Genomic DNA, 144,179 nt, shown 5'->3' with positions numbered 1-144,179 from the left:
GAATAATTATATGAAATTTTAAATGTGGTTGCCAAATTTCACCTAGAATCCTGTTGCAGTTTTAATTGGAATTGCATTAACTTTACAAATGTATTGGTAAGAAATGATATGCTAACATTAATGAGGCTTTCAATCCATGAGCATGGTTTATCTCTCCATTCATTTTGGTCTGTTGAATGTCTTTCCATAAAATGTTATAATCTTAAAAATATATATATAGGAGCCAAGTTGAAGAAACTCCTACTGTCCTAAGAAGGGACCTCTTTGTATGCCAAAAAGTCAAGTAATAAAATGAAATGAAACAAAATAAATATACAAAACTCCATGAGTTCATAATTACATTTTTAATACTTTGGTCATCATTAGGATTAAAACATCAGCTCATTACTCTGAAAATTGATAGTGGGACAAAAATCAAACATTCTTTCTGTCTTTCCCTTCTAAACTACATTTCAGAAGAAACAAAGAGTAGATGAGGTAAATTTTTGAAAAAGAACTTGGGAGACCAGAGCAGGAAGCCGCGACAGCCGCCCAGCCAGACCGGAGCAGGAAGCCGCGACAGCCGCCCAGCCAGACCGGAGCAGGAAGCCGCGACAGCCGCCCAGCCAGACCGGAGCAGGAAGCCGCGACAGCCGCCCAGCCAGACCGGAGGAGGAAGTCCGGTCCCGCCCAGAGCGCTAGTCTCCAGGAAGCCCATCAACCCTTAAAACCCATCAAAGTGGGTGTGGCTACCAGCACAGTTGCGGCTGATCCAGGTACCCAGTTTCCAACTCCCCCACCCTTAGCTGCGATAACTCAAAATATTTCCCACAAGCTTTTGGGGATTGTAGCTGTCAACACAAAACAACAACTCTAGAGGCACCTGGTTTCTACCTCAGAGACTAGAGTAGGGAAGATACAGGTGGAAGCTCATTTCCCTTCACACTGGCTATACCTACCACCCTGAATACAGAGGCTCAAACTAGGAATAGACAACGCCACCTACTGGAAGCAAGGAAAACAGTGTTCTGAGAGACTTTTTTTTTTTTCCTCTCTTTCTCTTTTCTTCTCTCTCTTCCACAACTTCAGCATATGTGAAACCAAGAACTGAGCATGAACAACTGAATTACCAAAGTAATATAATATAGAGGAATTGCATATACCCCACCTCCCCCCATTTTTTTTTCTGTATTTCTATCTTACTTCCCTTTCCCTTCTCTTATTTCTCTTTTCTTCCTTGTTATTTCTTTTCTTTTCTTTTCTTTTTTAATTCATATTCTCTCTATACCACTTTCAATCTCCTAACTTTTGCTATCTATACATAGGATAACTATCTAAATAGGAGGTTGAGTCTATACATTCTTCCATAAATTACCAGTCGAGTGGTTAGAGTTCTCCAAAGGTGCTAAGTTAGTTTAACCTCATTCCCTCACTCCTTTCTCTTTAAGTATAACATCCTTCGTCTGAAATTAAGTTTTCTATATGCCACCAGATATGGTACGCCTTTTATGAAACTAAGGAATATATTCTTAAGTAATAATTAAATCCAACATCTATAGTCTTAGAATCTAACTATAAATGTATTAATAATGAAAACTTGTCCTTAGATAATGTACTGTTGATATTGGGATCTGTTAACATTGTCTTTCTCCGAAAAAGAGGGATATTGGAGCTATTCAAGAACAATACAAATATATAAGGGGAAAAACAATAACTCAACAGTTTCACAAAGCTAGAAAGAATCATGAGCAGTATGAAAAGACAAGGAAAGAAAGGACCACAAACAATACAGGTCAATTCAACATTAGATGAGGTAATATCTGCAGCTGATGGAATGTCAGACAAAGAGTTCAGGATATACATGCTTCAGATGATCTGGAGTCTCAAGGAAGACATTATTCATCAAATTCAGACAATGAAAAATCACTTGGACAATGAATTACATAAACAAATCCAAGAAGCAAAAGATCAACTCTATAGGGAGATAGAGGATATAAAAAACAAACAAACAGAAATCCTGGAAATGCAGGAAACAATAAACCAAATTAAAAACTCAAATGAGAGTATTACCAGCAGAGTAGAACACTTGGAAGATAGAACATCAGACAACGAAGACAAAGTTTTTCAACTTGAAAAGAACATAGACAGCTCAGCGAGAATGTTGAGAAATCATGAGCAGAACATCCAAGAATTATGGGATAACATCAAGAAACCAAACCTAAGAGTTATTGGGATACAAGAGGGTACAGAGGTCCAAACCAAGGGAATGAGTAATCTATTCAATGAAATAATACTAGAAAACTTCCCAGACTTAAAGAATGAAAAAGAAATCCAAATACTAGAAGCCTACAGGACACCGAATATACAAAATCATAAGAGATCCACACCAAGACATATAATAATGAAGATGCCCAACATACAGAATAAGGAGAGAATCTTAAAAGCCACAAGAGAGAGGAAGCAGATTACATTTAAGGGTAAACCAATCAGGATAACTGCTGATCTTTCAACACAGACTCTGAAAGCTAGAAGATCCTGGAACAACATATTTCAAATGCTGAAAGAAAAAGGGTTCCAACCAAGAATCATGTATCCAGCGAAATTAAGCTTCAGGATTGATGATGAAATAAAAATCTTCCACGATAAGCAAAAGTTAAAAGAATTTGCAGCTAGAAAACCAGCTCTTCAAAACATCCTTGGCAAAACATTACAGGAAGAGGAAATGAAAAATAACAATGAAAACCAACAACGGGAGGTAGTACAATAAAGGAAAAACTAAGCATAGAGGAAAAACTAATCATGTTAAGTATCATACATAACCAAATATGGCTGGAAATACAAACCATATCTCAATAGTAACCCTAAATGTTAATGGCTTAAATGCACCAATCAAAAGACATAGGCTAGTAGAATGGATTAAAAAAAAAGATCCAACAATATGCTGCCTACAGGAGACTCATCTGATAGGAAAAGACATACACAGACTGAAGGTGAAAGGTTGGGAAAAATCATATCACTCATACGGACCCCGGAAGCAAGCAGGGGTGTCCATACTTGTATCAAATAAAATAGACTTCAAGCCAAAGTTAATCAAAAGGGATAAACAAGGACAATACATACTGCTCAAGGGAACCATACACCAACAAGACTTGACGATCATTAATATATATGCCCCAAACAATGGTGCAGCTACGTTCATCAAACAAACTCTTCTCAAGTTCAAGAGTCTAATAGACCACAACACAATAATCATGGGAGATTTTAATACACCTCTCTCACCAATGGACAGATCTTCCAAACAAAAATTGAATAAAGAAACCATAGAGCTCAATAATACAATAAATAACTTAGACTTAATTGATATATACAGAATATACCACCCAACATCAAGCGGATACACTTTCTTCTCAGCAGCACATGGATCCTTCTCAAAAATAGACCATATATTATGTCACAGGGCAAAGCTTAGCAATTACAAAGGAGTTGAGATACTACCATGCATTTTATCTGATCATAATGGAATGAAATTGGAAATCAATAATAAAATGAGAAAGGAAAAACCCTACATCACATGGAGATTAAACAATATGCTACTGAATGAACAAAGGGTTACAGAAGACATCAAAGAGGAAATTAAAAAATTCTTAGAGGTAAACGAAAACTCAGAAACAACATATCGAAATCTTTGGGACACTATGAAAGCAGTACTAAGAGGAAAATTCATTTCATGGAGTTCATTCCTTAAAAGAAGGAAAAGCCAACAAATAAATGACCTCATACTACACCTCAAAGCCTTAGAAAAAGAAGAACAAATCAGCAGCAAATACAGTAGAAGGCAAGAAATAATTAAAATTAGAGCAGAAATCAATGAAATCGAAACAAAAGAAACAATCGAAAAAATTGACAAAACTAAAAGTTGGTTCTTTGAAAAAATAAATAAGATTGATAGACCACTAGTCACACTTACAAAGAGAAGAAGAGAGAGAACCCAAATTACTAGCTTACGGGATGAAAAAGGCAACATCACAACAGACAATTCAGAAATACAGACGATAATTAGAAATTATTTTGAAACCCTATACTCTAACAAAATAGAAGATAGTGAAGGCATAGATAAATTCCTTGAGACATATGAACTACCCAGATTGAATCAGGAAGATATAAACAACCTAAACAGATCAATATCAAGGGAGGAAATAGAAGAAGCCATCAAAAGACTACCAACCAAGAAAAGCCCAGGACCGGATGGATATACAGCAGAGTTTTACAAAACATTTAAAGAGGAACTAATACCAATACTCCATAATCTATTTCAGGAGATAGAAAAAGAGGGAGAACTCCCAAATTCATTCTATGAGGCCAATATCACCCTGATTCCCAAACCAGAGAAGGACACCTCAAAGAAAGAAAACTACAGACCAATACCCCTAATGAATTTAGATGCAAAAATCCTCAATAAAATTCTGGCAAATCGTATACAAAAACATATAAAAAAGATTGTGCACCATGATCAAGTAGGATTCATCCCTGGGATGCAAGGCTGGTTCAATATACGGAAATCAATAAACGTTATTCACCACATCAATAGACTTAAAGATAAGAACCATATGATCATCTCAGTGGACGCAGAAAAAGCATTCGACAAAGTACAGCATCCCTTTATGTTCAAAACATTAGAAAAACTAGGGATAACAGGAACTTACCTCAAAATTATAAAAGCTATATATGCTAAGCCTCAGGCTAGCATCATTCTAAATGGAAAAAAACTGAAGGCATTCCCTCTAAAATCTGGAACAAGACAGGGATGCCCTCTCTCACCACTTCTATTCAATATAGTTCTCGAAACACTGGCCAGAGCAATTAGACAGACGAAAGAAATTAAAGGCATAAAAATAGGAAAAGAAGAACTTAAATTATCACTGTTTGCGGATGATATGATCCTATACCTAGAAGACACAAAAGGGTCTACAAAGAAACTACTAGAGCTAATAAATGAATTCAGCAAAGTGGCTGGATATAAAATCAACACGCATAAATCAAAGGCATTTCTGTATATCAGCGACAAATCTTCCAAACTGGAAATGAGGACATCTACCCCATTCACAATATCCTCAAAAAAAATAAAATACTTGGGAATCAACCTAACAAAAGAGGTGAAAGATTTATACAATGAAAACTACAGAACCCTAAAGAGAGAAATAGAAGAAGATCTCAGAAGATGGAAAAACATACCCTGTTCATGGATAGGCAGAACTAACATCATCAAAATGGCAATATTACCAAAAGTTCTCTATAGGTTCAATGCAATGCCAATCAAAATCCCAACGGCATTTCTTGTAGAAATAGATAAAGCAATCATGAAATTCATATGGAAAAATAAAAGACCCAGAATAGCAAAAGCAATTCTAAGCAGGAAGTGTGAATCAGGAGGTGTAGCGATACCAGATTTCAAACTGTACTACAAAGCAATAGTAACAAAAACAGCATGGTACTGGTACCAAAACAGGCGGGTGGACCAATGGTATAGAATAGAGGACACAGAAACCAATCCACAAAATTACAACTATCTTATATTCGATAAAGGGGCTAAAAGCATGCAATGGAGGAAGGATAGCATCTTCAACAAATGGTGCTGGGAAAACTGGAAATCCATATGCAATAAAATGAAACTGAATCCCCTCCTCTCGCCATGCACAAAAGTTAACTCAAAATGGATCAAGGACCTTGATATCAAATCAGAGACTATGCGTCTGATAGATGAAAAGGTTGGCTCCGATCTACATATTGTGGGGTCGGGCTCCAAATTCCTTAATAGGACACCCATAGCACAAGAGTTAAAAACAAGAATCAACAAATGGGACTTACTTAAACTAAAAAGTTTTTTCTCAGCAAGAGAAACAATAAGAGAGGTAAATAGGGAGCCTACATCATGGGAACAAATTTTTACTCCTCACACTTCAGATAGAGCCCTAATATCCAGAGTATACAAAGAACTCAAAAAATTAAACAATAAGAAAACAAATAACCCAATCAACAAATGGGCCAAAGACCTGAACAGACACTTCTCAGAGGAGGACATACAATCAATCAACAAGTACATGAAAAAATGCTCACCATCTCTAGCAGTCAGAGAAATGCAAATCAAAACCACCCTAAGATACCATCTCACTCCAGTAAGATTGGCAGCCATTATGAAGTCGAACAATAACAAGTGCTGGCGAGGATGTGGGGAAAAGGGTACTCTTGTACATTGCTGGTGGGACTGCAAAATGGTGAGGCCAATATGGAAAGCAGTATGGAGATTCCTGGGAAAGCTGGGAATGGAACCACCATTTGACCCAGCTATTGCCCTTCTCGGACTATTCCCTGAAGACCTCAAAAGAGCGTACTACAGGGATACTGCCACATCGATGTTCATAGTAGCACAATTCACAATAGCTAGACTGTGGAACCAACCCCGATGCCCCTCAATAGATGAATGGATAAAAAAAATGTGGCATTTATACACAATGGAGTACTACGCAGCACTAAGAAATGACAAAATCATGGAATTTGCAGGGAAATGGATGGCACTAGAGCAGATTATGCTAAGTGAAGCTAGCCAATCCCTAAAAAACAAATGCCAAATGTCTTCTTTGATATAATGAGAGCAACCAAGAACAGAGCAGGGAGGAAGAGCAGGAGGAAAAGATTAACATTAAGCAGAGTCATGAAGTGGGAGGGAAAGGGAGAGAAAAGGGAAATTGCTTGGAAATGAAAGGAGACCCTCATTGTTATGCAAAATTACATATAAGAGTTTGTGAGGGGAATGGGAAAAAAATAAGAAGATAAATGAATTACAGTAGATGGGGTAGAGAGAGAAGATGGGAGAGGAGGGGAGGGGGGATAGTAGAGGATAGGAAAGGTAGCAGAATACAACAGTTACTATTATGGTATTATGTAAAAATGTGGATGTGTAACCGATGTGATTCTGAAATCTTTGTAATGTTTTGAATAAAAAAAAAAAAAAAAAGAAAAAGAACTTGGTAATGGAGGGAACAGGTTGATCTTCATCAGAACCTACTGATCCATCTTATCATCACTTAAAGTACAACAGACAGGATGAGCCTCCCTGTAAGAACCCAAGAGGAAACCACAGCATCACGTACTAAGTGTTCTGGCCTTGTGCCAGAAAGTGAACTTGAACCTAATCAAATCTCTAAATCCAATCACCAGTTTATAGGAAAATACTGAGGGTAGAATAAGTTTGAAAAGCCAGACAGCAGTCAGCCAAATTCAGGATACAGGATATTCTACAGATCCAGTGAATTAGTTTCTCCCTTGAATCAATGGTGTTTATTACTACTGCTGCTAACTACTACTGCTACAAATAATAATAATAATAATAGTGATGATAGAGCAGAGGATATTTAAGACATACCCAAACACAATGTGTGGATCTTGTTTGGATCCTGATTGAAGCAAATCGACTCTAAAAGATGTTGTAGGGAATTTGATCATGAACTGTGGACTATAGGATATGAAAGAATATGTGGTTTAATTTTGGTAGATATGATAATGTGTAGTTTTTGTGTTTTAAAAATGCTCTCACAATTTGGAGATGCTCTATTAGTCAGTTTTCCATCATTGTGACAAAACACCTGAGATAATCTACTTAAAAGGAAGAAAAGGTTTATTTTGGCTCATGGTTTCAGAGGTTTCAATCCACAATCACTTGGCTCTGTTGTTTTGGACCTGTGGCAGCACAGAGGAAACCTATCCACCTTATGGCAATTGAACAGCAAAAAGAGTCAAGAAGAAACCAGGCTTCCAATATCTCCTTCAGGGTCTCACCATCAATAACCTAACTTCCTCCCTCTAAAGGTTTCATCACCTCCCACTGTCAATCTAAGGACCACACCATGTATTCATGGCCTTTGGGGACATTCCAGATCCTAGCTATAGCTGACATATACTGTAATGTATATAGGTAAAATGACATGCTCTCTGTGATATATTTTAAGGGACTCAAGTTTGAAAAACAATAGTATGAGAAAAAAGAGAACTCAAGTTAGGATGACCATTTTGATAATTATTAAAGTTGAGGGATGAGTACATGAGATATTTTTTATTACATTTTCCTTTTTTGTAGATGTTTAAAGTTTTCCAAATTAAAAAAAAAATTCTAAATTTATTGTTTGTAAAAAAATTAAAACAAACTAGAACAAATCTTTCAATCTATATGAGAGTGGAAAGGTACTTTCTAGATAAGTAGTTATTCTAAAATGTTAAGATACAAGTGAACACTATGACAGAAAAGTGGCTTAAAAACATGAAAATGCAATTTACCAAGTTATAAATGGCTAATAAACTTACAAAAATCAGAGAAAGTCACTAATTATTAAAGGGATCCAAGGAGTGATGAAATATTATCTTTAGAACGTTGCTGTGTAACGAGAAATACACACTGGTCCTGCTGCCTGGATTTTAAATTGTGTGAGCTTTCTGATGGAGAATCTGGCAATAGGTATCGGTGGGGGGCGGGAAATAAAAACTTTTAAAAATGTGTGCTGGGCTTCTTGGAGAAATGAGTGGTTCTAGGAATGGGGCAGAAAATAGATGAGATTACCCTGAAGGATTGTGTAGTGCCAGAAAGTAAGACAGTGCTCCAAAACAAATGTATCCCACAAGGACAGGGGTGTATCAAGGGACACAGGAGCCAAGTGAAAGAAATCCCATGGAAAAAGCTGGAACAATTTAAGCAAGAAAAATAAAATAGTGTTGAGTTATAACCCAGGGTATGAAATTAATAGCCCTGAGTCTGTGTTTATATAAAAGAGCCGTTGAACAAATAAATACATCAACAGGGGAGTACAGACTAACTTCCCATGCAGGCCTCATCTAAATGCTTCATGTAATTCTTTTTCCCCAGAGAGATGGAGCATTACCCCAACCCCTTAAGTGTGGGCTGCATGCCGTGACTTCCTTCCAGAGAATACAGAGGGTAACTTGAAACACCGCCTTAGCCAGGTGTTGGTCAGGGCCAACAGTGGAAAGTCATGTGGACAGTACCTTTGATGCCAGGCAATGGAAATGTCACTCTAACTTTTTGGTCTTCAACTCCAAAACACACAAGCCCAGTCTAATTATGAGAAAAACATCAAATGAATCCCAGTGAAGGAACTTTCTATGAAATATCTGATCCCTCAATATCTTCAAGGTCACCAGCAGCAAGGAAAGTATGAGAAAAGATCACAACCCAAAGGAGACTGGGAGATATGATGATGAAATGCAATGTGGTATCCTAGATGGGATCATAAGACAGGAAAAAAAGGACATTGAGGGGAAACTAAGGAAATCTGGATGAAGTAGGGACTTCAATTAATAATAACATAGATTGTATAACTTGTGTAATAATATGAGTTTATTTGTTGTAACAAATTCTCCATACTAATGTAAGAGGTTAATAGTAAAGGAACCCCGGGTGCAGGGTATGGGATAACTCTCTGTACTGTCTTCATAATTTTTCCATTCATCTCGAACCATCCAAAAATAAAACATGTTTTTTGAAAGTGCATGCTCTTTGATCCAGAAATCCCATTTTGGGAAACTTATCCTAAGGAAATTAATAAGGATATAAACAAAGAACAAGTTATAGATGTGAAGTTTATAATAATTAAAACCAGGAACAGGCTAAGAGTCCAATAGATAAGAACAATGAAGGATGGTAGATCCGCACAGCTCCTGGGAGATTGTCAGACGTAAGGTGCTTCAGGTATCACATAGCTAATGTTGACATACTTACTTAACTGCAAATTAGCAGGTGTGAATCTATATTTGAAAAATATCAAGTAATAAAGCAGATAAATGGAAAGATCTCAAATAATATGCACAAATTACCAACTAACACTGTGTTCACTTGGGGCATTTTCTGATTTTTCTGTAAGGAGCAAGTTGAAATTTACAGGAAAAAAAAATTTGGTCTGGCCACATATAACTAAGGGGCTCAAAGCTTACATCTATTTTCATTGGTTCCTTTGAGCTTGATTATCACTTCCTGTGCCATTCTGGTTGTTAAGAACTTTTAAAATCATTTCTGTAATAAGAAAAAAGGTTTGATTATTTAAAAAAAATCATTATAGCATTCATTCATTCACTCATCATAAGTGCTAATTGTTCATGATGGCAAAACTCCCTCAACATATTTAAGGTAAAATTTTATTTGCAACCATTCCATACAACTTTTCAGAAAAACCAGATCAATCTCCTTTACCTCCCTGCAGGAAGCTGTATTCTTATATCATTAAGCAACTGATCACTCTTAGTCACTGGGCTTAACAATGGCAGTTGCCATTTATTGAGCCTTTACTTTATGACCAAGGCACTTCCTGGAAAAATATTTTGCAATAGAAAAAAGTGGCAGGGTTATTCTTGTAATGGAATTCTGATTATTGTCCAGAGGACCCTCTAAGAATTGTCTTTGACTATCTTTTCTTTCTTTTAATTTTTTCCTTTTCTTTCTTTTTTTTTTTTTTTTTTTTTTTTTTTGGTACTGGGGATTGAACCCAGGAGCACTGAGTGACACCCCCATCCCTTTTTTGGTATTATATTTACAGACAAGTCCTCACTAAGTTACTTAGAACCTCACTAAGTTGCAGAGGCTGGCTTTGAACCTGCCAATCTCTTGTCTCAGTCTCCGGAGCCACTGGGATTCCAGGAGTATGCCACTGGACCTAGCACCTTTGACTGTTCAGCTGTGCTACCTGGCAACTCCGTAGAGACAAAAATTAACTTACGGAGGGCTGATGACTATGCAGATGTGTTCTGTCAACTTAACACAAAGGGTATCCACAGCGATGCAAATGGATTTTGTCCAATGGAGCATGTAAATATAAATATGTGAACTGGCCCCTTGCTAAATAAAAGTTAATTACAATCTTTAACATCCATTCATTTGTATTTACATGAGAGTCAGGATTCTACCTTTCTAAAAACGACCCTTCAGCTCATTTCTCTCTAATCTTCAGTGAACTTGTGTTTGTTTTATTTCTGGTTTATGCTTGACGGATAAGTGATTCTCCCTTCTTGGCAACAATGGTTGGGAATTTGACTCTATGATCTGACCATTGAGTAATGTCTTCAGATGGATGATAGGGATCTAGTCCCTCTTGGGTGAGAAACAACAGAAAATTCATTATTTTCTCTTTTCTTGCTTTATTTATTTTGTGCTCAAGTAGATTAAGAATTTAGTGTCCAATTGGGAAGAACACTCTGAACCTGTGACAGAAAAGTTTGTGTTTCTGTGTTTAGTTTTGGCTGAAGTTGCGAACTAAAGCCAAAAATCTCCTATGTGCCTGTGATCCAAACGTCTGTGAGTCTATAACGAGGACCTTGACCACTCGATGTATGAGTGGAAAATACGTTAATAAATCAGATTATTATGTTTCCTAAATCAAAGTTACTCTGTTCTGTTTAGCTCATAGGAAAAAGATTCTTTTTTTTTTTTTTTTAGTTGTAGTTGGGCACAATATCTTTATTTTATTTATTTATTTTATGTGGTGCTGAGGATTGAACCTAGGGCCTCACACATGCTTGGTGAGCCATAATCCCAGCCCAGGAAAAAGATTCTTATATAAATCAAATAGTCCTGACTTCTAATACTTTCAGTGTGCTAGACTTTGAAAAAAAAATAGTCATACAGAATCAGTGAAGAAATATTTAATAAATCCAAGTTCACATAATCAAGACAGATCTCTAGCAAATTGGATTCACTTAATAATTTTGGTTTTAAAAACAAAGATATGTGGGACTCATGGTAGAATGTATGCTTAGAATTCATGAGGTTCTGTGTTCAAACCCCAACACTAAAATGTAAAATAATAAAAAGCCACACATAGTTCAAGATGATGGGTATGCCAATCATCTTGATCTGATCATTAAACATTGTATAAATGTACTGAAACTTCACATCATACCAAAAATTATGTGTCAGTTGAAAATGTAAATATATTAAAATGAATAAAGAAGAAAGAAAATAGCTTATAAGTCTTTAAAAAACAAGTAAACCTTCTCTTTATTAGTATCAAGTATAATAAAAGTAATAAAATTAAGTATAATAAAAGTATTTGGTTTGAACCTTTATGAAAGATAACACTTAATCTGAACTTCTGAAATAATATACTGACCACAAAGTTAGCATTACTCTTATGTAATGTTACGTTTATGATCATTTTAAATCAGTGTTTACTTTTTAATTTATTTTTTAGTTTTAGGTGAACATAATATCTTTATGTTACCTTTATGTGGTACTGAGGATCGAACCCAGTGACTCATGCATGCTAGGTGAGCACTCTACCACTGAGTCACCCCAGCCCACGATGTTTATTTTAAATGGAATCATTATTCAGACAAACTTATAAACCTGTTTTATAGTATATCAAATTTAATAAATTTTCAAGATCTTTAGGTTACTTAAAACCTTGAATTGATATGAAGCTAATTAATAGATAATCAGGATATCTAGGGTAAATTTCTAAGTAAGATACAATCAGATTACTAGCATTATTTGAAGCCTATATATAGTTTTTCTGCTCATATATAAAGATAAGCAGCAAAACTATATATGCTTCAGATAACCATCATATAGGTGAAATGGAGACAAAGAAATACAACCACAGGCACATAGGAAATTTTTGACTTTAGTTCTTCAACTATATATTTTCTTCTTTGAGTCATGTTGACAAAGGTATTTGCATTTGCTGCTATTAGACGTGACAGGTGTGTGTGACTGGGGAATGTGTGTGTTAGTGCACTCTAGAGTCTACAGAAATACTCAGTACGCAGGTCCCAATTTTCTATCCACTTTCCCAGTTTTTTTCTGTGAAAGAGAAAGTTGGTGACTTCAGATAATCATCATATAGGTGAAATGGAGACAAAAAATACAACCATATACAGGGTTTTTGCTGGGAGCCACAGCCAATTAATATGATGCATGGCATTTTTGATTGAAAGGTGATGCCAGCTAGCCATTGAGATGATATGATTATGTTAAAAATTACATTCATATGGATACCGGACTCCTGCTGCGGGACTCCTGGAGAGTTCCCATTGGTTGGGAAAGTGCAGTAGGAGGGAATTCCGGGGGAGGCGCTTGCACTGGAGTTCCGGGAGGAACCGACGAAACGCCGCGTGGGTGGATCGGGAAGCTTCCCGGGCACGGACGTGGTATTGGCGGTTTTTTCAAATAAAGTTTGTTCCTGTTTGAGTGGCTCGTGATCTTGTGCCCAGCCAGATTGCGGCAGGTTTTGTTCTCTAAGGCAAGAGTAGTTTAATGCTAGAATATAAGATAATTCGGTGAAGAAGGAGGAAAAAGAAAGGAAAAGTGAATTTTATTTACCTTGGTTTATAACATCTGGGTCTGAAAAGAAACCATGAAATATATTAAAATTGGGGCAGAGTTCACTCACTTTGAAGGGTTTGCTGCTTGACTTACTAATTACTGATTACAGTACAAAAGGTTGTTCTTTACCATCCATGAAGTTTGCCCAGACAGCAGAGTCTGTGTCTTATCAAGAGATTTCTGTGCTTTTTGTTATAGTTTAGATATAAAGTGTCCCCCAAAATCTCATGTGTGAGAAAATACCAGAAAGTTTAGAGGTGAAATGATCAGGTTACGAGAGAGTCTTAACCTAATCAGTGTATTAATCTGCTGATAAGAATTAACTGAATCTAATATAGACAGGTAGGGTGTGGCTGGAGGAGGTGGGTCATTGGGGGTGTGTCCTTAGGGTATATATTTTGTCTGCAGTGAGTGTTCTGCTTCACCTCAAGCCCAGAGGAATCGAGTCGTCTGTCTATGGACTGAGACCCGTAAAATGTCATTTATAGAAATATTTCATTCATCACATGCTTTCGGAAACTGTGAGCCCCCAGATAAACTTTCTTTCCTCTAAAATTGTATTTGTCAGGTCTTTTGGTCACAGCAGGAAAAAATCTGACTAAAACAGCTTTACACTGATTTTATTAACTCTTTGATTACTAAAACACATACACACACACACATACACACACACACACACACACACACACACACACACATACATGTGCTTGTGAAAGTAAAGTTCTTGAAAATTATGCTGCCAACTGTGTTCACTTTAGAACCTGTTATTGTCACTAAAGGATGAGCAAGCCTTGTTTCTGGGCACCCATGAACTAAATGCTCACATCTGTAATAATTCTTATGATTTTTCCTTCCTGAGCTCAGATCTTGAATCTAGAAATACTAAAATAAATTCAATGAAAACATTCTAAGAAACTTCCTAGAAGGCCCCTGAAAATTCATAAAGATTTGCTCTTTCCGCTTATAAAACAAGAGCAAGAATGATGCTAGAGTACTTATATTATTCCTTAATCAGGGCTGCCTGGGAGGAATTGTCACATCCGAAGAAACACTCAGCCTGCCCTAGGTTAAGTTTGTATCCGTAAAGTGTCATTTTTTTAAATTGTTTTTTAGTTGTAGATGAACACATTATCTTTATTTTATTTATTTGTTTTTATGTGGTGCTGAGGATCGAACCCAGTGCCTCACACGTGCAAGGCAAACGCTCTACCAACTGAGCTACAACCCCATCCTAAGCCACAACCCCAGCCCATAAAATGTCATTTATAGAAATATTTCATTCATCACATGCTTTCTGGGAAGGCCTGCAGCCTGTCAGTGTCCTTACCTGTAAGCTGTTTTACCCTGACGGAAACATTGATCAGAACTCATAGAAAATTCCCGATAGAGATTTCACTCTCCTGCATTTGTGGGTTACTGGTTGCTGTTGTAAATTAACCACTATTCTTATAATCTACAAGTCAACTTTTGTTTGCTCTGTCATGCATCTGCAAGCTCTGCCATCAGATACTGACCAGATGCCCTATCTTCATCAAACAAGGGTGGCCAGAGTACATCTGCAAAGGGGACTTGGGTAAATCATCTCATGCAGACAGACCACTGGGCTGACCTCACTCAGGCCACTTTCACACAGATGGAGCCAGGATTCCAGGTCCTCTCAGTTCAGAGCAGCAGCTTCTGAAGGCAGCCTTTTGCCCAGGATCCAGGGCTGGGGATGTAGTTCAATGGCAGAGCAATTGCCTAGCATGTGGAGGGACCAAGTGTTATGGGCAAGGCTACACGGGCAATGACCAAACAGACTCCATTTTACCCAGACTCCATATCATGTAAGAAATGCTTCTCCCATGGGAAAGCCCTGCCTCTGTACCTATTAATAGTTACCTAGCATAACATACTTGGCACCACAAAATAGCAATTCTTATACAATGTAAAATTGTTCCCTTTGGTTTCCATTTTTCTTGGGCAATGTACTTTGTCAGAGATTGATTATCCAGACATTAGTAATCATTCTCTAACTTGTACTGAACTAGGATCATTTTGACCCCCTTCCCTTCTGCTTGCTTGCTGTTATGCCAACCTGGAAAGTCCCATGGGAAATACCAATGTACCCATTGCATTGTCTCACTAACTGCCCAGTTCAACTTCTGCACCTGCTTGCTTGCAGCTATGTCAACCCAGATGTGGTTTTTGCTTTTAAATATCCTAAAATACTCAAGCTCCGGCCTATTCCTTGCAGAGATGGTTGTGGGTCCTGTGGGGAGCAGTCATTGGCTAGCCAGATAAATAAAGACTCTTCCATTTGGACAAAACTGGACTTGGTGTGTTTTCTGAGCAGGACCTGCCCTGCAACATTGGGTTCAATCCCCAGTGCCACAAAAAAAAAAAAAAAAAAAAAAAAAAAAAAACCTCAATTATATCTGATTCTTACTGACCTCCCAGAATTCAAAAACTCACTTAGTCTCCTTAACTTTTTCATGGAAATATAGTTACTTTCATAGATTCAATAAGAAATTACCCTTTTCACCAGTACATAATTGCACGTCACCTAAGGGCCATATTTGGTATGTCATATTGGGAAGGATTCTCATCGTAAAGTGGTATGATGAGCCACTTTACAGACTGAATCCATGCCACAAAACCCTCAAGGAAGAATACCCGGGCCCCTGACTTAAAGTCCCTGTCTCACAGGTGGCAAAGAAGATAGCCCTCTGCAGGTCAGGAGCTTCATTTAATTTGGGGAATTTTGAGAAGAGAGGAAATCATCCAAGATTTCATCTCCAGCATCAAAACCATAACCCAAAATTCAAGCTCATGCAAACATTTAGAAGAGCTTATCCAGGGCCTGCCTGTCACACAGCTCTCTAGACTTGAAAATAGTCTCGAGGAGGCCTATAGAGTCACGCACTTTCTTGCCGCACCCTAAGTATTCAGGCCAAACCTAATGAGACCCATCATTTTGTGATCAAGAATAAATTTTGGAGATTATCATGATCTTGAGATTATTAGGATCTTCCCATTTAATAAAACAATCATGAGAGGTTTTTAAATGGGCTAAAACTTCCCTAGTGTCCCTTTGGTGGAATTCTAGATGTTGTCTAGTGGACTCTGGGCATTGTCTGATTCCATGGTGACAGGAGCCGTCATGCCATCCTGTAAAGACAGTGCCAAGTCCCACAGGGTTGCAGGGATTATAGGCACTTCCTCTTCTTGGTGATGCATGTGATTCCTAACCAAGGCAGTGCGCATGAATCTTGTCCCCTGGAGAATGTAAACCTCTATAAATCCAGTTCTCCTTTAAACAGCCTATATATAGCACCTTGCTGGTTCCTCGTTAATTAGATAAATAAAATGTGAACCGTGGCGCCAGGGGTGTAACTCAGTGATAGAGCACGTGCTTAGGATGCATGAGAGTCTCAGTCCCAGCATCCAAAAGAAGCAAAACAAATTATGAAAATTGTTCTGTTTGAATGATATATGCATATGTGTTTGATTTATCTTTTTTAAAAAAAAATTGCATTGTAGCCGGGTGCCACGGTGCACGCCTGTAATTTCAGTGGCTTGGGAGGTTGAAGCAGGAGGATCAAAGCCAGCCTCAGCAAAAGCGAGGCACTAAGCAACTTAGTGAGACCCTGTACAAAATAGGGCTGGGGATGTGATTCAGTGATCGAGCGCTCCTGAGTTCAATCCCCAGTACCAAAAAAAAAAAAAAAAAAATGGCATTGTAAGATTTCTTAATGAACCCAACAACTCTGTGAGTTACAGGAAATGAAACTGCAGCCCAAGACAATGTCACATCATAAAATCTAGATGCTTCTCACTCCAGAGCCCAGCTGTGAGCCACCCCAACACATATTTCCAAGTGCCTGAGTACAACCCAAATACCTTCTTTTGTCATTGACCCTGGGTCCTTGCACCTTCCAGGATTATGTTCTTCTTTGTTCCCAAGTAAAAAGGTCCCATTCACACAACAAAACATGTGAAGATTTCACTTCCCGCCCCTCTATGTCTGAAGAGATTTGCCAAGAAAGTGACTGGGAGATGGTGGTGGACCATTTGCTCCCAGCAAATGCTCTCCTCTCTGCAAATCAGCTCTTCCCTGCTTTGTGTCAGCTCCAACATGGAGTCAGTCCCTTGTCCCCATCTCCTTAACACAACATTGATACACTCAAGATTTACAGTGGACGATGGAATTTTTCAACCCAGCACAGAACGGAACCAGCTTCAAACTGAGCATCAGTCCTCAGCCCCCATTTGCTGCCAGAATACATCATTCCCGCAGCCTGGCCCCCCAGGCACATCCTTCAACCTTCCTCCTGGACCCCCATCTCTCCCTCCAGATTCTCCTCTTGATTCTCCCCCTCTCCATTTTGGGGGATCCCCACACCCACTCCCTATCTGTCCCCCAGACAGAAGCACAATTACCATTTCTTTTTCATACAGACTAACTAGTCCTTTGACTCCCCCCACCCAGGATTGCAGGGCCAAGGGCACCAAACATGCTCTTTAAGGGTAGGTTTTGGTTTTGGTTTTTTTTTTTCCCAGCAGATGATATTTCATTTCCATTAAAGGATTTTTTTTTGGCTTCCTCCTAATCCAATCCATCCCAACTTCAAATGCTAAACAACTTTCAACTAAAAATTATTTTCTTTCTATGACCCCAAAATTGAATTTCCTGACAGAAGATAACAATTTCTCAGCATGAATGGCATCCCAACAGCACTGCCGCCACACACACGCCTGGAGATATGTCCTAGACAAGAAATTCTAGAATGTGCTGAACAATTGCAGCCTTTTGTTAGAATAAGGATACACACACACATACACACACACACACACACACACACACACACACACCCTTATTTTGAAAGACCAACGTTCACTAGGATGGATGTTTATTATGGGCTTAAAAAATTATGGCTACACATCTTAAAATGTTAATCTGTGCTGCCAGATCTCATGGTCTCTCAAAATACTTGTTAGATTGGGAAATGAAATTGACCAAATTATATGGTTATATTGTGCGTTTCTATGAGAATGTAACAACGAATTCTACTGTTACATACAATTGTAATGCACTGATAAAAATATATACATAAATAAGATTTTAAAATAACTTTTGTGAACAAAGTAGCGAAAGATTATAGCATGTAGGAAAATAGTCGGGGTTGGGGGGACCAAATGCTAGTTTTCCTCAACTAGCATTCCAAATAAATATCTGAGCCTATGATGATGGGCCCCAGGGCTCTGCAGGCAGAATTTAGCAATTTTATTATAACACATCTTGTCATCCAAACTCCCTAAAGATATGGAAACTGGGTTTGAGGGCCTTAATAGGTCTCTGGGGTCACATGGTGGGTTCTGAGTACTGCAAGGGCTCATTCCCTGCGCTTGGCCCAGTCTGGATGGCAGGTTTAGCCCCTGGTAGGACACAGGTTGAGACTGAGATGTCGATATCAAATCTAACCAGGTAAGTCATGACCAAGGGAATATGCCAGAGCCTGGACTTGAATTTTTCTAAATCTACCAGCAAAAATGGAAAATGGTTTTGGGGTGGGGCGAGGGGATTATGAGTTGTTTTTCCAGTGGCTTCTTTTTTTTAGTGTACAGTGCCCTGTGGCTTTTTTTTAGTGTACAGTGCCCTGTGGCTTCTGTAGTAAGTGGAGGGTGAGCATATGGCAGGGACCCATCCCAGCAAAGCCCAGCATTTATTTGCTCACTGAGACCCTGGCCAGGGGCCGGGAGCTGCACAGGAAGTCAGCATCCAGGCAGGAGGGACAGAGGGGCAGGCAGATCAAACATGGTGCATGCAGTGTGTAAATGCTTCCTGGACAGGTGAGCGCTGAAGAGGAAGCCATTCCCCACAGGGGCCCTGTGTCCTACAAGGAAGTAGGAGTCACCTGGGAGAGAGAGAAGGAACATCCCTGAGGCCTGCTCAGCCACAGCATAGGAGAGAAAAGTTACAGTGAGAAGAGGCATGAGGCTCAGCAGTGTTACTGGGACAGGCCATGCCAGGCAGAGGGGGCAGAAAATGTGTGCCTAGGGGCCAGAGCAGGAAGGATTCAGCTAAGGGGTCTGGACTTGTGTGGGAAACGGGGACTATTGAAGGGTTCAAACCCAGGCATGCTAAGGTCAGAAATAAGTTTCAGAGGAATCACCCTGGCAGCAGGACCCCAGTGGGTGCAATGGGAAATTGATGGCAAGCCTGGGTCAGGGTGGTGAGGCAGATGCAGAATTCTCTAGGAAGTCAAATCAAAGGACATGAGGGAGTATTCAGGAAGGCCTCAAGTAACAGATTGTTTGTTTGTTTGTTTCACACAAATATGTCAGAAGGACAGACAACCAGATAGGACTAGACATTCTGAATGCCTCCACCTTTGCACTCTGCCATCCTCAGTGAGTTGTTTTTATGGCCATCTGCAGAGGCATGTGCCTACATCCCAAAATGGCTGCTGCACCTCCAGCCCTTTCTCCAGGCAGGAAAAGGAGGTGAAAGCCATTCTCTTAGCAAAGTTTTGACTTCTTACTAGGGAAGGGATGTCAATCATCTCATTGGCCCGATTATAAAGCTACTGATAGCTGCAAGGCAATCTAGAATAATGAGGTTTTGGGGAAGTATATTGGTTCCCTAGACAACATCATAGTTCAGTTAGGAAGGTGGAGGGAATGAGTACTGGCTGAGCACTGAGCAGCAACTGCCCCAAGAGCAGAGGAAGAGTCCAGGGAATGATTCAGGTTTAACAGACCTAAAGTTTGAGGTGCCCATGGCATAAGGGAAGATGCCCATCGCTGAAGATGGGTAGGAACACTGCCCCGAAGGCACAGATGTGGGTCATCAGCTCATAATGGAAGATGACCTTCCAGAAAGTTCTCAGCCCATTACAAGACTGCTCTATGGAAACCGTGTGTCCTCTTGATCTACCAAAATAAGAACGTGGTGATGTTATCAAGCTCCCAGGAGGAAGAACGCTGAGATGGTCTCTATGGGTGAACCTTGGCCCACCATAAGCTTGTCACCTTCAAGGCAAAGCTGTGGCTTCTGCCCACCCACCCCCTAGCAGGTCACATGGGAAGGGCACAATGGGGACATGAAATAAATGCCTAGGGTTGACTGGCAGGAAGGACAGCAGGGCCTTTTAAGTCTCCACCCACCCTAGGGGTAAAAGCCTGGCCTTGAGCAAGACTCCACAGCCAGCCTTGACCTTGGCTGTTTGGGAGAAGGAAAAATGTCCCATCTCCCCTTCTCCCTCCACCAGCCTGGATCTTCATCTGTAATCAGGGGCTGTCGGGAAGGCACCTTCCTCTGGCCTCGTTAATTATCCTTTTTAATTACTCTGAGAAGGGCCTTCCCTCAGTGGTCTGCTCTCCTGCGTAGTCAGAGTCAGGGCCTGCAATCTCATGGCGGCAGCCTGCCTGTCTCTGCCCACAGAGCCCAAAGACCCAAGAGCAGGCTGGCAATGCCGCCATCTTGACTGTTTCCCTGTCCCCTTGGCCAAAGGTCTTCCTAAGGAAGGAATTCAGCAATCCCTTATCATCTTCCTCAAAGATGCCCTCAACACATCTTCTTTTTCTTAATGGCTCTTCCCTGAGCCTCCTTCCTACTCCCCGTTAGGCTGGGTCTACTCATCTCTTCCCTGGCCTCTCTCTCTCTCCTGAGATTCAGGCTCCTCAGCAAGAGCTTGGACTCCACAGGTTTCTCCAACTCAGCCAACCCCGTGTCCCCAACTTGCCTGTGACACTTGCTGCTCCCTGCCTGAGACTGGCCCCAATGTCCCAGGCCCCTGGAAATCCTGTGTCTCAGTCAAATATGTGGAACTGGGTGGTTTATAAAGAGAGGTTTATTTTGGCTTTGACTCTGGAGGCTGGGAAGTCCAAGAGCATGTCACACTGCACACACACACACACACACAGAGACACACACACTCACATACACACCTATTCATAGTTTATGTCCACTTAAGTTTCCTAATTTCATGCCCTTTCTGGAGACCACTGTGGAGTGGACATGCAGAGTCTGAGCTCCTAGAATCCACTGCCCCTTCTCCTTGCCTCACCTAACCTGCCCACTTGCAGCTTCAGGCCCTATTTGTCTTGGGCCTGTCCACAGGTCCCATATCCAGCCACCGCCATTGGTTCAGGACTGGGGACCTGACACAGATCAGGCCAATGACACAAGATTTACCGCGGGCTTCTGGGAAGGAAGTGTGCCGACACCAAACCAGAACCAGATGAAGCTGACACCAGAGGACAGGGAACCAGGAGTGTCATGGGAGTGTCACCTAAGTGCCCGCACACCTGGACACAAAGGGGCCCAGCCAAGGCTTCTGAGCAAAGGAACCCCATGTTTGGCTTCCCTTCACAATGTCCCTTCAGGGAGCCTGGTTTTGAGGGTGGGTATGGATTTTTAAATTCCCAGAGGCAGGGCCAAAGGTCTCCAGGGCAGAAGAACCAAATAGTCACCCTAACATGGTTACCAAATCCAACCAAGGACGGGAAGCAAAAGGCCACAGGGTGTCCCTGGGAAGGTGTCCTAGCCACTATGGAGGTCTTGGGAGCTGGCAGGAGGGCAAAGAGACCAGGAAGAGTTCCCTGACCTGGGATGGAGACTTCTGAGACACCCCAGGGGCCCTTTGTGCAGAGCCCATGGCCTTGACCATGGGGTCAGTTGGGCCATTAGCACTGACAAGGTGTGTACTTATATACATATATTCTGGCAGCACTGGGGATCGATCCCAGGCCCTCATGCATGCTAGGCAAGCATGCTACTACCAAGCCACACCCCCAGCCCTAAAGTGTGTTTGTCATGATTCCAGCTGCCAAGTCCCATGGCCTAAAATCCTGCCTCCTATCACAACTTGGTTCATAACAGAGAGAAGTAATAAATAAGTCAATCAATTTTCTAAAGACTTTCACAGATTCTCAGAGAGGCCCACGCCTGACAGAAAGCCTTACGACTGCCTCCATGTGGGTCCTGTCCCTCTCAGAGGCACCTGAAGTGCTGCAGGCCCCCCACGGCACCCACACGCAATTGACCCCCCTGCCTAGGCCTTGCTCCATCCAGGCCCGGCTCTGCACCATCACTATCTTCCCCACCACTCTCCTGGCCCCCGGAGGACAAAGGGGAGCCAGAGCAGAGGACTGCCTGAGCTGGGCTCCTTCCAAACTCCTAGCCTGGCCCTCCAAAGCACAGGGTCTGCCAGAACCTCCAGCCTCTGTGCAGGGCCCAGAACCCACCCTGGCCTGCCCCCTGTGAAAGCCAGGAGCCCTGCCCAGGGACCAGGCCTCCTTGGCCACTGACCGACACAAATCAAGCCAGGCTTTCGCAAACGTGCCCAGGTGCCAGGTGTAGAAACTGGCTCACAGACTCCTGCCTTTTGTGCCTCATTCCGTCCTGGTCTCAGCTCAGTTCTCTGCCCAGCTGGTCACCTCCCTAACCTCTGGTCCAGGCCGCCTGGCTCTGAATTTCCCTGACAGGAACCTAGTGCCACCCCAGCTGTCCAACACAGACCAGCTGAAGCTCAGGGGGAGCCATGAGTGTGACCCTCGCACCCTGCATGCTTGCTCTGGACGCTGCTGTCTCTGGAGACCTACCGGCTCCCCTCTGGAGCCCCCTGCAGATCCCCACAGTGGGGTACCAAGCAGGGCTTGTCCTGTCAAACTATCCCAATTGCAAGGGTCAGAACTGCCTTGAGGGTCAGGGGCAACAGTGAAAAGTCACCATCTGACCTCTCTTTGAGTCTCATATTGTCGTAAACCTAATGCAAATTCTTTTTGCTAGATGTTCTCAATGACTATGTTTTAAATGTTCACACTGAGATAAAAGTGAAGATTTCTCCTGTTGCCACCCTGGCTGCACAAGTCTTCATACAGCCCAGGGCACACACACACACCCCAGATTCAGAAGCAGTGGAACTGGCCAGGTCTGGGCACCAAATCCAGCTCCTCCAAGGGAAAAAAGGCTGTCAAAAAGCAAAGAGGGAAGGAGGAACGGAGGGAAGGAGGCAGAGAGACACAAAAAGCAAAATCTTTCAAAAGAACGGTGTCTAGAAATGAACCCTCTGTTTGCTGCTGCTGTAACTTCTACTGCTCCTGGAAGTTATGGATGGCAGATTCAGCACTATCTGTCACCCACAGGACCCGTCAGGGCCAACAGCAAGGACACGTCTGCCACCTAAAGCAAAGTCGAGAGATTTTACTCTAAAATAAAGCTCAGATTCTTCTCACAGTCACCTCCTTTTACTATCAGTGCAAATTTATGGGAAGACAAGTTCTTCCCATCTGCAAGTCCAGGCTGATTCCTGGGCCACGGGCACAATCTCCCTCAGCTCCTGGAAAGGCCAGGCCACAGCTGCGTGTCATCGTGGGCTGCTCAGACCAGCCCACATCACCGATGGAGCGGAGGAGCTGGGGCTGCACTCAGTGGGGGCCGCAAGAGGAAGGTGAAGGTGGGCCAGCGCCCAGGCCCCTTCCTAGTCCACCAGACTCTGGACAAAGCACTTGGACCCCCTTTCACCAGCAGGGTCCCGGTTTTCTCCTGTGTGGACTCCTAGAGTCCTGATACAGATGATGGGTGGGGGTGGCAAAATAAACAACACAGGCTTTATTTATTATTATTATTTTTTTTTTAGTGTTTTGTCAGTTTTTGTTGTTGTTGTTTCTTTGTTTCGTTTTGTTTGAACACTAAGGTTTATTTTCAAACAGCACACGGATGGTCTGCGGGGCAGGGCCAGGCAGGGCTGGTGTCTGCGCCCACCCACAGCAGCTGCCAGGTAAAGAAGACCCTTGCCCAGGTGGCGCGGCTGAAGCTTCAGGCAAGCGTGGCGGTGACTTGGCGGCCCCCAGCCCGCCCTGCAGCCGGGCACACATGCGGGCACAGAGAAGGGTGCCAGGAACTCAACTAGGGACCACAGCAGCTTCAGAAACACTGGTGAATTCTACCAGACTGGCCAGGATTGGGCTTTTGGAGGAGAACAACCTAATCTCTGGGAGAATACCTTTCGGCTTAGGTCTCTCGTCTCTCGGTTTCCCTTTGCTTTTTCAAAAGTTTAAAAACAAAAACGAAAAAAGAGAAGAAAAAAAAAAAAAAGAAAGAAACACACATTTTCTTTTGGGGGGGGCGGGGAAGGTGTTCTTCGCACGCCCAGAGGACTGCAGGAGCTCCGCCATCACGTCACTGCACCCGTTCCGTGAAGTTCTCAGGGAAGACGCCCCGGCACTTTTCCAATTCCTTGTGCTGGTTCCAGTCACTCTCCTTTACGCCCATGAGCCAGCCTTCATCCTGGTGCAAGGAGAGCACCCACATCACACAGGGATGAGGGGCAGAGGGCACAGAACAGGGCCCTGCTAGCATCTCTTGGGAAGAGGGTCCCTCTTCCTGCTCTTCACCCTCGGCCTGCCCAACCCACCTTGAAAATGCCTCCTGATGCCTCTTCCTGAGACCTACACCTACCCCGCAGGAGCCAGCCTGCCCTCAATGGGTGGGTTTAGGGTTAAACCTACGCCTGGTTTGGGTGAGCTGCTCTTTCCTAAGACAGCCTGACCACTGCACTGATCTAAACATGCCAAACAACACCCCCAGCCCCAGTCCCAGGGCTTCCTACCACCCAGTGCCCACAGAAGGCCCGTCCCTGGGGAGGACAGCAGCACCCCTTCCAGGTTTCAGATTTCTATATACAATACTGGAAAGATCTAGAAGCACTGACCAGTTAAAAGCTACTAGAAGGTCCCCAGTCCATCCTATCAAGCGCTTCACTTCCAACTTGCCCTTTGCTTCATGGCTGACCCCTAGCAGGGGTCTTCTGCCCAGGGCTTACCCTGGAACTGAGTGATTGTCCATCCCTGCCCACAACTGGGCCAGGCTGCCCCTGCAGCTGGACTAGGCCTGGGAACTTCCTGGATCTTTGTGATTTACCTTTGTGATGTTATCTGCCTTGTCCCATGTAACTCTGATGTCCTATCTGAGCCCACTCCAGCCACCCCTGAACAAAACCTTCCTGTGGGTTGAGGTTCAGGGTTCTCCTTCTTGAAATCCCACCCAGTGAGGGCAGGCACCCTAGAGAGGTCAGTGGAGACGTGGGGGCTTAGGAGAATCAGTACGTTCAGACCTAGGTCCCTTATGCTCTGCCAGCAGGTGCTCAGTGCTGAAACTAAAGGCAAAAGCCATATGTCCCCATGGGCACCACCAAACACCCCACAAAGGCTTCCTTGTACCAAAAGTGAAGTCCTTCTGAGAGCCCTTAGCCATCTGAGCAAATCAGCTGGCCCAAATCTATGAGGGTCCTCTGAGATGAACTAATATGGAGAAGCCACAAGCGCAGAAGGCATCTGGGGTGAGACCCAGCTATGAACACAGCTGAGAAAATGGTGGCCATGCGTGGACAGAGCAGGGCCACCCTTAAGGGCAATAGCTGGGTGGACGTGAGCCCAGAGAGAGGCCACTGCTCAGCCATTGCTCCATCTACTGCACAGAGGACACCTGCAGGCAGGGACCTGAGCAAGAGAGATCCTGTTTGGGGAGGAAGGCTGCCTGGGGTGGGGTAGGTAAGGAGGGAGAAGGGGGAAAGAGAAAGTTGACAGAGCCTAAGAGGAAGAAATGGAGGCTGAAGGAAAAGAGGACACTGAAGAGCTGATAGATGGGGAGAAGAGGGGCAGGGAGAAGAGGCCAGTGGGAGAGGACAGGATGGACAGAAACCAGGAAGAGAGTAAAGGGCTTTAGGGAAAGGGGAAGAGCAACCCATGGAGTCCTGGATCACAGGACAGCGTGCCTCTGCTGCCCCCTGCTGGCCGTCTCCATCACCGCAGCCTGGCACCCACTCACCTGTTCCTCTGGGTTCTGAAAGGGGATCACCAGCACCACGTCACCAGCCTTGAGCTGCAGCTCGTCCGTGTCAGTGGCCGTGTAGTCGTGCTGGGCCTGCACCTGCAGAGGTCGGGAGAGCATGTCAGCAACCCCGTGGTCCCCCTCCAGACCAGCACAGGGCAGAGGCTTTGTACCGTGAACCCCTGTGAAATGGTGATGCAGGGCTCCGAGGCCACTTAGTGGGTTGAAGTGGCATAGCAGGGATCATATGACAGCAAATCTGAGAGGATGGCCCCAGCCCCAGGCACAGTGGAACAGTGGCTGGGTCTGCTAGCCTGGGCTCACCTTGAACATGAAGCCTGGGGGGAGGTCCAAACGGCCGGCCCCGCTGCTGCCTTCCACGGTGCCATTCACAGTTGCTGAGAACGTTTCCACCACCACAGCCGGAAGAGAACTCTGGGGACAGGAGACAAGTTAGCTGATCAGGGTGGTGGTGCAGGAAGAGCAAGGGCCACCAGGGAGGGAAGGAGAGGTGTCTGTGCCAGATGCCAGACCAGCCTGTCCCCAAGCTCCTCAACGGGAACCGCAGCCTACGGGCAAGTAGCACAGGGGAGCCACAGGGAGGCAGGTGGACAGACAGACAGACGGTGGACACAGCAGGAAAGAAAAACAGGGCTTTGGTCCCTGCCGTCTTACGGAGGCTGCTTCACTTGCCGCCGTCTCCCCAGGCTCCTGGGCTCCAGGCGCAGGTTGGGTCCCACCTGCCACCTCCAAGGCCTCTGCGGGCTGCAACATAAATGCCGGCAAGGGGTCAGACACAGGACAGGATGCTGCAACCAGGAAACAAGGAACAGGCCAGGGGAGGGCAGCACCTGAGTGGGAAGGCCAGGGATATTGGCCTGGGTGGTCTCCAGTTCTAGCATTGCCAGGACCTTGAATAATCTGGGAGCCCCTGCAGATCAGGCAGGCCCCAGACACAGGAAGACGCTGAAGAGGTGCTGGCAGGCACAGGAACACCAAGTGACATGCATACAGAAGCCTAGTGCAGGAACCCGGGATGCCACCCCAACCGTGCCTCGCAGGCCCTGTCCTCTAAGACTGCAAGAAGTCCCAGCTGCCTCCTGTCCACCCTGCCTGGTCCAGCTGACCAGGCATAAGCCTGCATCTATGCTACTGTCCCCACAGGAATGCAGCTCATAGCAGGCAGGGCAGTCCTTTCCCAGCCCTGGACACTACATCACAGTCAGGGATGCCCCAGCAGCCCCCAGCAAGGGCCCTGCAATTGGGCTGACCTGGGCCAACACAGACTCGGACACTTCCTACCCCTGAAACCAAGTTACTCGACCTCCCTTAGCCTCCACTTCCTTACCTGGAAAAGGAGGAAGTGTGGCTGACAAGATCATAATGAAGATTAAGTGAGAAAATTCTGGAAAGTGCCTGGTATAAACTGAAAGATGCTCTAAAATCGCCCTCCCTCCCCCACTCAGAGGGGGCCCTGCACTGGGTGGGCAAGTGGGAGGGGCAGATGTGACTCCAGCCATGTACACCCACACCCCCTAGTGACCTTGTCCAGGGGCCTCCTGGCTCAGGGCATCATCCTCACCCTCAGGCCCACAGTGGCCTGGTCCATCCTGTACCCCCTCCTCTGGCCTCTTCATTCCATGCTATACCCCCAGAGATGGGGACAAGCTGGACAGGGGGTGGGGGTGGGCAGGCACTTACTTGGGCAGACCCCTGCTCGGCCGTCTGGTTGGGCCAGGACACAGCAAATGTGCCCTCAGCAGCACCAGGCTCCCCGGATGGCAGGCTGCCCGCTTGACTCTCTGTGGGCTAGTGACAGGCCACCAGGAGAGAACGGGGCAGGTGGGGAAGGGAGGAGCAGGGAGGCCAGGTGGGAAAAACGTTGGGCAGGGGCACGAGACAAGAGAAGACCGTCATGAGTGGCCAGAGTGTTGGCGGGAGGGTGTGGGTGCCTGAGGTGGACAGTCTAGCCAGAGCCCGAGGCCTCGCCTCTCTCCCCCTTCCTTATTTCTGCCTTATCAAGGCAATGGTCAGGTGGGATGGAAACCTGCAGTTCAGCATCCACAGAAATCCACACATGAAACTCGCCCTGCCGTTCAAACCAGGCTTGTCTCTGACAGCTCAAGTAAAATGCTCTACTGGAATTCCCAGGAGCAGCACTGGGGTGTATGGCCCCAGAGCATGACATGCCACATCCACTTGCTCCTGCCAGGGCCTCAGCTTGTATCAGGAGGTCTCAAGGACCAAGCCCATTGGGAATTCTGGCTCAACCACCACCAGCCATGGGGCCTATTCCAAGCCCTCCCTGGGCCTCAGCACTCTGAGCTATAAGCTGATGGGTGGCACCTGTCCCAAGTGAGCTGGCCTTGTACCTGCCCATAGTCACTGCTCTCGGAAGACACCAGCCCTGCCCTCACCCACCAAATGGCTCCCTGATGCCACTCTGCATTCCTCCACTGCCAAAAAGAGCCCTCCACTCCAAGGCCCTCCTGCCTCACAGGTCTCTGCCCACCATAAAGAACCCAGTCTATCCTAGGTGACCACCTGGCTTCTTGTCCACAGGCAAACACTCACAGGCCCTGAGGACTGTGTCACATCATGGAGGGGACCCTCATCTCCAGTTAAACTGAGGAGGCCCTTTCCCATGGTGATGACCAGGAGAAGCAGTAGATCAGCTACAGAAGCAGCCTCAGTGGGCTCCCTGTGCATGTGTGCACATGTCTGTGTGTGCTGCGTGGGTGAGTGTGCCAGGTGTGTACACCTGTGAACAGGAATAGGGGGTGAGTGACCTGGGCACACAGAGACGCAGCTCCCCCGGGTACAGAGCAAACACAGCTTACCTCCCAGAGGTCCCACGGAATTGACTGAGCGCAGCAGTGGGGGAGAAGGACAGAGTTAGCACGGAGGTTAGAGACAGGAGAGCAAGCAGTCCACAGAGACCCCCTACCCCAGGGCTTGGGTACAGCAGGAACCAGAGCTAGGTCTGCAGCTACCACACCCCAGGTCAGGGAGGGGCTGCCAGGACAGGCAGGGTGCTGAGATAAACCAGAAATTGCAGGAAGTATTTAACCAGCCCTCTTCTGAGGGGCGTCTGATGGTTAGTCTGGGTCTGCCCTACACCTAAGGGAGCGACAAGGGCTGAGTCAGGAAGCAAGGTGAAGGGCAGGGCAGTGTGTGGGAAAGGGTCTGGTGATCTGGGACCCCAAAACCTTGAGCCTAAGAGGCCACATAGCAGGTGGGCAAACGTAAGCCCAGACCCTGGAAGTTGGTGGGCCTGCGGTGGTAGTGGGCACAACCAACCTGACCAGAGGGCGTGGGCGCCTTCACGGGGCTTGCCACGGGTGGCAGAGGGTCAAAGTCCAGGTCCAGCAGACTAGCCTGCTCAGAAAAAGGCCCCGGGGCCTCGAACTTGGCAGCAGCAGCAGCAGAAGAGGAAGGTCATTAGTAGCAGGCTGAGCACCTTCACCTCAGGTACACACAGCAGGTGAATACAGACCCCCATCCCATGCTCTGGCCCACCCACCTCACACACATATACTAAGGAGCACTACCCATGACCACAGGACCTGGCACAGGTCCCCCTCACATAAGGACAACACCTAGCACTCAGCATTGGACATCCAGCAGCAGTCCCGCCATGGGGCAGCCACCCCGCAAGAACAAGGCAAGCCCCAGACTGCCCCCATCTCCATCCGCTGGATGGGGCAGGCTCCTGTGCTCCTCTTTGTTCTCCAAAAGCTCCGCTGCACACCAAGAGCAGCCCCAGGCCACAGTCCAGCTGGACAGGATCACCCTCAGTCTCCCCAACCTGCAGGCCCCAGGGTTGGGAGTTCCATACTACTTGTCCCTGGGGAACCCCAGTCAAGTCACCCTCTGTGTCATCTACCAACCAGCTGCAGGGATGGAGAAAAAGTTGAGCAAGCCGAGACAGCCTCAGAGGCCAATCTCCAAAGTGGGGTCCCCAGTGCTAGGGGCTTCAGATCCACCTGGGAAATCTGCATTAAAGCTCGACTCCACCCCTGCAGCCACCACCAGACCCCTGTTCAGTGGGCCCAGCAACACGCATAGAACAGGCCCAGCCCCAAGGGAGAAGCCCACTGTACAACAGGCCGCACCACTACAGGGGGAGGTCTCCCCAGAGCCCCCAGGGGAAGACCCTTGGATGGCAGAACTGATAACTGGCTTTGAAGAGCCCTCTGAGGCTGGTGGGGGGCTGGGAATGCACCAGCACTCAGGGGACAGAGTGCTTTTAAGGAGGGGCTGGACAGTCTGCAGCCTTCATCTTATTATACAAGGGATTTTCTTCTTTCAGGACCAGAAAAGACTTTATCCAGATCCAAAAGAGGATGTGGCTCAGGGTTCTGGCTCTCTTGAGCCCTCATGCAGTACTGGGCGGGTCCCTAGCCCCAAAAGCCCAGGCCAGCCAACTCCCTGGCCCTACTCACTCTTGACAGGCACCCAGCACTAAGAGGGAGTGCCCTCCAGGCCAGTGTCCACCACAGAGCCTCCATCAAGGGCCTGAGACTTGAGGTATGAGCAGTGGCTCTCCAGAGAGGCCTCCTGAGAACACTCACGGGCATCTGTCCCCCAGCATAAGACCTTCCACGTCAGCAGGTCAAATGGACTGACTCCCCAGAACCAGGGGAGCCCAGGCCTACCCCCAGCAGCTGACTCTCCTTCAGGTCCAGTCCTATCTGATGGGCCTGAGTCGGTAAGGTCACTGCCCCAACTCACAGCCAAGCCATCTCTGAGGATTGAGTACTTAGTACACCAAGTGTCCCAATACACATAGCCTCCAGGTACCTCCCACCAGCAGGGGGCCAGTGTCCTCCCCAAGCCCCTCCCTGCTTCTTCTACACCCTCACCTTAGTCGGCTAAGTCCAGACAGCAACTCCCCTGGTGCTCCCAGGGAAGGGTCATCAGCCACAGCCTTGACCACCTTGCTGTATTGCTCCTGGCAAGTGACCCCCGCCCTGCACCATGCATGACTGAGGATCCTTCCTCGCAGGGACACAGGCTACTCACCACATCACAGCAAAGAAGCCCTGGTAGAACCTGCATCGTGGATGGGGACAAACCCACCCCTGCCCCATGCAGCAATACCCAAGGTGGACAGTTGTCCCACCCCAGATCAGAATGGATAGCCCTACCTCCCTGGATATGGATACAAGGGGTGGCAAAGGACACATGCAGACACATGGGGGGACAGAGACACACAGAGTCATAGTCTGGGTTTGAGCAGTCTCTAGCCACCTCCTGGCCAGACCCCTCTTCCCTGTCTGAGACAGGCTGTCAATCAGGCCTGAAGGTCCCTCACCTCCTAAATAGGGGCAATGCCCCCTCCGAGAGGGTCTTTGAAAACCAAAGGATGTACTGCAGGAAGCGGGTGGCACTACCTGGTCGGTGCTTAGTTGCTCTCATGTCATCCATCTCCCTCATCTGAAAACATGCTGGCCAGCATGTCCAGGTCTCCCGACAGTCACCCTCAGGCAGGGGAGGGCTGTCACTGCTATTCCTATCTCCCTGTGCCTCCTTCTCAGAGAGGTTTGTATCCCTCCTGGGCCGCTGGCATTGCGTCACACAGCCACCTGCCAGCAGTCTTGGTGCCAACCTGGAACCATTGTTCTCTGATCCCACCTGCCCTTCACCATGCTCAGGGGCCTCTCCTCCAGGCTTCTGGGCTTGTGCAAAGGAGCCTGCTGGAGGCAGAGTCGAAAGACCCCCCCGGGGCCGGGCTGCAGGCAGGCCCGAGAAACCCCACAGCACTGTGGCTGAGTCCTCCACAGTCTGCTCTAGCACATCTTCCATCAAAGGTGAGGCCCTGCGGAAGGGAGGCTGTGAGGCCTGGGGAGCCAGCCTCCAGCGGGAAGTTCTCTGGGGGTTGCCCCTGAGTCCGTCTGATAATGTGTCAGCCCAATCCGGTGCCAGCGAGAGGTGTTTCAGCCATGAGCAACACTCCCTGCTGTGCCCTCCTCCTGTTCATACATGGAGGGGCATTACACGTCTGTTAGGACATTTACAAGCCACAGTCTCCATGCCAGGCCACTCTAGGGTGTCCGACTGCTCTGACCAGCTACTCCCACTGCCCCCACCCCCATGTTATTCTGGCTACAGTAATCCCATCTCCCATCCCTCCCAGACTCTCTGCTATCTCTGCCTATGGCTCTCTGTGAGTAGCCACCGAGCAAAGGCCACCTGCTCCAGGAAACCTTCCCTGGCTGCCCCAAGCCCTTCACACTCCCCACCACAGCATCAGCAGAGCTGGCCCCCAGAGGCAAGGGGACAGCTTTCACCTCCGAATCCCTGCATCTGGCCACAGGACATGCTCAGAGATGGATGTTGGACAGTGATGGAGGAATGACGGAGGTGGGAGGGCGGATGAATGAGAGAGGCAGGCGCAGACTACACAGCCAGATTCCTGGCCCTAAAGACAGGAGCCCAGGGCTTGGGATGGAGGATGAAGATCATGCACGCTCCCGGAGAGCGAGAGGAGGGGAGAAGACTGGGCCGCGGCGGCCGCGGCTGACCTGGGAGGGGGTGGTCACGCTGATCTCGGGGACAAACGCGTCATCAAACAGGCTGAGGATCTGCTCCTGCTTGATCTCCTTGGACGGGGTGTGTTTGGGGGGCGGAGGGACTGGTGGACCTTTCCGGAGCTGTGGGTCCGCAGGCCAGGGGGCAGCGCAGGAGGCAGAGCAGAGCGTGGGGGTCCGGGGAGACAGAGACAAAGCCAAGGTTAGTCACACCCCCAAGCCCCGGCCCCACACAGGCAACTGAGGAAAACAAGGTCAATGAAGAGTCACTGCCCCCAGACCCAGACACCAGGATTACAGGCCACCCCCAGGAGGGAGACCAAGGCAGGAAGTCCAGAAATACTGTGCAGGAAGAAGAAAAAGGAGAGCGGAGGAAAGAGAAAGAGGGAGCAAAAGAGAGAGCTAAAGAAGGTAAGAGTGACCGCTCAGGCCCCAGGACCTCTGGGTGAGGTCTGGCGCTCACTCCTGTCCACCTCTGCCCTCCCACAGTCCACTCTTCCATCTCCCTGGGCCCAGGGCTGCCCCAGCTCAGCCTCAGTCTGTCCCTAGAGAGGCCAACATGGGGCCAGGCCATGCAGGGCCACACATCTACTCACAAGGTGAGGGAACTCGTGCAGGCCACACAGTCCCCGAGCCTGGGCTTCCCCCTTTGTTGAATACCGGTGCTAATGGTCTCCACTGCCCAGGGCAGCTGGGAGGATTCAGTGAATGAAAACATGGAGAGCACTGGTATAGTGTCCAGCCCAGAAGAAGCGCTATTCACTTGGACACTTGTCCCTACTCTTAGCATCATTATCCAAACTGCCCACTGAATCAGGAACAGCATAGAAACCAAAAGGGTTCTCCCCTCTCAACCCCACCTGGCTGCCCACTCCCAGGCCCCCCGCTGGTGGGGCAGGTGGGGTGCGGAGACAAAACAGTCCAGAAGCCCAGGCTCTGTCCCACTGGACCTCCCACGCTCCCTCACTGAGTCCTCCCTCTTTCTGTCCCTTTCATGATCCCATAAGAACACCTGGTGGGGCTCCTTCCTCAAGCCCCCGCCAGTGAGAGAAGAGACTTCCGAGACTCTGGAGGCTGAGGACACCTGAGCACCTATCTCGACACGGAAGGAAGAGGAGAGAAAGTCAAGGAGCCAAAATTCGGAAAAGCCCGGGAGAGAGGGAAGGGGATGGAAAGGGTATGTGGGGACACAGGAAAGGAGAAACAGTCACAGACCTGGGGTGTGCCAGGGCCACTGGGCCAGCCTGGGCTAGGTGGGGCCGAAGAGAACAAGGCCCAGGCCCAGGCCCCCACTGGGCAAAGCCTCTGGCTCCAAACCTGTCCAGGCAAGGGATGGAAGAGGAGGAGGAGGAAGAGGAGGAGAAGGAGGAGGAGGAGGAGGAAGAGGAAGAGGAGGAGGGAGAAGAGGAGGGAGAGGAGGAGGAGGAGGAGGAAGAGGAGGAGGAGGAAGAGGAGGAGGAGGAGGAGGAGGAAGAGGAGGAGGGAGAAGAGGAGGGAGAGGAGGAGGAGAAGGAGGAGGATGGAAACAGCAACATAGGAGCAAAAGAAAGGGGGGGGGGGCAGGGGACAGGCCACTGAGACAGCATGCCTACCTGAGATGGGGACTTGGGGATGGAGGCCCCGGGTGTGGCCCCGCTGGCTGGCTCTGGCTCATGGTTCACTCTGATCTCGGGGGTGGCCGCAGGGGAGCCATCTGGTGGAGGCGACGGGCTCTTGTTCCCTTTGGCAGGGGCATTGTCACTATAGAAGCAGGATAAGAAAGGGAGGGCAATGTAGAGAGGCCATGGCATAAGAGAGATGTGCAGACGTGGCAGGTACACGGGTGTATGCCTAAGGACGCCTGTGTACCTGTCCTCGCAGATCCTGATGTGGAATTGTGCGCATGTGGGCCCACATGTCCCTATGGACCCGCGTGTGAGAGTAAGTGTACATGGTCCCTGCATGTCCCCAGGGTTCCACATGGGACAGGGTGTGTACATGGTGCCTGCGTGTCCCCAGGGTTCCACATGGAAACAGTGTGTATACATGCATTGCCTGCACGTCCCCCTGTATCCACGTGTGGAAGTGTGTGTGCACGCGTGCCGGTACAGGAGAATATGAGGTGTGCGTGTCTTTGAGAATGGGTGGTAAGGAAAGGCCCTGGGCATGCACCTGCAGGAGTTCACAGTGGGGACCTGCCTTGGAGGCAAAAGCTGCACCAGCTGGGACTCCAGACCGGAGGCCTGTGATCCCTGGGGACACAGAAGGCACCTGGTACCCCAGCCTATGCTGATGTTGTCCGAGATCTACAGCATGAGCAAGCCAGACACTCTAGAGGCAAAGTGAGTCTTCCCAACTACACAGCAGTCCGTCTATCAGGGGGTGGGGACCTGCCCCACAGGCTGCACCTCCACCCACTGCAGTCCATTAGTCCACCCATGATACCCTCACTGTCTCCAGACCTTCGATCACCATCCCCCTCAGCCCAGTGTGCCTCCCCATCACACTCCCCAGAGGCCAGGTAAACAGATGGCATGACTTCATGGCAGAAGAGCAGACAGACCAGAAATAAGGGGAAGGTCCTAGGCCATAGTGTCCACACAGTAACACCAGGGGGCGAAGGTGTGCACAGCAGCCATTGGGTGTGAAGGATAAAATCATCTGTTCTTGCATAAAGATGTTCTAGAATGGCACGGTCCAACACAGCACCCACCAGCCACAGGGGAGGCAGGTATTCAATCTAAATTAACTAACACTACGAACTCAAAGCCTCCATTACCCTGGCCACATTTCAGGCATTCACTGTGCTGGCCGGTGCAGATCTAGAAAGACCAAGTCACCTGGTGGGGGCTTGGGGACAATGTGAGAGACATTCCTGGTACTGTCTTGTCTATTTTGAATTTGTTTTATGGAAATGCATTTGCCTCCTTAAAGAGAGATCAACATGACAGATGGTATACACATGTGCTGCGGTGTCCCCTTCCCGAGCCTCCCCAGGCCTCCCCCTGCTACCTTTTCCACCTGTGAGCACCCAGGCAGCCAGGGCCACATCTTCATACTGCCACCTTGCACTCTCCTCCTTTCTACCTGACAGCTCCCTTGGTCCTCTGTCCCCTCCCAACACATGGCACAACCCAGTCCCCTGGGGCAGCACAGCACACGGGGCAGGTTAGGGGTTAGTGGCGCCCTCGCAGCAGGGCACAAGGCACATGCACGATGTGGCCAGGTGCTGGCTCGGAGGCCCCCAGCGCAGCACTATCTGCCGGTACCTGTTCTTCTTTCTGCGCAACCGGGAGAACAGTTTACTTTTCTTTCTGTGGGGATGGACGGGACATGGAAGTCTTCATTTTGGGGAAATGCCAGGTACAGAGGGAGGCCCCTTCCTCTGCCCTCCTGTGGGCCAGGAGAGGCCTGGACAGTGCATCCTTGGGCCTGTTGTCAGGCCTAGTGCCCTGGTCAAAACCCAGTTTGGTGCACCAGGGATGCTGACAGGGCCCAGGCCACAGGAACCCCAGGTGGGCCCAGAGTGCCAGGGAGGGGTCAGCTGGGCAGTGTGCAGCCCTGGAAGAGGAGGGCTGCACCATGGGCCAGCTGGATCGAAAGCTGGTCCCAAGTCTCCACTTGCCTCCCTCTGGCCTTGGGTGCCCTTCCCAAGGGGGCAGCCTGCACTGCCCAGGACAGTCACACCCGCCACCACCTCACACGCCCTAGGTGTACCCACATGTCCCTCCGCAGCTAGCAGGTGCCCTCCCTAGGGACCTCAGCTCCACCTCTTGGTCTTTATCCCACCCTCCCCTACCCTCCACACCCCTCCTGCTGCCTCAGGCACCGGTGGGGCCCTCTCTCAGTCACTCTTGCATTCGGAGAAGGAAAAGGGGAGACACAGTCACTAGGCAGCACCCCAGGCACCCACGAAACACCCACAATCACCCTGTGCAGAAACTGAGGCTCACTAGGGTTCTCTGCACCTGCTATGACACGTGCATGGGCACACACACACACGTGCACCCACAGAGATATATGTCAATCTCACAAACACACTCATATACCCTCACATGCACTCATACATTCACACACTTACACACACTCACACTCACACTGTCACACATACATTTTCATACACACTCATACATTCATTCACGCACACTAATACACACTCACGTGCACTCATATACTCATGTTCTCAAACATGCCCATACGCTTACTTCCACAATCTCACCAACATACTCATGTGTACTTTTGTGCGCATTTGTACTCTCACACTCTCTCACACACATACACCCAGAAAGGGAGGGAAATCCCAGACTTGCTGTTGCTCCAACCCCGCGGCCCCAACCCAAGGCACAGGGCTTTTCCCCCTCCCCTAGTGGCCTCCCTCAGGAAACGGGGACCTCCTGAGCACCTGGCCCACTGGGGCTCCTGCAGAGGACAGGGAGGAGCCCATGTGGAGCATTTCATGCCAGCATCCAGGCTCGGGGCCTCTCACAACAGCCACAGTGGGGGGTGGGCAGTGGCACCGCCCTGCTCTGGAGTTGGGCTCGCTCTCCAGGGACCACTCAGTCCTGGCCCCCAACGCTGAGCAGGGGCTTCTGCACACCCTGACTGCCCCCTCTCCACAAACAAGGTGGGAAACCCCGGGTTCAGGGACACACTCGGGGAGCAGCTGACCTGCCCTCACCTGCTGCCCTGTCACAAGTAGGCAGGGTCAGGAAGGTTCCCAGAGTCCCAGAGCCAAAACCCCAGGGGACCAAGAAAGGCACCTCAGGGTCCCAGCCATTGAAGTTGGCCATGCCGGAGCCCAGGCCAACCACAGCCTCCCCCCCGCCTGCACACACCTGGGCTGGGCCTTGACTGTGAAGGTGTTGCTGCCATGCTGCTTCTCCAGGCTGACCAGCACGTCGTTGAGGTTCTGGTTGAGCTGTAGGGGGACATTGAGCAGGTGGGGGCTCCACACCCGTACAGCCACACCTCCCCAGTACCACCTCCTTTTCCCTCTCCCAACCCAGCCCCTGCCAGGAACAAGCTCCTCTCTCTCTATCCATGTTAGGGAACCTGGACACCAAACCCAAAAAACCAAGGGGAAAGAGAAAAGGGGGAATGGGCTTGATACTAACCGTTATTGTTTGTGGGGATCATCTCTTCTCTTCTTACTACTTATAAGGATGCCCCAATATTCTATATGAAGTTTGCACTGTTTCAACTTTTGGTTTTTACCATCACTGTTTATCCTAATGGTCAAGGTCGTTTTGCCAAGATGCTTTCAGACCGACAATAACTGCCAGGAATTTCACCAAAGCACAGGCAAGAAAGGCAATCTGTCCCATGCACCTTATGGTTCTCATTACTGAGACGAGGAAGCTCAGAGCTGAAGTTTTCCTCCTACTTATACGCAATTCTGCCTAGTGTTTTTTATTTCCATGGACTAACTTTAGATAGAAAGATTTCCCTCCCCAAGACTTTTCATAAGCTGTCTCAAATCTTTGAAGGGAAGAAGGAAAAAATAGGAATGAATGAGAGACCCGAAAAGGCAGGAAACCCTACTGAGGGTTGTAAGTCGGGAAAGGTCCCCAGCTGGCTTTTCCTCCACTGGCCCTGGGCTTGTAATCCACCATCATCAATCACTTCGTTCCTCTGGACCCAAGAGACAAAAGTCAGACCCACACCCATTGCATGGATCGGGGAAGCTGCCAACACTGGGTTTTTCCAACTGCAAAGTTAAACATCTTTGCACTCCAACTGCCAGTCCAGTCATGGAAATAATACAGTGTAGGAATATCAGCTGGCCAGACCGCTTCTCACATCTGGCAGATAAGGCGGGCCTATTTCAACGTCTCAATTTTTTTCCCCATAAACTGGGAAACTGTCATCATTTCCTAACACTGAGCTCCATGAGCCAATGTGGCCTGAGAACACATTTACAGTTTGAGGGCAGCTGATCCATGTCCCCCAACCTCTCCGACCAGGCAACAACAGGCTGCATGTGGGGAAGGGGCCAGGGCTGGATCTGGGATAGGCAGAGGAGCCCCTTGAAAACAGGCACCAGCCAGTTCCTCCCCACAGCCCAGAGAGGGTAGTGGGCTAATGTACCCAAGCCAGGAAGGCAAAGGGGAGCCTGGGTGACCCCATCCATGGCGATGACCCCCATGGTCAGACCAGGAGGGAGCATGGTCCAGAGGCCCTGAGGCCCACAGGGGTCCCCAGGGCCTACCTTGCTCATCTCCTTGTGGAAGTTCTCCTCCAGGCCCGCGATGCTCTGAAACGTATTGACATAGAAACCTACACGGCTGGCGGAGGTAAGAAGAACATGGTTAGTAGACAGCCACGTGGCCAGCTTGTCCACATGTGAACACACACACCCTCGTCAGAGACAAGCCCTGAGCGGGCCCCACCCCAGATGGACCCGTAGGCTGGGCACTCCAGGCCGGCACGAGGGACCCCTCCTGGCCTCACCTGTTCCACAGGGATGGGAGCTCCTCCTGAAGGTCCACATTCATCTCCTCAAACACCTTCTGAGCCTTGATCAGCTCCTCCTCGGCCTGGAGGGCAGGATAGGTCATTCCTCTCTCTGGGCCTCTGTCCCAGCCAGCCCCTGACAGCCCAGGGCAGGCCACCCCCATCCCCAAGGCCAGCCTGTCCCACGGCTACCTCCTGCCAATGTGCAGGGACCGGGGCTCTAAGCAAGGCAGAGGGTGGACTGGAGTGGACACTCATCCAGGGGCGCCCACTGCAGCCTTTCAGGGTCCCTACACCCCGGTCCAGGCTGGATGGAGGGGGTGGTGCTCTAGGAAGTGAACTGGCAGAGCAGCCACGCAAAAAAGGGGAACCCTGTAACCCAGTGTGGGGGCGGCGTGAGGGAGCACACAACAAGAAAGCTTAGAGACAAAGGGCCTAGAGAGTTACCCAGGAGGGGTGCAGAGGCAAGCCTCAGACCCGGCCAGGTGGGGTCCTGCCTGCCTCCATATGCACGCCCTTGGGCTGAGTGGCAGCCCTGACACTCAGTTCCCTGGGCTGCTGCTCTTGCTGACCCTCTTGAGTGCTCCTTCCCTGTTCCTCAGGGCCAGCTCCTGCTCAGCCAAGGCCAGCCTTCCTTTACCTTCCTGGGACAGTCTTTCCCACCAACCCCTCTCTCTTCTGTGACCTACTAGGAGCAGCCGCTCAGGTCCCTCTGGGACTGGCAGAGGGAGGTGGAGACTAGGAAGAAGGAAGCTAAAGCTGCTGGCAGGTGCCAGTCCCCACTCCCCTTCCCGTGCCTCTCAGGTTGCTGACATCCGCCAGCGGGTGGCGCCAAGGTTCCATCGCCCAGCCAGAGAAAGGCCAGGCCTGGGGAAGGGGCTCTGCTAGCTCACTTCTGGAGAGACACTGCTGGGAACAGTGACTCAGGAAGGTGACTCAGATTCAGGGTGTGAGTCACAGCCCAGGAATGTAGCGGGTCCCACCCAGGGGGAACCTCTGCCAGCAGCCTCAATTCTCAGGCTGAGGCTGGGGCCGGGGCCACCTTCTGGCAAAGGCAACCAGCTGCCTTAACACCACTTTGCCAAGCCCAGCCAGTTGCTCCACACAGATTCAGGCACCAGGACCGAGAGCCCCTATCCCAAGTATACCTAAGCTAGAGCCGTTTGGTGATGGGGTGGGGCTGAAGAAGGGACCACCGTGGCTTCTATACCTTCAGGTACTTGAAAGAGTGAGCATGGATTCCTTTATCTGACCATTTAAAATCCACCTTATAAAACTGAGAGGTGTAACAGAAGTGGGGGAAACATCCATCTAAACACACACCCGCCCCTCAATCAGACTGGAGGCCCTCTGGGCACCAGGCCCTGTTCACAGGTCACAGCCACATTGCAAAGAACAGGGCAGGTCCATTAGTGAGCTGCCAGATGTCAGGGCCTGTCTTTTAATCCCTTTAGGTCATATTCCTCATATTCTTATTCTGGTTCATAAGTAGCACCTGGGGTTGGCAGAGAGTTGGGGGGGGGGGAGGCAGGGGAGACTGTCCATGGCTAGGGGAGGCCTTCCAGGCCCTTGGAGCTCCCCTATATGCTGACAGATCAAGGACAGATCCAAGATCAGCACCAGGTCATGCAGGAAGGCCTCAGGAGGCCACGGCAAGTGTAGAAAGCACCTCAGAGCCAGCTCAGGGACACGTGGAACTGGTCAGCTCCCAAGAGCACAGCTCAAGAGGAACCCCTGCCTCCCCAAAGCCCAGTCCACAAGTGGGGCAGCCCTAAGCTCCAAGTTCCAAGCTCACGGCCAGCCAGCAGCCCCCAGGTCATGTGAGCAAATCCAACATATTTCCAACTTTCAGACAGGCCTGAGAAGAAGTAGGATATGCTCAAATAAAAATGGGACCCATGATGGGCACTGTGGTGGGGCCCTGTACTCTCAGCCACCTGGGAAGCTAAGGCAGAGGGACAGCAAGCTGGAGGCTAGCCTAGGCAACATAGGAGACCCTGTATCAAAATATAAAATTAAAAAGGGCTGGGATGTTGTTTAGTGGTAGAGTACCTCTGGGTTCAATCCCCAGTGCTGGGTCGCGGGGGAGAAGAGCAGAGGGTAGATACAAATAGGAAAGCCAGTTTGGGCAAGAAAAACATCTGCAGCCCAGGGTCCCAAGATGGAATCACATGCCTCAGGGGCCCCACCCAGCAGCATCTTCAGCCACACCCACCCAGGAGCCCAAATGCAGCAGGAAGGCTCCCATCCCAGGCCCCATGGCCTCCTAGAGGGCCAATAAAAGGGTTTCACCTGTTCAGGGGAAAGTATGCAGGAACCCTGGCTCTGGCTCAGCAACCCCAATCCTCCCTCAGCCCCTCTCTCCTCTACCTCCCCAGCTGACTGAGGAAGACTCAGGTCTTTTAAAGGCCCCCAACCATCTCCACAGGCCCTAGAGAGCCAGGGTCAACCTGACCCCAACCTCAGAATGAGGCTATCAACACCCAGTGCCTCCAAAGTCCAGTCCCCAGCTTTGGCCTGAAAGAAACCAGGCAGCAGAGGTCAGGTAAGAAATTGGGCAGCGGGCCACACCAAGCCGGAGCTTCCCACATCTTAGGCACTCGATACATGTGGGCTGAAGATGATGAAATCAGGATGCGGCCCAGGAAAAATAGGGCAGCTGCCCAGAGAGAAACCCAACCTCCTAGGTCAAGCCTGTCACCTGCCTCCATAACACACACATACAAACACACACACACACACACACACACACACACAAAATAAAGGGTTCTGGAGTCTTGTCCAGGCTTCATCTACACGGACCTGAAAAATAACAGGTTTCACTGGACAGAAAATCATGTGGCCCACCTCTCACAGGGCACTGTCTCCGGTGGTCTCAGTCACACCAGCCCATTCTAAGGACAGGACACTGAGAAAAGGGAAGTAACTATCACCAGGGTGGTGGGATAACCCAGGAGTTTTGTACAAAGAGCCTCCCCCAGGAAGCCCCCCAGGAACACGGTGATGCTGAGCAGCTGTCCTCAAGAAACTTTCAAAAGGCCAACCCTCCAGGACCCTGATCTCTACCTCCAGGTCTCAGCATCCCAGTCAGACTAGGGAGCCTTCTCCACGCCCCCTCCCGTCACCTCAGGGGCCCACAGTCCTGGGCTAGCTGTGGCAGGGCCCAGCCAATGCAGCCCCAGAGAGTGACCAGGTTAAGGACCCAGTAGTTTGAGTCAGGTGAGATCCAGCTATGCCACTAGCCAGCTCTGGCACCCAGGGCAGGAGACTGGGCCTCTCTGGACATATCTTCCTCAGATACTGTGAGACTTGAAGGACGGCTCACACCAGGACGGGAGCCCTAATATCACCTCCCTCCCCACTGAAGCCCTGGGAAACAACAAATGGTTCAAAGGTATTCCTGGGTTCCTGGAGCTCTGGGACAAAAGAGGAATCTCCAGTGGACTGCAGCCTCTCTGCCTCTATCCACCTTGGACATTCGACCTTCGGTATTCTCTAAACCAGACGTGTCTGAGAGTCCCCTGCCTGATTGCAGCTCGGCCTCCGCCAACTCAGAGACCAGCCCTACCCCACAACCCCAGGAAGGGGCCGAGCCCTCCCCCACCCGCCCAGGGAAGCTCTGGGCGCTGGGCAGGCAGGTGCCCAGTGAGAGGACAGAATGACAGACCGACAGACCGAAAGGCGCCAGCACGTGCAAGGTTAGAAGCCAATGTCACCTGATTTCGGAGCAGGTTAGTTTGAGCTACGAGATGAGCCTGCAGTTTGCCTTGGCACCACTGGGGGGCGGCTTTCTCAAGCAGCGAGACAGGCTGGGGGGCAGGGAGGCAGGTCAAGGCAAAGGAGAGTGGAGAGACAGGAGGGAGGTGGGGAGAGAGAAACAGACACAGAGGTTAAACACTAAGCCCACACACCCCAAATGCACAGACAGACAGCCCCTGCAGCAAGAAAAAGGAACCTGCCCGAGGAGGGCACGAGGAGGGGGTGAACTCCAACTGCAAAGGCAAAGTGAGAGTCGTTAGCAGGGCAGAGGGGCTCAGCAAGCAGGGTCCGGCCCCAGGGTGGGAGGAAGCCCACCATCCCAACCCCCTTACCAAGTGGCCAGTGGTGGCCGGAACTGTGACCAGCCCACCAGCTTGTTCCAGCCAACCCAGGGTCACGTCAGATCCCCAGACAGAAGTCCACCCTGCGCCAGGCAGGGTGGTGGCACCATTCCACTGAAACCCAAGCTAGGTCTATTCTCATTCTGGAAAGGGGCCTCAGAATCTCAGAAAGGGCAGAGGGGCCTGCCGAGGGCAGGGAGGAGCCACAAGTGAGCCCCCAGCCCAGCACCCTGAAGGGCCTTCCTCTCTGTAGCCCTGGACCAGCACCATTCCCACCCCAGCCCATGGACCCTGGACTATCACCACCCCCCCCACACCTGCCTGCCTCCCTGAGACTCCCCTGACCCTTCCTCCAGCCCTTACCTTGGCGATTTTGACTTCATCTTTCTTTTTGGCGGTTTGAAGGGACTCATAGTGGTGCCGGGCACTGTCGTAGTCCACCAATTTCCGCCCTCGCTTGGCAATGCGTGACTGGGGGGGCAAGCAGAGGAGGAGGGGCTGAGCAGGACCTGGCACCCACGAGAGCCTGTCTCAGGCCTGCGGGAGCCCTGGGTGCTGGAGCATTCCAGAAAGAGGGAACTCACCCCCCCCCCCCAGCGGCTTGCCTCTCTGCCTCAAATGTTTTCTTTAAAACGCCAGCCAGTAATATGGAAGCCAAGAATCTTCTTGGCCTAGCACTGGGCTCCTTACAGATGCCGCTGGGCCCCTCTTCTCCTTCCCAAGGCACCCCCAATCAGTGACAGGAAGCCTGAGGCATCGGGGGCAGCTCCCGGGGGCAGCATGACCATGACACCCACACGCACCCAAGGACCAAAAGCCCAGCATAATGGTCACCCTCCCGGGCGCCGGACCCCTGTGCCTTCATGAACACTGCACCCCAGGTCCCCTTTGCCTCAGTCGGGACCTGGTGCACCAAGAGCTCTTGGCACTTACCCAGCCTGATGGAGGCAGCTGGCCTTGTCATCACACAAATACAGCCCGACAAGCAGACCCTGATAGCAGGCAACACTCACCACTACACACACCCTTCCACACAGACACACGCCTGGGCCTCCCACTCCACACACCTTACAGTCAGTCCCAGAGTCATTCCACAGCAACCTGGCCACACCCAGGTAACACACCATGGGGCTCCTCCCATAGCCCTCAGACCCAAAGTACAGGAAGGGCCAGTTCTGTGGAGCAGGAGAGGTGGTGGGCCGACCACAGAGGGAGTAGCCCCAGAAGGATGAGATGCCACGCCAGGCGAATGTCACCCACAGGACAGAGTTGGCTGTGGCCTGAGCCAGCCCTGGACAGCACCTCTGGGTCTCCTCCTCCTTCCCCTGCCGCTGGATGCCAGACTAGAACAAGTCAGATCCATCAAGAGGACTCTCACCTTGATGTCAGGGAACTGGCCCAAGTACGTGTCCATGGTCAGCAGCGCCTGGTCCACCAGTTTCTGGTGGTAGTCCATCCACAGCAGGTCATTGTTCTGAAATAGGTAAAGCATGAAAGTGGGCCTGCAGGGAGCTGGGCCAGACCCATCCCCGTTTCCCACCCCAGGGACCTGGGGGTCAGCCCCAGCCCCACTACCTTGAAGCACTCAGTGGATTCTCAGAGCCTCAGTGTCCCTATCTGTCATACAGAGGCAACAACTCCTGCCCTGCAGCTTCTCGTGGATGACAGGGAGGTGTAGTCAGTGAAGGAGACTTTGTAAGTCATGAGTCATAATACACAGAGACTGCCACAATCCATTATCTCACCCCTCGGGTGACTGTGTCAAAAGAATGACAGCCAGCTTGCCCAAGGGCACACAGTGTGTGCACACTGGGGAACCAAGACAGCTTGTCCCAGAGGGTGAGGCTAGGGGACAGGAGCTGAGGCTAGCAGTGCACTCCGGGAAAGGCTGAGGTCACCAGTCCCATGCTCACCTCGGCGATCTTATTGGCCTCGTCCCTGCCGGGCCAGTCGGGCTCATACACCTCCTGTAGACACTCGTTCAGCTTCTTGGAGGCTTCGTGCATGGCTGAGGGGCAGAGAAAAGCGGGTGGCCTCTCAGTGACAGCCACCACCATTGCAGAGGTGGTCCTGCCATCCCGTCCCCAACTCTGCCCCCATCACCCCTCACTGCCAGATCTGCCCTGCCTTTCCCTCACCTTTGACTGAAGCCAGATAAGTCCGGAGATCCTTCTGCAGCCGGGTGCCCTCAGTCTGTGGACAGAGATGAGAACCAGGTGAGGGCCTGGGGCACCCTCTATCCCCAACTCTCCTCCCTGCTTCTTTCACATGATGATCTAGGCTGCTCGGCTGACCCCTCAGTGGGCCAGTATGGAACCCACCTCAGAGGACAGTAGCTACGGCCACAAGCTCACACTGAAGAGCCCTGCACTCCTGGCATCATCCCTGCCTCGAAAACCCTGTCTCCCCACCATGCACACTTTATAAGGCAGGAAGACAGGGTCCCTGTGCACCAGATGACATGCCGGAAGTACAGCAGAATGCAGCAGGTTATTTGGGTATGGAAGGACCAAACTGCACTCAGACAACAGGCACAGGAGCCCAGGCCAGGAGAGTGTCACAGCCAGCTGTGGTAGTGCAAGCTCAGGTAGGACCCAAGAAGAGAGGGCTGCCACAGCACAGTGTCAGGGAAGGAGGACCCAGTGTGGGCCCTCACAAGACAGAGGGTCTAATGGCAGAGGACCACAGACCTCCAAGGACAGGAAAACTCCAGAAGGGACAGTGTCAGCAGGGGTGCAAATGGGGGGGGGGTCATTTCCAGGACCCTAAAGTCGCTGGTCCAGCTGAAAGGGAAGATGCAAAATATAGAATGTAGGAGGAAAAGGCTGAAGAGCACGAGTGAGCAGAGTGTGAAGCCTCCTGAACTGAGAGCAGGGCCTCCGGAGACAGTAGGTCCAGCACAGAGGGTGAAACCAGCTCCACATCCATCTGCACCATCAATACCACAAAAAGCAGGGGCCAGGCTGGGCACAGTGGCACACTCCTGTAATCCCAGCGGCTCTGGCTGAGGCAGGAGGATTGCAAGGTCAAAGCCCACCTCAGCAACTTAGCGAGGACCTAAACAACATAGGGAGACCCTGTCTCAAAATCAAATATAAAAAGGGCTGTGGATATGGCTCAGTGGTTAAGCATCCCTGGGTTCAATCCCTGGTACTACTACTCCCTCTGCAAAAAAGAAAAGAAAAGAAAAGAAAGAAATCAGGGGCCTGGGACACTGAACTCTGGGACAAAGAGGGGTGAATAACAGGTAAGAGGTCTGAGATGACCAGCAATGAGACATGGAAGGTTCCAGAAGAAGTATGGGGAAAAAGGAAAGTATATACAGGTTTTGGAGCCAGGCAGTAAGGCCCAAGTTAGTGGCCTCCCTGAGCCTGGGTGAATGACCATGCCTGACCCATCAAAGGTGGTCTGGAAGTGGCTCCCATGAACCAGATTCCAGAGGCCTTGAAGACCACTCTCAGGAGATGGACTACATGTGAGGAGGAGTAGGGGCTGGGGAGCAGGGACACACGGAGAACAGTAATGGCTGTGGCTGACCTGTGTTCCACAAAGGCACCCTCCTGGTCTTACAGATGCCCATCCCAGCCTCAGAGACACCCTTGCTCTGGATCCCATCACCCTAAGAGGGCTTAGGGAGACGCAGGCCCAGCAGCCAGCCATGGTCCCAGGAGATCAGTCACCCTGAAGAGTGTGAAGATGCTCTCCACCCAGGCAGGTCAGTCCGAGGAGGGCAAGCAGGCTTTCCCACCTCCCTCCCCAGGCTCACCCTGGCTCAGCTCAGGCCTGCCCTTCCTCCCCAACGCCCACAGAGCTCTGTGTGTCAGCTGCCCACAGGGGCTGGTACACCTCACCTCAACTCCACCCTAACCTCTGACAAGCGAGGAGGCAGAGAGGGTCAGCGACCTGCCCAGAGTCACACAGAGACTCAGAGAGCCAGGGAGACCCTCCAAGGCCAGGCGGTTTGCTGAGTGAGTAACTGGTGACAATGTGGCCCCCATGAACACACGGATCTGCCTACTCACTACAATGAATGCTTTCACATCAAAGTGGGCCATGTGGCGGGGTGGGGGGAGGGGTGGCTGAGAACAGCATATAAGATGTTATATAATAAAAAAAAAAAGGCCTCTCTAAAATTCCTTCGGTTGCCCATAGAGAACAGTTGGATCTTTGGAATGCATGGGGAATTGGCTCCAGAACCCCTTTTCAGATACCAAAATCCTCAGATGATCAAGTCCCTTATATAAAATGGCATCATATCTGCATATAACCTAGGCACATCCTCTCGTACACTTCAAACCATCTCTAGATGACTCATAACACCTCTCATGTAAATGCTATGTAAATAATCATTATACTACATTGCTTTTTACTGGTGCTGGGTTGTTTGGGTTTTTTTTTTGTTGTTTTTTTTTTTATAGGTGTGTTGTTACTTTTTATTGTTTTTTCCCAAAAATATTTTTCAATCTGCAATCAGCTGAATCTGCAAATTCAGAACCCACAGATAAGGAGGGTCAAATATATAGTACATAACCCTGAGCAAACCTAAATGTGAGGCTACTGATTAAAATCAAATGAAGAAACGAATGTTCAGATCTCTCTAAAATGCCAGCAAGGATGGGTTGTGCACCCTGCCCGACTGACCAATGAGGAGAGCTCCGTCCACTCTTGACACTGCTCCCTAATCTAACAATTAAATGCTTTGTTGGGCGAGATGAGGATTCAAGTGTGTTCATGATGCAATGCCATTGTGTCATCTGATATCATAGAATCTTCCAGACCCAGCTTCTTTTCCTGCGAAGACTCCCTCTACCCAGCTGCACCTCTGGCCTGATTCCCACCTGCCTCTAGACGACACCCAAGCAAAGGGTTCCCCATGGGGTGGGCAGCTGCACCAACCCGGGCTGCTAGCTGTACCAGGGCCTCTTGTGCTTCCAGGACAACGCTGAGCTGTAAGCAAGCACGTGGTCTGCAGACGTACAAGGGGCTGCCCGGAGCTCTGCCTCTCCTGTGCAGCTGGATCCCTAAGCCAAACTCGGCAGTCAGTCCTCGAGGTGAACAATGCCTTCCTCTACCCTGGATCCCATCCAAGCCAGCAGCTCTTGGACCAATCAGAACTGTGTGTGCTCACTTCTAAACTGGCTCCTTCAGTTTCCTAAACAGGATGCCTGGGAAATAATTTTTTGGAAGCTTCTTGGGTTCTAAGCACACTCTTTGCAGAGCCCAGCTGGAGAAGGAGAAGATTCTGGGGCCACTGCCCAACTTGGCCTGTGGGAGTTAATAAGGACCTGAGACAGTGCCAGAAAGGGATGGCTCAGCCATCATCCCCAAGCCCCCGCAGACTCAAGAACCCAGCTTCCTGGAAGGTCTGGAGGACAAGGATGGCCCCCTGCCACAAGGACCCCCTCTGGCTCCAGCTCTGACTCTTGCCCCTCACCATTCAATGCTCGGGGATCAGTCTTCACTCAATAGCAAGGGCTGCCCACTGTGAGCAGAACCCAGGTGGGCCCCAGGTTAAAGAAGAAACCAGACCTGCCCCACTTCAGAGAGTCTTGGGTCCTGCAAGCTGCAAGGGGACCCTAAGAAGTAGAGCTTGGCCAACCTTCAAAAGCCAAGATGGTTTCCAGCAGGGCATGATGTGCAATGCTCCAGAAGTAAGGGGGCCAAGTAGACCCCTATGGTCCCTCAGTGTAGGGCCAGAAGACAAGGCCTATGACCAGCATCAAACGGGCCCAGAGGGGCTCATTACGAGAGCAGGTGATGGAAACGTGAGCAACACCCTCTCCAAGGCTTTGCCCTCACAGGAAAAATTTTCTTCCCTGGAGACTAAATTCTCTGCTACTCTTGTCCACCCCTAATGCTGGGCCTAGTGATACTGGGGCACATGGGTAAAGAGGCAGGAGAGTCTCCAGGCTTTCTGCACTGTCTCCATCTTGCATTTCCCGGGCCCACCCGCCCCAAGCCCTGTAGGTTGGCTGAGACCAAATCCACAGCAGCTCCCTCATTTCCTCTCTCAAGGGCAGTGACCCTCACACCGGTCCCAACCCCAACACTCACGCCACACCCCAGACATCTGCATATACCAGTCAGATCCAGAACTGGTGGGGTGCCATAACCTTCAAGGAAGGTATTACAGTTTGGTTCTGGAATGTCCCCCAAAAGCTCATGTATCGAAGTGGTCCCCAATGCAGCAATGTCCCGTAGTATGGCTTTAGGGAAGCGAGTGAACTATGAGGACTCTGACCTCATCAGTGGATTCATCTACCAATAGCTAAACAGACTATGGTGGGAAACATGAGAAAACATAATATGGCAGAACAGTATCTTCAACCTACAGCAGGTGGAGCATGGCTGAAGGAAGCAGGTCACTGGGGGTGTGCCTTGGTGACTCTATCTTATCCTTGGTTCCTTCCTGTCTTTCTCTCTTTCTGCTTCCCAGCTGCCATGATCTGAGCACCTTCCTCCACCACACCCTTCTGCCATGATATTCTGCCTCACTTCAAACCCAAAGCAATGGAGCCAGCCAGCCACGGACTGAACTCTCTGAAACCGTGAGCAAACAATAAATCTTTCCTCTAGTTGTTCTTGTCAGGTATTTTGGTCCAAGCAACAAAAAAGCTGACTACCACAGGAGGGTTACCCCAACACTTGAATGAGACTTCAAAACTGTCCATCACCACTATCACTCCCGGCCCCGGATAAGTCAGTCAGCCCACCAAACCTGGGGCAGACAAAAGCACCAGCTCAGGTGACCACTCTAAGCCCACAGCCAGGAAGCCACCAGTCCTGGCTATCTTTAGCCCTGGCATCTCTACCCAGTACCTCTGCCCAAAGATCAGCAAGTGGTTATTTGTCCAGGACCAGGGACTCAAAAGGGGTCACTCTAAGGGAGGAGTAGGGAGAGCAATGCTATGGCTTCAGCTCTAGAGCCAGGCCACGGGAACCTCAGCTTCCACATCTATGCTTTCTTTCCTCACCTCCACCAAACAGTCCAGCCTGCTCTGGGGAGACACTACCATGCCCTCTCTGGGGCTACAGCTTTCCCACCAACCCAGCCACCTGCATTCAGGACTGGGGGTCAGCTCCAGAGAAGAAACCCAAGAGTAAATTCAAGGGTCCAGGTTCTGGATTGAAATCCCCAAGACCCCAAACCAGCTGTGTGGGCTTGAGAAAGTTTGCTTAACCCCTCTGAGCTTCAAGTGTTACATTTGCAAAATGAAGAGAATATTGGCATCCATTTCAAGGGCTGCAAGGAAATGTCTACAAAACACATAACACCTCATGGCCCATAGTAAGTATCCAAGTAGCAGCAATCCCTAGAAGGACTTCCGAGCTGCCCACAAACTGAGGAAAACAGCTAAGAAGGGGACATATCTGGAGCTTCCAAGAGACTGAATCAGAACTGAGGCTTTAGATTTCTTGTTCAAGCCTTTATTTTATTTGAGGAAACTTAACACAGTAGATGTGGCCTGTTATGGGATCACAAGGGTCTTAAAACACCTGTAATTTCTGGTCTGGGGGACAAGCAGATATGATGGCTCCCATCCCTGCTCTGAGAGCCTCTTGGGCCCAGCCTTTCTGGCAGACCAGAGTAGCTTGGCTCTGAGGCCTCACCTAGCTTGCTCCCTAGTCCTCTCCCAGAATGCTATCAGCTCTCTCCCAGCATGCTCCCAGGCCCTCTCCCAGTATGCTCCCTGGCCTCCTCTCCCAGCATGCTCCAGAATCCCTTTCCCAGCATGCTTTCTGGCCCTCTCCCAGCATGCTCCAGGTCCCCTCTCCCAGCATGCTCCCAGGCCCTCTCCCAGTATGCTCCCTGGCCCCCTCTCCCAGCATGCTCCAGAATCCCTTTCCCAGCATGCTTTCTGGCCCTCTCCCAGCATGCTCCAGGTCCCCTCTCCCAGCATGCTCCATGCCCCCTTCTCAGCATGATCCCTAGCCCTCTCCCAGCATGCTCCAGGCCCCTTTCCCAGCATGCTCCCTGGCCCTCTCCCAGTATGCTCCTTGGCCCTCTCCCAGAAAGCTCCCAGCCCTCTCCCAGCTGTTCTCTGTCACTCTGGAATGCTCCTAGCCCTTGGTCAGTGAGCTGTCAGTAGTCTCCAAAAGAGACCCCTTCCCCTGGGTTCATTCCAGCTACAGAGGCTTTGATAGGACCCGTCAAAGACCACAGCCATGGACAAGAAGTATCAAGAGTCTGTGCCCACCCAACCCCACTCTTAGCAGAGCTTAGATCCTGACCTCACTCCCAATGCCCAGTCCCATTCCACTGGCCACCACCTCTGTCTGTCCCTTAGATCTCTATCTGCCCTTCTGAAGCCATAAAGTCATGGCCCAGATCTCCCTCCCTTCCTGCTACCTTGTTCTTCCCCAGGGAAAGAAGAATTGACAGGCTCATCTCACTCCCCCTTTTTCTGGACTTAGCAAATCTCCAGCAGGGAGTTTCAAGGACAGCCTAGTCAGGATATTCAGGGTTTTCCCTTCAGTAGGGGAGTCCTCCCTCATATCTAACCACTGCCCCATACCGCCAAGTGTGATTAAACCTTTTTCGGTCACTGGCCTCTAGCCTGGAATGGTCCTTGGTAAGGATGCCCTGGAAACCCCCTCCAGGTTTTATAAGCAGATAAGTAGGGGTCTGCATCCACTTCCCAAACTGGTTGGCCTTGAATGAATCACCTCACTTCTAGAACCTCAGCTGTTCCATCTACACAAGGTAACTGTTGGTACAGGCCACCTGGGGTTGTTTGTAGGCATCCACCATCACCACAGAACCCAGCCTGGAGCCTGTTACTCAGCCCAGCACCCATCATGCTCAGCAGATGCCCCAATCAAATCCAGCTTGCTCTGCCCCCACACTAAATCCTGCAGATGCCACTCTCCTGGCATGAAGCTTCTATAGCTCCCACTTGCCTTGGCATGCAAGCTCTTCCAGAGTCTGGCCACCAGCCAGTGCCCACTCCCACCTACCCTCCCCTTCCCCCATCACTCTCTCTAAAGTATACCCTGAGCCTCTTCTTTTCCACTGTTCCTAGCCAGTGCCAGTGCCCTCTCCTCCAGGTCTTTGGTGACACCACCAGCCCACACTGATCCCCCTCCAATCCCTCTTACTCCACAGATCTGGTCCTTCCCATTTTCCACATGGAAGCCACAGTTCAATTCCCATGAGCTCCCCAAGGCCAAGGGTCACTACACTCACCAGCTGCTTGTTGAAATTCTGGACACACTGTTCAAACTGCTCATCCTTGGTCTCATCTGCCTTCCCCAGTTTCTGAAGGACCTGCCGAGACAGAGAGAGAAGAGTGTTATCATGAGAAGCAGAATAGCCAAAACAAGGGTGCTGATGTGCCAAGTCCATAGATGAGAATGAGGGGGCCTGCGGACCATATCACCCAGCCCAGGCACGGGGACCATCAAGAGATCTCCCAGCTGCTATGAGCTGAACCTGTCCCTCGTAGTTCCTGTGCTGGAAGCTTAATCCTCAATGCAGCGATGTTGGAAGATGGGGCCTAATGGTAGGTAAGGGCAGAACCTCATGAAGGCATTAATGTCATTATCAAGAGAATGGGTTAGTTTTCGAGAGTCTGGTTTTGTTATATTGCTGATATCCTGGGATAACAAAATCTGTGGATGTTCAAGTAGGTTATAGAATAATGGCCTGGTATTTGCACATAACCTACACACGTCATCCCACAGACTTTAAGCCAGCTCTAGTTTACTTAGAGAACATAATACAATACAAATGCTATGTAAGAAGTTGTTCTACTGTGTTGTATAGGAAATAATGACAAGAAAAATAGTCTGCACATGTTCCATACAGACACAACCACTGTGGGCCTAGCTACCCAGTACAAGAACAAGGCACAAGACAAGAGGCAAACGATGCTCAAGGAGCTGGAGAGACAGAGTCTCTGGAATGGTGGGCAGATACAGGAGGGAGCACCCACACATTGCTTCATTCATATGGATTCCATCAATGTGTGGCAAATTCAAATTTTGCTTGTTGGAACTCTGGAATTTTTTTCTACAAATGTTTTCAATCCACAATTGGTTGGAGCAGAACCTGTGGATACAGAGAGCCAACCATAAAAGCTACTTGGTTCCTCTCATACCCACTCTCTTGTCATATGATATCTTCTGCCATCTTATGATTGCCAAGAAGGTCTCCCCAGGAGACCTTCAATCAATCTCGGACCTCCCTGTCTCCAGAAGTATAGGAAATAAGTTTATTTTCTACTATGATTTAAATAGTATGCCCCAAGGCCCTGTGTTCAAGGCTTGGTCCCCAGCCAGTACACTGTTGGGAGGCAGTGGAACTTTTACAAAGTGGGGCCTAGTTGGAAGTCACTGCCCTTGAAAGGGGTATTGGGACCCTGGCCCCTCCTGTTCTCTCTCTTGGCCTCCCTGCTGCCACAAGTCCAGCAGATTGCTACACCACAATGATGTGCCATCTTGCTGTAGACACAAAAGCAACAGCTCAAGTGACCAAGCTTGAAATCTTCAAAACTATGACCCAAAATAAAACTTTCCTCTTTTTTAAGTAGATTATCTCAGATATTTCTTAGGATAATGGAAAGCTGACTAAGACATTCTCTTTATAAATCATCCAGCTGGAGTTTTCTGTTATAGCAACACAGAATGGATGAAGATAGGAAGACAGTCCCTTGGGCCTTACAGCCTCCCCACCCTCCCTCCAGGCTCCACCATCAGCCAAGAGCCTCGAACAGGCTTGCTGGAGGGATAACACCAGGAGGGAGGCTTCAGAAACAGAGTGAGTGGCCAGGTGTTGCTCATCACACACTTCCTCCCTGGGAGCTCCACCCCGACCTGGCAGCTGGCAAGGGAGCTGAGCAGGAGCAGGGCAGCCCCACGTCTCCACATGAGTCCAGGGCCATGACCACCACAGGGAGCACAGAGAGCCCTGAGCTGGCAGGTAAGCATCCCAGACAGAGGTGGCCAGGTCGAGTCTGAGGTCACTTGGAATCAGTGCCCAATCTGAACGGACTGTTAGGAGTGACCTGCTCCAGCCACACTCTTCCTCCTTCATAACCCACAGGCAATGCCGGCCCACCCCTGTCCTTATGGTCACACACACACTCTCACACCTATACATTCACACATACACACGACCACATGCTCTACTTCAGCTGGAAACCTCAGAGGCCAACTCCCCCCACCCCCACCCCGGTCATTTACAGTTGTTCCTCTTTGGCTATGTCTGGGAGAAGAAGCAGAGGCCAAAGGTAAGGTGGGAAGGTTAGGGCAAAGAGGGAGCCCCAAGGCCAGGAGACAGGAAGGATTTGGGAAAAGGCAGGAACTGGATCAGGAGGCCGACAGGAAGCCCTGACCAGAGGGCCAGCAGGTTCTCCCATACTTCCCTGCCTCCCATGGCCATACTTCCTCCAACCCCAGAGCTCATTGAGAGGGAGAAAGATATAATAGCAGGGGAGGAAAAATAAAGAGGCAAGAAGGACAGGGAGCCCTAGGACAGGGGGCCAGCCCAGCAGCTGTCCAAGGCCAGCGGATCGCCATGCACCATGTCCCCTAGCACGTCTTCCCTTTGAAGGTACCAAGGTGGGCCACACTTCCTGGAATGCCAACTTTGCCCACCCAGGGCCCAGCCAGCACCTTACCCACCTTGACCGGACTTTGCAAGGTGGTCACTGCCCTGCTACATCTTCCCTGGCCCAACCTAGGAAGCCAGTGCTCTCACTGGGCACTGGCCATCTCTCTCTGCCCACCTTGGGAATCTCTATTGGAGCAGCATCCCAGTCTGGAGACAGAGGGAAGCACGTGGGGCTGTGGTAGCCAGGGCAGAGATCAGACGGGGGAGACTGAAGAGATGAGGCACATCACAGACAATAGTCAAACCTCTCAAGGCCCCCACAGGTCACCGAGGATGGAGAGAGGATGAGAACGGTGGGCAGGAGGGCAGGGGTGGATATGAGGGTGCTACAGGACATACCTGGGCAAACGCAGCTGGGTGCCAGGGACTGACCCTGGGGTGAGAGGAGAAAATCAAAGCAAAACCTCCATGAGCCAAAAAAATCAGCACTCAAGTGCCTCATCTGCAAAATCAAGAAACTATCCACACTCACCTCCCTGATTGCAAGGATCATGTCTGTAAAACCCCTGGCAGGGCCTAGCTCACAATACTCAAAAACACCAAGTCCCTTAAATGCCCACAGGGCAGCCTCACACCACTGGAAACTGGGTCTAAGATCCCCATCCCTCACACCAGGTCCAGACAGACTGCAACCCAAGATCACCCACACACCCTAGATGTGCACACGGTCAACTCCTACGCACCCTTTAAAACCTTGCTCAGATGACAAGGTTCCTCTGTGAAATGGTCCCTAACTTCTCTCGTCCCCAAAAATACTCTGAGCCACTGTGGGCCTGCACCCACTTTCCTTTTTGCTGTGTGATGTGCCTGAGTGTCCATCTCATGCCTCTGCCCTGCCTATATGAACAGCTAGTGGTCAGGGACAGCATCCCCATTATCTCTGGGTCCTCAGCTTCCACAAAGGCTAGACACAGGACAGACACACAAGATATTTTCACTGGTTTTTGGCACATTGAGCCAGGAGCTTCAAGAGCACCCATGTGACCGTGAACAAAATACCCCTCTCTCAGCCTCAGTCTCCTCCTGTGTTTTAGACAAAAGGCACTCAGCCCCCGAAGTGCGGAACTTTGAAGCAAGAGTAAGACCGAACATGCAGCACAGCCAAGGCCCAGAGAAGCAGCCCTGTTTAGCCCTCCCTGCACTCACCCCTTCTTGGAGACAAGAGACGAAGGCACAAGTCCCCATCTTCAAGGAGTTTCCAGTGCCTGGGTGGGGATGGGGGGGGACCACTGGACACTTGCCTGCCCCAGGTCGGGGACAATTCCCAACCACCTTTCTCAATGCAGCTTCTAATTCTTCCTTCCATGAGTGGGAGCCCTGCCACACCCTAGCCACCAGAAGAGGAGACCTTTCTGACCAGCCCTTACACCCAGGACACCTAAATGCTGCTTGGTCACCTCAGTATCTGTCTGCATCCCAGGGATACAAGGTTGCTCTCTCCATCCCTACCAGTGCCTTCCCTCAGGAGACTCACCTGCGAGTCATGCACAAGCACACACATGTGCACAAACTACACACACACACACACACACACACACACACACATACACACCACCCTCTACTCTGACAGGGTCCACATACCATCCATTTAACACATCAAGAGATGGACCTGGTGGGGGGTGGGGGGAACAGGGCAGGCAGTAAGTGTCCAGGATGGGCCCCACCTAGCAGGACTCAGGGAATATGGGACAACTGAACTGGGTTTGGAAGGATGAGAAAGAGCTGAAAGAGGAGGAGGGCTGGGTGGCAACAGGCCTGTTCACAGCCTCCTCAAGGTTACACAGAGGCTGAGGGGGTGGGGCAGGCCCCAGACCACCAGCATCATTTACATTTGTCCTGCACTTAACCATAGGTGCCTCACTTTGTAATAAACAAAGAAGAGCCTTTGTTCATGTGACAGAAGAAGCCCGGCTAGACACCCCTAGCTAGCAGAGGGAGGGAGGGAGGGAGGAAGGGCCGGGCAGAACCAGTGTTTAGTTCAGGAAGCCTTATCAGTGCCACTCAGTGTCACTTCATATCAAAGCTTCCTCTCACCACATCCTCAGCCCGAGGCCAGGCGTGAGTGGAGCTGAAGTGCTGGACAACAGGCTGCCACGTGGCTGGCTCCAGAACCGCCTTTTGCAAACACCCACAGGGCTCAGCCTCTCCCCTGGGAGGCTGGGAGGTTCCCAGACACAACAGGGCACTGTGCCTCCTGGTGCCAGAGCCCATGAGGGCTTGGCAAGAGGGTCCCATGTACTTCAGAAAAGGGAGGAGGTCCTGCCATCCCGCATTGTGGCCCTTGTCACAGCCTAGGACAGGAACAAGAGCTCAGGGCCAGTCTCTCCTGTTGATATGGGGAGTCCAGCCAAGTCCCTAAACAGCCCTGAACATAGGAGTGAGTTTCAAGGATACATGTCAGGGCAGGCCACCAAACTCAGAGGGAGGGGAAGCCCCCACAGGCTGCTCATCACTTCTGACCTCCCCCACCCCTGCATGAACTTCAAGACACCAAGCACTTCCCCCTCACCTCCTGTGACACATGACAGGTCTGTACAGACAAATCAGGACCAATGGTCTTAGGTCATCCAGCCGGGAGCAGCCATGACCAGGGAGGGACAAGGATCAGGCAGGGAGGGCACTGCTCAGATGAGCAGTCGTGTGACCTCTCCTGGCTGAGCCTTGGGTTCCAGGCAATCCCCTCCTGGGGGCTCTGATCTCTGTCTGCCTCACCCCAGAGAGCGACCAGGCCCCCTGCACTTTGGAGACACACACTCACCACCTAAATGGCAAGGCACTGGGGCAAGGAAAAGCACTTTTCAGAACCCAGGACCAGTGAGAAGAGCCAAACCCGGAGCCAGGAGGAAAGCCTGAGGGAGGCAGGGACAAGGTCACATTCTCAGTCAGCCCTGATCCAGGATTCCAGGCAGGAAGGCAGAAGGCTGCTCTGCTGGCCCAGGCACCCCCCTCCCACCTGCAGCAAGAGGCAGAGATGAGGCCGAGGCAACCCCCAGTTAATGCTCCCCACACCCCACCACACAAACACCCATATGCACATCCCTGTCCCTTTCACCCACCACCACATTGCTGAGACCCCAGAAGAGGCATCTGGCCTTCACCTTCTTCATTATCTCCTCCCAGCACTGGCTCAGCTGCAGCCTCAGAAAGGTGGTGTAGAAGAGTGAGCCCAACCGGGGGGCAGGGTGTCTTCCCCGAACTTCTTCCTCCCAGCAGAGCCTGCGGTCAGGGACCACAGTGACAGGATATACGCCCTCACGCCCCTGCAGTTCACACCAAAGCTCCCCAGGCAGCGAGGCAACCAGAAGGCCCCAGAGAGGCGCAGTTTTCCCAGCCTGCCTCTGGGGGAAACAGTTCTCCAAGGCAAAAGGGAGAGGGGATCCCCAGAATCAAGCTAAAGGCAATCAGTGGTCTGCCCACCTGCCCAGGGCCTTTTGGTTTCAGGCTGTCTCCCTGACACCCTGGGCCTTTCTCTTCTGAATCTCTCCCACCCCCAGACCCACACCTAGCTCAGGTCTGCCACGCTAGGAGCTGCAGCTGACTGAACAGGGCCCTTGTCCTTCTGCCCTAATGCTCAAGGGGACTCCCAGGAAGACAGGGGAGGGCCACCAGCTGCAGGTCTTCACCACCACAAGCTCGGAGGCCTTGAGGGACATGCCTGGAGATGCTGGGGACATCAAAAGACAAGCCCGCAACCAGGCAGGGTCTGTGTGGGTGGGCACCCAGGCAGAGAAAGGATACAAGGCCTTCCCTCCTGTCTTCTCCTGCCCTGAAAGAACTCTCACTGCTGGGCCCACAAAACTGGGGAGGGCAGAGTTGGCATCTCCTGAGGACAATCCTGCAGGGTCCCACCTGTCACCAGGCCCCTCAGCCTCCCAAACCCCCTCCAAGGCCATCTCTCAAACACAACACACAAGGTTCCCTTGTTCCCAAGCACACTCCTGACTGCAGCTGGCACCTCCCCAGAGGGACAAGCGACTCCTCCTAATCCCCATGATCTGCTCAGACACTGGAGTGGCCTAAGCCCACTCCCACACTGCCAGGTGGAGGGTCTGGGTGGCCTCCAGTAATCCAGCCTCCAACAACAGCCGCAGGAGGGCAAAGGGGTCAGAAAGAGATTCAAAGCCACCATTTACTACCACATTTCATATGCCCATCAAACTTTTTATTTTGAAAAGATAAACCTCAAAAAAAATTGAAATAGTGCAACATACTGTCATCTGCACTTCTCGTTGGTCCACCAACCAATTGCTACCATTTGACCACAATTGCTTTTATCTCTCCATATAAAAACTGTTTGGTCCCTTTTACATTTGCCCAACCAACCTAAAACAACCTGCAGAACCATGACCCTTCACCCCAAAAGACTTCACCACTAAATACTTCACACAGATCTTAAGAGTATTTTCTAGCCAGGCAATGGTGCACACCTGTAATCCCAGCAGCTCAGGAGGCTGAGGCAGGAGGATCCTAAGATCAAAACCAGCCTCAATTAAAAGCAAGGCACTAAACAACTCAGTGAGACCCTGTCTTTAAATAATATACAAAATAGGGCTGGGGATGTGCTCAGCAGCCAAGTGTCCCTGAGTTCAATCCCTGGTACCCCAAAAAAAATTTTAAAGAATTTTCTATATATCTGTAATGGCACAAGCACCCCCAATACGCTTAACACCTATTTAATAATATTATATACATATAGATATACATACATGGACTATATATACAGTCCATATTCAAATATTCCTACTTAAACCCCAAAATGTCCCTCACCTCTAGATGGCTTGTTCACTTTCCAATGTGCGATCCAAGCACAGTTCACACATTGCCTTGTTTGTTGGATCCTTTAATTCAGAATATTTTCCCACACACCTATTTATCACTTTTTTTTTATGATTTTGACATTTTTTTTAAGTACAAACCAGCCCTTTGGAGAATCCCAAACTCTGGATTCATTTGAGTATTTTCCTGTTATTATGCTGAGGTTGAACATATTTTTGGCAAGAGTACTACAGAGGTGACATTGACCTCTTCCAACTGCATTACCACAGAATGGCCCCTACCTGGTATGCTAAACTTGACCCCGTTTTCCTGGAGCAAGAATAACTATAACTTTTTTTTCCTTTTTTTTTTTTTTCCATGTGGAGGGAGTACTAGGAATTGAATCCAGGGGTGCTTAACCACTGAGATACACCCTCATTTCTCTTTATTTTTTATTTTGAGACAGGGTCTCACTAAATTGCTTAGGCTAGCCTCAAACTCGTAATCCTCCTGCTTCAGGCTTCTGAGTTGCTAGGATTACAGATGTGAGAGATAATTTTTCTCTTGACAACTAGTCATCTGCTAGTCACAGTCACTGTCACCATGTGAATGCACATAGATTGGCAATCACTTTGCTATTCAAAGTGAGGTCCCCAGCTGTATCACATCACCTGAGAGCCTGGTAAAGATAGAGAATTTCAACCTCCACCCCAGGTCTGCTGAGTTGATTTCCACTTTAGCAAGACCCCCTGGTGCACTGAATGCACATCAAACACTGAGATGTATCGCACTGTCACCTTCAAGGAACTCCACTGTCACCCAGACTCTACCACGTGCCCTAACATTCTCTAAAAAGGAGCAGCTTCCCTCAATCTTGCCTTTGAGGGGAGGGTAGTAAAGATATGACTACAAACGCAAATATTGGCTTAGAATTCTATATGTGATAAATCTATTTCCATCATTATTCTTTTTGATGCTCAAATATCCCAAAGATAGCCAGTGGGAACCTCTGGATACGTCCCCATTCATCTTCCTGTACTTCCTTCTGGCACTATAAGGTGATCCAGGCTCAGCCTGTCCCATCCCTGCCTCAGCCCCAGAACCAGCTAATCCTTCAAGGAGTCTTGACTCTGTCTGGTGGGCAGGTATGCTCCTTGCTACTGGGGGTCTTTGCTCCTAGGCATTTAGTCTTCACACCATTCCTTGAACTACAGATTGTTAACCCCACTTTAGAGATAAGAAAAGAAAGGCAAAGACAGTAAAGAATTCAGCCACACTGAAAATCGGGAGCAGAGCCAGGACCCTGTGGCTTTGTGGTGCCCATAAGCAAATGCTGCTCAGATTTGTCTTCCTGTGGGGAGTGAGACAGACCCAGGGCCCCTGCAACCACCCTCTGGGCCCATCACTGTGCTTGGGCCAAGGCCACAGTGCCCACAGGCTGCTGCAGTCAGAGACTGAGCATGGTGGAGCTCCAGGAAGCTCTGGTTCAGGGTTGTCGGGTGACCTTGCAGGACACTCTTGGGACTATACTGTAGTCTGGATCTCTTCCAGCCAGGGCCTCCCATCTTCCCCTTCCTTTCAGTAGCAAGTGGGAATATGGCAGTCCCACTTTATGGAGGAGGAAATAGGAACAGATGCTGAGGTAACCTGGCCAGGACTGGGCCCTCTTCACTGATGTCACTCTTGTCCTCAGGCTGTGGGACCACTCATGGGAGAGCTTCCATGTCTCATCTATCCCAGAAAAGCTCTGCCTCTCCCTCTTCAGAGCTTAGGGAACTCACACAGCGGGGCGTCAGGTGCTCTGCCCCTTCAAAATAGCAACACTTAGCCCAGAGGCTGGAAATTCTAATACTCAAGGTTTAGGTCTGAAGTATAGGTCCAAGTTGGAAGGAGAGGGTAACCAAAGGGAAAGGGAATAGGATGAGGGCACAACCTCTGTTGGAGAGCAGCAGGCTGTGGGGTCCCTTAGCCCTGCCCCTGTGGTCACAAAAGGGAAATGAAGCCCAGGAAGCAGGGCCCAGGGCCACTAGGAGGTCATCCCAGAAATCAAATCCAAAACAGAGGAGAGACCTCAGGTGATTAAAAACAAAAACAAGCCCTTAGACTTCTGTAGCACAGGGCTGGCTGGCCATGCCTCTGACTTTGCCTTCTACCTTCCAAAGGTACAGTGACTTTTTAAGAAAGATAAGCACTGAGACACTGGCCCTGGGCAAAAAGCCAGGGACAGCGTTCCATCCCCAGGAGGCAAAAATGCACTCCAGCCATCAGACCCCCATGCAGTGCGAGCTCCCCCAGATGGGAGGTGGTGCTCATACACATGTGACACATCCTCCCTGGCAGAGGTCCCTGCCCACCTCTGGAGGCACAGCAGGAATCATGAGGAAGACATGAGGCTGAGGGTGGGAACAGGGAAAGAAGACCCCTAAATGAGGCAAGAGAGCTGGAGAAAGAACTAAAGGAAGGGAAATCAACATTGAGTCCTAACTGGTCTCCGGCCTGGGAAGAGCTGAGCACCTCTCAGAGAGAATGGAGGGTCCTTCCCTGTGTGGCTCCTCCCCTCTCAGCTTCCCAACACACAACACACGCAGTCTGCCCCAAGAGATGGATGCACACCCTAGCCTTAGTTCTCTCCCCTGCAAATCTCTGCATCCCCATCCCAGGGAACTATTTCCCCAGACTGACAGGGAGGTGGTGGCAGGAGGAGCTGGCTTGGGGACAGGTCATCATCTCACTGTCTTTCCCCTGAGGGAAAATGTTCCAAAGAGAACCCTTTCCCCATCAGATTCCATCTCTGGGCCATGCGCCTGCCATGTAGATCCCAGCTGAAGGCACTGACCCTTCCCCTAAGCCCCACAAAACTCACGTTGCAAGGCAGGACCTTTAGGGAGTCTCTGGTCCAAACCCCCTTTTGGTCCAATTAACACCTGATCCAATTAACACCCCGCTCACAGTTGGGCTCATATCACTGGGTCTCCTCAGGTGGTGACTGTTGACCCCATTTTATAGATAAAGAAACTAAAGCCCAGGCAGATAGTCAGTAGGAGAGCCAGGCAGGACTCAAACCTGTCCAATTCTACAGCGCAAACTCCACTTGTGATTCTCAAGCTGGGCGACACAGGCACCCAGAAGTAGCAGGCAGCCCGTGTGGCGTTTACTGCCCAAGATTCACGTGCCATCTTGCCAAATTCCAAGGATTTAACTGGTAAAGAAAACACTTTTGTGAAATACAGACAGATTGTGGATTAGAATACAAAGTTTTGCAATGATGTACAACACACACACACACACACACACACACAGTCCAGGTTCCTCCTGGCCAAATGAGGCTGGGTGGCCCCGGCCCGGAAAGCTCACAGCCTATCTCCCACCCACATGGTGATCTGATCTGTCTTTTGAACAAGTCCTTGTGCTTTGGAAGTCACTGTCCCCTGACACCAGACCACAAAGATTCATCACACTTTTCTGTAGGCCTCTGGTCACAACAGCTGACTAAGGAAGCCAACTGGCCTCTCCAGGAAGGCTATCATTCCAGAATGACCACCACCTTCCTCTTTTGAGTGATTTTTCCCTTTCCTTAGTGAAACACTGGTGAGAGGAAAAACCAATGTTTGGTTTTCCTTCTTCTGTCCTTAATTGACTGAATAAAAACTTGGCCACCTATGTCAGCCCCACAACAATGACTTTTACTGTCAAAACCCAAAGTGCAAAGAGGCCAGCTGCCTTCCCAGCTGGTGGGGGACAGTGGTGTCTGACAGCCGACACCCCCTGAGAAAGAATGATGGGGGAGGGGATTGGGGGAGGAAAAGGCAGGTCCCCTCCCCCACGCTTCCCTCTTCAGTGGCAAGGGACACTCAGACCCAGGGAAAGGTGTCCAGTTGACCCTGGGGGACCAGGAAGCCCCCCCCCACCTTGTCTCTCCTTTTACCCCTCCCAGGGTGCCTGAAATTCCAGCCAGTTCAGAGATAAGCCTATTGCCAAGCAGCCAGGGTGGGGCCACCCAGACTCCAGAGAAAGCCAGGCTGGGCTAGGGAGGGTCAGGGAGCCCACAACAAGAGCAGAAGCAACTGGGCCAGCATCAAGATGGGGAAGAGGCTGAGGGAACAAGCTCAGAGGGGCTGAAGGAGCTGGGCCAGCCAAGCAGAGGGCAGGAGGCGACACAAGAGCAGCTCATTCAAAGGCATCCCAAAGCCAAAAGAGTTCTCAAAATCTACAAGGAGGAGGAGGTGGTCCACAATGGGGAAACCAAGGCTCAATGGTTAGTTCAGAAATGAGCTAGAATTTGCAAGTGACCCATGGGCTCCCAAGCCCGTGGCTCTGGCCTGCCACCCCTTACCACCTGCCACATGGGCCTAGGGTGAGCCAGTCAGCCAAGAGGAGGTGCCAGCTAAAGGAGAGATGGAGAAGCTGCAGTGCCCAGGCAGTGCTGGCCCCAGGGCTTGGTGGTGACTCACTCCACGACCATCCACCAGGCCCTGCCCATGCCCAGTCATCAGCAGAACCAGGTGTCCACCAGTGGGTTGCAGGGTTCCTGGAAGGGCCAGGGCCACCTAGACCCCCAATCAAGCACCCAGTCAGCCCTCCTAGCCCTTTCTCACCAACCTCTGGGAGTGGGTCAAGCTGCCCCCACCAGATTTCGCCCCTCATAGCCTGGACCCAGCAACCCACTCCCCAACAGTAAGTCCTCTCTTCTGGCTCAGAACTTGGCCCCTAGGCCCCTGGGCTGTGTGGCTAGAAACTGCAAATGTGCTCTGAGGCCACAGTGTGCCTGATCCTGTTCTGTAGAGACCCAGGCAAGTTCCCCACCCTGGAGCCCACACTACGGAGGAGACATGGTAAGAAGGATGCACATCTCTGAACAAAAATTCAGCAGGACCTGGAGAAGGGGAGATGGATATGCAATGGCCCGGGCCCACAGAGCCTCCCCACCATTGGGCCTGACCACTCCCCATTCCCTGACCATTCCTTTCTTCAGTCCTTCTCACTAGGGTGACTCACTCAGAGCAGTGACCAGCTTAGAGTAACTAGTCTGGACAGCCAGCAGAGTGCCCTTTTTGGTGAGTGGACAAGAAGTGCAGGCCATGGCTGCAAAGTGCAGGCCCATGCTGTGCAAATTTGGGCAGTAACTTCACCTCTCTGAGCCATTGAACCTCATCAGTAAAGCCAAGAAATCCCTCCAAGGGGTTTTAAAAGTGAGTTGTGACTGTATAGACAAGACAGTACACTACAGCATGGTGACTGGTTTTCCCTTTTTGTGCTTTTACCCCTATCTTGACCTGAGATTCATCCACCCAGGCCAGAAACCTTGGACAGCCTAATCCATCAAGTCCCCACCCTGCCCAGTTCCCCCCCAACCCAGCCCACACATGCCTATCTGGGTGCCTGCCACCCCATACACCTGCCCCCCATGACTCACTAGGGCTCAGCATTCCTCTGGGAAAACAAAAGTCATCCCACCCCACAGCCTCTGGGACCAAGCCCTTCAGCAGCCTCCTCCACCCACAGCTCTGCAGACACCTGCAATCCCCCATCACTTTACCCTGATCCCCTTGGTCAAAAGGGTAAAGTGGTACAAAGCCCCATCAAAATCAACCAAACAGCAAACCAAAGTAGTGTCCCTGTGGGACCCACAGCAGCAACTACCAGAAACCCTGGCTGGGCCTCAGCATTGCACCCCCCCAGTGCCAAGCCCAAAGACTGGCAGCGAGGACTCAGCAGCAGAGTGTGAGTGACACAGGGAGCCTCTCTGGCCTCTTCTTTCACGCTGGGTGGGGCCCACTGAGGACAGGGTGTCTCCATAGGCACGCACCACACCCTTGGCCGCAGCCCTCGGCCCATCTGTCCTGAGATGTCAGCATAGCCGCCCCATCTGTGCCCCCACACGAGTGTGGGTGCTATTCTCAGCACAGGCCAGGATGCTGGCCATAAACAGTGCTGGGATCTGCCCCTCCGGACCATCCGCCTCCCACCTGCCCCTCAGCACCTGCTTACCCGACTCAGCAAGGAGCAGCCCATGCTGGGGAGGGACGGAGCCGGGGAGCCCAGGAGAGCAGGGAAAGGGCCTGGCAGTGCCCCCCAGGCCAAGCAAAGGTCCGAGTGGGTGGGTGGCTGGGCAACGAGCCTTGGTGCCATGAGCACCCCCACCATCCTGCCTTCCTAAAGACACCAGGCCCTGCTGGACCTTCACAACATCTCCTCCAGACCCAAGACTCACTTATCCCTCTGAATGCCCTCAGCTATTTGTATGTCTGTTCCTGCCTGAGAAACTCCACCTAGACCTGCACCCAGGTTATTCACTAATTAATCAGGGTCCTCAGTTTCCAAATCTGTGACACCAAAACTACTAAACGGTAACTAAGAGAGATAAGATATGTGTTTACTTCAAACACGTCAATATTATTTTGGACACCATTGTTATTTTTGTTATTCAGTGGAGTGAATGCCCAGAGTTGGTTTTAAATAGCTCCCACCAATCCTGCCCACCATGAAAATTCAAAGTGCAGCAGAGCAGGGGGGGAGACCACCCTCACTGCAGCCTCATATCACTCCCAGAGCCTGGGTCTCCGGGCCACCATGCTAAGAGCCTCCTGCCTCAGACCTAGACTATCCACCGTACCCCGGCGCCCGAGGCACCACAGAGAGGGACTCCTGCATTACAGACATGGAGCCAAAGTGAGGCTGGCAGGTTCAGAGCCGATGAGAGGGGCCCTATCCTGGCACAGGGTCGTTCCACCATGTTTTCCCCCAAGAAGCCAGTAGAGGAGGTCACAGGAGAGTTGAGAATGGACACAGAAGGAAGGGGTGAGGGCAATGAGGAGGAGAATCAAGAGGGAACTCTAACGGGCAGAAGGAGTCACATGCCCCCACCCCTGCCCCTGCCCTGAGCCCTGCCCCCAGCCTTGGGCCTCCCATGGCCTTAACCTTGCCTCTGGCCCCTGCCCATGACACTGCCCCTGCTCACAGCTCTGGCCCTGGCCCTGGCCCTGGCCCTGCCCATGGCCCTAGCCTTAGCCCTGGAGTTGCCCCTATTCTCTGGCAGATGGAATGAATATTCAGGGACATAGATGAGACTTTTCCAGGTGTTCCTCTGCTGATCCCACACCTAATATTCTTGTGCTGGCAAAAGGGAATGGCCTTAGAGAACATGGTGGGCTAGAGGAGGCTTAGGTGGGGGTGAAGGAGCCAGGGAAGGCTCTGTCCATCACCTCCACCAGATTCAGGAGGTCTGTACGCAGCTGGACAGGAGCAGGACAGGAAAGGGAAGGAGAGGGACCTCCCAACCCCACTCTGACAGGCTGCATGACTTAACAGGTACCAATCCTCTCTGGGCCATAATCCAGGTCCTGCTAACACCACGCAGAAGTAAAAGGAGCAGAAGAGCTCAGAGAGGCTGACCACTGCCCAACTTGCTACCCAGCATGAGACAGTGTTGCTAATTAAATGTCTTCACCACCCTCGAGGCTTCTCACTAGCTCAGAGGAACAATTGCAGGGGGCAGCCAGAGAACTGTCACTAACCCACAGCCTTAGGCAGGTCACCAGCCTCCAGAGCATGAAAGTCTCTGACTTCCAGGACTCAGAGCCTCACTGTCTGAGAAGGTGTGTGACCCCGTCCCTCTGCTCAACAAGCCAGGCCTCCTCCAAAGGCTATAGGAGGAGGGATGTAGCAGTGAGATCAGAGAGGTAGAGAGAGGGCAGAGGTTCCCAGAAAGCATAGCCAACATCAGCACCCCCACTGTGCTGCAGCCACCAGGCCTGCAGCCCTGGTCTCATCCCTAACTGTCCCCTCCCATAAGGCCCTCTTCACAAGAGGAAACGCTGCTCTCCAGCAAAAGGGATCTGCCAGCCAGAGCAGCCAATCACAGGAAGGAAGGAGCAAGGGTTGAGATCCAAAGCTAGGTTGGAGATCTGCAGATCCCTGGCCATTCCATGCAAGGACTGAGAGGGCTGGAGTTCCACAGTGCAGCTGGGGCCTGGCACCTACAAGGTCCTCAACAGACCATATCCTTCCCTTCCTTACTCCCTCTGATGGCCCTCAGGTCATCTAGATCCCAAGTGGGGCACTGGTGGCCCAAGGCCTGGTCTCAGGAATGATGCCCCAAGAGTTCACATGCACAAGACACAGTGTGGCCTAACACCCTCACACCAGCCTAAGGTCCCAGCACCTTGACCTTCAGTGGCCTCAGTATGAAATGGAGACATACATTCTCCCATTTAATCCTCAATGATAAACCCATTCCACCAACAGGAAAACTGGGGCTCGGTGGGGATGAATAACTTGCCCAAGGTCAAAGGACTTAGGAAAGCAGAACTGGGATTTGAACCTGAGCCTCTGAGACTCAAAAGTGAGAACTCTTTCCACCTTGCCATACTTTGCAAAGCCTTTCCCATCCATCCCTCATCCCCCGGAGTCTCACATTCCAATTCACTATGTGCTGTGAGTCTGCTCTGTGCCCAGAGCCAGCAAGCACAACAGAGCTCATCTTCCTCCTTGAGGGCTGGGGTTCAGCAGGCAGGATTGTTACCCCATTTTATAGAAGAGTGAAGAGAAGCCAGAAAGGTTTACTAACTGACCCAAGTAATAGGAACGGGGCGGAACAGAATCCCAGGGTCTCAGCTGCCTGCCTGAGGCCTTTGCAGCTCCAGACCTCCGCAATGCTAAGGCAGCAACTCTGCGCACAGAGTGAAAGAGAGCTGCTGCAGATTGCGGGGGTGGCCTCTCTTCTCCGGTCAGAGTGGCACAGCAGGCAGGGTGACCCGCCAGTGCAGCAGCTCCGTCCTCACTCCTGAGCAGTTTCCCACACGCTGACTCAGCTCTCCCGGCTGGGCCCTGAACCCACACCCACTTCTCCGCAAAGCTTGCGCAGTCCACCCCAAGCCAGCCCGGGAGCAACCCCCACCTGGCCACCAGAGCTGGGGCAGCACTGCCCACTAAGTTCTCAGGATAGGACAAGAGCACACCTTAGCTGTGGCCTTCTCCAGGCCTGCTGACCATTCAACCAGTAAGGTAGGGCCAGGCTGGATCACTTGGAGAAGCAGGTGACATTCCAGCTCAGCCAGGCCTGCTCCCAGGACATACTGCTTTTCACTGGGTCCTCGGAGGGAAGAGGGGACATATTTCAGAAAAAAAAAAGAACAATATTTGGGTCCTGTCCCAGGTTTAGCAAATGCATCCAATTAATTGTGGATTCTGATTTTCCATTTAGAACAAGATTCAGCTCATACACCTGGCTATTCACTTGGCCTTGAATTGCTTCCCAAGCTCCTAAATTCCCCCAGGCTCCCCCAATCCTTTCTTCGAGGGAGGTAGGAGATATGGCATCTGACCTAGCTCCCCCTGACACCCTGAGGATCTGGGGAGCACAGAGTCAGACCAGCTTCGTTCAGATCCAGCCCCAAACTTCTCGGGCACCTTGATTCCTGCAGGCTCCCAGGTCCCCTGCACCCTGCCTTCATCCTGAAATAGCTGAGGGGATCCCAGGGGCCACATGGAAATCCCCAACAGTGAAAGACCCAGCTCTCTCTTATCAACTTCTCTTCTGATGTGCCAGCCTCCTGGGTAACCAAGAGTGCACCCCCACCTTCAGTCCGGAAACATACACCTGGTGCTCCCTGATTGCTGCAGCCCACACACTGATTTTCATTTGAAAACACATTTGCTCTTCAATAATCATCCTCCTGCCCTCCCCCACCATCTCACTCCAGGAGAGAGAGATAACAAGCTAGTGAGAAAGGCCACTCTGAGTTTCAAAAGGGAGGAAATGCCAGGATTCCCCTGAGCTTCAGTATCCTCATCTGCCCAAGGGGACTGTATTTCTGTAGGGTGACCTCACAGGCCAGAGAGAAACAAATGGCTGGTAGTAGATGTGATGGCTCTTAGTAATTTACCAAATTCAATGAAGATGCTAAGGTGGTCCTACCCTCCTGAACCATCCAGACCCAGCAGGAGCCAGAGCTCACCTGACTGCAGACTTCCCAGTCCCCAGATGGGCACACTGGGGCTCTGTGGCCAGGGCCCAATTCAAGTGTCTCAAGTTCATGTTCTTCTGGTACACATCAGCTCCTCCAATGAATGAATGCATGACTCTGAAACCCTCCTCTGGCCCTTCAACATGCAGCCTGACCTGGAACCATGTGTCCTCCATCCCTACCCCCTTCAATCAGGGTCTAGTTCAGAGGAGCTCTGACTTCCTCCCTTGTAAGGTGAAGCCATCCAGCACCTCCCAATTTAGCTTCTTCAGCTTATGCAGGGAAAAAAAAAAAAAAATTAAGGACACTGCAGTTCAATTTCAAGAGACCTGCCATAGCACAGACAAAACACAAAAGCCACAATGGTGTGCGCCTGTGGGATGTCAAGGGCTTTCCCAAGATCTCCCTGGGGCAGAGCAGAGCATCAGCCCCCACCAGTGAGCAGGCTGCAAGCCAGGTGCTTCACCCTCAAACAAACCCCAGAAGCAAGAACTCCCACCATACCACTCTCAGAGGATGAAACAGAGAGGACAGGCAACGTGCCCAGGACTGCAGGGCAAATTCCCTGGTTTCTCTGAAGGTTAAAGCTTCTTAATTCTCCCCAACATGCCCCTGAATCTTCTTTTTCCTCTTTCTCCTACCACCTGCCAGTGGTCCTGAGTCCAGATCAGCACACCCATCCTCCCCGTCACCAGTGTCTGTCCCCCTAGACAGTTACCCATCAACTAGACAACGTGGAATAAGATAGCTGATGACACCTTGGGCCAGAGGAATAGGGGAGCTGCAGGAGGCTGGCTAGATGGAAAGCAGGGGTCCCCACAAGGGACCTCTCATGGCTCAGGCCTCTCAGTGCCACTTTGGTCCCCAGGGCCCAGTGACCGGCCCAGGCTCGCCCAGGGCTCAGGCATCTTGGCAGGAGCCTCATGGAGAGGGCGAGTTAAGCAAAGGGTCCAAAGAAAGCAGTCACAGCTGTTGGAAAATGGAGCTGGAGTGGCAAAGACTCTCCTGTCACTCCATCCCCCTTCTGGTCCTAAAGTCCCAGCAAAACCCCTGCAGCCACAGGACTCCCTGGAAACTCTAATCAGCATCATCAACCCGCTGGTGCTCCCAGTCCTCCATCCACACAACAAAGACTGTGTTCTCCTATGCCCACTCCCCATCCAGTTGTGTGAACATACAGCCAGGGGTCCCCATAGCTGGCAGGACCACTCAGATCCAAAAGCAAAGGGAGTCTCCTTGCCCATTTAAGTTAATGGCCAGCCCCACAGGGAGGAGCAAATCGCAGGTGCCCAATGACCCTTGCGACTTGCTCTCCAAGCCCAGCAGTGTCACGCCCTCTTTGTGTCATCCTGGGTTCTGAAACACAGAAACAGGCCTGCATGGGGCAGAGCTGGTGCAGAACACTGTCCACCAGTAATTCAGCAGCAGGTGTCACCTGGCCCTGGCCCCAGCCCTGACAGGCAGCCTCCAGAATTGCAGCCCAGCCCTGCCCCTATCCCCATGTGCCTTCCTGGAAATGTTTGGATCTTTTCTAATTGATGCTGCTCCCTCTGGGGACTCAGGACTCAATACCTCTCCCAGGCCTCAGTCTTTTCCTCCTCGGAAAGCCAGAGGTTCCCGAGGTACACATCAGTAAAATACCCAGTCCTTAGTTGAACCCAAACCTGGAGTCAGAAATATGGTTCAAATAACACCTGAAGAAAAAAGCTAAAGAGCTTGATGCAGGTCTGGGGCGGAGCTACATCCTAAGTCTGGCTCCAATCTTCAGATCCAGCCTCAACTCACCCCATCCACACTCACCCTTCCAGGTACCCAAAGAGGCCTTGGGTGTGCTGTTCCCAAGGCTGCCAGGGCACGTCTCCCCACCCCAGCCTGCCTCTTTTGCCCTGGGTTTCAGTCCAGACTCACCATCCCCAAGGACCCCTTCCTGATGCACAAGACTAAGGCACAGCCTCAGGGACTACCTCCGGTGTCCTCCCTAGTCCCAGGATGGGCACTGTCTGCAAGGCAGGGAGCTCCGCTGGCCAGGGACAGCACCATCACGAGCCTCTCAGCATCTTGGCTCACAATGGACATAAGAGAGAACACTACCAGGATAATAAGATGGCCATGGCCACCACCTATAGGTGAGTTGCAGTCCTCTCGGGGGATTGAACCCGTGTAAGAATTGACTCACACAAATCAAGGAGCCAGCCTGGTGCTATGACATGCTCCTGTAATCCCAGCAACTCAGGAGGCTGAGGCAGGAAGGAAGTTGAGGCAGGAGGTTTGCAAGTTTGAGGCCAGCCTTAGCAACTAAACCAGGTCCTCTTTCAAAACTAAAAAAATGTTTTTTAAATTTTTTTTTTAATTTAAAAAGGGCTTGGATGTAGCTCAGTAGTAAAGTGCCCCTTTGGTTCAATCCCTAGTATCAAAACAACAACAAAAACAAAAACAAAGCAAGGAGCATATTTGGGGAGACCAGACCCTGAAAAGGGTACCCTGACGACATTGAAGAAAGGGTCAACAAAGGTCTGGAAGCGCTGAGAGCAGCAAGCCGTGCTGGCAGCAAGGAATTCACCAGGGCTCAGTTATGCAGCAGCTGCAGCCTACAGCCGCCCACTCACTCACTCCCTCCCATGATGATCTGGGGCTCAGCCCATGGCACTGGGCCCTCACACTGCAGAGGGGACATGTCCACAGCTCACAGCCCTTCCAAAGGAGCATAGTACTCAGCACTCCACGCTCTGTCCCAGAAGGCTTCAAGTCTGGACTCCTCCCCCACTCCATGCTGTGACCCCAATCCCACTGCATCTGCTTGCTGTGACACTCAGGATCTGGGTCAGGGAGTGGGGAGAAGGTGTGGGTCCTTGCAAGCTGCGGGAAGAGCCTCTGCAAAGAGCACAGGAACTGCATCTGAGGGCAGTGGCAGGCTGCATTATCAGTGAGGTGTCTGGTCTGACCAATCACACTAATCCCCACTACCACCAGTGAGCGCCCCCAGTGCCCGTCATCCATAGGCTCTTATGAACACCCATCTGCTGAGGACTGAGGCCAAGCCCCATTTGGCATCTGGCCTAAAACCAGGCAGGACTCCGTAGCAGGGCCCCAGCCAATCACAAGAGCCCTGTTACCCAGCACAGAGTGCTATAGCTACTGGCTTAGATTAGGCCACACTACAGCACTGGGCTGTCCACTCATCATCATGCCATTTGATCATGGGAAAAGGCAGTGTGGAAGGAGGACTAGATCACCCCACAGTGGTAGAGGCAGGGTGGGATCGGCACCTTGTTACCCCAGTCCGAATCCTGCAGTCCCTTTCTTCTAGCCTGCACCCTGAAACCCAGAGTCTTTGACAGCCATCAGCCCTGTCTCTTCACTACCAGAGAAGCCGTGCACCCATGCAATGCAAGAAGTACAGTCGGCCCTGGGTATCTACATCTGCAGATTCAACCAACCACACATCAGAAATCTTCAAAAGAAAAAACCTGTGCCTGTACTGAACATGCACAGACTTTTTCTTGACATCATTCCCTAAACAATTTCAGCATAAAAACTATATACATCACAATGACTTTGTATTAGGTATTATAAGTAATCTGGAGATGATCTGAAGTATTACAGGAAGATGAGCCTAGGTTATATGCAAATAATACATCGTTTTATATGAAGGGCTTGAGTATAGAAGAATTTTGGTATCTGGAAGGTGGGGGTCCTGGAACCCCCCCCACTCCGGCCCCAACCAAAGATAGCAAGAGACTTATGGATGTAACAGTGACTGTAGGATACAGGCCAGCCCTTGTCCTCATGAGCGGAGATACACAGGCCTGCCTCCAGCCTGAACCCAGGCCATAGAGGTAGGCATCAAGGGACCCAGAGCAGAAATCCCTCATCAGGAAAAATCTTCTCTGTGTGCTTTCATGTGATGGACAACATGGCTACTTCTTCCTCAAACACAGTAAAAAGTGACTAGTAATGCTATCATTTCAACAAAGAAACATTGTATCAATGACTGAAACAAAAGTAGGCAGGATACAATTTCAGAATAAGGAGTCCTCCTTTAGATTAAATTAACATAGCTTTTATTATTGGAGAAAATACACACACACACACACACACACAGGGTCTTGTGTCCTAGTGATGCATAAACCCGTGACTCTGGACTTGTTTCTGGAAACCCTAGGTCTTCCCATCACCCCCAGAGTCTACCACACACCCCAAAGTAAAAACCTGGATCCCAAGTGGGGCTGGAGGGACTGGCAGTGTCCCCAAGCTGGAGACTGCCATCTCATCTGCATGTCTCCAAGGTGGTCTCCAGGGTCAGACCCACTGCCTCATCCACAACAGAGGTGGCAATCCATGGGAGTCACACCTCTGGGCCAAGCCTCAATTTCTTCCTTTGCTCAAGGGACTCCTAACGAACTCACTTGTTGGCAGGGATGACGGCACAAGGCAGGTGTACAGTGACCCACAGCTATTATTATTAAGTTAATATTTGACAAACCTTCCCCTGGGGCAGGAAGAACCTGCCTTTCTCTTTTCCATTCCCCAGCCCTGACCCCTGCCAGCCATTGGCATGTGTACAACCTGTGGCCTTGTTAGGAGGTGGCAGCCTGAGGCAGGGGTGCACAGAAGCCTGGGTGCCAGGCTCGTGAGGTGGCACGAGAAGAGCAAGATGCTGAATCCTACTGGTGGCTCTAGGGCCCTGCCCTGGGCTAGCAGCCTCCCCATTTCATCTCCCAATGGCTTCTTCCCTCAGCTTGCAAGGACCCACACCTTCTCTCTGCTCCCTGACCCAGATCCTGAGTGTCACAGCAATAATTAATACCTAATAAGTAATTAGGTATTACTTATAATACCTAACCTGAAGTATCCCTGCTTCAGACAAGGAAACTGAGGATCAGAGAATTCAGCATGACTGGCCTAGGATAATAATCCCTGGGGAGGGACTCAACCCCATCTCTAAAGGCTGTGTCAATCTGCTATGCCAGTCACAGCTCCCTGTGGAAATCTTACACATGGCCCTCCTGGTCTACGCCATCTCTGGCACAGTCCCCTTCATCTTTTAGTGGCCTCTCCCACCTCCCCAGTCTACATCCAGCATAGGGGGCCCTGCCCCCCGGCCCTGCACAAACACCCACCAAAACTGCACATCTGCCCGGATCTGCCCTGCTTGGTACTTTCAGTGTTGGTGGCCTTTCTTTGTATTTTTAATCCCAAAAGGAGACTTGATGGAAAGGTGGCTTTAGAAAACACACAACATACACCAGGCCTGGTGGAATACACCTATAATCCCTGCAACTCCAGAGGCTGAGGCAGGAGGATCAAAATTTTGAGGCCAGTCGTGGTAACTTGGGCTCTAAGCAACTTAGTGAGATCCTGTCTCAAAATAAAAAATATAAAAGGATGGGGATATCGCTCAGGGGCAAAGTGTGCCCGGGGCTCAATGTCCAGTACCAAAAGAAAAGAAAGAGAGAGAAAAGAAAAGCACAATACACCTGGCATCCAGTAGGAAGCCGAGCTCGCAGAGGTGCCCTCTCACCCGGAGACCAGAAGCTTCCCACAACCTCAACCCAACCCTCCCATTGCATTACCTACATCCCACGTCACAATGAATCTCAGATCAGCACAGGTCTCATATACAGGACACTCTCTTGCTTTCCAGCTCCTACCTATCACCACAGCCACTTGTGTATTGACTCTCCCTGGCTACAATATCAGCTCTAGAAAATCAGGGGCTTGCATTGTTCACCTCTGGGTTCCTACTCCCTAGAACAGTGCCCAGAAGGCAGTGGGTACCAAATATTTGTTGTGAGAATAAATGAATGAATATGCAAACCCCATTACCACTTTACCAGTGGTGAAAAGTGAAGATGAGACAAGGGAAATGTGCCCAGTCACAGTTTATGTGTAGGAGTCGAGATTCACTCCCAAACTGTCTGATCTCTAGTCCAAGCCTTCCACCTACCCTAGACTGTCCCTGCACACACCACACACAGGCACATCCACAGAGCACAAACACACACTACACACATGAACATATGCAGGCACCATGCCAGGACTGTGACAGCACCCTAAGCCCTGATCAGCTAAGGGCTCAGCAGGGATTAGCTGTCTACAAAGGCCTGTAATGGACCCTCCCAGGGAGAGGAGTTGGGAACACGGACTATGTGGAGAGGTAGGTCTCCCTGTGGGGGTTTTGTGGTACTGGTTTTAGTGAGCATTTGCTATGTGCAGGGCATCTGTCAAAGGTTCTACTTTCTACAACATACATGTTATCCCCAATTTGACAAAAAGAAACAGCGCTTGGGAAGGTATTGCAGCTTGCCTATGATCCTGCAGCCAATTAGGGAAACCCAAAGCCCATGCACTCTCTGCTGTCATAGTGATGTGCAGGACACAAGGCCTAAAATGGAAGGTGGGACTCTGGGGTTCTAGAACCTCATAGCAAAAGGACCACGTGAGGCTCAGCCTTGGGTTACAGGGGCAAAGGCCTGGCCAGGTGCCAGAGAGCAAAAGTGAGAAGGGAGCCCCAGTGGGTGATCTGTGAGGAAGAAGAGAAGTAGTCGAGCTCGGCTTCCCTGAATCCCCAACATTGAAGACTTGATCAAATCTGATCTGAATCTGCCACCTGTCCACCCTTTTCTTCCAGGTTGCCAATGTCCTGACCATCCCCACTCCCCACTCCATACCTCAGCCCACACTCATGCCTCCTGGGACCTCTTCTTCTTCCGTGGGCCCCAGGCAGCCCACTACACTCCCCTCATCTTCCCTCCTAGACGAAACAGGCTTTGCCTGGCTTATGTCCTGCCAGCACACTGTACTAAGGCCACCCAAACCGGCAGAGGCTCAGAGAGGTCTCCTGGGTGTGCTTCCAAGCTCCCCTCACTCACCTGCCTAAACCGAAAGCCCACAGAACATGTATACACACCTAGATAAGATGTCAGGATCCCTCCCTCCAGCAGGTGATAAACATTTACATAAATAACCTGGGTTCAAGGGAAGCTGATGGCAGTCTAGAAGGTACATCAAAAGCCTGGGCAAGCTGGGCACGGTGACACACGCCTGTAATCCCAGCGGCTCAGGAGGCTGAGTCAGGAAATCTCGAGTTCAAACCCAGCCTCGTCAAGGGCAAGGTGCTTAGCAGCTCAGGGAGACCCTGTCTCTAAATAAAATACGAAATAGGGCTGGGGATGTGGCTCCGTGGTCAAGTGCTCCTGGTTCAATCCCAGTACCCACCCCGCCTCCCCCCCAAAAAAACCTGGGCAAACTCAAAGGGAAAAGGCCCAGAGCAAGGAGATAGAGAGACAAGTAGAGGAAAAGACAAGTGATCTGGAAAGGGCAAGGAAAGGGTCTCAAATACTCAAGGGCAAAGGTGGACAAAGCATCTGCTGCTCTTGTGCAGCAGCTCTGGACTGGGGCCTGAGAAGGAAAGGTACCTGCAAAATCAGTGGTCCAGGTGGGCTCTGAGCTCTAGCACAAGGTAGTATGATTGGATGGGTGGTAAGGACTGCCTATGCCCCAACTGCCTCTTATGTTAAAAGGGCCATGGGCACCTACTTTTAAGTGTGGCCTGGCCACTCTTATCATTGCAGCAAGAATGGGCTTGGTGTATAGGCCCGGCTCCTACTGAAGAGGCTGACAAAGCTACTGCGTGGGGAGACCTTGACCACGCAAAGGAACATGGTGAGACTCATGGCCATGTGTCAGGGTCCTATAAATAACTGCCACTGCCCCTTCCTATAATGAGCATCTGCTGGGCATGCCAGTGCAGTGTGTGCATGGACAGCCCTGGGACCTCCCACTCCCAGCTGGTACTCCCCACTGTCCAGCCTGCTCAGGGAAGGCCAGCCAGGAGGGGGAAAGTACACATTTCCACCCTGGTCAGGGCCTTCTCCCATGTTCATCACCAGCTCAGCTCCGCCAGAACAAGGCCCAGCCTCCTTGACACATGCTCCATGAGGACTCCCTGCACCCAGCTGTCCTTCTGCCCAGCCACCCCATCCCCCAAGGGGCTCTGTCCGCCAACCTCTAATCCTCTCTGTCATTTGACCCAGGCTCCACCCTAAACTGGCTTTGCCCAGCCACCCTTCTGAGGCCCAAAAATGGACACAGTCATTTATAGAGGGTCCGACAAGCCAAACGCAATGGGAAGATGACCTCATGGCGCCCACAGGCCTGAGCTTCAGGCACACTGGGGGTGGCTGAGAGGCCAGCAGTGGCAGTAGGAGATCTTACAGGAATACGCTCCTCATGAGCCAGAGCCACATGCAACCCGGTCTTTGATAGTGTCCAGGGACTCAGCCTAGGACAAGGCATCTGGCTCACATCTAGATAGGATTTGATGAACAAGGGACAGCAAAGTAGTACACGACACAAATCGGCCCACCCACAGGCCTGTTTTAGGGCTCCCAAATCAATCCCCCCAAATGCCCTCATTTGTTCATAAACACTAAGCTCCTATTGGGTGATTTACCAGTAGTGTGCACTACTGGTAAATGCCCAAAGTGCACACATATGGATCTGCCCTAATCAGTGGTAGAGGCAGATGGATCAATGGGTAACAGCAACCCAGGATCCATGGAAAGACACAGAGGAGACCTGGTTCAGTGACTCCCATAGAGATCCACAACACCAGAGGACAGGGTGCCCTTGACCACACTGTGACCCCCTGAGTCTCAATGGATGTTTGAGCTGAGATGGGGTGTGTGGAGAAGAGAGGATGAACGATGGGGGGCACTTCTTCCTATATGAATATCATTTGACCCTTCCACCATAGCTCCTGTTATTCTTTATCAAAAAATGCCCTCCTATGACAAAAAAAAGGAAATAGCAATTGTCCCGTTATTCATTGATTTGACTGAGGCAAGGTAAGGACAGTGGTGGGGCGATCGTAAGGCAGCAGGATTGAAGTTCCATTAGCAATGAAAGTTAGAATGGGTCCTGAACACCACCAGAAGATGCTGAGGAGGCAGACCTGTGAACAACAGCCAGCCTGTGACAGACTCTGAGTGGCAGGAAAAGCAAACAGAAGAGGTTGGTGTGGATTGAGGTATGGGGAGCAGGGACTGCAGCTGGGCCAGGAAGGAAAAGGATGGAAGGAAGTCTACGTTCAAAGACAGCCAAGATGCCTGTTACACTGCCTTGGCTTCTGGTGGGGTGAGGGTGCCTAACTACTACCCATGGGGAAGAGAACAGCTGTGGCTCTAAGCAACTGCAGTTCCAAGAAGCCCAGGTTTGGGCAGGGCTTAACCTGCTGTTGGCCAAGTCCAGCATCCATTGCCCACCAGTTGTCAGCCAACTGCCCAAGGCCACAGAATAGGGGTTGAAGAGGGAGCTCAAGCCAGGCAGGAGCTCCCAGGCTGCTGTGAGCCAGCGACACATGGCCACTTACAATAAGGGGACACAACCCATGCCTACTTTGCCTAGAATTACATCAAAGATGATGCTTCAGAGAAAGGCAATTGGGGCAAAGGGGCACACCAAGAGCAATGGGGAGCCAGGCAGGAGATGGACATCAGCAGAAGGGGACAGGGAACCTGTCTCAGTGAGCTCTCCTATGAATTCCTATTCATCTTCCTCCTCCTCTTAGGATCAGGAAACAGGCTCAGGCCCAGGGCTGCCTGCTCCAGGCACCTAGATGGATTAGCCAGTCATGGGGAGGAGGGGGAGCAAGAGTAACTGCTGCTATCCCTCCAACCTGGAAGATGTAAGTCTTCCCAGCCCCCACCAAGCTATTCTTGGGGCTCTAATCCCTCCTCCTGGGGTGGGGTAGGGGAGCTGGGGCTGGCCAGATCTGGAGCCTGGCCCACAGCCCTTCCCTCCACACACAACCACCTCCTTAGCCCAACCACAAGGATAAGCAGTGGGACTCAGGGAGACACAGGGGAAGCTTCCCCCAACCCCCCACCACCACCCCCCAGCCATCACGTGACCGCATCCTTAGGGAGCCCGCAGGTCTCAGCTGCAAAAGTCATTGTTTATAAACAGCCACAAGGCCTGCTGGGGAAGGCCGGCTTGTCCCCGGGTCCCCACCCGGTCCGCCACGGAGCTCTTGGGGGGCTAGCCACCCTGGCAGAAACACGGATTCTACATTCTCAGATTTCAGTAAGAATCGTCAGGGGGAAGTGGCGTCAGCAGCTGGCGTGATCCAATTCAATAAACCAGAGATGGCTTGGGATAAAAAGCTGACCCGGCAAGGACCCCCGCCTCCCAATCCCTGCATTTCCTGCACAGTCAGGGTGCCCCAGGAAGCCCCGACACCATCCCCCCACTCGCCAGCTGGGAGTCACTCTCCGCGAAGAGGGGTCGGATTTCCTGTGGCGCCCTACACGCCCCTACTCTGGGACAGGTCCCCACCCGGCCAGCCAGAGCTACCAAAGCCAGCACCGCCACCCCCTCCCGGACAGCGGGAAACGCCAAGCCCCTGCTGGAACTAGGGGACCTCCTGGAGGGGTGCGCAGCCCTCTGCTGACCGCGGAGCCAGGCAGGAGCTCCCAGGCCGCAGGCACCTCGCAGGAAAAGAAATCCGATCCTTCTTTCGGGCCAGTGGGATAGAAGGTGGAGAGGTGGTGGGAAAGAAAACTGCGGGCTCCAGCACCCCCGGGTTGGGAAGTAGCCTTAGGAGTCCGGGGCGTGCGGTAGCCCCGGGCCGGAAAGAAATGCTCCTTCCCTTCCCCGGAGTGGGCCCCTCCAGAATTGCCCGCACGGGCTTGGAGAGCTGGGGGTCCCCACCTTGCCTCCCAGCCTCCCAGCCCTTGGCCTCCAGGGTGGGGTTACACAGGACCCAGCGCAGCTACGGGATCCCAGAGCGTGGGCCGCCACTTCTCCGCAGGGGAACAGCGACTGTACAAAGCGGCCGAAGGCAGGGGGAGGAGGGGGTGAGCGGACAGCTGCGCCCTCCCCTGCCCCAGCCCAGGTGGGGAGACAGAGAACGCGAACCCAAGGGGTAAACTCAGAGCGTCGGGGGTCGCAGCCTAGGGACCCCTGGGCAGCCGCTGTGCGACGGCGACAGGGCCCGACCCTGGGGAGTAGGGGGACAGGTGACCGAGACACCGGTTCGCTCACCTTCTCCTGCGCGCGGGTGAGCTTCTTCTGTACATTGCTGGCGATCTTCCCCGCCGTCACCCCCTTACTGCCCATCTCTGCCATCGCGGCGCCGGCCTCGCCCGGTGGCGGGGGCCCTATCTTGCTCTGGGAGGCCGTGCGCGCCGCGCTCCCAGCCCCCAGCCCCGGCCGCGCGTCCGGCCCCGGCTCCTGTCCACGCCGCTCACTAGTCAGCGGAGCCGACTGACGGAGGCGGAGCGTGCGTTGAGCTAGCGAGACAGCGACGCTGGGACCCGGGAGGGACAGACGAACCAAGGAAGGGGGCAGGGAGGAGGGGCTGGGCCTGGGGCGGCGGTCAGCTCCCCCTGCCCGCCCCCTCCGGACAAGACACTGCCTTTTAAAGGGCCACCCCTCGCCGGAACCGCACAGCCTGGGAGGAGGGAGTCTGCTGCGCTGACGCCGGGTGCTGCGGCGAGAGGTACTCCCAAAACGCTCCGGTGACACCGCCCCGGGGCGGGGCCTAAGACGACAGTCTGGGGTCCAGGACCGCCGCGGGCCCGACGCTTTGGTCCTCTTACCCAGCAGTCACCTCCTGCAAGTCTAGAGGATTGAGAACTTTCGAAAATCAAAGATAATGTAATGTGATGTGATTGGTACGTGGTCAAGGAGCCTCGACTGGAAGAATATGGCCCGAGAGTCCAGCCTTTCCCGGGGCTCGCCTCCAGCTGGATTCCTAAAGCTCCGCCTTCTCATTGCTGGTAGCTGCACAAGTCTCCCTGCACGCCTGGGGCACATCTCCAAGTCTTTCCCTGGCGCCTAGACCTGTGCCATCTTAGGGCTCCGTCTTTCAAAGTTGCCAGTAATCGTGATCATAATAACCACCTAACATTACTGCGCACTTACTGTGTGCCTGGCACTGTGCTGACTGTTTTGACAACCATTATTTCCTTCAGTCTCCAGACAGCCCTAGGAAGTAGGTGTTGTTATTCCCATTCTACAAACAAGACATTAAGACGCCTGAAACAAGATTTCTGACCATGTGCCTGGTTCTCCACCGCTCAATACTGAGTTGTTTCCTAATTCCTGCAGACGGGAAAATAATTAAGGATCATTTTCATGGAGAAGACAAGATTATTGTACGCCAACTTTGCCAACAGACCAACGTCAGTTATTATAAATTACAGAATTGGTTCCAGGACCTCGGCAAACTCCAAACCCCATGGATGCTAAAGCCCGTTATATAAAATGGTGTAGTATATTTTTTTAAATAACCTACACATATCCTTTCTGGGTACTTTAAATTATCTCTGGGTAAGTTATAATACCCAATACTTGCAAATGCCAAGTAAATAATTGTTATACTGTATTGTTTAGGGAATAATGACAAGTGGGGAAAAAAGAAGTCTGTACATCTTCAGTACAGACACAATATTTCCCCTTGAATATTTTTGATCCAGAAATATGGAACCCACAGGTACAGAGGATGAACTGTAATAAATATGTACATCCACTACCCCCAGAACATACCAAGAACTGTAAAGGATGCTGCCCTGGAAGTTTCTCAGAAAGTATGGGCTGAGTCTAACAGAGACAAGTTAGACTCAGCTGTCCAGAGTATGAACAGGAGCTGGAGGGAGCCACACATCAGTCAGAGGTGCGGGCCTGGCCTAGGGTTGGGGGTCTCAGAACTGGGGGTTCCTGTAAGAAGGGTTCTTGCAAACTACATGTGAAGCCCCTTGTACAAATAGAGACACTGAGACACTGAGGGAATAAAAGATCCAGCCTACATTCATACAAGTACATCTCTCTTTCCTGGGAAGCTCTCCTGTGTGCTCCTTAGTTGCTCCTGATTCTTTCCCCCACCTTCCTCACTCCCCTGGTCTCCCTCCTGGCCTATTATTCTTCCTATTCTACAGAAAGACAGCAGGTTCAGCAGTTGCCTCACTGTTGAAAGTCACAGAGATAGCAAATGACAAGCACAGATCCAGCCCTCAAAACTACCAAGCACTGCGTAAGTAGAAAGCATTCTGTTGAAACTATTATAAACTTGTGCTTCATTCTTGAGCTCCTAAAACATGTCAACAGCCCAGGTTCCTAAGGCAGCTTTCTCTTGAAAGCTCAACATGCTTTCAACTCATGGTTCCTCTCCACCTAATTTTAAGACTGTCAATCATTCTTTCAAAATTATTTTTTGGGCTGGGGATGTAGCTCCATGGTAGAGAGCTTGCCTCACACCTATTAGGCACTGGGTTTGAACACTCTGTGTTCCATCTTCAGCACAGGGGGAGGGGAAATGATTTCTTCCAGTGCTCCTCTAAGTAGAGGAAGAAATGAGCAGAAGTCAAATTCTGTTATAGTCAGCCCCCCGGGAATAGTAGGAGATTCTGCTTGGCTGGACATTGGTGTTTCAAAATATCACTTGAAGGAAAAATAGGAAGCAACTGAAATGTTCATCAGTGGAACAGGGTCAGTCATGACTATACAGAAACCAGAGGGGCCATTAGGGAATCATTTAAAATAACCATGACAGAGATTATGTAGCAATATGAAAATGATGCTTATGGCATAGTTATGAGTGCAAAGAGCAAGATAGGAAATTGCATATGCCGTATCCTTACAACCACATAAAAATTAATTAAATACTCAGGATCAAAAGATTCAACCATGCATCAAAATAGAAAGTAGTTGCAATAGGGTCAAGGCATTGTGGCTGATATTTTCCCCCTTCATTTCCTAAGTATCCTAAAATATATTGCCTTCATCAAAAGAACCACATGTCCTTCTATTTTGAGACAGTGTCTCACTAAGTTGCTTAGGGCCTTGTTAAATTGCTGAAGCTAGCTTCAAACTCACAATCCTCCTGCCTCAGCCTCCTGAGCTCCTGGGATTACAGGCATGTGCCACCACCTCTGGCCCATGGCTCTATCTTTAAAAGTGATTCTTTATCTAATGTCTAGATCAGACTTCCCTAAACACAAAAGCATTGAAGCATATATGAAATTTTTAAATGATAGTTTTTAAGTGCATAAAAATTAAAATTTTTGAACTTCAAAAACTGCAGTCCACATGTAGGATAAAAGTTTAGAAGAAAATGCTTCAAAAATGTTAATACAAATCAAAGAGGTAGAATTTAGGAGAGTTTTACTTTTTTCACAATTTTTTATAATATGCTATTTTCTTTTAATCGGGATAGGTCATTATTTTAAATATCAAGGGGAAAACTTTCCATTTTGAAGTCTGATATTTAAAAAATAGTGTAAATAGAAATAGTTTTTAAGTTCATTTTAAAAACAGTAAGAGCCCTATTTATAAATGGTAAAATAGTACAAATGGATAATTCACAAAATTGGATATTTGAAAATTAACAAATAGATTTTTTAATTTCACTATTTACCAGACAAAAAGAGATGTTCATTAAACCAACAGATACCTTCCCTGTCCTACTTTCATAATTTTTGTGTGCATGGTACTGGGGATTGAACCCAGAAGCACTCTACCAGCTGCAACCCTTTTTATTTTTCATTTTGAGTCAGTGTCTCACTAAGTTGCCCAGGCTCTCCCCAAACCTGTTATCCTCCTGCCTCAGCCTCCCAAATCACTGGAATTGCAGGCTTGCATCATTGTGCCCAGCAACTGATGTTTTTTAATTATCTTACTTATGAAAACCAGAGAGACAGAAACTCTCACTCACTGCTTCTCAGAGTACAAACAGATACAAAATTTCTAGAAAGCAGTTTGCAATAGTCGAAGAATCATCAAAATATTCACACTCTTCAACCCTACAATCCCAAGTCCAGGAAATAATTCAAAAATTCAGCAACACTTTAACCACACAGATGTCCACCACATTATTTAGAATGGTGCAAAACTGAAAACATCCAATATGCTACCATCATAATTCTGAATGATTAACTAAACTATGTGTAGTGTCATACACGAAATGTTTACCAGAACAATAATGCTTGTGAAGTTTTTCGTGATGGTAGAATAATGCAGAATAGAACCAACCACTATCCAAAATGCGATTGCTATTTCTGGGTGGAGTAATTTGGGAGGGAGGATTTGGGGGGTTGTTTTTCTTATTCTTGTTTTTTTTTTTTTTACTTTCCCAACTTTGTATATGTCCTGTTTTAGTCATCAGATAGAAATGCTATTAAAAATGCGAACTGAAATGAAGAAACTCTCCTAGAACAATAATTGAGAAACCACAGATATGGCAAAATAGAAAGAGAAATCTCAGAGTCAGAGAGTATATGCCATGTGTTTGAACTTCAAGGACTGGAGAAATGATGTTTGCTTGTTTGTTTTTAGTAAACTAAATATTCTACAACTGTTTTTAAGTTCTCAAGAAAATTGAGTGGAAGATACAAAGATTTCCTGTATTCTCCCCACAACACATGCACAGCCTCCCCCACTATCAACAACCCCACCCCAACCCCCAGTGGTATCTTTACTGCCATTGATGAACTACATTGATACACCATTGTCCCCCAAAGCTCATAGTTTACATCAGGGTTCACTCTTGGGAGTATACATTCTGAGAATTTAGACAAATGTATAATGACATACATTTACCATTAGTGTATCAAACGAGTAGTTTCACTACCTAAAAATCCTTTATGGTCCACCTACTCATCTCTACACCCTCACCCCTTAGCATTCACTGATCTTTTGACCTTCCCCATAGTTTTTCCATTTCCAGAATGTCAGATAGTTGGAATCACACCCATGTAATGCATTCAGATTGGCTTCTTTCACTTGATAATATGCATTTAAGTCCCCTCCATGTCCCTCTGTGGCTTGATAGACTGTTTCTTTTCAGCACTAATAATATTCCATGGTCTGGATGTAGCAGTTTATCCATTTACCTATGGAAGGACATCTTGGTTGTTTCTAAGGGTCGGCAATCATGAATAAAGCTGCTGTAAACATCTATGTACAGGTCTTCATATAGACCTAAGTTATAGACTCCTTGGATAAATATCGAGGAATTCAATTGATGGATAAATGGGAAGGGTATGTTTAACGTTGTGAGGAACTGACCAACTGTCTTCCAGAGTGGTGGGGCCATTGTGCATTTACACCAGCAATGGATGCCAACATTTGGTGTTGTCAGAGTTCTGGATTTGGGCCATTCTGATATATGTGTGTTGATTGGAAAGTGTCTGTCTGCTTGTCTGTTTTTGTTTGTTTAAACCATGAGGAACACAGGCAAGCCAAAAGGAGTCCTCCTTTCTCTTGGAGAGAAAACAGCATTCCCCTATGTTCCTTTTTATAATTCAAGAATTAGAATTAAAGGCTCTGAACGAGCACTATCATCATCAGCAGCAGCAGCAGCATAATTCTCTTATGAAGCAAGATTTCTATTATTTATACATTTTGGGCTGTCAAAATAATCCTGTGTTTGACAAAAGCAGGGTTTTTTTGCTACCCTTTTATAGATAGATACTCAGATAAACTTACCAAAGGTACTTGGTTGGTAGGTCCTGCACTGAGACAGTCAGCACCCAGGCCCTGAATAGACCAGCTTCATACCTCCCTTCTAGAACAGCAGTCCTCACCTCTTAAGACAGGAAGGGGCTGTCTGGTCCAGCATTTAGAAGAATCTACAGGCTTAACCAATTATTTAGGGGTACCATAAATGTGATAAAGTGTCTAAGAAGTGCTCTCTGACTCAAATTATCCTCCCTCCCTCTCATCTATAAAATGTTGCCATTTTCAAGTTCCATGAGTTTATGAAAAGGGTAAACAGACCTGGGGTCAGAAATTGACTCTCTGGTTTGCCCCTTTTCCATCCTTAGGTGTGTTACTTCAACTACTCGACATTCATCTATAATATGATTTAGAATGTTGTGGAAATATCTATCAAGCCCTGGGAATATTGGAAAAGACTCTGACAATGATGGCTATATATAGTAGCTGGCAGATGGTATAACTCTGGTCTCCTCTGTTAACTGTCCTGCTTTCATTTGGAACTCCTTCCTATTGAGAATATGCTATGGTTTGAAGGTTTGTCTGTCCCTCAGAAGCTCATATGCTAGAAGTCTGGAGCTTGAGAACATGCAAAGAGGTGGGCCTAGTGGATGTTATTAGGTCATGGGGACTCTGTCCTCCAAAGGTATTAGTACTGTTCTCCCAAAATCAGGTTAGTTATCATGAGAGCCAATTGCTATAAACTGAGGTCATCCCATGAGTTTAGACCCTTCTATATGTAGCTGTTTCCTTTTCTACTTCTCTACCAGGGAAAGCCCTCACCAAAGGCCAGTCAAGTGAGGCCACCCAATGTTTAATTTTCAGTCTCCAAAAAAAAAAAAAAAAAAAAAAGTAAGTTGAATAAACTTTTTTTCTTCATTCATCACTCAGTATCAGGTATTCTGTTACAGCAACCCAAAATTAACCGAGGTAGTGTGGTTGGTGCAGTCTTGTCCCTTGCACCCTGATATGCTAATACCATGGGCTTAAAGGATGGACACATGAATACATGGCCCAAGCAGAACTCATTGGAACCTTCTCTGGACTGATCTAGTTTGTGGGTCCAGAAGTTCCTCTTTCTGCTAGATTTGCTAAGCAGGGAGAATGAAATTTTAGGTTGCCAGAGGCAAGCTAGCCTACCATGTGAAAGATCTACCTAAAAGCTTCAGTCAACAAGAGTAGAGAGATGGAAAGATGGAGAAATGGCAAAACGAAGACAGAGAAGCAGAGGCTAAGAAGCAGAATGAAGGATATTACTTGAGAAGTTGGTCCCAATCATTCCTGAATTCTGCCCACTCCCATCTGCAACTATCCAGCTATGCTATAAAGAGTCAATCCGTTTTTGTTTTTTTTTTTTTTGCTAAATCCAATTTGAGATCACTTGTAATCAAAAGAGACATGACTAATGTACCACTGTCATAATAACATCCTTCTGAGAGACATCATAATGCATCCTTAATTCTAGGGGAATCTCCAAATTAGTCTCTACTATCTCTCCTGCCTCATCTGCAGTAATAAGGAGTGCACAAATTGGGACAGTTTCAAGTGAAAAGGAAAATAAATAATTATACTTGGAAAATAGGGATAAACCCAGACTATTCTAGGCTATATATGAAATACGAGTTCCTAGATTAGGAGTGGGAGTTAAGAAGAAACTTAGAGAAAGAGGTTAAGGACATGCAATTCACAGTCCTCTTTCCCAAGGCCTGACCATCTTGTCCCAAGCCTGTCCATCTCCCCCAGACTGTCCATCTCCCCCAAGCCTGTCTATCTTGCCCCAGGCCTATCCAGTCTCCTTGAAGTTATCCTTTTAGAAATGAGAGGGCAACCCTTCAAAGAACTCTCTGAAATGACCCTCCCTCCACCCCCAACTTCCAAACCTACTGTTTAGATCCACTGTCACCAGTCCCTGCAGGAGGGGCCCGTGGAATGGGCTGGTTACTGAGCTACCAACTAGCTTGAGAATGTTAACAAGGCTTCTGGCAATAAGTAAGCAAGTTCCTTCCTTCTGGCGCCAGCAATGAATTCTCCAAGAGCAAAACAACTTTTTCAAGATGACCACTTGCTTGTGTTTCTCCTGCATATCTTGAAATCTTTGTTGGCCTCGGTGTGGTCTGTGGTATGTCTAAAAGGTAAGACAACAGGAGCAGCTCAGGCTCTAGAACAGAGGGCCCTGGCTCCATCAGTATTAAGTCTACGGCCGTGGGCCAGTCACTACCCACTCCTTTTAAATGAAGCAAAAACACTCAACAGACCAGGCTGTGTGGAGGATTAGAGGTAACCTAATCAGTCCCTGTTCCCAGACTGAGAGGACTTGGGAAATGGTAGCTGTTACAATGACACGCTGTCACATGGCCCACATTGCTGCTGAGACACAGTAGGCTGACCTTTGCCAGCTTTACAGATGGGTAAATAGAAGTGTAGAAAAGCAAACAGCCCTTTGCCCAGCACTTCCTTCTATAAATCACTGCTTAGATCCTATAGAAATAAGATCCCAGTCTTTGCAAATGCTCACTGGAAATTTACTGTCATTATCTTTGTATTATCTATACCCCCCCAAAAAAATATGGCTTACTAAATAAAGTGCAGAGACAAGATTGCATCATCCATTTTTAAGGATTTCTAAAGTTTCATTAATCTATAGACTAGCAAGCTATGAGACAACTAAGAAGATAAGTCTGGGTTTCATTGACAAGGTTAACTAGACATCCTTTTTTAATTATTTTTTTATTGTAGATGGACACAATATCTTTATTCATTTATTATTTTTATGTGGTGCTGAGGATCAAACCCAGTGCCTCACACGTGTGAGGCAAGTGCTCTACCACTGAGCCCCAGCCCCAGCCCCACTAGGCATCCTTTAGAAAAGCAATTTCAAGGTATATAACAAAAACCTTTTAAACATTTGCATCCTGAGATGTATCTGAGACTACATTAGAACATAGTTGTAAGTACAAAGATATTCCTCTCAAGTAAAATAATGATTTTAGAAACAATATAAATGTCTAAACGTGGGTTGGTTTCCTAACTTCCAAATTCTGGTTTGTCTCTATCTTGAATATTAAGCTACCATTAAAATTTGATTAATGGGACTTAAAAATTTTTAAACCTGCTCTTCCAAAGATACATTATGAAACCAAAAGGGTGATCCACTCAGATAAAACTATTCATGATACAGACACCCTGTATTTAGAATGTATAAGGAATTATTATAACTCTTATTCAGAATATATAATTTAATAAGAAGAAGATATAGAGCCCATTTTAAAAAAGGATTTGAAGAAACCTTAAGAAGATCTACAAATGGCAATAAGCCCGTAAGAGGTTTAACTTTAGTCTTTTGGGGGAGGGTAACTTGAAATCACAAATGAGCTGATACTACACACATCCAAAAAAAAAAGGCTCAGATTTAAAAGACTGAAAACACCAAACATGGGTGAAAATGTAGAGCAACTGGAACTAAACCCACAGCAACTCTCCACTCTACCAGATTTCTCCTGCTTTCCTGATAATGAGTTTTCATTTCTTTATTTTCCTTTTATCTTTTTTTTTTTCCTTGTTCTAAGTTCATCATGTAGATCTAATCTAATTGTGGGTCTGGGTGATTTTTTTAATCTAATGGGCATACCTATAACTACAAATAACACTCAGAGAGAAAGAGACTCCCCAACTCCAAAGCTTGCCTATTCCTCTCAGTCTTGCCTAAAGATATCTGCTACCCAGATGGGATTTTGAATATATCCTTCTTAAAGACATGAGGATGATGGAAAACCTGAATGACCTTCTGTCTTAGTCAACTTTCCATTGCTGTGACAAAATACCTGAAATGTATCAACTTATAAGAAGGAAAGATACGTTTTGGCTCCTGGTTGCAAAGGTTTTGGTCCATGGCCACTTGGCCCCATTACTCTGGGCCTATATTAAGCCATGCTGTTTGTCGGGGTGGGGGCAAAGCTATTCACCTGATGGTGGCCAGGAAGCAAACACAAAGCAAAAGACACTGGGCTTTCCATATCCTCCTCAAGGGCACACCACCAGTAACCCAACTTCCTTGCACTAGGCGCCGCCTCCTAAAGTTCCCACCACCTCCCAAGAGTGTCATGGGCTGGCGACCAAAACCTTGACACATGGCCTTTGAGGGATATTTAAGATCCGAACTGTAACACCCTCCTGGCTTAACCTGCTTTACTTATTCTTAATCGCTTGCTTCTAGTCAACTTGAAAATCACCAATTTCAGAGGTGTAGATAAGACCTTGGACGTATGTGCCATCATGGTAACAGGTGATAAAGTGATCACACACGCAGACCTCCAATTTTCTAACCTCCAACTACCTTTCCGAACACCTCAGCCGATACCCGTAAGCCCTATCCCTGGGCAGGCCCACTTGACACCTGTCCTCCCGTATCCATCTGTGAATAAACTTTTTCTTTTGCAAAAACTCATTTCAGTGATGGTCACACTGCACAGCAGACAAAACGGGCCTGGTTTAGTGACAGGTACACACATACCCAACTTAGCCATCTCTCCTCTCTTCATTTCTTCACCCAGTAATTTGGCATCCTCTCCTCACCCTTAAAAACACACTTAGGCATCTTCTCCTCCAAGAACTTTCTTTGGCCAGCTAACTCAGATAGGCCAGGCGACCTTCCTCCAGAACCTTGTGCTTGCCTTCTCATACACCCAGCACCCCATACACCTGGAAGACATTCCATCCCAGTGGAAGGAAGGGTGACGTGGCACCCAGTTCTTAACCTGATAGTACCGTCTGTGGGCTCCTCCTGGCCGAGTGATGACCAGAGTTGGGGGAGGAGGTCACAGTCATTTGGGAGAAGAATCACTTCTTGCTCAGATGCTAAGTTGAGAACTGACAACAACCTCCACTGGATGTTGGGTGCCCTTGAGTAGATGGAATGTGTTTGAGACCACAGCCTTCAACTGTGGTATAGAGGTTAAGGACATGCAATTCACAGTCCTCTTTCCCAAGAGGACTATGGATCCTGTGGGGGTGCAGGCAGGAACTGGATCTGGTTAGCTCTGACCCCCAGTTCCCTCCTTGAGGCTGGCCACAGATCAGGTGCTCAGCAAATATATACTCATGGTAGCCACCAGAATGGTTGTGGAAACCCTCCACCCAAACTTAGAAAGGCTCTCAGCATCAAAAAGACGGAAGGTGGAGGGCAAGGCCTCCTGGAGCTGGGATCTCATCAGTGGGCAATTGTCCAAAGTTTCCTGCTTGTCTGTCTTTTCACATATGTCCCACCCTTGTCACCTCCTCGGTCTTTATATTAGGCCTGAGTGAGGCCCAGGATTTTATAAGTCATTGGCCGTGTTGAACTCACGTTCATCATGCTGGCCTGCATTGTTTCTACAAGCAGCATCTACCACCCCTACCTTCTTGCAGAATCCCCAAAGCTGGTGAAAGTCGCTGGGGACACAGCTGAGCGGGGCCTGGCTGGACCTCAGGCAGCCAGTGCAGCAAGCAGACAGAGACACACATTCACCAAAGCGCAGGTGGCCAGTGTCACCCTCACAGTGAAATCATGTTTTCCACATCTTATATTCTACAGAAGAGCACACAGAACATAATAATAGTTTTTGTTCATTCTAAGTAAACATCTGACAATGTCCAATTCAATGGTTCTGCCCCTCAAACCCAACAATGCTGCCTTAAATAAAAAAATTACTGAAAAGTTGTGCATCTCAACCCACAATCCCAGCTATGCAAGATTCCTTTATGCTTCTTTTTTAAGCTCTGGTTTCCCCAATGGGCTTCTGCCCCTGCTCACATTTCTTAGAAAGCTCTGGTCCTCCCATTTGTCTCCTTATCAGTTCTCTGAGCCAAAGTAAGCTGGTGGCTCCTTCCCTTCTCTCTCCAGTCTTGGTCCCTTGGGTCACCCACACAGTTACATCACAGTCTGTTCCAGGACATGGGAGAGATATTCTCTCCATCATTTATGACTTGGGCTTTAGGACACTCCCCTTGGGTGGGGTGTCTCAGGCAAGTGAACAGACCTCGGTGCTTTTTGCTCCATAGGGGGGCTTCAGGCAGCCCTCTGAGGCTTCCTTGGCCCATTACCCAGAAAAAACAGGCAGAAGTTTCTCCTGCCTTCTGCATCATTATTGGGAGCAAGGTTTCCTCTGCTCTCAGATTCTCCCAACCCTAGCTGGGTTTCTGTCACTGTCTCCCTGTCCCTAGGGATAGGTCCTGGCATCAGAGCCAGGATCTTTGTGAAACAGAGAAACATTTAAATCCTCTTCACTGCCCTTAATCCCCCCAAAATATCACCAAAATAATGGCTTTCACATGGAACAGGAGGTGGCCTTGCTCTCAGTTCACACAGCAGGTATTGTTCCTCGTTGCCTGATTTATACACAGGTCCAAGCTTTTAAAGGTTCAAAAGTCAAGGATTGGGCTGGGAATATAGCTTAGTTGGTAGAATGCTTGCCTCTCATGCATAAGGCCCTGGGTTCAATCCCCAGCACCACTGGAAAAAAGAAAGAAAAGTCAAAGATTTGATCCATTCCTTGAAGGCAATGAAAACAGAGAACTCACTGAATTGAAAAAAGTAGGGCAGAAATAACAGGAAATGTGGAGGGTAGAAGAATTGGTTAACATTTCAAATATTATCCCGTGTCTATCACATCTATTTATATGTCTATATCATATAAATTATGGATCACTATATATCTATGTAAATATATGTGATAACTTGTGCGAACCCCTGAAAACTTGAAGATGAAGGTGGTTTTTGCAATGTGATAAGCCCCAGCATAGGCTGCCTCTAAGTGTAGCTGCAATGGCTATTTACAGTGAATTCTACCTCTCAGGCAGTAAAATCTCCACAACCAGCATTCACTGAGGCCTGAGCAAATGAATGCTAGGGACATAAAAGAAAATAAAATTGGTGCCTGTGCATAGGATTGAAGGAGATTAATGCTCTATGCATCCCTCATAGTAGATGATAACACTAACATAATAAAGTTCTGCCTGTTGCTCGAATTTCTGCAAGTGGGAGAAAATCCTACACAAAGTAGACATTTTGAATTGGCCTTAGCAAATTTTGCATTGTGTAGATGCACAAGGAGAAGAGCAACTGCCTGTGTGAGTTCGTAACGGGGACTGCAGATGCCCTATGGGTAACTGAAAGAGGATAAAACTTGGCGGTTTTGCCTTCATTTTGTGTAGGTCTCCTTTACAAAGCTCTGCACCTAGTCATTTCAATCATTTAAGGAATGTTCATCTAAAAACTAGTATCTGTCATGTATACCTAAAATGAAGAAAAAATATTTTTTAAATAAAATTAAAACTGGTATTACAAGGTTTTTAGCCCTAAATTTACCTGATCTATAGCACCTCTCTTCAAGCCAGGAGGCAAGATTTTCAGCACCCTGTTGCAGACCCCTGGAGTAGTACCTAGAAGTCTTTACCCATTGTTCCTACACCTTCCAGAAACAGCAGGAGGGAGGCACATCACTCCAAGATGGGACAGCCCTCTAAGTCTGAGCAATTGTCTCACAGGCTCATTGAATTGTCCCCTGCCAGGATCACAGGTCTGATAGATAAACATCTGAGCAGCAAATGGAAATTGCCCCCTCATGTGATAAGGACTTCTCCACAGATACCTGCAGAACCAGAACTAAAATAAGGATCAACCAAACTGCAGTTTGCCCAAGATTGCTCAATTATGCAGATCTCTCATTTCATGCCCCAAATCTTTTTTTTTTTTTTTTTTTTTTTTTTTTTTTAAGGGAGGAATATTAGCATCAGATTCACCATTTTAGGTCAGGAGCCATTTTTAAATTTTTTTTAAATATTTATTTTTTAGTTGTAGTTGGACACAATACCTTTATTTCACTTATTTATTTTTATATAGTGCTGAGGATCAAACCCAGTGCCTCACGCGTGGTAGGTGAGCACTTTACCTCTGAGCCCCAGTCCCAGCCCCCAAATCTTCCTCTATTTAAACCTACAGCTCTTGTCTGCACCCCCAAAGACAGGGCTGAGATGCTGCATCTCACTTTACCTTCCCAATATGGCTTGGTTGATTAAGATTCTTTTCCTGCTCCTCACCTTGACCTCTTCTGTTTGGTTTCTGGGGTCAGTGGAGGACCTGGTTTGTTGAAACTCCCTGGAGTCAGGCTGCTGGCCTAGGACACCAGTGACCGAACCTATTCCTGGGGCCTCACTAACCACAGCTGCATCTGCCTGGGAGGGGAGAGGTCCCTTCAGCCAACACATGACTTACCATTTCTAGAAGGCAGACCCTCCTACAGGCCATCTGCAGAAACTAAGGCATTCCCAAGCAGTGAGCAGGCTTTTGGCCCAGCAACTCAGAGAGCTGAGGCCTACTCTGCCCCAGGGTCCAAATGGGGACAATTTGGCAGCCTGGAGGGAGTTGCATTCCAGGGATTCTTAGAAGAGGCCTGGACAGGGGGCTTAGCTCCCATGGGTGCCCTAAAACATACTAACCAGTACAGCTGCATTGTGTCTATAAACCTTGTTCAGCTCTGAAGCCCAAGACTGTTTCCTGAGCTCTCTTCTCCTTGTCCACAGCCTGCCCCGGCACAGGCCTCCCCACTTCTAACCTGCATTCCACTCTTGGTCAGACCCTAGACTTCCCCCTCCAATCTGTTCTCTCCAATGCCCAGGGGAGACATTTCTGAAATGTTTATCTGTAAAGGCCACTCTTCTGCCTTTCACTGCCTCTGCAGAAATTTTAGACTAAACTCCAAATATTTTAAATTAATGCATAGCCTTCCCTTCCTCCCAGCTCCCACCTGCCTCTGCACTGTCTTCTCCCTGAGCTTCCAGGTTGAACCCAGCCCCAATCCAGCCTGCCAACCCTTACCTGCCGCATTGGTACCAGCTGTTCCCACTGTCTTTGTCTCTTCAGCTCCGGCTCATCTTTCTAGACCTAGTTGAAGACTTCTGCATCTAGGAAGCCTCCTGGGCCCCCCAGCTGGGCGTGAGGTCTCCCAGCACTTACTCCACTTTATCAGTGTCTGTGTCTCCCAAGACAGCAGCCCACACCTTATTCTCCCCTGACTCAACAGCATTTGATGCAGAATGCACTCACAGCACCTGATGAAGGAGCAGCAGGAGAGCAGAGCAGGAGGGGAAGCAAGCTTGCATTATTTGCACCTTCTTAAGCTGCATGGAGCCTCCTCTGGGGCAATTGCTTCTGACATCATCAGTGTACCCTCATGGCAACCCGACCACATGCAAAGATGTACAAGAAGATCCACACACTCGGTTACACTTTTTTGTTTTAAAGAAGTCTTTATTTTTTTCATCATTTTTTTCCCTGTTATTTTGAAATAACAACAAATTCACCTAAAGTGGCAGGGTAGTGTCACAGGAGGTTGAGTCAACAGTGGAGCCCTGTGGTCCTCCTCCCTTGGGTATAATTGTCTAAGATTAGGTAATTCCCCCAGCACAGACAGAGAAGTATACAACGAGGCAGAGACAGATGGCATGTAGGGCAGTTTTATTACAAAGCAGAGAAAGGGAGATAGACCCCAGAGAGAGGGGCAGACAGATCGGCAAGGGACTGAAATGCACTGAAATGATCAAGCCGGGGCCTCTGTTAGAATGGGCTGTGGAAACCTGTACGGAAACAAAACCTCGGCCCACACCTCTTTGGACCCGGTGTTTTGTGTACCTGTTGTTGCCAATAAGGGGGAATTCTCATGCCTACGCTGTGTTAAAATTGGGCACGCACCTGGGTACTTGGATCATTTTGCCCTTTCTGGCCTAGCACCCCCCTGGCCGAAGGTCAGATAATGGTCTACTGACCCTCAGGGCAGCTTGTGATGCAGTGTGGCTTTGAGAATATGATGTGACCTGTAAATCTATAGGAGAGGGTGCTGGGCTTCCTTCTGGAATGTGGCAGAAGACTGATACCTTTGGGCTAATTCACAGTCAAGGGCATTTTGCAGTTGCAACCCTCTGTCGCCACTTTTCCTCCTTCTATTCCTGATCTTCCCTAGCTAACTACTTACACTAATAGAGGTTCCTTGTGTCCTTCACTGAGTTTCCACCAAATCTAGTACCACGTGAAAATTAGGAATGTGACACTGGGACAGTGCATGTGTACAGCTGGTACTCTATATTTGCAGGTTCCCTATTTGTAGATTCAACCCAGCCGCAGGTCAAAAGTATTTGGGAAAATATTGTGTCTGTACTGAACATATCCAGATTTTTTTTCTTGACATTATCCCCTAAACAGTATAGCATAACAACTATTGACACAGCATGCACATTGTATGAGGTAGAATAAGTAATCTGGAGATGGTTTAAGACATAGGAGAGTGTGGGGAAGATTCTGTGGAAACACTATGCCATTTTATCTAAGGAACTTGAGTATCTACAGATTTGGGTATCTGTGGAGGGTCCTGGAAGCAAACCCTGTAGATACTGAGGGATGGCTGTACAGTTCTTTGCCATTTTATCAAATGTCTACATTTATAGTAGCCATCGTGGAACAATAGCCCTACAAAGGCCTCCCTGCTTCTGCCCCTTCTTGGCCACACCCTCCCTGTGATGGGTTAGATATGAGGAGTCCTCCAAAAGCTTCTGTGTTAATGTAGGAAGTGAAGTGATTAGATTATGAGAGCCTTGAGCTAATCAGTCCACCCTTGTTTGAATGGATTGACTGGGTGGTAACCGTAGGCAGGTGAGGCATGGATGGAGGAGATGGGTCACTGGGGGTGCCCTGGGAGAGTTCATCTGCCCTGTGGCCCCTTCCCCATCCTCCCTGTTTCTCTACTTCCCTGGCCACCACAAGTAAAACAGCATTCCTCCACCATGCCCCTCTGCCATGATGTTCTGCCTCAGAGATATGGAGTCAGCCAACCACAGACTAAACCTTTGAAACCATGAGTCAAAATAAAGTTTTCTTTCTCTCAGTTGTCCTTGTCAGGTATTTTTGGTCACAGAAGTGAAAAACTGACTAGCATAATTCCCTCTCCATCCTTCAACCCTGGTGACCACTAACCTGTTCTCTATTTCTGATGATTTGTTCATACCGAGAATGTTATGCAAATTGAATCATAGAGTATGTGGCATTTTGAGATTGGCTTTTTTTCACTCAGTGTAATATCCATAAGATCCATCCAAAATATTGCATCCATTCATAGATCATTCCTCTGTCAATAGTCCGTGGAACACTATTCCAGATATAGATGGATGGATCACAGTTTGTTCAAATTTTCACCTACTGGGGACTATGTTCATTGACTTCATTTTTTTTTTATGTTCACCTTTTATTAAATTCAAAGCTTATTTTTAAATAGCATGTTCAGCCAATTCTTCTTTTTCTGTTTCACATCCAATTATTGTCCCATGTACCTTTCAGATAGGACCACACAATCAGCTTGGATTCCCCGTCAGATAGTTAAACAGCCCACTTATTTATTTTGTTGTTGTTGTTCTAATTAGTTATACATGACAGCAGAATGCATTTCAGTTTATTGTACACCAATGGAGCACAGCTTTTTGTTTCTCTAGTAGTATACCATGTAGAGTTACACTATATGTGCAGTCATACATGTACCATCTCATTCCACCTTCTTTCCTGCCCCCATGTCTCCTCTCCTATCCTTCCTCCCCTTTGCCCAATCAAAGTTCCTCCAGTTTTCCCATTACCCCCTGCCTCCCACCATTATGGATGAACATTCTCTTATTAGGGAAAACATTCAGCCTTTGTTTTGGGGGGAATTGGCTTACTTTGCTTAGCATGATATTCTCCAACTTCATCCATTTATCTATAAATGCCATGATTTTATTCTCTTTTAATGCTTAGTAATATTCCATTATGTATATATGCCACAGTTTCTATATCCACTCCTCTATTGAAGGGCATCTAGGTTGCTTCCACAGTTTAGTTATTGTGAATTGAGCTACTGTAAACATTGATGTGGCTGCATCACTATAGTATGCTGATTTTAAGTCCTTTTTCAGTTTTTGACTATTGCAGACAAATGTATGAACAATGTGTACATGTCCTTGTGTAAACATGAATTTTAATTTCCCTGAGTTAAATAACCAGGGATATAATTACCAGGTCATCTGATAAGTATACATTAGTTTTCTAAGAAACTGCCAAACCATTTTCCATGCTGACCATTTTATGTTCCTAAGTATGAGAGATGCAGTCTGTCTGCATCCTTGCCTGTGTTTTGCATCTTTTTTTTTTTTTTTAGGTATCAATGGACCTTTATTTTTATTATTATCTTTTTTTTTTTTTTTTTTTTTTTGTATTTGGTGCTGAGAATTGAACCCAGTGCCTCACACTTGCTAGGCAATCGTTCTACCACTGAGCTATAACCCCAGCCCCTTGCCTATGTTTTGGTATTGTCACTATTTTTCATTTTAACTGTTTTAAAAGGTGTATAGTGATATCTTATCATGATCTTAATTTGCATTTCCCTAACTATGAATGATATCGAACATCTCATCATTTGCTTATTTGCCAAATGGATCTCTTCAGTGAAATATATTTTTATGTGGTCTATTTATTTTCTAATTGGGTTGCTTCTTTCTTCATTGTTAAGAAAGCTCTTTATATATGCTAGATAATCATTCTTTGCAAGATAAGTGCTTTGCAAATATTTTCTCACAATCTGCAGCATGTCTTTTTATCCATTTAACAGGCTTTTGAAGATTGAGCATTTTTAATTTCAATGACATCCAAATGATCCATTTTTTTTTCTTTAAAGGATGGTACTTTGAGGGTCATATTTAACACTTAACCAAGCTCTAGATCCCACAGATTTTCCCCTATGTTATCTTCTAATAGCTTTCTGGTTTTATAACTTTTAAAATTATGATCTATCTGAACTTTTGAGTTTAAGTTTTGACTTTATAAAAGTGAACTTTTTGTAAAAGGTTTAGGTTTAGTTTTTATCAATATCCAATTTCTCCAGCACCATTGACTGAAATGACTCCCCATCTTCTATTGAATTGCCTTTGCACTTTTGTCAAAAGGCATATCTTTGGTCACAGCCATGTTTATATTTGTCATTTTGTGGGTTCTCTAATTTGCTCCTTTGATCTGTGTGTCTATTCCTTCGGCAATACCCAACAGAGCCAATTACATGCTTCATGGTTGAGCCTTAAAAGCAGGTGAAGAGATTTCTCCCACTTTTTTTTTTCCAAAGTTGTTTCAGCTTTGGTTGTATAATAAAGAGCTTGACTGGCCTTTACCCCTGTATCTTGGAAGAAAAGACTAAATCCTTAGAATTTCCTAAGAAATAGGAATGTCTGTTATTCATATTATTACCATGGATCCAACCTGAGTTTATGCTACATGATGAAGTGGCTTGGGACAGAGGCTGGTTACCAGAAAGACCAACCATGTAACCAGGGTTCCAGCCATATGAATATCACCTAACCTCCTAACTTCTGGGATTGGGGAGAGAACCAGAGATTGAAGAAATGATATCAGTCATGCTTCCTTGATGAAACCTTAGTAATAACTGTGGACACTGAAGCTTAATGAAGCTTCCTGGTTGATGAGTGCATGAATATGCCGAGATGGTGATGTAACATGACTCATGGGAAGAAGCTCTGCACTCCCCAGACCTCACCCCATGTGTCTCTACATGGGGCTGTTCCTGGTTTGAATCTTTTATAATAAAACTGTACTCATAGTACAGGGCTTTCCTGAGTCATGTGAGTCATTCTAGTGCATTATCAAACCTGAAACCATGGGGACTCCCTGGATTTGTAGCTTGATAGTCAGAACTGTGGGTGTCCTGAGGAATGTACTTGTCACTGTGACCACTGGAGATTGTGTCCTTTAATTTGTGGGGCTTGAGCTATCCGGGTGGCTAGTTCAGAACTCTAGTGCAATATACCCACTGGTGTCCCAATAGTTGAGGTGAAATAGCTATTTTAGTTCCTTTGCCTAAAATCATATCAGTTTTAGGACAATCTTATATACATCTCTAAACTTTCTTGCTGGGATTTTGAGAGGAATTGAATTATATATCAGTTTTGAAAAAACTGATCTTTTCATTGAGTCTTCCAACCCATAAATTTATCATTATTTGTCTTCTATTTATTTAAATCCACTCTGACTTCTTTCATCAAGATTTCCTTTGTAGACTATCCTGTCATTTGAAAATAGGAATGATTTCATTTCTACCTTTCTTATCTGTGTGCCTTTTAAAAAAATATTTATTTTTTAGTTTTAGGTGGACACAATATCTTTATTTTACATTTACGTGGTGCTGAGGATCCAACCCAGTGCCTCATGCATGCTAGGCGAGTGCTCTACCACTGGGCCACAACCCCAGCCCCATCTGTATGCCTTTTTAATTTCCTCTAACTTACTTCCCTTGGCTAGAACTACTTGTGCTGTGTTGAACAGCAGAGGAAGAGCGTGGACCCCATGCCTTGTTCCCTAGGTCAAGGGGGAATCATTTAACTTTCCCCCATTAAGAATGCTGTGAGCTGAAAGTTTCTTGCAGCTGTGCTTTATTAAGTTGAGAGAGTCCCTCCAAGTCCTAGTTTTCTGAGCGTTTTCATCATAAATCATGTCAGATTTTATCAAATAATTTCTCTGGATCAAATGATCTTATGATTTTTTTCTTCTTCAGTTTCATTCAATAAAAATTTCAGGAGGGGAGCCGGGCGAAGTGGCGCATGCCTGTCAGCCCAGCAGCTCGGGAAGCTGAGGCTGGAGGATCCTGAGTTCAAAGCCAGTCTCAGCAACAGTGAGGCACTAAGCAACTCAGTGGGACCTTGTCTCTAAATAAAATACAAAATAGGGCTGGGGATGTGGCTCAGGGGTCGAGTGCTCCTGAGTTCAATCCCTGGTACCAAAAAATAAAAATAAAATGTATAGGAAGTGATTGTTTTATATTAAGCTCCTGAGGTCAGCCCCAACAGATCAGGCTAAAAATCAAAATGGAGTCACCTTTGCTAAAGTTCCACATCAACAAACCCAAACCAAACTGTTCTCTGACCTTCAGAGAATTGAGGAGAATAAGAGATAGTCAAATTTCCCAAACAGGCCAATCAGTGTGACAGTGAAGACCCGTCTGCTCTAATCCTTACATCCTTTAATCCTTACAAAATGTAACCTGAAACCATCTGATGATAGTCAACCAACCAGTCAGTTATTTTTCTACTGGTCTTCTTGTCCCTGATTTGTGAGGGAAGTTACTTTGAAATAGTCTACTTTTCGTTTGTTTCTGCTTTCTTCAGCCCTTCTATGTCCATTAAAAACAACCTCTTTTGCCCATCAGAATACTTATCATATTTTTTGGAATTAAGTGCTGTCAGTTTTAGATTAAAAAAATGAAGCCATTTAAGATCTTAAACCTGTTGTAAGCTTGACCTTTTGCAGCTTGTTAGTACAATAGATCCCATTGATCGATTTTTAAATCTTGAACCAGTCTTGTATCCCACTTAGTCACCATTGAAATTCTTTTTTATCTATTACCAAATTCTACTTGCTAATATTTTGATAAGAAGTTGATTTTTTGTTGTTGTTTGTTTGTTTGTTTGTTTGTTTGTTTGAGCTGGGCACAGTGGTACAGAATCCCAACAGCTAGGAGGTTGAGATAGGAGGATCATGAGTTCAAAGCCAGCCTCAGCAACTCAGGGAGGCCCTAAGCAACCCAGTGAGAACCTGTCTGTAAATAAAATAGAAAAAAAAGGGCTGGGGGTGTGGCTCAGTGGTTGAGTGCCCCTGAATTCAATCCCCAGTATAAAAAATAAAATAAAACTTTTTTTTGCACATATAGTCATATGATAATCTAAGTATTTTTCATTAGTGTTTCCTGAATACATCATTCAGGAATGTCCTTATTTACAAGTTAAGTGAACAAGAACTGTTTTAAACACATAGGAGTTTACTTTTCTCGTGCAGTAAGAGCTCTAGAGAGAGATGGTTCCGGGCAGATGCAACTGGTCAAGGATGTCATTAGGAGAGCGCTTACTTCCATCTTCTACTTACTCACCCTGTAGTGGTTTTGGAACTGTGTTTCTCACACCTGCAGGACGGCAGCTGTATCTCCCTCATTGGTCAAAGGAGAGGAGCCAAGAATAAGGGGTCGAAGCTACATGCCTTCCACCTGTGTCCCTTGTACTAGGGACATTCAGAAGCCCCACCCAATGAATGATTTTTGCTTTCATCTTATTGACCAGAACTTGGTCATGTGCTGTGGTTAATAACAAGGGAATTTGGGAAAGTGAGTTTTAAACCTGGCAAGCATGATAATCATTATACTGATAGTATGGAGGTAAGTAGGTAACCACCAGGGTCAGCACCCTGGATTATCTGCATGACCACCACATCTGGCTGGAAGTTATGCTTCTGTTTTGGATCAGACTGGCACTGAGTAAATTACTGTGCCTTATAATACATATAAAAGAAAGGGGCATATTTTACACATCAATCTTGGCATCAAGTCAAGAGAAGGCCAAAAGACTTCATAATGCCCCATAAAAAGGCTTTCCAATATTTGGGTAGAGAAAGTATTTGGAGAATTGCATCTTTTTATGACACTGAATTCTATAGCATGCTGAATCTGCAAAGAATGATAAGTAAAACAATTTGTCACATTCAATTTGTACTATTACTTTGATTTTATTGGTTTTACAGATTTTTCCCTCCAATTTTCCTAGTGAAAAATTTCAGACATAAAGAAAAAATGGAAAGAGTAACACAACAAATATTCATATGCCCATCACTTCAATGCAAGAGCAGCGAACACTTTGCTTCATGTCTATGGTGGGGAAAATCTCTATTATATACCTATTATAATACATAGTATACCTATATAGTTTACCTGAGCCATTTAAAAACTAGTTGCAGTTGACACTTCACTCCTGAAGACTTCTATGTGCATCTCCTAAGAATAAAGGATGCTGCGTAAAAATATAACCATTATTACATCTAATAAATTCAACAATAATATGTCTAAGGTCATTTGCTATGATTTAATCTCCATAGGTCCATGCAGGAAGCTTGATCGCCAGTGTACACTATTCATAGGTAGTAGAACCTTTAAGAGGTGGGGTTTAGTGCGAAATGATTAGGTCGTTGGGAGTCCAGCCCTGGGAAGGGATTAATTCTGGTATTTTGGGGTTTGCTTGTTAAAGCAAGTGGTCAAAGAGAAAGCCTGGCCCCTGAATCCCACTCTGACTTCCTGACTTGCCAAGTGATATTCCTATGCATCTCTTAGGTGTTGCCACCAAAACACCATTTGCCATGAGACATTCATCAGAGTTACAGAAGCCAACTCTTTGACCTTCAGAACTGAGAGCTAAACAAACATCTTTTCTTTGCCAATTTCCTAGCCTCAGGTATTTTGTTATGACAGAAAATGAACCAAGACATCATCTAATATCCAATCTATGTTAAATTTAGTTCTCTCCATTGTCACAAAGACGTTTTTGTAGGTTTTAAAAGGAAAAGAGGATTCAATTAAGGTTCATGTATTGTATTTGTTGCTAGAACATTTGAATTCATTTTAAACAGCTCTCACCTTTGGAAGGGAATATGATATTGCCTGTTTGAAGAAACCAGGTAAGACATCTCACAAAATGCCCTATGTTCTGAACATGGGCCATTTGTTTCCTCTGGGATTGGTTTAATTTGTTCCCTTAACCTTATCATAAGGAATAGATCTGAATACTTTGTGGTAGGCATCCTTTACTCTGCATCACAATGTGAGATGCCCAATGTCAACTGGAGCCACTGCTAGTGATACTTTAATCATATGGCTAAGGTGGTGTCACCTGGTCTGTCCATTGTAAAGGTATGTTTTTATCTTGCAACAAGTAGGTGAGCTGTGGGATGGTCATTTGGCCCCATCTATATTCTGATCCCTAGCAACCTTTCAATTACTGTTTTAGCATCCGTGGATGGTTCATTCCCAAAGCAGTTATTTTAGTGAGGATCACACACTGGCCATTTTCTGATTATACCATTTCTTCTACATTTTCTACTAATGGATATAAATGCATAATTGCTTCTCCATTAATGATGACAAGTAGGGTGAATTTTTTCCCCTTTCTCTTTAAGCATTGCTATTGCCTTGTGTAAGTCAGGTTTTCATTGCTGAAACTAAAAATACTGATAAGAACAACTTAAAGGAGGAAAAGTGTTATTTTGGATCATAGTTTCAGGGGTTCAGTCCATGGTTGGCCAACTCCATTGCTCTGGGCCTAAGGTAAGGCAGAACATCTTGGTGGAAGGCATGGCAGAAAAAAAGCTGTTGAGCCCATAGTAACCGGGAAACAGAGAGAAACAGGAGCCAAGGACAAGATTTAGTCCAAGGCCACATTGCCAGTGACCTACTTCCTCCAGTCATGCCCCACCTGCCTATAGTTACCACCTAGTAGACCATTCAAATTATTAATATGTCAGATGGATTAATTCACCGATGACATTACAGCTCTGGTAATCTAATCATTCCACCTCTTAATGTTCCTGCATTGCCCAACACATGAGCTTTTGGGGGACACCTCATATTCAAACCATGAGTTTTTGTTTATTCAAAGTTTTCATTCAGTTTAGTTCTTACTCTTTTCAATGTTCAAACTGTCCCACATTCACCAGTGGGAGTCTCTTCCAGATGGCTCCTTGTCTTTCATCTTCTAATTTTTTTTTTCAGTTATGATGAACAGAATACTTTCTTTTTTTTCTTTTTCTTTTTTTTTTTTTTTTGATGTGGGGCTGCGATCAAACCCAGTGCCTCACATGTGCTAGGCAAGTGCTCTGCCACTGAACTATGACCCAGCCTCTCCTTGTCTTTTTGATATATCTCTCTTCATCTTTGAAATTGGGTTACTCAGGGTTCTTCAAAGAATCAGAACAAAAAGAAGGGGTGAGGGCTGGCTGGGTGGGGGATCTGATTCTTTTTAAGGAATTGCTTCACACAATTGTAGAGGCAGGTGAACCTGAAATCCACAGAGCAGGCCAGCAGGCAAGACATTCATGCGTGATTTCAGTGTTACCATCAGGCAGAATGTCTTCTGCACCTGAAAACACTACTCTTATGCTCTTATGGCCTTTATCTGATCAGATGAGGCCCTCCTATAATAGAGAGGGTAATCGAATTCACACAAAGTCAACTGATTATAGATGCTAGACACATCACAAAATGCCTTCACAGAAGCATCTCAACTTGTATTTGACAAAACAACTAAACTTAACCAAGTTGGCCCCAAAATGTTATCAACACAGAGAGTTTCTTTTCTTCCTCCCCTGGTCCTCTACTCTACTGATCTCCCTTTGATTTTCAAGAGATTCACCGCCCCTGCCCCCATATCTTTCTTTTCCTTTTTTTTTTTCTTTATAGCTTCTACACAGGAGAGAAAACATATGATCCTTGACTTCTGAGTTTGGCTTATTTCACTCAACATAATATTCTCAAGTTCCATCCATTTTCCCAAAAATGATATAATTCCATTTTTCTTTATGGCTGAATAAAACTCCATTGTTTGTGAATACCACTTTTGCTCTGTCCATTCATCCATCGATAGACACCTAGGCTGGTTACAAGTCTGACTACTGTGAATTGTGCTGCTGTAAACATGGGTATGCATGGATCACTGTAGCATGCTGACTTCAGTTCTTTAGGATAAATACTGGGGAATGGTACAGGTGGGTCGTGTGGTAGTTCCATTCCTAGTCTTTTGGGAATCTTCATAATTACTTCCATAGTGGCTGTCCCGCCAACAGCAAAGCAAAACTATTTTAATATACAAAGCTATATATGGGTGTGTATATAAATACATATGTGTATGAATATTTATATGAGTATGTGTGTGTGTGTGTGTGTGTGTGTGTGTGTGTGTATATATATATATATATATATATATATATATATATATATATATATATATAATTTATTCCTTATAGGAGATATTGAATAACTGCCATAGACCCAGACTTGGCTTTTGTGGATCAACTAATTGCAAATGACTGAAAGATCAGTAGTCTGTGAACCTGTGATTATCTCAAGATTTTTTTCTTCATTTATATCTTCGATTGTTCTTTAAATTTCTGGGTACTATATATTCAGTTTAAAAAGAGCAGGAAACACACATAAGGGCAATAGAGAACCAATGGTTTCACTGCTATTAAGAATAATAATAAAAAAGTGGCTCTCTAGGAAGACAAGGCTGGAGGAAGAAGTCCAAGATGCCTGGCTCATTGTTTCATGACAGAAAATGAAGGGTTTGCCCCTCCAGTCCTCCCACCCCACACCATGGTCCAACCAGGAGAGCTGGACCATCATGGAGCCCTGGGGAGCTTGGGCCCATGGGTTCCTACACAAAAGGAACCACTGTGGTTGGCACCACCACACACATCGCCCACGGCTTTCTTACTTCAGTCTGGGTTGGCCCAGGGACAGAGAGGCTTCAATCCAACCTTTCAGTTCCCGTTGCCTACAAATATACCTGTGGCTATACGTGCAGATGCATGGTCACATATATGATTCCCTAACCCTCTGCCTTCCACCCTGTTCATCTCTGGCCTTAACAAAAGATTTTTTGCAATTAGATTCATAAGAGGTAGTGGGTCTTTCAGACAACATTTAGTCCAAACCCCTCATCAAGGAGATGGATTTTCCCCTTGTCTCTTGCCATCTCCTCTAAAAGAGCCTGGGAAAATTAAATACTTCCTTTATCCGCCTCCCCTACAACTAAGTGAACACTTGACATGGTTCTGGAAATGGAATTTAAGTGAATCTTCTGGGGCTGGGAAAAGTTTCTGCTTCTCTTGATTAAAGGGAAATGAGCCTTTAGCACCTGCTCTTCCTCCTTCTCACTTGAACAAAAATAAAATGACTGCAGCTCTTTTGTGATCATAAAGCAACGAGAAGAGTCAAAGCCTAAGAGACTTGTGAATAAGACCACACTGATGTCGTGAGGTGAACCAATGTAAGCAGTTTGGGGATTTGCTTAGGTGACAGCATATTATAAATCAGATGTTTTCTTTCTTATAGCGAAAACCATTTTTAATGGATTCAGACATGCACCACTCACAAGCAACTTAACTCAACAGATGTTTACCGAGCTTTGTGAACCTGGTTCTAAAGATCTAGACCTGAAGAAGACATCGTCCTTGATCTTAAGGAACTGATAGTGCCAGGATTAAATTTGTATCCGTCACACAATTCTGTAAGCTAAATATCGTTGTCCCCTCTTAGCAGACAGAATAAACAGAGGCTCAGAGGGGTGAAGGAAACGGGTCAAGGTCACACAGTCCTCAGTGTTGACACATTCTAACATGGGGACAGTAACGCGTGATCAGGCCAGCAACCACAGATATGATTCATAATGGGAATGCTCAAGCAATCAGAAACTTCCTCACAACTCTTTTCTCCTCAAATTGGGAAACCCAGAAAAAATCAGCTGGTTGTCGAGGAATGCTGAAGATGGAGACCTTCCCACCCCCCCAGGAATAAGGAGGAGAGATAAAGAGAGAGACAGGGAAAGTGAGTTGGGGGTGGGGAAGCTCACAGAGTGAGCCTGGGACACAAGGAGAGCAGGAGCACAGGAGAGCCCAGACATTACCAAGGCCCAGCCCTGCCCACTTCCCTTAGAGTCAGCCCTTTGTCCCCTAGGACATTCACTAAGCAGACACACTCAAGAGAAGGAAAGACTTCTTTAAAAAAAAAAAAAAGTTTTAATTTTATTGGTGTCTTATAATCATACATAATAGTGGGATTCATTGTTACATATTCCTTCAGGCACATAACATGATCTGATCCATTTCTTTCCCCAGCAAAGAGGAAAGACTTCTGACAGGAGGCACCTGCAATTCCCACCACCACCCACACACCCATCCCCACTAAGAGGATTTCTTTTACTCCTGGCATCATTGATCTTGTGGCCTATGCCGACTTCTCTGGAAACTGGACTTTTAACTTTAAACACTATTTTAAATACACACACACACACACACACACACACACACACACACACACCTCTGTTCTGCTTTTTAAAAATTCTCTTTTCCCCTTTTTTACTTTAGCAGAAGCAACCAGAGAAAATGAGAGACAGGATGTGGAGAAACAGTGAGAGGAGAGAGGAAGGGGAAGTCTCCATGCTGACTGTGAGGCCCTGGGCTCCTGTGGCCAGCGGGGACTGCCCCACTGCTGGGCCCAGGGCACACACTCAGAACTGATGATAAAAACAAAAGCAGCATCCACTTTTGAGCACTCCCCTGGGGGCCCACTGTGTGCAGTGTTTGCGCTCCATTATCTGTTCCAACCCTCCTAACCATACCACCAGTTATCGGTGACCAGTTCTGCTTCCCCACATGTCCAAGTTTGAACATTAGAGAAGCACTCAGAGGCAAGCATGTGAGCAGGGTTTATTTAAAAAGGGGCAACATAGACTTCTCCCGGGAGGGAGAGGGGGCCGTAGCTGGTATCCTGGTATCCCCAGAAGCGAGGTGCTCTGCCCTTTTTATACGTCCTAGGCTTCCTTTGTTCTCCTGCCTTTCCCCCCTTATCTCTCTCCTTCCTGCCTACGTGACAAGGCCCAGGAATGCTCAAGGGAATGGCCCAAAGGTGGGAACCAGGTGGGCTGAAGGGGGAAGGGCAGGATGGAGTAGCCCAGGACACATTAACAACCTTAAGCTCCCTGGAGGGAGGGGTAATTCCTGGGACAGGTTACCTTAGCCACAGGTTGGAGCAGGGGCAGGTTCTGGCTAAGGGTGGAGGAAGGGCTCTGTCACTCAAAATTGGCCTGACTGGATCTGACCTGACTCGATTTACCTATCTATACTGACTGCCTGTCTAATTCTGGCTTCAATAACAGCCCTGTTATTAGGCGGATTTGTGCCCAGCCAGAGACTGCGGCAAGTAGCTTTGAAGATTAAGCTTCTTATACATGAACTTTTGGGGTACTCATCAAATCATAGCCTCGCTCCCACACAGTCTGAGCCACATCCTCCAGTCTTATTTATTCTCCCTCCATGGGTTCTGACTCCTCAGCCTGGAGCTCTGGTTCTGTTGCTGGGATGTGCCTACGTCATTAACCTCTGTAGACATCCAATCCTACCTCCCCCCAACTAGTGGGAACAGACACTGGACCACACTGCTTTCCCTGTAGTACCTTGGTCACCCTGTCTGACCCACCTTGGGCCTGGAGATGCTTAGGTCTGCCAGTGCTTACTGCCTTCATGTCCCCTTGTGGCCCCGCTCTTCTTTCCTCATTGACTCTCCACATTCTCATCCTGTGGCTCACCCTGCCCCAGGATACCAACCCCTATCTATAGTCCCCACCTCCCAGTCCAGGTTCTTCTCTGCTCACCCATGCCTGGCCCTTCCCATTTCAACTCAGGTCAGCATCTAGAACCCATGTGGCTGTGACTTACGTGGCCTGCCTAACACCCACAATTCCAAATACTACCAATCCTCCCTGGTCCTTGAGCAAGGTCACCTTACATGCAATGTCCTGCAAAATGTCCTATTTCCATGAGTCCTTCCACTAAAGAAACATGGGGGTACGCTGGCAAGGAAATTGTCATACCTACTTGGCTGATGGCTCCCAGCAGCTACTTATTGGTAGTATTTGGAGATAGGGCCCTGGGGAGGTATTTAGGACTACATGATGTCTTTAAGGTGGATCCCTCCTGTTGGCATTAGTGGTTTTCTAAGAAGAAGAAGAGAGACCTAAGTTCCCAGTAGCTCCCTATCTTGTGCCCTCTGCCAGGTTAGGAGGCAGCACAAAGGCTCTCACCAGATGTCTTCACTATGCCCTTGGATTTCCCAGCACCAGAACCATGAGATAACTAAACTTATCTTTTCCCTTCCTTTCCCTTCCCTTCCTTCTCCTCTTTTTTCTTTTTCTCTCTCCCTCCCCCCTTTCCCCCTTCTCTTTCTTCTTCTTCTTCTTCTTCTTCTTTTTTTTTCTTTTTTTTTTTTTTTTTTTTTTTGTACTGGGAATTAAACTCCCAAGGTGAGCCAGAGACAGCCTAGAATCACTCCTGGTCCAGAAGCCAGATCAGCACCTGAGAGCCTCAGGCCTGCATGGCCCCACATGCTGAGGTCACCAGCAAGGCCTAATCTGGAGTGAGGCTTGTGGCCATTTTCCCTACAGCCTTTGAAGATCCTGATACACTCAGCATCTCCTCCAGGACCAGTGAGCTGAAGCTGCCCTCCCTCCAGAAAGACGAGACAGTTGATGAGGTGCCTCCCCTCCATTCAGGGGCCCAACTATCATCTTCCTTCGGTGCAGATCCCTGCAGAGCTGAGCCCCCAGCCAATGGCCAGCTGCCCAGAAGAGCAGAAAGAGGTGGAATCACCTTTGGCAGCAGGAAGACACACTGTGTAGATGTGCTTAGCCAGGCAGTTCAGAGAGCCCCTGTTGGCATCCAGGCCCAAAGGACAGGCCCACTGTCCTCAGTATAGACACACACAACATGACAGTGAACAAGCCACCTGGGGCCTGGTCCCCTGTCTGCAGCTGCCATGACTTCTCCTGGAGGGCATTGCATGGGAAGCCCAGGGAGCACTCAGAAGTTCTGGGCAAGTCTGACTCAGTACAAAGGAAGCGGTTGGTCAAACTCAATGGCCCTTGTCCACCAGTTTTATCATGTGGATTTCCCTCTCAGGATGACTCTGCCATAAGAACCAGGAAAATAAGCCAGGGGGGCAAGGTCTGGCCTGAGGTTGGTGTTGGAGCCTCACTGGCTGATTCTGCATTTCCAACTGCCCTTTTGCAACCCGTGGTTTCTTCCGCCGAGTTCTATGGCACTGCCCTGGATGGGCAGAGTGTGTAAATGCATCTGCAGACAGTCTGGTACCCAAATCTCAGTGTCTATAGAGTAAGTCCAAATCTGCTTTCTGCGTGGATATCATTTGTAGTGTGTCCCCGGGGCTATCAAAGGTTCAGAACCACTGGCTTAGGCATTAACCCTTCTCTTGAGATGTGCCCTCTGTTCCTTGGACTTTGCCTTGTGTTCAGCCATCCAATTCCACATGCCCTGTCTCTGGGAGAGCTACAGCCACCAGGAAGGCAGAGGTCTCGAAGGACGCTGATCCAAAACCACATTCCCCAACATCCCTGCCTGCCCTCAGTCACTATTTAACCTCTTTGCTTCCCTCCCTCATCCTTTCAGACTCTCCCTGCTGGTCAGTTGCTCCTCTGTTCTGACCACAGAGCCCAAAACAGCAGCACTTCTTGGAGAGCAAAGGACACAGAAGAAGGACCAAGGTCACTCCCTTGGTTTCGCCCCCTCTCTGCCTCCTTCCTGGACCCCATTTATCCTCCCTGGGAACCACCTGGTCAGGGGATTCGAGATGATTTTCTGAAGACCTTCATTTTAAAAGGACATCCAGCTGAAAAAATAAATTACTGATGGTGAGCTGTGGTTTGGAGGTGGTGGTAGTGGTAGTGGAAATTTCCCCCTCAATTACTACTGGAACATAGGAAGGGCCTCGGTTAGCTGCGTGCTATAGTGGTATGATAGCATGCTGAATTCTCTTATTAATCTTAATTTACTAAATAATTCTCTTGGGGGGTTAGGGTTGCGGCTCAGTGGGTAGAGCACTTGCCTAGCATGTGTGAGGTGCTGGGTTTGATTCTCAGCACCGCATGGAAATAGATAAAATAAATAAAGGTCCATTGACCACTAAATAATTCTCCTGGGTTCTTTATAGACAAGGTTGTATTATCTACTAATAAGAACGATTTTGTTTCTTTCTTCCTTATGTCTATTATTATTATTTTGTAAAGAAACATCTATTTTAAGACCTACTAAAGGGTGTCCAGTAGAAGGACAGGCTTTCCTTCTCATCCCCGACTCACCCAGTTCCCCTCTCCAGGAGCTTGCACGGTTCCAACATCTTCCCACGTGGGTTCCCCTCACTCCTATTGTTGGGTAATAAAACACTCCAAATTAGTGGCAAAAAAAAAAAAATACCCGCGGCATTAAGCTTGCCACAGTTTGGAAGTGTTCCCCGAAGACCCACGTGTAGAAGGCTTGGGCCCCCACTATGTTGTGCTATTGGGAGGGGGTGGAACCTTGAGGAGGTGGGGCCTGGTGGGAGGAAGGAAGTTAGTCACTGAGGCACACCCTTAAAGGGATATTTGGGTCCTGGTACCTTTCTCAATCTATTTCTCTCTCATTCTCTGTCTCTCCTTCCCACTCTCCCTCCTTCCTGTTTTCCATGAAGTAAACAGACTCCTCCACCTCACACTTTCATTAGGTCCCACTACCCTGACATGGGCCCCCAAGCCACAGGGCCAAGTGACCATGACCTAAAACTTCTGAAACCATGAGTCAAAATGAGTTTTTCCTCTCTATAAGTTGTTTGCCTCGAGTATTTTGTCATAGAAACAGAAGCCTGACTTACATAAAGCCATAGATTCTGGATAAGGAACTTTTTAGGGTTCTAAGAGATGGTTTACTTCTGCTCCAACCCTGTCTGAAGCATCCTCGATTCCTATGTCTGGACCCCCTGTGCTAGGATGGCTTAAATGTGGAGCTCAGTTGGGACTGTTGACCATATGTCCCACATGTGGTCTTCCCAGGTGGCCTGGACTTCCTCATGACATGGCAGATTCCGATCTCCCAAAGCAATGTTGCAGGGATCTGGACAGAAGTTTCATAATCCCATAGTCACTATGGTCCAGACGGTCACAGAGCTTTGCCCAGTTTCAAGGATGAGGCATGGACTTTATTCCTCAGTGAGAAAAGTAACAAAGAGTTTGTGGCTATATGTTTAAACCATCGGATGTAAAATATTACCATGCTATTTGTGCACATTGCTTGTTTGGGTTTTTATTTAACAATATGTCTTGTTGAGTCTTAGATATACATTTAGATAAAGTACACATAAGGCTTATCTGATTGTTTTTACAGCTTCACAGTAGTTCATCATCAGGGTACACCACACTTTGTTGAACACTGTCAATGGACCCTGATGCCCCCCCCCACCCCATGTTGTTTGCATTTGTCAGAATTTCTTTCCTTTTTAAGGCTGAATAATATTCTACGTTAACAGAAGTAACAGAGTTTGATATTACAAGGATGCTGCAATGCTTGTCCTTGACCACATGTAAATTTCTCATGCCTGTCAGTGTATGTGGAGGATAATAAACCTTGCTAGATGTTGCCAAACTCTTCTCCGTGAAAGCTGCACCAATCGTATGACTGTGTGTGAGCATTGTGAGTGATCATTCCCCCAAACATAATATTTCTGTTTTGCTCCAATAAATGCACTGTTGAACTGTTTGATCATTGCCAATACAGTAAGTATTGTATTTCACCATAGTTTATTGTATTATGTTTTTCATGGCAGGTTTTTTATTTTTTCTTTGTTAGTGGCAGATTATATATAACATAGAAATTGCAATTATAACCGTTTTAAGAGTATATTCAATAATCTTAAGTACATTCACATTGTTGTGCAATCAATATCCAAATTTTTTTTCCTCTTACAAAACTGAAACTCTATTGTCATTAAACTATTTCCTATTTTCTCCTCCTCCTGACCCCTGGCAACCATTATTCTACTTTCTATCTCTATAAATTTAACTATTGTACATACTTCATATAAGTGGAATATACAGCATTTGTCCTTTTGCAACTGGTTGATTACTTAGTATAATGTCCCCAAGGTTATAAACTAATGACCCCCCCCGCACCATGTTGTAGCATTTGTCAGAATTTCTTTCCTTTTTAAGGCTGAATAATATTCTACATTAACAGAAGAGAAAACCACATGATCGGGTCAACTGATACCTAAAATGCCCTTGACAAAATTCAACACCCTTGCTACTTTCTGTTAATGTGGCATATTGTGTTGACTGTCCTATGTTGATCCATTCTTGTATTCCAGAGATAATATTAGTTGGTCATGCTGTACAATCCTTTTAATGTGTTGTTGAATGCTGTTTGTTAATATTTTGTCGAGTTCTTCGTTGCTGATATAATTTGTTTTTCCTTTATCATAACTGAGGTTGGGCATCTTTGCGACAAATGGAATGCAGAAGTGATGCTTCCAAATCTGGATTATAAATATCAATCCAGCTTCTGCCTGGCTTTCTCTCTCAGGACAGTTTTCCTTGGAACTAGGCCACACACCACAGAGAGAGGCCACATGTTATGGTTCTGGCTGACAGTACTGCTAAGTTCCCAACCAGGGACCAGAATCAACTTCTAGATATGAATGAGTCTTCAGAGGACCCCAGACCCATCTTCAGCCCCTCTGAGGGCCCAGTCACTGGAGGATAATAAAGCCACCCCTGTCATGCCAGTACGATGTATGAAGCATAATGGATGGTCATCATTGTTTGATACCACAAGGCTTTAGGACAAATTTTTACATAGCAATAGATAATCAGTGTATACTTTGTTTTTATTTTTATGTAGCTAAAATTAGTAATCTTTTACAGCTTGTGGTTTTTATGTCACACTGAGAAGGCCTTTCTCATTCAAAGGGTTATAAAAGTATTCTCACAGCTTCCATATGGTTTTATTTTTAAATTTGATCTTAGATCTATTTCATATTTATTTTAATATATGCAATCACGGTCCAGCCTCACTTTTTCTGGAAGCCTGCCCAGTTGTCAAATCTGTTATTAGATCGTCCACATGCTCTTCACTTGTACAAAGACTCACTCTGACCGCAGAAAAAAAATGTTCCATGTGCCTTTAGGTTTGATTCTGGACTTTCCTTTAAACTTGATGCCTATTTAGGTGGAAACACCACACTATTATAATTACTGTGGCTTAACCATGCATTTTAATAACTGGGAGGGTTATTTCCCCATTTTTCCAGACTCTTTCTATCTATTTGTATTTGTGAAATTTTCCCGGTGAACTTTAGAATGGTCTTGTTTAACTCTCAGAAGGCTGTGTTCTTTTCTCAAAGGGATGTGCTCCTTTGATTTAGGTGGGGAGAGGGAGGTTTGCTGGGAATTGGATCCAGAATCACACATGCTAAGCACATGCTTTACAGGGAACTTCACGCCGCGCTCCCACAACCTTGCTTTTGGCATTTTGATTGAGTTCTGTATCATTTACGATTTCCCTTGATTGTGTGTAACAGACACTTAACCACAGTGGCTTCAAACAAAGGTGAGTTAGCATTCCTCTGGTAAGTAACACAGAGGAAGTCCTCAAGAATCCAAGCTCTGCTATCCTTAGCATTTGGATTCTTCCTCAAGGTCTCAGAAGGATAGTTCAACCTTCAGGACTTGTGTCTTTACTCCATGCAACAAGACAGGGAAATGGAAAACAGATGCCTATTGGGTGTGCACTGCATGAAAAACTCATTCCATAAATCTCCACCCAGCGATATCAAAACTAGGAGCCCGGCTGCCCCCCCCCTCCCCCCCGCCGCTGCCAGGGAGTCTGGGCATTGAGGGTAACTGAACACACTGTCACCTCGGACGCATTAGATCTCATCAGTAAGGAAAGGCAGAAGGGTTAGGTAGAGGAGACAGCTAGTGGCATCTCAGGACTGTGCCCATAGCAGAGACTGAGAAGAACAAACATCCTCGCCAAGACCTTGGCTCACCTTTCTGGTTTGTTTATCTTCTTTTGTGCCTTTAAGGGCATTTTGAGATTTTTCTCATACACTTTACACATCTTAAAATTTATCCTCCATATTTCGTCTCTTTTAATACTATTGTAAATGGAGTCATTTTTTCACTATATCTTCTGATTCTTCTTTGTATTTGTGAAGGTTATTGATTCCTGCATATTTCATATACAGTTGTCCATTAATATTGATAAGGGATTAGTTCCAGGACACCCCTCCAATACCAATATCTGTGGGTTTTTCAAGTTCTTTATACAAAATGGCATTGTATTTGCACATAATCTATATGTTTTCCTGTAAGCCTTAAATTATCTCTAGATTACTTATTTTTTAATTAATTTGTTCCAACTCATTATACATGACAGCAGAATGCATTTCAATTCATAGTACACAAATGGAGCACAATTTTTCATTTCTCTGGTTGTACACAAACTAGAGTCACATTATTCATGTCTTCATACATGTACTTAGGGTAATGGTGTCCATCTCATTCCACCATCTTTCCTATCCCCCCTGCCCCCTCCCTTCCCTCTCCTCCCTTTTGCACCATACATAGTTCCTCCATTCCTCCCATGTACACCCCACCCCGACCCATTATGGATCCACATCCACTTATCAGAGAAAACATTCAGCCTTTGGGTTTGGGGCATTGACTTACTTCACTTAGCATGATATTCTCCAACTCCATCCATTTACTTGCAAATGCCATGATTTTATTCTCTCTCTTTTATTTTTTAAACAATACTTTTATTTAAACCCAGTGCCTCATGCATGCTAGGCAAGCCCTCTACCACTGAGCCACAACCCCAGCTCCTGATTTTATTCTCTTTAATGCTGAGTAATATTCCATTGTGTATATATACCACATTTTCTTTATCCACTTATCTATTGAAGGGCATCTAGATTGGTTCCACAATTTAGCTATTGTGAATCGTGCTGCTTTCCAGAGTGGTTGCACCAATTTACAGTCCCACCAGCAATGTAAGAGTGTGCCTTTTCCCCCCACATCCTTGCCAACACTTATTGTTTCTTGTATTCTTTTTTTAATATATATTTTGTAGTTATGCATGGATACAATATCTTTATTTTATTTATTTATTTCTATGTAGTGCTAAGGATCAAACCCAGTGCCTCGAGTGAGAGGCAAGCTCTTTGCCACTAAGCCACAACCCCAGCCCTGTTGCTTGCATTCTTTTTGTTTTGCTTTGTTTTTTTTCCTTTGGTGGTGCTGGGAATTGAACCCAGGGCCTTGTGCATGCGAGGCTAGCACTCTGCCAACTGAGCTATAACCAACTGCTGTTCTAACTGGAGTGAGATGAAATCTTAAAGAGTTGTAATTTGCATTTCTTTAATTGCTAGAGATGTTGAACTTTTTTTTTCATATATTTGTTGGTCAAATGTATGTCTTCTTCTGAGAAGTATTTGCTCATTTCCTTATCTCATTTTTGATCGGGTTATTTATGGTTTTTTTTTTTTTTTTTTTTTTTTGGTGTTAAGTTTTGAGTTCTTTACCTAGAGATTAGTGCTCTATCTGATGTGCACGTGGTAAAAATTTGCTCACATTCTCTAGGCTTTCTCTTTACCTCTCTGATTGTTTCTTTTGCTAAGAAGCTTTTCACTTTGAATCCGTCCCATTTATTGATTCTTGATTTTATTTCTTGTGCTTTAGGAGTCTTGTTAAGGAAGTAGGGCCCTAATCTGACATGATGAAGATTTGGACCTATTTTTTTCTAGATTACTTATGATACCTAATACAATGTGCATGCTTTGTAAGTAGTTGTTACACTGTACTGTTCAGGGAGCAATGAGAAGAGAAAAAAAAAAAGTCTGTATATGTTCAGTACAGATGCAATTTTTTTTCAATTCATGGCTGCTCCAGTCTTCCAGATGTGGAACCCTTGGGTACAGAGAGCCAACTATACAGCCAAACTTCCTGAGTTCTCACATCACTTGTTAGATCTTACAATCCTGAGTTTTCCCAGTATCAATCATAATATTTGCAAATAATATTATTTCAGTAAAACTTTTAGAGTTCTTGTTTCATTCTCCAGTTCATTGATATCAGCTTATATATCCATAACAATATTAAATGGACAAACTCTCTTCTTTCTGATTTTAACAGGAATATTCTATAGTCTCCCCGTTGGGACTGTATTATGTATATATTTTATCATGTTAAGAGCCCAATTACAGTTATTTTATTAATAAGGGATATTGAATTTTATCAAATGCCTTTTAATCATCTATGGGAAAGATTTATCATTTTAAACTTTAAATTCATTAACACAAATTACATTTATTAAATAAATACCATTTGGTTATGGTTTCCTTTTTAATGTGTACTTTCTTTTTAATACATTATTTTGATGTTAGGCTATTAGATCAATGAAAGTTCATAACTGATTTATTATTATGAAATATTTTCTTTACCCCTTTAGTGTTTATTTTATCTTGAATTCCATTTATCTGACATAGATTAGAATTCTTGACTTTTCTTCCGCATATATTTTATATGCCTTTTTTTCCATCCTTTCATTTTCAACTTCTCTGTTATTTGTCTTAGCTGTCTCAGAAAAAGCATGTAGTTACAATTCGGAGATTGTTTTTCTTCCTGATTTGCTGGTTTTTTTATGGGACAATTTAATCTATTTACTTTTATTGTGATTTACTGATGTGGTGAAGCATGTTACTGCTATCTTATTTTGCATTTAGATCTACCAGACATTCTATTTCCCCTACTTTTTCCTTTTTGCCAATTGATTGGGTCTTCTGATGGTTTAATTTTGATGGTTAAATGCTTACCTTTATATTTTAACCCTAATATATGAGTTTTAGTTTGTTTTCCCTTATAACCTACACAAGTATATGCCTCCTCATTAAGCTCCAGGATATATAAAGAACTCAAAAAACTTAACACTAAAAAAAAAAAAAAAAAAAAAAAAAAAAACCCAAATAACCCAATCAATACATTGGCTAAGGAATGAGCAAATACTTCTCAGAAGAAGATATACAATCAATAAACAAATATATGAAAAAATGTTAAACATCTCTAGCAATTAGAGAAATGCAAATCAAAACTACTGTAAGATTTCATCTCATTCCAGTCAGAATGGCAATTATCAAGGTATAAGTTACAATAAATGTTCGTGAGGATGTGAGGGAAATGGTATACTCATACGTTGTTTGTTGGTGGGATTACAAGTTGGTGCAACCACACTGTAAAGCTGTAGGGAGATTCCTCAAAAAACCTGGAATGGAACCACCATTTGACCTAGTTATCCCACTACTTGGCATATACCCAAAGGACTTAAAATCAGCATATTATAGTGATACAGCCACATCAATGTTCATAGCAGCTCAATTCATAATAGCTGAACTATGGAACCAACCTAGGTGCCCTTCAACAGATGAATGTATAATGAAAATTAATATTTATAGAAATTATTTACAGGTACATATACATAATGAAATATTACTCAGCCATAAGGAAGAATGAAATTATGGCATTTGCTGATAAATGGATGGAACTGGAGAGTATTGTGCTAAGTGAAATAAGCCAATCCCCAAAAAACCAAAGCTCAAATATTCTTTTTGATATGCAAATGCTAATTCACAGTAAGCCAGGGTAGGAGGAGAATAGAAGTTCATTGGATTAAACAAAGAGGAAAGAAGGGAAGGAAAGGAGGATGGGAATAGAAAAGATAGTAGAATGAATTGGATATAATTTTCCTATGTTCTTATATGAATATACAACCAGTGTAACTCCATTTCATGTACAACCACAAAAATAGGAAGTTATACTTCTTGTATGTATGATATGTCAAAATACATTCTACTGTTATGTATAACTAAAAAGAACAAATAAATTCTTTTAAAGTATATGCCTCTTGTCATTATTCATTCAACAAAGTAAAAGTCTTGGCCCACTTACGTCTTCTTGTCCTTTTCCTCCCCACCTACAATGCTAATACCATTTTAGATTTCAGTTATTTTTTTCAATTAACACTTATTTAGAGTTATCAGAAAATTCTACAGACTTCTTTGCTGACCACGGCTTCTTGAATCCTGCCACTTTCTCTTGGACTTACTTTCATGTGTTGGCAAACATCCTCTCATGGGTGTGTGAAATTGTCTTTATATATTTTGCCCTTATACCTGAATGATAGGTTGGCTGATTCAAATAATTATTTGTTGGTTCTCTGAAGATACTTCCCTTGGACCTCTGAAGGTTTGCCAGCATGCAGTGCTATGGTTGAATCTAATGTGAATCTGCTTTCTCTTCTGAGTAACCAGTTTTCCTTCCCTCAATCCTTCATGTTCTACATTTTGCCATGATCTGTCTAATCATTATATTTTGTGTTCTATTTGTTATTTGTTATTTCATTATGAGAACTTTTAACTGAAGAAATGTCTTTCTGTATTTATCTTAGTATTCTTCACTTTCATTCTCTGTATTCCTTCTTTATGGACATTCTATTTGATAGATTTTTTTTGAGGGGGGATACTAGAGATTGAACTCAGGGGCGCTTGACCCCGAGCCACATCCCCAGCCCTATTTTGTGTTTTATTTAGAGACAGGGTCTCACTGAGTTGCTTAGCGCCTCACTTTTGCTAAGTGCTGGCTTTGAACTTGAGATCCTCCTGCCTCAACCCACGAGTTGCTGGGATTACAGGTTTATGCCACAGTGCCCAGCCCATTTGATAGATATTGAACTTTCCAATCTAATTTTCAATATTCTAGCTTTTATCTTAAACTACTATCTCTTCTTCCTTTTGCAATTCTTGGTCCTCAATATGTTTTTCCACTTACTAATATGCTATTATTCATCTGCATCCCATTTTTAATATTCAAAAAACCCATGTTTGAGTATACTGTGAAATCATTTTTTTTTCACTTCTAAGATGTCAGGCTTAAATAATAATACATGAATTCTGTTGAAAATTTAGAAAATACAGAGGCACAATTAAGAAGGGAGTAGACGTCACCCATTATCTCACCTTGCAAAGGTCCAGAATTAACATAATCCTTCTAATAATGATCTGAGGGAACCTTGTAAGTACTGGATGTCTCTAGTCTGCCAGTTTTTGTTTATTATGAGGTGGTTTTCTTCAACATTTCGCAATTCTTGGTGAGCACTCATCTTGTATTTGAGATTCTTTGTTACCCAATCTACAAATGACGCCTCCCACCGCTGTGTCAAAGAGATGACAGTGGGGAGTGGAAAAGCTGATGCACAAGGGGAGCCCTTATCCAGTGTGCACTCTTCCTGTCTGTTGCCTTCCTCTCCAGACTGAGAACACACTCACATGATGCAGGCAGATAGCTCTGCTGCCTGTAGTATGGCTAAACCAGGAAAGTGGGGAAGGGGGAATGGGTAGCTGGTTGGCTTTATCATTCCTGCCAAAACCTCCCAATCCATCCATTACCCTGACAATTACACACACACTCACATCCTCCCCCATCTTAAACCTTGGAGCACTTTCAAAGCCACTCCCACCTCTTACATTAGGTCTCCCCCAGACAGGTTTTGGGAAGTGGTTTTTTCTTCCTTCCATCTCCACCAACTTTCTCCTTTTAAAAATTCTTCAACTTCGAATCCCAAGAGATTACCCTTTCTTTTTTCCAAAATGTTTATGGAGGATGATAATAATGATTGATAGACAGATACATATTCTCTTTTCCAAAATTTCCCCAAAGATTTGGGGGTAGAAAAAAAGCTGAAGTTCAGATTACTATTTTGAACCAATTGTCAATGAGATTGTTTAAATATTTATATCTATGAGCCTGGTATAATTAGCACTATCATTTACAAATGAGAAAACAAGCTTGAAGGAAAAAACTACATAATATGCTCAAGGTTACCCAGGTGTCAAAGAGCAGCATTAGAACTGGAACCTGAATCTATTCAACAGTAAGCCCAGAGCTCTGAACAACCATCCCATGGTGGAGAATTGAATGTAAAGATCAATTTCATAATTATTTCATGGTGCCCAGAAAAGGCCTCACAAATTCCAGATCTTCTGCCCCTGGAATACATTTAAGGATCATTGCTTCATGCCATGTTTCTGAGAACTTCCCACCTCTAATTTCATTCATTCATCCACTCAGTCATTATTTGCTAGACACTGAATACATGTTATGTTACAGACTATACTAGAACAAAATAGACATGACCCCAGCCTTTATGCACCTTCCTATCTACTATGCAATCCCTGTGTTACAGATTATGATGCCAAGATCAGAATGAGAATTGCCCAAGATCACAGATTGAGACAGAATGGCATTCAAACACAGAATCTCCTTTTCTCGGACCAATACCCCACACCCCTGTCTTTTTAAAATAAATAATATGTGGATAGAGTTGAAAAATTAGCACAGATGACCAATGAAGAAGGAAATAAAAATCATTCATAATCTCACTTTTCAGAGATTCAAGATTAATATTTTGGCATTTATCTTTCTAGACATTTTTCTATGCATACATGTATTTTTTTCTAACAATATTTGTAAAGCCTCAGCCTTTTGTTTTAACTTTTGAAAATGGAGCTGGGTGCTGTGGCACATGCCTGTAATCCCAGCAGATTAGGAGGCTGAGGCAGGAGGATCTTGAGTTCAAAGCCAGCCTAGTTGTTTAGCAAGGCCCTAAACAACTCAGTAAGACCCTGTCTCTGAACAAAATATAAAAGGGGGGTGGTGTGGCTCAGTGGGTGAGCACCTCTGGGTTCACTCCCTGGTTCCAAGAAAAAAAGAAAAGAAAATGGAATTATATTATATATACTATTCCCCTTTAGGATGAACTGGAAAATTAGTATACTTTAATGAGAATATTTTGTTTCATTCATATGTGTTTCTATGTGTGTATATGTATAAATATACATTATGTGATAAATCTGTCTTCTATAAAATCTTCTTGATTAAATGACTCAGAAAGTTTATGAATTTCAAATACATTCATGAAAATGAATATCACCATTTTCATAAAAAGAAAATAAATGGCATATGAAATGAGATAACTTAGTTATTATAGGCAGAACCAGAATTATTTCCAATAGATGAAAACTAAATAGTTTAGAGAAACTAAATTAATGGAAATTTAGAATATATTCCCACTTTAAATTGAATATCTGTGTCCATACTGTGAAAAAATACATATCTGTCTTTCAAAAAAGTGTATACTGTGTAAATATCTCCATGTCAATAAATACTACAACTTAATTGTTAATCATTGTATAATACCCCATTGCCTAGCTATATTACATGTTATTTAATCAATACACTATTGTTGGAAGTCAAGGGTGATTTCCAATTTTTGACAATTACAAATCAACCCTTCAATTAATATTTGTATATCTCATAATATTAATCTTTAACCAAGACAGACTACGGTTAATATAAGCTTTGCTACCTGCATGATCTTGGACAAATTTTAAGTCTCAGTGTCCTCATCTTCAAAATGAGATAAGTGATAGGCTCTATATTACACACCGGATTTGTCATTATTATATGGAATAATGTGTCAGTCCGCTTTTTGTTTCTATAACAAAATACCCAAAATCAACTTAAAAAAAGAAAAATGTTAGGGTCTGTAAACAAGTCAAGATGGCGCCTGGCATTTTGCCAGGGGGAGTGGTTTGTGAGGTAACGCCAGCGAGCCATTAAGTGTGGAGATTCCTTATTGGTTGACTGCTGTATCTACTTTATGTTAATTAGATAAGCTGTGTGTAATGTATATATACCCCTCCTGTCCTACAATAAACAGCTCCCACTCCTGCTGTATCAATGTACACAAGTTGCTAGTCACCCCCCAGCTATTTTACCCAGCCAGCCGGCTGTGGCAGAAAAGGTTTACTTTGACCCATGGCTTTGGAGGTTTCAGTACTTGGTTAGTTGGCCTCATTGCTTTTGGGCCTGTGGTGAAGCAGTATACCATGGTAGAGAGCTACTCACCTGCAAAGTAAAAAAGAGAGAAGAGACTGGAATCCCACAGCCCCATTCAAGGGCTTGCCCCAGTGACTTAAAACCTCCCATTAGGTCCTACTTCCTAAGGCTTCCACCACCTCCCAATAGCACCCAGCTGGGAACTAAGCCTTTAAAACATGGGCCAGTGGCAGATATTCCAGATCAAAACTACAGTAGACTGATAGCAATGCAATAAAAACTTCTTTTTCCTGTTTCTCAAAAAAAAAAAAAAAAAAACCTACAGCAGACAGAGTACATGAAAGGCCTAAAGTAGCCCCTGGGTCACTGCAGGTGATGATGAGTCACCACTTTTATCTCCTAGGAATCCTGCCAAATATAAAAGCAATAGAAAAAATAGGAAACCTTAATCCACCTCAAATATTCCCGAAAAGGAATGAGTGATTTGTGCCTTGAGCTGGGGAGATGTTACCTAATACAGCCAGCTCCAGGCTAAGTGGAAGCATGGGTCACCAGCTTTCCCCGGTAACCATCTCCCCTCCAAAAATCCTCTCATTACTAAGGAGCAGCAGGGTGCTGGTAGGATTTCCAGCAGTGAGAAGTCTGGGTGCTGGAAGGAGAGGATCATTCAGAACCCTCTTCTCTAGAATAAGTAAGAGTAGCCAGAATCGGGATCTTATAAAAGCTAGTTCCTGTCTTAAGCCCTACTGCCCAGGGAATTCTATACAAAATACACAGGGAGTCCCAGTGGTTGTCCTTCCTAAACCCAAATCTAAGATCATGACAGATTCTCTGGGGAGTTGAGCATCAGAAGACATTCTATTTTAAAGGAAAAGTCTTGCCGTGGTCTGGGTGTTCTCTCAACTCATTTTGAAACTTAATCCCCTAAATCATGTTAGTGGAATTCGGAGATGGGACTATGGGGAGGTGATCTGGTTACAGGGGCTCTGCTCTCACGAATGGTCCATTCACAGTTTAATAAATTAATGGGTTATTGCTGTAGTTACCATGAGAGTAAGCTATTATCAAAGCCAGTTTAGTCATCTCCCACGAGCCCCCACCCTATATGGTACCCTGTGTTGCCTTGGGACTTTTTAAAAATCCCCACCAGCAAGAAGGTCCTGGCCCCATGCAGTCCCTTGACCTTGGACTTCCCAGCCTTCCTAGCTGCAAGAAATATATATAATGTACAGGAGCCAATCAGGGTAAAGTTCAGCAGGGTGGGGAGAGTTCACGTGTACACCCATCCTACAGGCAGAAATGAGAGACATGAGCTGTCCGTGAGGGCAGAAGGGTTCTGGGCCTATCCTAGAGGTGGTCCGATTCTTCATCACAACCCATGGCAATGCCTTCTGGCTAATCGCCAGGCGCTATCTAAGCCACATGTGGCCCCAGGACTGGGAAGTGGGTAGCAGCCAGCAAGTTAGGTTTCCTCTTTTCTGATGCAACATGCCCCACGTTACATTATGCCCTATATCACCTATTCTCAGATAGCCTGTTACACAGCGCAGAAAATGAACTAAGACCAGGCACCCTTTTTTTTTTTTCCTCCCTTTATTGCTTTCACTTCCTCTTTCTCTTCAGTGTGAAAACAGGAAGGGCAGGAGAGAAAGTAAAGAGGGAAACAAGGAATGGAAGAGAAAAGGCAGAAAGAGACCTGCCATGAGCCTTCCAACTGTGGTCTAATGCCTGAGCGGCAGGAGGGGCCTAGCTACTGAGCAGCAGCAGCAGTCCTGCCCGCCCATAGGCCTCATCTCTAATTTTTACTGAGAGTTAGATGATATAATTTCCATTTCAGGAAATGGAAAGAGCCAAGAAAGTAGTTCTAAAAGATTAACCACTAATATTAATAGTAATATTTATGGAGCGCTAATTATATGCCAGGATGCTGTTGAACTCATTCTCACTATGAGAACAGATACTATTATGGTTCCTGTTTTACAGATGATTTCGCTGAGATAGACAGGGAGAATCTGAAATTGGGTCTGTGACCCTCCTTGACCACTGAATCATATATATTCTTTTCCAAACCAGGCTTTGAAAGCAAAGGACCATTTATTTCCTGAACCTTCCCTCTTCACCTCCCACTTCACAGTCATGCAAAGCACCCTGGGCTCCCTCAGATGTAGACAAAGCCTCAGCTTCAAGGCTAGATGCCATGTACTCTTTGATGAAAAAGGGAAAAGTATAGCAAGCCTAAAATGCATTCCTTTATACACTTGTTCATTCATTCATTTATTCAGCACAACCTCTCTGAGCATCCACCCTGAGCTAAACAGAGTTGAACCACACATAGACCTTGAATTGAATACTCGTCCACGTTGCAAATCACTATCCTTCCAAATTGCGAAAGCACCTTCCATCATTCCAGTTGCCAACATTGCTATCTGATGTCATTCAAACATGAAATTTTTAAAAGAAATTTGTTTTCAAAATTATGTGTATTACTTTTTAAAGTACTAAGTACTTGTACTAAGTACTAATGTATAAAGTCATCAGCACAAAAAATATTTAAGTTGTTTGAACCTAACTGATTAATAAATGGAATTATTAGGTGCTTTTTTTAGCCTAAGGAGCAACATGAAACTTAGTTGAGACACTAAAAGCACCCAAAAAAGGAGATGCTTTAGAATAAATTCCTATTTGCTGCATCAAAGGGTAGATGGTTTTGATTTTTCTTATACATATATCCAAATTGCCTTCCAGAGTATTTAAATTTATGACTTAAACAATTGAAAGACAATTGAAAATGAACTTGGATGTAGAGATTTCAAATGTCTGATTTTTTTCTATCCAGGAAACTTCTTGTCAAAAAAGAAGGCAAGAACATTCTTGGAATTAATTATTTATTTCCATTTATGGTAAATTATGCATTTTTTATATTTAAAAATATATGAGATTTTAAGGGTTTTGTATAAAAGCATTGGGAGGAAATGCATCAACATGCTAACAGGAGTTTATCTCTGGATGAGGGATTCCCAGCAGCTATTAGTTTCTTCTACAGAAATTTTTGTAATATTAATTTTTTACAGTGATCATATTCAACTTTTTTTTGGAGTGGGCGGTATAACTGGGGATTGAACCCAGAGATGCTTTATCACAGGGTGCTACATCCCCAGTCCTTTTTATTTTTTACTTTGAGAGAGAATCTAAATTGCTGAGTCTTGCTAAGTTGCCCTGGCTGGCCTGGAACTTTTAATTCTTCTGCCTCAGCCTGCCGAGTTGTTGGGATTACAGACATGTGCCACTGTGCCTGGCTAATAATGTTCAATTTTTTTTAATCTGAAAAAATAAAATACCATCTTGGGGGGGGCGGATCTTGAATCTTTTGTATTCAATCTGTACCCAAATCCTATTAATAAGAGCTCAGGACATGGTACCAAAATATCTACCTCCTGTCATCCTCCTTTTGAGAAATGAAACCCCTGGTCATAAAAATAGCCATTGCTAGCAGTTAGAAAGAAAGAATTAAAAAAAAAAAAAGTTAAAGGAGAAGGAAAACTGCCAGTTAGCAAGTCTAAATTCAGACAAATGTCTGCGAGGCTGAAGAGGTAGCTGGTCCAGGCCAGTTCCCTACCCCCAAAGTCCAAGCCCTCTGTGGAGAGAGGAGGGGGCTGGTGACTTTATGCACAGCGCTGATTTTAGATGTGGCTGTGATTAATTTTAGAAGGCCCTGACATTCTAACTGAGTCATCCTGAGGTGGCCTGATTGAAACTAATTGGGCAAGCCCATTTCAAGCTGGCTATCTTCTCAAGTGTCCCAACCCTCTGGGATTCTACTGGCTCCTGGAATTGGGAGGCCTTGTTCTCATCAGTGAGTGTCATCTCACCAGCAAGGGAGAGCCAGAGTCACCAAGTGAGAATGGCAGAACGGTCTCAAAATGTGGACTGAATACACCCGGAAAGCCAACTCTAGCCCTTCCCATTACACCAGTACTGTATGTGCAATGATTCCCGAAACTCATCCTCCATATTTCCGAAGAAGCTTATTGAAAATATAAATTCCTGGAATCATCCCACACATGCAATTCCCCGGGTATTTGTCATCCAGGTCTGGGAGCCAGAGCTGGCAGGGGCCCAGAGTTGAGAGACACAGCCTGGCAAGTTGGGGTCGTTGTTATGACAAATGGGACGGCGGGCAGGTGACAAATGGTAAATGTGATCCTCAGTCTATATGCCAGGAGTTTATTATCCCAAACAGCTTCGGGAGCAAAGAAGTCAATAAACACCAGCTAACAGTCGTCATCAGAGATCACTGGTTTTCTGTCCAGTTTTGCTATCATTCTTCGAAAAAGGTGCCACCTTCTTTGAAGGATCTGCTGCCTCTCAGCCGGTCAATCTGACCCGCCTCCTCGGCTCAGTCACTGGCTCAAGGCAAGCACCTGACCCAGGACGGACCAATCAGAGCCTTTCTAGGTATTTTCCTGAACTGGGAGCCAGGAGGAAACTCCTGGGGTGTCAAATACAGGCAGAGGTAAACCCAACTGTCTCCGCAGCCATGCCCTTCACTGCTCGCAGAAAGCTAGCGTGCTGTGGAAAAGAAGGCAACATTCCAAGCCAAATAGAAGCCACAGAGAGGATGTCCTGGGACCACTGAGTCCTTACTTCCGTAAGCCTGCCAACCACCTGATTTTGGTTTCAGTTTCTGTAACTTGCAACCAAAAGAATTATCACTAATACTCCTATATGTCAGTTTGTCCAACAAAAGGATTAATAAGCTTAAAAGGAAATACTCAGGCCAAAGCCCTTCCTCACAGCCCAACAGACCTATTTCTCAAACCTCACTCATCTGTTCATCAACCAGTTCAGATATAGTCATTTGAGAAATTTAACCAGAGCTGTTTAGTTAAATCAACCCAGCATTTTCCTGAAATAGAGAACTCTGAGGCTAGATTTTGGAAAGAGAGACTACCGGGCACTCTCAAAGCAGTACTGCAAGCTAAAGATCTTTATTACCGGGTAGGCTGTAAATACTCATGACTCCACAGGAAAATCTTCACAGGCACACATACTGTACTCTCACTATTCTTAGCAGCATGCATGGTTCAGGAAGGGTTCAGAATCCCTGTGACTGCACGTCCTGGGGAAAAAGAAGAGCTAGTCCCTGTGCTGCCCTGCTTAGTTCCTGAGCTTAGCAGCTGAACCCAGCTCACATTGCAGGTGAGGATTAAAGTCCAGGGACTCCAAGCAACCTTTAAGAGTGGCCAAGTTGGAAGTGTGTCCAGTCTACGCACTCCTTAAAGTCCAAGGGATAAAGCAGATGCATCCTGTCAGCTTAGAAGGATTCCCAGCCCACAGGCATACTACACTAGCAAGTTAACCCTTATCATGGTATCTTTTCCCAGGCTCCTGGATGGATTCTGCAAGAATTATAAATGTCTCCTCTGAATTGTCTTGGGAATACAGATTAGTAGGATTATCCACATAACCACATGTTTTGTTTAAGAGCTTTTTAAAAATGTAATTCCAGTGAACAGTTTAGTTATTTTTCATATATTCACACAATTGTGCAACAACCATCACCACAATTAATTTTAGAACCTTTTCCTCACTCTGCAGAGAAACCCCTTATCCACTTAGCCATCATCTCCTTATTTTCCCAGCCCTTGAAGCCCCAGATCTTTTTTCAGCGTATACAGAGTTGGCAGTTATGTTAGTGAGCTTTTCATCACTGTGATCAACATCCCAGACAAGAACAACTTAGAGGAGAAGTTTATTTTGGGCTCACAGTTTCAGGTCTCAGTCTACAATTGGCCAATTCCATTGCTCTGAGCCTGAGGTGAGGCAGAACATCATAACAGAAGGGCATAGCATGCCTTAGCTCAGCTCATGGCAGGTGGTAAGGGATGGAGGGTACATAAGGGAAGGGCTGGAGAAAAGATAAAAACTTCTAGGGCATAGCCCCAGTGACCCACCTCCTCCAGCCACACTCTACCTTCCTACAATTACCACCCAGTAGTCCATTCAAATGGATTAATCCACTGATGAGATTATAGCCTTCTCAGTCCCATAATTTCCTAAGAGCCCCACCTCTGACCTTGCCACATTGGGGAACCATGCTTTCAACACATGAGCTTTGCAGGGGACACTCCAGATCTAAACCATAACAACTGTTCTGGACATTCATATAAATGGACTCACATAATATGTGGTCTTTAATAGCTGGCTTCTTTTACTTAACATAATGTTTTTATCTATGTTGTATGAATCAGTACATCTCTATGACTGGATAATATTTCATTGTATGAATATGCCACATTTTATTTATCCATTCATCAGTTGATGAACAGTTGGGTTGTTTTTATTATAAGTAATGATACTATAATGTTCCTATAAAAGTTTGGCTACTATGAATAATGCTAAGTTTTCTGATCCATAAGTAAAGAATGCTATTCCATTTATTTAAATTTATTTCATTTCTTTCAATCTTTTGTAGTTTTCACTGTATATACCCTGTACTTATTTTGCTAAGCCTATTTTTTTTTTAGAAAGAGTGAGAGAGAGAATTTTTTTTAATATTTATTTTTTGTTTAGTTCTCGGCGGACACAACATCTTTGTTTGTATGTGGTGCTGAGGATTGAACCCAGGCCGCACGCATGCCAGGCGAGCACACTACCGCTTCAGCCACCTCCCCAGCCCCTTGCTAAGCCTATTACTAGTGTTTTATTCTTCCTGATTCTATTATAAGTGGAATTGTTTTCTTAATTTAACTTTTATGTTTTTCATTGCTAATGTGTGGAAATACAACTTATTTTTGTATATTGATCTTATGCCTTGTGACTTTGTTACGCTCACTTATTAGCCCTAATAATTTTTGTATGTGGTTTCATTAGAATTTTTTATCTACATGATCATGTTATTTATGAATAAAGTTTTGCTACCTTTTTAATCTGGATTTCTTTTATTCCTTTTCCTTACCTATTGTAGAATTTCTCTACAATGTTGAATAAAAATAGTGAGAGAAGACATCTTCATTTTGTTCCTAATTTTAGAGGTAGAATCTATTATTTCATTATTAATAGCTATGGGTTTGGTTGTTTTTATAGATGCTCTTTATTAGGTTAAAGAATTTTCCTTCTGCTCCTACTTTGTTGAGTGTATTGTTTATTTTTTAAATATTGAAGGCTGTTGAGTTTTGTTAAATGGATTGATTTGTTAATTCCTGCTATCTGATGGCCATGTGTTTTTTTTTTTAATCTATTCATGTGGTATATTACATGAATTGGTTTTTGAATGTCAAATATATCTTGCAGGGCTGGGTTGGTGGCTCAGCAGTAGAGCACTCACCTAGCACAAGAGAGGCCTTGGGTTCGATCCTCAGTACCACATAAAAATACATAAATAAAATAAAAGTATTGTTTCCAACTACAACTAAAAAATAAATATTAAAAAAGATATATTGCATTCAATCTCATTTGGTCATGGTTTATAAACCTTTTCATGTGTTCCTGGGTTTGGTTTGCAAGTATTTCTTTTGCAGAAGAGTTTTATTATTGTTGTTGTTTAGGGTGCTTTTTTGTTTTCGTTTTTAGTGTTCTTGTCTAGTTGAGTATCAAAGTAATATTGATTTCATGGGAAGAATATGGAAGTGTTCCATTGTCTATTTTGTGGAAGAGCTTGGGAAGAATTGATTAGTAGTAATTCTTCTTTAAACATTTGGTAAAATTTTACCAGTAAAACTATTTGGCTTTTCTTTGTAGGTAGTTTGGGGCTTGTTTTTTTTCTTTCTTTCTTTCTTTCTTTCTTCCTTCCTTCCTTCCTTCCTTCCTTCCTTCCTTCCTTTTAATTAGGTACATATCACAGCAGAATGCATTTTGATCCACTGCACACAATTGCAGCACAACTTTTCATTTCTCTGGTTGTATATGATGCAGAGTCACACCATAAGCGCACTCATACATGTACCTAAGGTAATGATATCCATCTCATTCCACCATCTTTCCTGACCCCATGCCCCCTCCCTACCTTACCTCCCATTTGCCCTATCCAAAATTTCTCCATTTTTTCCCATGCCTCCCTCCCATTATGGATCAGCATCCACTTATCAGGGAGAACATTCAGCCTTTGGTTTTTCGGAATTGGCTTACTTTGCTTAGCATGATATTCTCCAACTCCATCCATTTACCTGCAAATGCCATGATTTTATTCTCTTTTAATGCTGAGTAAGATTCCATTGTGTATATGTACCACAGTTTCTTTATCCATTCATCTATCGAAGGGCATCTAGGTTGGTTTCACAATTAAGCTATTGTGAATTGAGCTGCTATAAACATTGATGCAGCTGTGTTACTGTAGTATGCTGATTTTAAATCCTTTGGGTATAGACTGAGGAGCTGGGTCAAATGATGGTTTCATTCCTAGTTTTTTAAGGAATCTTCATATTGCTTTCCAGATTGGCTGCACCAATTTGAAGTCTCACCAGCAATGCATAAGTATGCTTTTTCCCCACATCCTCAGCAACACTTATTGTTGTTTGTATTCTTAATAGCTGCCATTCTGACTGGAGTGAGATGAAATCTTAGAGTAGTTTTGATTTGCATTTCTCTAATTACTAGAGATGTTGAACATTTTTTCATATATTTGTTGATTGAATAATATCTTCTTCTGAGAAGTGTCTGTTCAGCTCCTTAACCCATTATTGATTGAGTTGTTTGCTTTTTTAATGTTAAGTTTTTTGAGTTCTTCATATATCCTGGAGATTAGTGCTCTATCTGATGTGCATGTGGCAAAAATTTGCTCCCAAAATGTAGGCTCTCTTCACCTCATTGATTGCTTCTTTTGCTGAGAATAGTTTCTAGTTGTCTTCTGTATTTCAATAGTATCTGTCATGATATTTCCTTTTTCATCATGAATTTTAGTAATTTGAGTTTTCTCTCTCCTTCATTTTGTTAGGGTGGCTAAAGGTTTATCAACTTTGTTTTTTCAAAGAACCAGCTTTTTGTTTTGTCAAATTTTTGTTTCTTTTTTTCAATTTCATTGATTTCTGCCCTGATTTTAATTATTTTGTCTTCTACTAATTTTGGTGTGGATTTGTTCCTCTTTTTCAAGGGCTTTGAGCTGTAATGTCAGGTAATTTATTTGTTGACTTTTTCTTCTTTTAATGAATGAACTCCATGCAATGAACTTTCCTCTTAGCACTGCCTTCATAGTGACCCATAGATTTTGAAAAATTGTATTGGAGTTCTCATTGACCTCTAAGAATTTTTTTTATCTCCTTCCTGATGTCTTCTGTTATCCATGTGTCATTCAATGGCATATTGTTTAGTCTCCAGGTGTTGGAATAGCTTCTATTTTTAATATTATCATTGATTTCTAATTGCATTCAATTATGATCAGTTAGAATGCAGGATAGTATTTCTATTTTTTTATTTGCTAAGACTTGCTTTGTGGCATAGCATATAGTCTATTTGGGAGAAGGATCCACGTGCTGCTGAGAAGAAAGTGTATTCGCTCATTGATGAATCAATATTCTACATATTTTACATATGTCTGTTAAGTCCAAATTATTGATTGTATTATTGAGTTTTATAATTTCTTTGTTTAGTTTTTGTTTGGAAGACCCATTCAGTGGTGAGAGAGGTGTATTAAACAGTATTATCATGTTATGTCTATTTGATTCTTATAGTTGAGAAGGGTTTGTTTGGCATACATAGATGCCCCATTATTGGGGGCATAGATATTTATGATTGTAATGTCTTGTTGATGTATGAGTCCCTTAAGCAGTATGAAATGTCCTTCTTTATCCCTTTTCACTAGCTTTGGTTTGAAGTCCACTTCATCTAATATGAGGATGGAAACCCCTGCTTGTTTATGTGGTCCATGTGAGTGGTACGTTTTTTTCCCACCCTTTCACCTTCAGTCTGTGGAGGGTTTTTCCTGTGAGATGAGGCTCTTGAAGGCAGAATGTTGTTGGGTCTTTTTTTTTTTTTCATACAATCTGTCAGTCTATGTCTTTTAATTGATGAGTTTAGGCCATTCACATTCAAATACAATAGGCTTACAGGACAAATGTACAAATTACAACCAGATCCACACCAAGGCACATTATAATGAAAATGCCTAGCATACAGAATAAGGATAGAATCTTAAAGGTCACAAGAGGAAAGGAAACAGATCACATATAGGGGGAGACTAACTTGTATCTCAGCAGATTTTTCAACCCAGACCCTCAAAGCCAGGAGATCATGAAACAACATATACCAAGCTCTGAAAGAAAATGGATGCCAACCATGAGTCTTATATCCAGCAAAATTAAGCTTTAGATTTGGTGATAAAATAAAAACCTTTCATGATAAACAAAAGTTAAAATAATTTACAGTGAGAAAGCCTGCACTATAGAACATCTTCAGCAAAATAATCCAGGAGGAGGAAATGAAAAACAACAATGAAAATCAGCAAAGGAAAGGGCAATCAAAGGAGAAACCAAATTAAGTTAAAAACCAAATATTAAGCAATCTATGCTAAGCCTCAGGCTAGCATCATTCTGAATAGAGAAAAACTGAAGGCATTCCCTCTAAAATCTGGAACAAGACAGGGATGCCCTCTCTCACCACTTCTGTTCAACATAGTTCTCGAATCACTGGCCAGAGCAATTAGACAGACGAAAGAAATTAAAGGCATAAAAATAGGAAAAGAAGAACTCAAATTATCACTATTTGCAGATGACATGATTCTATACCTAGCAGACCCAAAAGGGTCTACAAAGAAACTATTAGAGCTAATAAATGAATTCAGCAAAGTGGCAGGATATAAAATCAACACGCATAAATCAAAGGCATTCCTGTATATCAGCGACAAATCCTCTGAAATGGAAATGAAGACAACCACTCCATTCACAATATCCTCAAAAAAAATAAAATACTTGGGAATCAACCTAACAAAAGAGGTGAAAGACTTATACAATGAAAACTACAGAACCCTAAAGAGAGAAATAGAAGAAGATCTTAGAAGATGGAAAAATATACCCTGTTCATGGATAGGTAGAACTAACATCATCAAAATGGCGATATTACCAAAAGTTCTCTATAGGTTTAATGCAATGCCAATCAAAATCCCAACGGCATTTCTTGTAGAAATAGAGAAAGCAATCATGAAATTCATATGGAAAAATAAAAGACCCAGAATAGCAAAAACAATGCTAAGCAGGAAGTGTGAATCAGGCGGTATAGCGATACCAGACTTCAAACTATACTACAGAGCAATAGTAACAAAAACAGCATGGTACTGGTACCAAAACAGGCGGGTGGACCAATGGTACAGAATAGAGGACACAGAAACCAATCCACAAAACTACAACTATCTTATATTTGATAAAGGGGCTAAAAGCATGCAATGGAGGAAGGATAGCATCTTCAACAAATGGTGCTGGGAAAACTGGAAATCCATATGCAACAAAATGAAACTGAATCCCTTTCTCTCGCCATGCACAAAAGTTAACTCAAAGTGGATCAAGGAACTTGATATCAAATCAGAGACACGGCGTCTGATAGAAGAAAAAGTTGGCTACGATCTACATACTGTGGGGTCGGGCTCCAAATTCCTCAATAGGACACCCATAGCACAAGAGTTAATAACTAGAATCAACAAATGGGGCTTACTCAAACTAAAAAGTTTTTTCTCAGCAAGAGAAATAATAAGAGAGGTAAATAGGGAGCCTACATCCTGGGAACAAATCTTTACTTCAGACAGAGCCCTAATATTCAGAATATACAAAGAACTTAAAAAATTAGACAATAAGATAACAAATAACCCAATCAACAAATGGGCCAAGGACCTGAACAGACATTTCTCAGAGGAGGACATACAATCAATCAACAAGTACATGAAAAAATGCTCACCATCTCTAGCAGTCAGAGAAATGCAAATCAAAACCACCCTAAGATACCATCTCACTCCAGTAAGATTGGCAGCCATTAGGAAGTCAAACATCAACAAATGCTGACGAGGATGTGGGGAAAAGGGTTCACTTGTACATTGCTGGTGGGACTGCAAATTGGTGTGGCCAATTTGGAAAGCAGTATGGAGATTTCTTGGAAAGCTCGGAATGGAACCACCATTTGACCCAGCTATTCCCCTTCTCGGTCTATTCCCTAAAGACCTAAAAAGAGCATACTACAGGGACACTGCTACATCCATGTTCGTAGCAGCACAATTCACAATAGCAAGACTGTGGAACCAACCTAGATGCCCTTCAATAGACGAATGGATTTAAAAAAATGTGGCATTTATACACAATGGAGTATTACTCTGCATTAAAAATGACAAAATCATAGAATTTGCAGGGAAATGGATGGCATTAGAGCAGATTATGCTAAGTGAAGCTAGCCAATCCCTTAAAAACAAATGCCAAATGTCTTCTTTGATATAAGGAGAGTAACTAAGAACAGAGTAGGGATGAAGAGCATGAGAAGAAGATTAACATTAAACAGGGATGAGCGTTGGGAGGGAAAGGGAGAGAGAAGGGAAATTGCATGGAAATGGAAGGAGACCCTCAGGGGTATACAAAATTACATATAAGAGGAAGTGAGGGGAAAGGGGAAAAAAATATAAGGGGGAGAAATTAATTACAGTAGAGGGGGTAGAGAGAGAAGAGGGGAGGGGAGGGGGGATAGTAGAGGATAGGAAAGGCAGCAGAATACAACAGACACTAGTATGGCAATATGTAAATCAATGGATGTGTAACTGATGTGATTCTGCAATCTGTGTACGGGGTAAAAATGGGAGTTCATATCCCACTTGAATCAAAGTGTGAAATATGATATATCAAGAACTATGTAATGTTTTGAACAACCAACAATAAAAATTAATAAAAAAAGAAAAAAAACAAATATTAACCAAAATGTCCAGGAATACAAATCATATTCATAACCCTGAATGCAAATGGGAAAAAATCTTGCATTCTATCAGATCATAATGGAATAAAATCAGAAATCAGTGATGAAATAAAAAATATAAGATACTCTAACACCTAGAGACTAAATAATATGCTATTAAATGACCAACGAATAGCAGAAGAAATCAGGGATGAAATTTAAAAATACGTAGAAAGATATCATTATAGTACCTCACATGCACCAGCTTATTCCCAAGAAGTTCTTTATAACATTCTCCTCCACCAGATTATAACTGCCCTGGGTGCAGAAACAGGTAGCCTTCATTTCTGCCCATTGTTCCTGGCACAGAACTTGAAATAGGGTGATTGTAAATGTGAAACCAAAATGAATGTCCCATATTTTCATTGATCTAAATGTTCTAAAACTGGAAGTACAACCCAATAACCCCTGAAGAGAATACCAGGGTAACTCCACTCAACTTATTTACAAGCTCTATCATAAGTGTCAATCTTTCCCAAACTATGTGTTCTCCACTATGGGTTATAAGAAGTTTCTTTATAGAAATTGCCTTCTTGAAATTTAGAAAACTGACACTAAGAGAGATATTTCTTTTCAAAAATTAATAAAATCAAGTCAATTACAGAATGGTTACATTTCCACCACACCTTCTTTCTCTGAACTCAAAAAGCAATTTCCCAAAACAACAATATAAACAGTGAACTTCAATGGCTTACTACAATCTAGCCTGCATGTATATATGTCTTTATAAGATTATAAAATTAGCAAGAAATGTTTTATGAACATCTTTGATGCTATTTGAATGCGCGCGCGCGCGCGCGTGTGTGTGTGTGTGTGTGTGTGTGTGTGTAATAAACCCTCTCTATTTGTGGGTTCTACATCCATGGATTCAACCAATCATGGATGGGAAATATTCAGGAAAAGCTTTCTATGTACTGAACATGCACAAATTTTTTTCTTGTGATTATTCTCTAAATAAAACAATATAAAAACTATTTACAGTGTACTATATATTATAAATCATCTAGACATGATTTAAAGTACACAAGGGGATATGTGTAATTATATACAAATGCTATGCCATTCTTCATAAGGAACTTTTCGTACCTCCAAAGAGTCCTAGAACCAATACTCCAAAGATACCAGGGAAGGATGGTATGTATATATGTATAGAGTTCTTTTACTATTCATTTCAAATGTACACTGGTTGAAACACCACAATTTCTTGGCCACCATGATGGATATTTAACATCAGGAGGTTCCCCAACCAAGGGAACTCCCTTCTTATCTGGAGGGAGTCTTGCCTTACTTGGTGAGAGTCAGATTTTGTCTCCCAGCATGTGGCTGGAAGAGGCCAAGCACTCTCCCACTTCTCTCCTTAGTAGCCAGGGAGTCACATGATTCAGTCTTGGCCAACTGGGTGTTTCTGCCAAAGTCAGAGAGTGAGTGAGAACATCTTTCCCAGCAGAGGAGCTGAGGATCCAGGGAGGGCGTCAGTGGGCCAACCCTCTCCAGATGGCTCCTGGGGCAGGACTTGGGTGGTGTTCAGAGCCACAGCCCACCCTCAGTTCGTCCACCTGGCTTGCTGCCTCTCTTGCCCATCCCTTGCAGCCTGCAATGCTGTCCACTCAAACTGCTCTGTTTCAGGCAGCCAGGGTCATGGATGGCTACATCCTTCCCAGGCTTTGGATCATTCCTTGTTTTTATCATAAGCATTTTTTCACATTTACTTAATGATTAAGAACTAAGAGCCCACTGATGTAGGATCTGTGATCCTGAGTTTAAGGAGTAGAGTTTCAAGCCCTGGGAAAAGATTGACTCACAAATTTCTTTTGTGCACTCCAAAGCACACATGACCCTCTGGACTCCAAAAGCTTATTCTGTGTCCTCAAATACTGGCTTAGCCAATCCCTGCTTGCACTGACTCTTGACAGACCACCTCCACAACTTAGGTCTAATGTCCTGCCTCAAGGCAGCCTTGATCACTAAGTGACAATCAATGTATCGCTAAAGAGAGGGGGACTAGGTCTTCTGTGGGAGACCTGAGGTAAGTCAGCTTTCCTGGTTGTAGCTCTAAGAGTGGTCATGGAGCAAGTAAGCTCCTTCTTGGGCCTTCCCTGCACTCCCCACAAGGTTCAGTCCAGGGGCAGGTCAACCAGAGCCAGGACTAAACAGGACACCCAGAATTGTGAGTCCCTGGGATCCCAGAGAAACTCAGGAGGCCTTGGTCCCTGGAGCAAGTAGCCTGGACAGCCCAGCTGTCAGCGAGGTCCCAGGTAAAAGGAAGCATACTTTTTGCATACTTAGTTTTCATATTTCCAAATAAGGGGTTTTCCTATTTCATTTTTACTCTTTTGTTTTAATAGAAAGTACAAAGGTTCCCCTGGCCCATGCCAAGAAGTTCTGGACCTCTTGTCCAAGTGACTACTGTGACTGATTCCAAATATATAACCAAGCTGCCAAGAAAATCAAGCGCCACGGCACAAACTTCCCGTGTTTGTGAAACATGAACTGTTGTGAGTGCATTTAGGTTGTGGGGTTAGGGTTGGGGGGCCTTGAGGAGGCAGGGGTAGCACAGTCAGCGGGGAAAAAAAAAAGTGGGGAAAAGCAGCACCATTCTGCATACTGATGAATTCAGTATACATTTACTTTACACGTTTATTGCATAACATTTACTTATTGTGCTACTCAATGGGGTTAGGGAGGTGTCACTGGGGACTCAGTGGGAAGTCAGGACTCCTGACTCCAGAAACCCTGAGATAAGAAAGATGTGATGCTGTTAAGTCTTGGCCTAATTTGTTATATCACAATGAGTAGCTAATACAGAGACATTTTCTGCCAAGCATGATAGTACACACCTGTTGTCTTAGCTACTCAGGAGGCTAAGATGGGAGGATTGTTTGAGCCCAGGAGTTTGAGACCATTCTAAGTAATATAGCAAGATCCCATCTCAAAAAAAATTTTTTTTTCCATTACCCAACATATGCCCATACATTCTTTGAAAAAAAAAATTTTTTAAAGGAACTAAAAATGAAAATCACCCATTTTTGTCACCATTCAAATGCCATCATGTTAATAATTTGATCTATTTCTATTTTACTTTGTCTTCCACTAAGAGGTTTTTTGGGTTTGTTTGTTTGTTTGTTTGTTTTTTGGTCTACTCATAATTAGTCATTCAGAATATATAAGTTTCTTTCTGATGTTTTTAACTTAATATTTTTTGGGTTTAATATTCACCTTTATCAGTTTTAATCCCAAATGCACATATGAAGTGTTCTGCATCTGAGACGGATTTGTAACCAGTGACCTTCCACAAATCATAAGCCTGGGGTCTGTGTCCCTGGGTGAGGGCCAGATGGAAGCTCTCCATGAGCAGCTGATGTTCCTGCTATGAGGGATGGACAGGAGGGATTGTGAACGGTTACCCGTGCAAGGGAGGCAGCAGCCCCACTCCAAAAGGGAGGAGACAAATCACTTTTTGGAGGTTGTATGGCAGGGATCCTAGATTCTCACTTTACTTTTTTGGAATGTAAATACATTTCTCCCTGGGCCAAAGAACCTAGAGTTAGTGTCCCCCTTGAAATGTAAACACATAACTGCAGAGTGAGGTAAACCTCTCTAGAGTACTCCACGATCTTAACAATTGTAACTTAACTTTTAAGGCTTGCTCCTAGCTCAGTGTTATGGACTGAACCTGCATGCTCACTCCCCCACCCCACCCCACCCCACCCCACCCAGCAAAAATCCATCTGTTGAGCTCTAACCCCCAATGTGATAGCATCTGGGTCCTGAGTTAATTGGGGTTAGATGAAGTCAGGAGGGTGGGGGCTTAATGATGGGATTCCTGCCTTATAGGAAGCGACACCAGAGAGATTACTGCCTCTCTGTGACTCGTGAGGACACAGTGGGAGACAGCCATCTACAACCAGGGAGAGAGCCCTCCCCAGATTCTGAAGCTTCCAGCATCTTGATCTTGAACTTCCAGCCTCCAGAACTGTGAGAAATCCATGTCTGTTGGTTAAGCCACGCCATTTTCTGTGGTATTTTGTTATGGCAGCTTGAGTTAAGACATCAGGATTCCAAGTTTTAGCAAAATTTGTTCAGAAATCCTTAAGAAACATAAAAACATTTTCTCTCTGCCACCACTCCCCCCCAACACACACACACATACACACACACCAGCATTATAAATAATGCTTTTTTTTTTACAAAACCATAATGCTGTTGAGGAACTTGATCTTTAAAATTTCTAATACCTCTTCAGAATTGATGACAGAAAGATCAACAACACAAAGTATTTTCCAAATTTAATATATAGTTCTGATTTCGCTTTTTTTTAAAAAAAAATGAATAACAATATGTGAAACATATATTTCTGATTTCCACCTGGTTCTCAAAAAACCATCTCTGGTTTCCCTACTGAATAATCCATAGTAAAGAATAGACAGATAAGTCAAGTACAGTGGTGTACACCTATAATCCCAGTGGCTCAGGCTAAGACAGGAGGATCGCAAGTCCAAAGCCAGTCTAAGCAACTTACAGAGATGTCTCTAAATAAAATATAAAAAGGGCTGGGGATGTGGCTCAGTGGTTGAGTGCCCCAGGTTTAATCCCCAGTACCAAAAAAAAAAAAGAATAAACAGATAAAATAGCAAAACTATGTTCTTCACATAGCAAGCACTGGAATCACCTGGGGAGTAGTTTGGGGGTTGTTCTCTGGAGAGAAAAGTACACTTGCAAAAAAAGAAAAAAAGAAATAAAAATTCCTCTCAGATCCAGAACATCCTTGCTCTCCTTGGCATCTCTTCATAGCCACAGAAAGGAGAGAAGCCCACCAATGGATGATGAAGGTCTGCAGCCTCCAGACCCCATGCACTGTGCCTGGACAGAAAGGGCCCACTGTGGGGGGACTGGATAACAGAGACAGGGCAGGGTTGGCCCAGGTAAGACATGGGCACAGATCTAGAATCACTTCACCCCATGATGGGAACAACGGTGACCTAAGAGATGCAAAGCCCAAGACAGAGTGCTACGGTTTGCATATGGCTTGAGTGTGTCCCCCAGAGATTCATATGTTAGAAGCTTGGTCAGCAGTGTGGTGGAGTCAAAATGGTGAAAACTGGAAATGGTGGGACCTTGTGGGAGGTAATTAAGTTGTGGAGGCTCCACCCTCATGAATAGATGAATACTAATCTTGCATGAATGGGTCCAGTCTCATGTAACTGGATTTGTTCCCTCAAGAGCAGGTTGTTATAAAGTAAGACCACCCCTCATGCTTCATGCTTTCTGTAAAAGACCCTTCCCACTTCTCTGCCATGTTGTGAGTCAGCAGAAGCCCTCAAAAGATGCAGTCACCCAAACTAGCTCCCAGAACTGTGAACCAAAATATATCTTTCTTGATAAAGTATCCATCTTCAGTTATTTTGTTATAGCAACAAAAAAAAATGGAATGTCAGAGGCTCTTGGAGTTTGGGGATAACTCTCAGAATAAGAAGGGCAAGAAAACTCCACTAGAGGGCCAGAAGCCTGCACTAAGAGACACCTTGGTCTAGTAACTTTTCCCAATATGCTTCCAGAACTATAGCAGAGCCAGAACACCTACCTAATGACTCAAGAGTCATTCCCAGTTTAAGAGTCATTCCTCTGTGATTCCAAAGTCACCCAGAGGCACCAGAGCCCCAAGTCTCCTCCAGGACTCCCAAAAGTCAACTCTCCCCTTGTCCTTCCCAGACCATTCTGCAAGAGGTTCCTGAAGGTGGCCCAGAAATGAAGCCCAAGGCCTGTAATCAAATGTCAAGATTTCCCATATCAATTAAAAGCAGAAGCAGGAAGCCAGGAAGGGGAAGACATGCCTGGGGATTTGGTCCCTTGTAATTGGGTGGCCTTTCTACACTTGTCCTTCAGTTGCTCATGTAAGGCAACTCCCTGCAACAGAATTGTGATGAGTATGTCTGGCTGCAGTTCCAAACCACTCGAGGTCCAGGAAGCAGCCCCCATGTTCTTGGCTATAACTCCTAGTGACAAAGGCCTTCATCAGGAATCTACTGCCGAAATTTGCATTGTAGAGGCACCAGCCATCCGGCCTTTGGGTTGTTATTGAACTACTGCAGGTGCCCAGTGCATGGGGACTTAGGAGCCATGCTAGGAAGAGACTGGAAAAACATCCCAATCACTGGTTGTGAGACGCTTCATCTACAGATTTCCAAACTATAGTTCAGGCAATCTGGAAATCCCCCAAACCCTTATGGGGTCCTTGAGGTCAAAATGATTCCCATAATAATACTGAAATGCTATTTGCCTCTTTTATTTTATTGGCATTCCAATCTGAGCAAACTGCTGGACCTTAGATGTCCACTTTCCTAAGTACAATGTCCACACCTGAGTACAATGGTGGTCTTGAGGCAAGTGCATGTGGAATTGTTGGAGATGCAAACCGACTGGGTATATGTTTTTCTGTGAAAGACTATTTTTATGTGAAAAAAATGAAGTATCATTTTATCTTGAATAATGACTGACATGCAAACAATGGTTGTTCACATTTAGGATGTTGACAGATATTTCTCTGTGAATGGGCAAAAGGAACCTCTCATTTCAAGAGAAACCATGATAGTATTTGCCACCAATAATAAAATGTGAGCACTGGAGCAAAAATCAGAATTTTGTAAAATGTGTATCTGCCATCCTGAGCTTGACAACCTCTGAATATTTGAAGACTTTTCTCTTGAGATCCATGGCAATGTTATCAAGTTTGATTTGTGATGTAATATGAAGAAAAATGTCAATACTGGGAAACACTCCTTAATTCAGTGAGTCAATGTCTCCCAAATGACACGCGCATGATGTTATCAAATCATTCATGGGCAAAAGATCTGCTCACCGTGCCAGGAGACCTATCGTTTTAAGGGTAAACCAAGGATAAATGGTTTCAAGTTCCACACTGAAATTAAGGAACTACTACTTGTCATGTCTTTTCACCAGAACAAAGAAGCAAATTTACAACTACATGAAAAATCTATGAAGAAAAATATACCTCCCTATTCCTAGTATGTATTTCTTTATATACTTCAATAAATACATAAATAAATAAATATATAATAACATTTTGAATGCAGAGATAGAGTTCAGACTCTAGCTGCGAGATACTAAAAAGACTTATAGAAACTTAAAACAATGTCACTCTTCTCACTGATTTATGTTTGAAGTCAATTGTTTCCATTAAAAAAAATGGTTTTTTTGCATGCAATGACTTTTTTGATGAATTAATAAATATTTATAGTTTTCTCAGTTTTAATCAAGAAAAATATGGATAGATATATCACATAAACAAAAGCTCCTTGGGGTCCTCAATCATTTGAAAACCAGAAAAGGATCCTGAGACCAAAATGGTTGAGATCTGCACCTTTAATGCCAACTTCCATCTGTTAAGCTAGAGGTTAAACCTGCAACTGGACCCTCCTGGAAATACTGAAGCACAGAGGGCACATTCATTCATTCACTCCATGGCTGCATGATGGATGCCAACCTTGGGCCAAGCACTGCACATCCAACCTGACTAGATAGAGTTAGGGTATGGGCTGTAATGATTAAGTTTTGTCAACTTGACTGGACTATGAGCTGCCCAGATTAAACATGGTGTCTGGGAATGTCTGTGGGGCTGTTTCTGGATAAACTAGCATTTGCATCAGTGAACTCAGTAAAATGTGAGTCGGCATGGTCCAATCTACTTGGGACCTGAGTAGAACAAAAGGCAGAGGAAGGAGAAAATCCTCCCACCTCATATTTTTTTCTGTCTCACTGCTTGAGCT

At 46.3% G+C, this 144,179-nt stretch overlaps 1 protein-coding gene across 7 annotated transcripts; it reads right to left on the bottom strand.

Annotated features, from left to right (window-relative positions):
- Nucleotides 1-23,952: 23,952 nt before the first annotated feature.
- On the bottom strand, nt 23,953-80,902 carry Bin1 (bridging integrator 1). Of its 7 annotated transcripts, XM_076866671.2 has the most exons (18): nt 80,620-80,902; nt 52,427-52,507; nt 45,378-45,432; nt 45,153-45,247; nt 44,618-44,713; nt 43,603-43,710; nt 39,137-39,222; nt 38,895-38,970; nt 37,522-37,604; nt 34,300-34,447; nt 32,702-32,830; nt 29,475-29,582; nt 29,015-29,038; nt 27,876-27,983; nt 26,850-26,939; nt 26,499-26,609; nt 26,172-26,273; nt 23,953-24,632 (listed from the first exon to the last, which is right to left on the bottom strand). In XM_076866671.2, the coding sequence occupies exons 1-18, from the start codon at nt 80,701-80,703 to the stop codon at nt 24,525-24,527; spliced, it is 1,692 nt and encodes a 563-aa protein (XP_076722786.1). In that variant the 5' UTR covers nt 80,704-80,902; the 3' UTR covers nt 23,953-24,524. The 7 variants fall into 7 exon arrangements, with proteins under 7 accessions (XP_076722786.1, XP_076722780.1, XP_076722781.1 ...); XM_076866665.2 differs by lacking the exons at nt 27,876-27,983; nt 29,015-29,038; nt 29,475-29,582 and adding an exon at nt 35,956-36,000 and having other exon boundaries at nt 23,955-24,632; nt 80,620-80,899; XM_076866666.2 differs by lacking the exons at nt 27,876-27,983; nt 29,015-29,038; nt 29,475-29,582 and having other exon boundaries at nt 23,955-24,632; nt 80,620-80,900.
- Between the last annotated feature and the right edge of the window lie 63,277 nt (nt 80,903-144,179).

This window comes from Callospermophilus lateralis, chromosome 9 (assembly GCF_048772815.1).
Source record: "Callospermophilus lateralis isolate mCalLat2 chromosome 9, mCalLat2.hap1, whole genome shotgun sequence".
NCBI lineage: Eukaryota > Metazoa > Chordata > Mammalia > Rodentia > Sciuridae > Callospermophilus > Callospermophilus lateralis.
This window is presented reverse-complemented; position numbering and strand designations above follow the sequence as displayed.

Bases quoted from the DNA above. Each gene is read 5' to 3' on its own strand.
- Bin1 (XM_076866671.2), bottom strand. From the start codon at position 80,703: ATGGCAGAGATGGGCAGTAAGGGGGTGACGGCGGGGAAGATCGCCAGC. The intron at 29,039-29,474 runs GTTGGTTGTGCC...TGCTGCGCTCAG, and splicing joins CGCCCACGCCCTCTGGTCAG to TCAATTCCGTGGGACCTCTG. The intron at 26,274-26,498 runs GTGAGCCCAGGC...CGACCTCTGCAG, and splicing joins CCCCAGGCTTCATGTTCAAG to GTGCAGGCCCAGCACGACTA.